The following is a 144,179-nucleotide window of genomic DNA, read 5'->3' as shown; positions in this document are numbered from 1 at the left end:
GATGAGTGCTATACAAATAATCTTTATTATTATTACTCTTGATAATGCAGTATTCACCAAATGTTATTTTTAAACGAAGTGATGACTCATACATTCAAAGACATTTGCTTTATTTAATAATATACTAATAAACTAAAATAAACTGACTAATAATCATCCAACATGCTTTTAAACATATTACTAATTTCTGAACTCATGTAATTTTCTAACAGCGGCAGAATGTGTTTGTCACACAACGTGCGCATCTTTAATAAAAACACAAACTGTGTCACCCATGCAAAAAAGAAAATCATTATAATAATGAAGGTCACATAAAAGCCTGAACCAATGACGGAAAAGTGGTGATTGCTCCAGCCAATCCCAGGCGGAGGGTGGAGTGACGATTTTAAAACTCCCAACTCAAGTTGCTGTAACGTGGAGCTCCTCAGCTCACATTGTGGACCACAACTTTCACGACTGCACCTCCCATGACAGCCTGTGAAAACAAGCCTGACGAAGACAAACAAACAGGGAAACTGAAGGAAAACAACGGACTGGTATTGTCAGAAACTGTGTGAGGAATTTACCGTGGCGCACCGTGCGTAAAAGACGCACTGGCTGCTCCGCTGCGCGCTTGAACTCAGTGGTAACATTTGCTTTTTTTTTTTAAATAGAAGAGTTCATTTTCGGATTTAACTAATAATGTTAAAAATGACAGAGGAGCATGACAAGTGTATAAGCGAGCAGCCGTGCAGCCCGTCGGGCACAAACAGCTCCATGTCCCAGGACGAGTCTGACTCCGACGCCCCGTCCTCTCCAACGGGCTCCGATGGCCAAGGATCGCTGCTCACCGGCCTGGGCAAGAAACTGGACTCCGAGGATGACGATCGGTTCCCGGCATGTATACGGGACGCCGTCTCTCAGGTCCTCAAAGGATACGACTGGTCCTTGGTGCCCATGCCGGTGAGGGGGAACGGATCTCTGAAGAGCAAACCTCACGTCAAGAGACCCATGAATGCGTTCATGGTTTGGGCGCAAGCGGCCCGCAGAAAGCTGGCGGACCAGTATCCACACCTGCACAACGCCGAGCTAAGCAAGACTCTGGGCAAACTGTGGCGGTAAGGACACATTATTTATATTAAAGATAAATGCAAGGAGAAAGAGAGTGTGAATTAATTTTTTTCAAAGGAAATTAAAGGTCATGGATACACATTTGGACATCAAATCATTTTTAATTATTATATTAACTTAACATCTTTGGCATATTTATATTTTTTATATTTTCTATTTCTATTACATGGAAATATAAGTTTTACTAAATTTAAAAAAGTTTTGGTTTTGGATTACATGATTGAGAAGAAATTAAAGTAGGAAATTAGATCTTTTCTTCTGACTTCCTGACAATAAATAAAAGCCTAGAAATAACTTCTAATAATGTTATCGTTTCATTTTTGTTGAGTGTGACAGCATACGTTTTAATATTTCCTCTTTTTTTCCCCACCGTAGTTTGCTCTCGGAGAGTGAGAAGAGGCCGTTTGTAGAGGAAGCGGAGAGGCTTCGAGTTCAGCATAAGAAAGATCATCCAGACTACAAGTATCAGCCCCGGCGACGGAAGAATGTGAAGCCAGGCCAGAGCGACTCCGACTCAGGAGCAGAACTGGCACATCATATGTATAAAGCTGAACCGGGAATGGGAGGACTGGCGGGGATGACTGATGGACACCACCATCCTGAACATGCAGGTATGTTGTCAGATTTAACACAGGAAATTATGTTAATGACTTTTAATTTAGGAATAAATCCTTTGCTGAAAATCCGCAGCTGATTCAAATCATCTTGCTTTTGGAGTGATGTGCCCTCATTTTTATTTCTGATGTTTTTTTCCTTTTCAGGGCAGCCCCACGGTCCCCCTACACCACCCACTACTCCCAAAACAGACCTGCACCACGGGGTGAAGCAGGACCTGAAGCACGAGGGCCGTCGTCTTGTTGACAGCACCAGGCAAAACATCGATTTCAGTAATGTCGACATCTCTGAGCTCAGCACTGATGTCATCAGCAACATGGAGACCTTCGACGTGCACGAGTTCGACCAGTACCTCCCGCTCAACGGCCACGCCTCGGGCTCCTCCGCCCTGCCCTCAGACCACAGCCACGGGCAGCCCCCAGCGCCTGGTGGCTCTTACGCTTCCTCATACAGCCACGCGGGGGCCAACGGGTCAGCGTGGAGCCGCAAAGGCACCATGTCCTCCTCCTCCCCCTCCGCCGGCGAGGTGGGCCAGCACCGACTCCACATTAAGACGGAGCAGCTGAGCCCAAGCCACTACAGCGAGCACTCCCACAGGTCGCCCTCGCACTCCGATTATGGTTCCTACAGCAGCCAGGCCTGCGTCACCTCGGCCACGTCGGCCGCCTCAGCTGCAGCGTCTTTCTCCAGCTCCCAGTGTGACTATACTGACATCCAGAGCTCCAACTATTACAACCCGTACTCAGGCTATCCGTCCAGCCTCTACCAGTACCCTTACTTCCACTCATCCAGGCGGCCCTACGGCAGCCCCATCCTCAACAGCCTGTCCATGGCTCCTGCCCACAGCCCCACTGCCTCAAGCTGGGACCAGCCCGTCTACACCACGCTGTCTCGGCCTTAAAGGGGACGAGAACCAGTCAGTTCGCACCAGAGACTCATTCAGATCGATGCACTACTAATGAAGGAGAGCAGGTGGAGAAAGGGGGGTGGTAGGCTACCTGTGACCGTTTGAACGTGAAACAAACAAAAGAAAAAAGTGCCTGCTGATTTTATACAAAGTTCTATCGTTGCGATGAAAAACACACTTGTACAGACTTTTTACACAAAGACAAAACTGTGTTGTTGGTGAGCCAAACTCCTCCATGAGGAAACGTCGCCTACGCCTACATCCTTTACATCCCACCATCTTTCCAGTTTAAGACTGCACGTGACTGTGTGCACACTTGAGGTAAAGCAAAAGCCCTGCCACTGAGTTGTGTAGGAGAGGAACGCTTTGGCTCGATTCTGTCGTGAAACAGATGGAGGAGCAGATACATTTGGAGATGGGACCAATTATGTGAATTTGCAGGAAAATTTACATTAATGGCCAGAGCTATATCACAGCACATTCGGCCATTTGCATCAGTGGATAAGTCTTAACTAAATGGCTCATATGAATCTTATAGTGTCATTTTGGCATAAAAGTCTTATATGTATTTATGTTCATGCTTTTTTTTTGTTCTTAAGTAGATAAACACATGTAATGTGGGTTTGGTTATTTACAGTACTGTTTGGCTTTGAATGAAAATAAGGTAAATGAAGTGAAGGACAGTACAAGTATAATAAGTTTTATATCATTCCGTTGACGACCAATTTTCCAGTAACATCTCCATTCCAAACAGAGCAAACTGAGCTGGACCAACAGACTCGCTCAGGACAGAACAGGTGTCTGAAAGCTACGCTTGGCAAATTGCGATTAGTCATGATCTAGGGTTAAAGGAAATGGGGTAAAATAACACCACACACTCTGAGTGACATGTCAGCTGTATACGTGAACGGACAACACACGGGTACGTGTACAGACATGCATCCCTGTGTGTGAGTGTGTGTGTGTGTGTGCGTGTGTGTGTGTGTGTGTGTGAGGGAGGGAGGGAGATGAAGTGCTTCTGTATGTGTTTCCATGGGAGAAAGATACATATCCCATGACATAATACACACCAAATGATACTTAAGCAACTATTTAAGGTTTGTCTGTTACTCAGAAGAGGATGTGGGGTTTAAGAAGGAAAATTAAGAGTGTGTGAGTATTTGTGCCCATATTTATCTCATCAACCATCAAGTGCCAACTCACTGCTGCAGTCTCTCGCGCAAAACGTTTTTGTGCCTTCTAATGCTTCTTGTCAGTATTTCAACACGATGAAATTGAATTATTAACAAACTTCAGGCAGCACACAATCAGTAATCCACACCAGAAACTCCTGCAGTTTTAACCTGATTATATCTTTAATTTGATATCATTCCTTACAGCCTCGGTTTGTCATGTTCTGAACAGAACTGTGTTTTGTATATTATTCTGGTGTATAATTTTGAGTAAGGCTGTGAAAATTATTGTTGTTCTATTAACTAGAGTTTCATTCACACATGCACAGCTAACCCATTCGCTGGCCATTTTTTAAAAATAAAAGATACTTTTTCTTGATATTTGTCTTTGTCGTCCTTATTTGCATCCATATTTAGTTTGTTCTTAAATATATTTGGAAACAGTTTATGAAAAGAAAAAAAAAACAGGGTTTGGGTTAAAGGTTTGCCTTTGTGCTGGATACCAGCTGGTTACATCAGCCTTCTTGTCAAACATCTGTACTGTGAGCTCCAGCTGTGAGGGGACACCAGTGAGACCTTGAGGGAATTATTCTCAGCTCTTATCTCGCCGTAGTGACAGTAATTAAACCTTCACTGTACATTTAATTGGGTGCTGCTTGAAATCAAGTGGACGCATAAATCTATCAAACTAGCACAATGCAAAATAGTTTTTAAAAAGTTAAACGCTGTTTTGCTGTAGAGCTCATAAGCTTTTCATCTTGTCAGGGTTTTTAGAGAAATATACAGCTGTTCAGAATTAAAAGGACACATGTTGCAGTAAACTCTCGTGCTCTGGTGCCACTCTTGGCACCTTCTGACCTTACAGGACGTTATTCTACCAAAATAGTAAAGTTCAGATTTTTTCGTTAAACAGCCAACACGAGAGAGGAATGAGGAGAGATCCCGTCTCCTCTGGTCCGGTGGGTAGAATGCTCAAGTTGGCCCTGGCATGCATGCCAAGCAGCCGTCCCTAACCAGCCCAGGGAGAAGCCAAGTGCCAGGGCCGCGCTGCTGAATTTTAATGATTCATTATGCTGTGGAGGGGCCCCATTGTGTCCCTTTATCCGGAGAGCTAGAAAGGAATTAATTGGACAGAAAATGGAAGGGCAAGGGGAACTGACAAGCCATTAAGAGGGTCCTGAATGGACGATTAGATGCACATGGGGGAGGATTTTTTCTCCCCCCCTCTTCTCTGTCTCATATCGCAAACAAAAAAACAACAAGAACGACCACAATGACCACCAGACCAAACTGTAGAAATCATATCAGCGCACATAATCTGTAGATAATAAAAGAAGATAATACCACAGCAGATGGGGTGTGGGTGGCTCAAGAACGACTTGTTGTTTTTCTTCCCTCAAAGTCCTTTTTTTTCACCAGTGTTTGCCAAATACTTTCAGGAGGAACTCTTGAGAAAGAACAGGAGTGAATAAAAGTGAGGCAAAAAGGCTCTTCAGGGTGCTTGGGTCCTGTTTCCCTGGAACTTGTCCACAGTTTCTGATTGGACCTCTTGAAAGCCCTACTGTAAATAGCTGAAAAAACTGAAGTGCAGTGGAAGTTACATCAGCACAGTATACTGAATGAAGAAATGAATGAATGAAGGGACATTTTTACACTGCAGTTGCAACTTTGTCAGAGAAGAATTGCATGTTCATGGACCTAATCACATGCCAGGTACAAAAACAGTGCACTATAACACTGTACATACATAAAATACACACATAAAATCTCACTCCACACTCGCATGCATGCAGAAATTGGAAATAAAATATAATTTACAGTAATTTTAAGTCTGCCGCATTGAGGCTGTGTTACATTCCAGCTGTCACAGTCATTGTTGATGTTGAGGAAGGGCGTTATTGGTCAAAGTGGGAGTCGCGGTCTTGGACCCGGAGGACATGAGGGGGAAGCGAAATGAACCCAGTGAAACTGGTGCTTCCACCACCTGACCACATCCCATTGTTAGGAGCAGGATAACTCGCCTGGTAATAGTCTCATCCTGTTTAATGAGCCTGGCTGACTCAGGCCGTGTTTCGGGGAAAAAGAGGGAGCTGGGAACTGTGAAAACTCCGAGAATGCAAGGCTGATTTGCAAGGGAAATGAAGTGGACATAAAGCATGGTTATTGCCCGCTGCTGAATCTGCCCAGCCTGATTCCACTTGATGCACTGAGTCTCTTTTAAGTTCTCTGAGTATTCATCTCACATACGTCTCATGTCTCATCACTGATGGCATTTTATTTTGCCTACAAGTGAGGAAAATATGTTCCTTATAACACAAGTTTTTTAACAGATGAAGTGGTCACACTTTATAATAACCATCATGAATAATTGGTAAATTTATTGTTAATTAAACTTTAGTTAGTAGTTGTCCTGCTGTTGCAAAACAATAAAGTGATAATTGGTTATTAGTTTCATTCACTTAATACTTAGTTTGTATCTATAAATCTATAAACATAGATTTAGGTAACATAAAGTAACGTAACGTAAAGTAACATAATGCAACGTAACATTACCAAGGTAACTATAGGGGTAATATTATTATTATTATTATTATTATTATTATTATTATTATTATTATTATTATTATTATCATTATTATTATTATTATTATTATTTATTAACTATCAGATTACTATTTATCAATGAATAGTGATACCCATAATGCATACAACTAGGTAATGCCTAGTTTAACTAGTTTATTCCACTATGAAATCTGCAAAAACCTGTGTAAAAATATAGATAAAGTCAGTATGACCCACTTGTTTGCTGCAGTGTCTTGCGCTGCTTCCAAAGCAAACACTAAATTTTAGCCGCTCCACCCAAGTAAATGACTTCCTGAGGCTTATTTCGCCTTGTCTCCCTGTTCTTCTCACTAAATAAAGGAGTCTATTTTATTATTGGTGTCTCCTGTGTTTGCTGGCATGACCCGGCCAAGCAAAACACAGAGGGGAGCAGAGTGCCAACACTCCTCACTCTCGAAATGCCACTAAATTGATGCTGGCTCCATCGAGGTCACCTATGATTGGCCAGCAGTGCTTACATCAACCAGTTCTAGTGAGGATCTGACGCTGGCTTTAACCAGTTCAGCTACTTAGATGGAAAGTAAACTGTTTGAGAGGAAAAATAGGAACTGCCTTATAGTGTCTCAAGGTACAAATCCATTTTGAATTTTTTATTTGGTTTAAAGGAGAAATCTATATTATTTTTAACTTTTGACGTCAGTTAGAGTTAAAATTAATTCCAAATATTTGCTGAATGATTAAGTGTCTGCTTAAAAGTCCTAAGAAATCAACAACAATCTTTCAGAGGGAATAGATGTTTATAACAGTTAAAATGAGAGAAATGTTAAAGGAGTCTGGCAGGCGGAAAGTGACTGAATTCAAACCTCAGAGTGTGTATTTTCAGAGCAGTGAGCTTTGGTTTTCAGGATAATGGGCATAGGTTCACATTGAAAGACAGTTGACATTAAACAGCTGATCAACTTACAATGACGGACTCGTTTTTGTGTGTTATTGTTAAATTATCTTGCAATTATGTTGTGGTCCTGCAGTGTTCCTGCAGCCTGACTGAGCTTCTTTGTGTCTGAGGGGAAACAACTTACTTCAGCCATAGACTGTATATTAAATAGGATTTCAACCTATTTAATATATAGTCTAAGTCTCCAACTCGCAATTGTTATATATTGTTCCTTTAAATGTCAATAAAGTTGCAGCTTGTTTGTTTTTTAAGGATTGAAATGTTTCCTCTTAAAACACAAGGGATCGATGAATAAAGCTCTTTGAAAACTTTGTAATCATAAAATCTAAAATCTGGTGCTTCAATCAGGCATCGAAAAAGAAATCCATTTTGGAGTAAATCTGTCCCAGTGGAGCGAATGATTATGGTTGTTTACTGAAAAGATAATCAGACCTGGGTATAAAACTATTTGCAAATAACTCTGTTTCCGTGTCTGTTTCAACCTGCTCGCAGTGCCAGATGGGGAGGGATTACTGCACCACAGAGAGTCAGAGAGTGTCAGGTTACTTCTTCTACTTTTCTGATTAATGAAACTTTCTCGTACTCATTATAAATTTCACATTTGGTAAAAGTCTCATTTTTAATATACGGATAAAAGCATAAAAACAAAGGTTGGATATTCTTTTAAAATAAATATTATTTCACCAAAAGTGGGGTTTATCAGATTTGTGAAATGGTGATAGTGATGGTGTTGAAGACAGGTGGAGTGTTACAATTTTTTATCTTTATTTTTTTCGAAATTGAAAAAAATACAGCAACAATTTGACATCTGGTCATGTTCTGTTCTCTGAACAGTTGTCCACAGTCTTTCACTTTCTTTTTTCATTTGTTCTCTCCTTTTCACTTTTTCTTGGCACATCTCAATTGTGAATGGGGTGGCAGCATAGCTGCTCATCTTCTTTCCACAGCTTTAAGACTTGTTGATTAGTAACTATGGCTGTGTTTTCATTGTCACAGCTTTCTGCTTTTGTTGAACTGTGGCACGTTTCCACCGTCATGTACTTTCTCCATCTTTACTTGAAGTTATCTCATCGCAACCTTTTTCCCTTCACACTTCCTGTCTCCACACTCATCAGAGAGAGTTTACTGTCCGAGGTTTTAGTCACAGTGGAGAGACTTCTGCTGATTGACAGTGGTTAACATGATGTTTGTTCTGTCTCCTTTGAAATTTAAAATGAAAAGCAGCAGAGCTTTTGAATCTATATGTGAAAATAATCTGCAAATTGCAAATAAGAAGCCATCGGGAATCTTAATATGGACGTTAATTACACCTCGCTGTGATTTAAAGTGACATAAGTGGGGGACTTGAGAGTTATTGAGACCCACAACCATTAATTCAAAATTGTTGTGTCAATGAGGGAATCTGTCTTCTGGCCAGTGTAATTAAGAATGATGAATTAGCATATTACTGCCCCCCCGTACACACACACACTCACATTGTTACCCTGCCCCACAGCCTCCAGCACCCACACAAGTTGCACTCTGCCGTCACCGATGAGACAGAGGAGAAAGAGAGACTGAGCCACCAGCATGTGGGATCCTGTAAGACCCTGGAATGTGAAGTGTGGGAGGAACATTTGCCACAATTTTTTTCATGCTACTGATGCACAGAGGTAGAGGTAGAGACGACGCAAGAGGAGAGAAGAATGGAGGAGGGAGAAAAAGTCGACAGAATACGGTGAAGAGAGAGGAAAGAAAGGGGATGAAGAGGAAACGGGCAGAGGGCTGGAAGTCTCACGTGGAAGAATAAAACTCAGGCGCGCTTTATTTTACAGTACACTAATAAGACAAGCTGTACTTTGTATTAAATAAGACTAAAAGTAGAAATAATGCTCTTTATGAGTCAGTATGAGACTCCTTATCTGCATTATCTGCCTACACTATTAGAATAAGTCAGTGCAGTCACCCATAGACAAAATATTCCTCGGCCTCTATAATTTTGTTCTTTTCTTGGTAGATCTGGTTCACATATTATTTGTGAATGAGGAAGTAGCAGATATGTGATTTTACTTTAGTTTACAGTATAGCTCTGTTGAAATGTGTCCCAAATTACCCTCTAATAAAGTCTTATAAGGGTCTAACAGACCAGAGGTGGGAGACTTGATTCACATGACCTGGCTTGAGTCAGACTCAAGTCGTATATTTGAGGACTAGAGACTTGCTGAACTAATGTTGACAGAAGAGTTGACTTGACTCTGACTTGAGTTCATGACTTGAAACTCAACTTTTTTCATCCCATATTTGCATTTTTTTTAGAAATCAAGAGAAGGCACATTTTGGTTTTGAAGCATAATTGAGTGATTTCTGCAAACCTGGCAACCCACTGGGATGCAGCAGACCAGCACAGGCCGATGTAGGTAGAGGGCTATGCACTAGGGATTAATATTTCCCCCGAAAATGAGACATTTTCTACCTCAGGAAACGAAGCACACTTTAAGTAAAACTTTGGCTACAAATACCTTCTGAGAAAGTCTAAAAAGGGTCTAACTGTGGGAGATAATACACTTGAGTTTAAAGTACAGTTCTATTATAACATGTCCCTCTATTTAAATCTAAAAAGGGTGTGATACTGTCTAATACACAACACATTATTTCTAGTTTTTGTCTAATTTTATACAAAGAATGGCTTGTTACGTCTTATTAGTGTACTGTAAAATAAAGTGCAACCAAAATGTCTCCCTTATTCCTCTTGTTTGCGGAGTTGCTTTGGCAGAGAGTGCAGCAGGGACAGCAGGACCAGAGTTTTAAATGTAGCTCAGTGTTGGCAGAGCTGTGTGTGAGTGCACTCTGTGGGAGCACCAAATTTTGTCGCCCAGCGCAACATGGCGATTCAGACAAACAAAAAAAAAAAAAAAAAGACCCAGCAGAGCCCATCAAAACTCATTTACCCTGCTGGTACATATATACCCCACAAGTCTGCGGTCGGATGTTCTATACTCAAATAAGCCTATACAGTGTAGTGCCATGAGGTATGCATTTTAAAACCATGTCTGGGATGCCACACTTTCTCTGGTTTCTGGGCCATACTAAAACGGACAGTACACCACAACATATTAGGTGACCATTGCAATATTTGTTTAATACGCATATGATCAGCAACACATGTCCATCCTCTCACACTTGATATCTTTTGTGGTATGACAAAGAGCAGGGGAGAGGGGAAAAAATAGGGAAGAGTTTGTTCTCCCATGTGGTTTTGGCCCGTTCTGGGGGGCTTGGAGCAACGCCAGTCTATCCCCGGTCCAGCCTTTGATATGGATGGGGTTCATTATGTAACTGAATCTATTGTCAAAGAATAGAACAATATGGGGGAGGTGTGTTGTGTGTGTGTGTGTGTGTGTGTGTGTGTGTGTGCTCATGGGACAGAGGGAACTAAAAAGCAAGTGGCTAAAGGGACATTTACACAACCCTCTGTCACCTTATCACAGTCCAGACACTGTGAAACACTCGTGCTCCCTAGTTTGGCTTTGAAATGAGCTGCACACTGTATTAACAGCAATGATCTCCAAACAGGTTTCTCACTTTGCAGTTGTAATGAAATGTGTTAGAGCAGTTAGCAACAAATCTTTCAAAAATTCATTCACTCGATTTTTTTTCTTTTTCTGTTCTTCTGTTCTCACTCTTTTTTTTTTTTTTTTTTTTTTTTACGTTTGCACAACTGCAAACAATAAGTATAAAACCTGAGCTGAATTATGGCACAAAATATCTGTACTTTCTTCTACTTACATTTTCAAAACAGACTCGTTACTTTGGTTTTAATACATTTGAGGGGGATTATTAAGATAGATGATATTCATACCCGGGTTGGAAGAGTTAATGTGGCTATTTACACCCTGGTGTATATAGCCAGGCATGGCAGAGACAAGCACCCAGGTGTCCATGGCCAACAATGCTATTTGCACCTGGAGTGTAAGTAGCCAAATTGGCTGTTTATGATTGCATGCTGCCAGAGATAAAACATGATCTTTCCCTAAATCTAACCAAGTAGTTTTGTGGCGTGAACCTAACCAAACTGCAAATGAAAACCAAAAATAATATTATCACAAACTGTAAATAACACGTCCCTTTGACACCTCTTTAAAAGAGAAGCATCAAACAGACTCGAACCTGCTCACCTCCTCCCTCTTATGCAACACAAGGCTGTCAACATTTTAGACTCACCACCAAACAAGAGAACTTGATCAGCTGCATTCAGTCAATAGATTATTTCTACAGGACCGCAACAAACACAAACAGAGGTAAAACAACCATGACACTGGCTTTCACCCTAATCTTCCGCCCTGCCGTTCTCCTGCTACAGCAAGACCCCCTTTTCCTGGGACTGCGGCCTCACAGCGAGGCTGAGACCGAGCATGGGTAGTGAGAGGAAAGCCATAGCCTTTTAGTGGTCTGCTGAGTTCATTACGGCTGAGCTATGGTGAGAGCAACAAACCTCAGCGTGGTTGCAGAGGTCACCCGCTGCACAATGCTCTGGCGCCTCTAACCCGACACTGCGTCCCTGACCGTCGCTTGCTCTCACAGACAAGGAGGGAGAGGGGGACATACGGGCCCTGAACTGTGGCTTCAGGACACTGGGACAGTGTCTGATAAGTGTCGCCACCGTACTGCAGAGCAGCAGTTTGCTTTGACTGCAGCAGCTAAATGCTGCCCTATGCAAATAGGTGCGGCAAGTTATATTTGGACCCACAGGAGCTGATGATGATTTGAATGAATGAAAATGAGAGCGGCGTGTTGGCTGTTTGAGGGTGAGATAGAAGGTGAAAGATACACATACTTTTAAGCTGTTGCTCGCTCGTTGCCAAATTTGGTGCTTCATGATGTGAATGATGCTTAATTGGCCAGACAGGGTTGAGTTACTTTAAAAATGTATTCTGATACAACTACTAATTACCTGTTAAAAACTGTAGTCACTAACTTAATCCAAGTTTCAAAATATTAAAGTAATGTAACTGAATTACTTTCCATTACTTATGGATTGCCTACGTACCAGATATGGGGAAATTGTTTAGCTTAAAAATGTTTTACGTTGATGTTTATTATTATTGGTTTATTAGAGGTTTGTCTAGCTGTTTCCTCATTGGTTCTGAGTTAATGCACATTTAGATTAACTGCAGTAATCATCCACATTTAAATGTACTTTCACACTTAGACAGAAACATAGGCTGGAGCTTGTGTTTTTATCCTCACAGCATTATCAATATCATTAGCAGTTGGTCTGTGTAGGTAATGTTAGTTGGCCTTACCTGTAAATATTTCTTGAAGGCAGAACTGTCTGATTTAAAGACAAAATAATGTTAAAATTTCCAACCAGTGAAGCATTTATTTGCTAAAGGCCATTATAATGAACTGACTGTAAGATTAGCTGCTTTCAGTAATGTGTGCTCACTGTGCATCAGTTTATTGATTATTATTTTAAAATGTATTTTAAAATCCTGCCAATAATCCCCATTTTTACGAAATGGATCTGTAACCTGATAACATTGTTTTTTAATGTAACTGTAATGGAACACTGTTACCTTTTTTTAATCCTAATTATGCAATCCATTACATGCGATCCATTACTCCCGAAGCCTAGAGGTGAATGACTCAGAGTAGGTAAATGGTCAGAGGTGGAGTTTGTGTCTGGGAGGGTCAACCTTGACCACAGACAGCCAGTAATACAAGAGCGGAGTAAGACTGGAGTCTGTGGTTTCCAATCCTCCTTTCTCTACTCTGTATTCCTTAAGGTAATGTTTGGCTTGGTCCTGCTCCATTATTTTCTCCCATGTCAAGAATCAATATGACAACAGTCAGTGCTCAGCGACAATTATATTCATGATATTTCATAGAGAAACAACAACCATGTTTGACAGCACTTTGTTGACTTTTCAGGAGGGCCAGGAATAAGCATTATGCTAGCACTCAGTGAGGACACCCACAGCCAGAACCCCAAAATATAAATGGCCTGGTGTGGGTTCAAAATCAACATAAACCGGAGATCAAATGTCCGCCTGTTCAAATAGTCATTAAGCAGCTTACTGTTTGTGTATTCATAACAAAACAAAAAAAAAACACTCAACAAAAAGATTTAATAAAACAATTTAAATCTCACATCTGATGTATTGCATGCTGGATGCTAAAATTCCCTCATGACTGTAGATAAAAGTCTCCCTTACAAGTCTCTCCTCAGTTCTTCAGCCAAGACTCAAAAGAAGGGACCTGCTTCCCCCACGAATGCTCCTTTGTCCAAGTCGTCCTACAAGCCATTTCCCATCATATGTTGCAACCCAGCAAGCTGCATCAATCGTCAGTAAAAGAAAAAAAAGTTGAAATCACCATTTGTCTTAGTGACAGCGGCATGATGTCACGTGGTTATGAAGTAATGGCAGTGTCAAATTTTAAAGGTCTGAGACAAACACATGATGCAGAAGGACAGAGAGAAGACCGAGCCTCCGTTAAGGGTGACGTAGTGAACTCTTGCTTGTGCCAGCAAGACAGACTATTCACTGTAACAGCTAATGAGCTTGAACTTTGACCCCCTGGCTAGGCAGGGGACCTGGTGCAAGAGTGCCCCTGGTACTGCCTGACTGTGTTTATGGGTTTCATGGAGGAGGAGGAGTGGGCTGGAGGGGAAATGGTAAAGATTTCCACTGAACAAGAATATGGTCAGACACGTAGCCTGAAATCATCTGATTACACAACTGCAGTTATTTGTCCATCAACTTTATGATCGGATTAGATTTCTTTTGTGCAGTTACTTTTTAAAGGGATAGTTTGGACTATTTGATTTTACGAGGCACGAAGTGAAGCAGCGGGCGTCTCAGTGTAGGAAGCTAATCAATGTACTGCTGTGGAGTGGTATCAGCTGCAAAACAAACTTTACCTAAAAATAAGAACACTTAAAAAAATCAGTTTTAAGTGTATGTTATATCTAGAATATTTTCACCACTTTATCTTTCTAATGGAAAACTGTTATATAAGCCAGATGTTGCTCTCATCAAACCAACCAGGTTACCACTGCCTCGATTCATTAGATTGTTCATGTTACTGTACTGCATCAGTGTTAATAATATATAAAGACACTAATCTGAACTATCCCTTTAACTTACTGCTGAATTGTCATCAACAGTTTGCAAAAGAAATATGTAAGAAACACACACACACACAGAGCTATCCAGGTAGCTATTTTCACTTCCTGGCAGTGTTGAATTTGGGTAGGTTGGTGTGCAGGGATTACATGATTGAACGTGAAAAGTGATCTGTAGTTTGGGAGGATGGCTTTTTTTTTAATAAAACAGACCTTTCACTGCTTTGCGGTGTGATATCCCTGAGAAGAGGTGCTCTTATTGCTGCAGTGGAGGGAGGCGGGGGACGACAACCAGATGGGCTAACTGGTTACTGGAGGGCAGAAATCTCTGCAGTGAGCAAATAATTTAAAAACACTTTTAAAGTTCTTGAAATTATATGAATCAGTGAATGGATAAGTAATTTTTTTAAATGTAGGTCTCATATATACAACTATTCCCAGCCCACTGGAGTTTACAAGACACCAAAAATTCATACAAACCAGGAGCAGAGAGAAGCGTGTGAACAGTAGAAGAAGCTCAGGAATAATCAACAGCTAAAGCATCAACGATCAGACCTTCAGGCTGTTAACAAAATGAATAAATCACTCTCAGAAATATTTACTGTGCAGCACTGGAAAAATCAGAATAAGCACCAATTAAATAATCTATCTCGCCTTCTTTTCCAGGTTTTTTTGAGACAAAGTTGGCAAACTTAAACAAATTGGAATTAAACAGCCATTCCAAGTTTTTTACTTATCCGTACGCCAGGATATTTCAGTGTTTTGTCGAACGACTACATGGAACATTTATTAACTCTTAAATCATCATTATAATATGTACAAGACAAAGGAAAATGGCACTAACTTTCCAATTCATCCAGTTGACACCATGATGTTTGGTAAGCTTAAGAAATTAGGTTATACAGTAACATTACATCCACAATACTCACTAGATGTGGAGCTGTGAATGGTTAGTGATGCTTCAGCTTGCAGTTGGACCCTTTGTTTCTGCAGTGTGGTGCATCCTAAGAAATGAGCTTTTCTCATTTTGTTTGGCATTTTGGCCTGTTAAAGATGGATGTAACTAATAACATGAATAACATCAACAATGCCATGATCTCTGTATGGTGCTTAATGGCACACATAAAGGTAATGATGTCATAATTAATGTAAACAGATTCTAGTATTGTCACAGTTTCCAGTACCACACAACAACCCTTTTTTTTAGATCAGCCCTTTATAAAAAACTTAATTATCTAACTGAATAATCTGAGGAATCAAGTAAAGTTTAATAGTGTCAACTTGCTGTCAGAGAGAAGAAAGACAAACTATCTTACAAAGCAAACTTTGCCTTTATTTCCCCAAAACAATTAAGAGAAATGAATTGCATTTAACTTTCCCATGTTTAAAAAAAGGAACTGATGCTCTACTAAGCAAATCAGCACAGATGCACACATCTCCTCCAGCTTTGACGCGCAGCATGCATGTATGCTGATTTCATCATCCAACTTTAAACCAATATGATAGTGAAAGGCGGTGTGTTAACTTTATGTGAAGTGTGAAAGTTGCAGAAAAGTTATTAATTCTAATTTTCAAGTAAATGCATGCTATGTCTTTATTTCTATTGTTGAAATTGCATTTAATTTTCTTAAGACATCTCAAGCTGTCCGTCATCTGTTTTGTAATTTGGAAGTACTGTTACAGTGCAGTGGTTTTACTGGTCTGGACCATTTGAGATCAAACTGGGCTGTATGTGGTCTAAATGAAACCCCTGATCTATAACATGATTTGATGTATCCGGTGTAAAAAAAAAAAAAGCTGGTTACGCTCACTTCACATCACTATTTTTTTAAAGTCAAACCTATACCCTATAATCTTTTAAGATAATTTAATATTCCTCTTCAGATAAACTTGAATCTTTGAGTTTTAGAAACCCCCAGAATTCTGTTTCAAAAATTGTTCACAGTGAGCTCTGAACCTGCTTTGTCATTATTTTTAAAGGGTTGCAACTGAAAATGTTCATTTATTAACCATTATTCACTTTCACTTTGATTTACTCAAGAATTTTTTAAACGCCTTTTTTATTGAGAAGAAGAAAAGTAAATCATCTTTTCAAAACATTATAGGCTGGGAAACTTATTTATTTATTTATTTATTTTAGTGTATTTAAAACTTAAGAGCTGGAGTTTTCTCAGCTTTTTTTGCAGTGTACATTTGATTCATGATATAAAATGATTATAATGACATTAAAAAATAATAGTAATGAAATAAAAAAAATAAAATAAAAAAACAGCTTGGAAGTACTTGCTTGTGTTTGGAGAGGTAGAGAGCAGGGCCGCCTCATGTCTTCAGTACTGTGTAAAGCTTGGCTGGTATGTATTTAAAATTTAAATATATTTTAAAAAACAACAACTTTATTAAATATCACACTGAGTGAGTGCATCTGTGGGCAACAAACTAAGCCACATCACACCCTATGAATTCATTGAATCTAATTTGAGACATATTTTTTCTTTTTTCTTTTCTTTTTCATTCTGATTGTTTTAAAATATTATGAATATATTGTGTTATTTTTTTGTCCAAATAGAGACCAACTGATTCTTCGGCCTGCATATTTCTTTGCGTACTCCATAGCTGACTTTATTTATGCTGCTGCTTGTGGTTACTCAGGAATTCTATGTTTCTTATTTCTCATTTTCCCATCATTCTTGACACTTACCTCTCTTTCTCAGCTTTGCTTTCCTTCCTTCTCTCCAATTATAGGGTGCATATGAATGTAAAGAGCGTGTGTGTGTGTGTGTGTGTGTGTGTGTGTGTGTGTGTGTGTGTGTGTGTGTGTGTGTGTGTGTGTGTGTGTGTGTGTTTGCCTGCACACATGTAAAAGTAGCTGCTCTCCCAGGATGGGACTAATCCCGGGGTGGCAGGAGTGGAGGGGGAGCCAGCACATGTGCAAATCTTTCAACTGCGGTTCACGATGTTTAGTCTTGCTTCGTCAGCACTTCTTGAACCGAGTCCAGAAAAGCTTTCAATCGGCCATAATTCTAGACTCACTCTGCATCCTGCAGCCCAATCACCCTCTCTGTCCAGAGGACTTCCCCATCACAAGATGAAAAAATAACAAAACGAATATAACAAAATCATCCTCAAAATGTGATGCTGATTTACTCAGAGGTAAGGAGTAACCTTTGCTCTCAAAAGTTTTTGCCATGCAGGGACTTTCCCAACATCACTCATGATCTTTCATCACATGGCAGGTTGGCACCACCATGACAAAGGTATCACTTGCGTTTCATCCTAATCTTTCTCCCTCCTGCCTCCTTCTTGTCCCCAGATTTCCTCTGAAATATCTCCAGGGCAGCTGATTTGACAAGCAAAACAAGCTGCATTCTGGCAGGAAGGTCGACGGGGTTTCCCCGCAATTTTTGGGCTTCGGTTAATCACTGTCAAAATACAACCCACAGTCATGTAATAATATCAAATAGCATCTGAAAGGATAAGAAGGTGCATGCAAGCCACATGCCTGTTTAACAGAGTATTCACAGTTCATGCATTTAGCTTAGCAATACAAATCTCATTTCAGTCATACTCACATTGCATTAGCAGTGTATTTTCTTTGCTGCATACTCTTCAATATACTTGATTTTACTCGTAAGCAATAACATTATTCAGCACAAAGGCTGTCTCCTCTTGTTCTTGCTTGCTGACTCTGGGACTGATTTCCTAGAAAAATATTGAATATTAAGTATTTTGTTCCTTCTTCCTTCGTCTCGATGACCTCAGTTAATCAATAGTCGTTTATTTTTAATGTGAAAGTTTTTGCGAAGAACCTTGCTCAAAGTTTTAGGCTCAGTATAAATTGGAATTGTTTTATCTTTATCTTAATTCTATTTAAAGTACAAGTTTTCCTAAAATTGTCTTTGATTTTTGTCATTGCAGTATGTACTTTTTCTGCCCTTTAGTACTTTCTGAATTTTCTCAGTATTTGTAGAATATTTACATGTATCCCAGGTAAACTATTTATTCATATTCATTGTACAGAATGGATGCTGGAGGATTACTGTTTATGCATATGCATTATGTATGTTTGTGTATAAGAGGCCCAAAGGGCACACATCTTTGCCCGCATTTTCATTATGGGTTCTGCACCTTCAGCTATAATAACACTGAGTGGCCAAACACAGGACAACTGCTCAGCACAGTAATAACTTTGCATCTGTCGACCAACAGATGCAAAGCTGTCCGGTCACCCGGGTCTTCAGTTCATAACAACAGCTGAGGCTCAACCCCTTTCCTTACAGCAACCTCCATGTCACGAGTGGCAACATAACCTCAAAAACAAACCCTCCAAAGCTCTCCACAAACTGTTCAGCCTTTTAACTTTTTATATTGCATAAACAAGATTGTTAGTGAGCCTAAATTTTGCTTTGCTTAAATTTTGCATGTGTGGGTATTTCCACACGAACTGTAAAATTGGGGAATCAATCATCTAATCCTTTTTGTTTTGTTAACTTAAGGTAAATGTATTACATATTATTTATGAGATTCACCACTTTGTGAAAATAAAACTGTGTGGACTAATAGTCCAGCAGGTTAAGATTGTTAAGTGAAATCTCTACACATAAGGGGCAAGACCAGAAGCCAAGTAGCTAACTGTAATATCTGTTAAGGCCCCATTAATACTGAAAGGTACATACAGGTTTTGGAGCAACATGCTGGGATCCAGACTACCTCTTTTGCAGGGATGTCCCTGCTTAGTTCAGAAAGACAATGCATTATGAAGCATAGAGACCCCAGACTGTTGATCAGTTGATTAAATATCAAGCAAAAATGAGAAAGACTTTAATTTTTAAAAACCTTAACCATCAGTGTCCTCAGTTCCCAAACGCTTACTGAGTGTTGTTCATAGAAAAGCTGATTTATCACAGCTGTGAACATGCCCTGCCCCAACTTTATCGTAATGTGTTGCAGGCATAAAATTCAGAATTAATGTATATTTACAAAAAACAGTTCATCAGTTTGAACATTAAATATCTTGTCTTTGTACTGTCTTATATTTTACACAACAAGCCAACTTTTTGGAATCAGGTTTCTGCATGTTAAAAGAAATCATGGTTGTTAATTTCATGATGATGTCAGTATCAAATTAATTCCCTACGTCCACATACATTTACTTGATTCAATGTAATATTTGAGCTTATTGAACTTGAAGGTTTTCTCAAGTTCACTAACTAACTGGTTTTACATTTTCAAAAGTTTACTTTGAACAATTTATTCAGCCCATATTCAGTTAATTCACATTTTTAAGGCAACAGGGAAACTTACATTTTTAAGTAAAACAAGCTTAAAATGATTTACAGTGTGTCATATTGAGTTTGTTCCTCTCTGTTGTTAAAAAGTACTGAGACTCTCTGATGTGTATTTTACATAAATTGAAGTTGAAGCTTGAACATCCTTTCAAGAATGATCTAAAACATACTAAAATTAGACATGCTGAGGCTCATGTGCTTCATCCCAATCCCCAGATTTCTCATCATCCCAACCCACTCAGCCCATTCATACAAGGAAGTCGGAGCACAACACCCAGTGTATTTGTTACACCTCGTGACCCACCTCCCGCACAAACACTTCCTCTCACTGGACAGGAGGGGAGGGGAGCCAAACAGAAGAAAATGATCAACTCACAGTTAACAGAGTGGGGAGTTTGTGTGTCATCTTCACTTTCTCCCGGAAAATATAAGACACACAGGTGGCTTAAACTGCTCTGGAAAGGGAGACTCCCCCTGAAGAAGAGGTCAAGTTCCACCTGTTCTCCCACTTACCACAGAAACCAGTCATAGCTGAGTGTAAAACGACCCCTCAACAAAATCAATCAGTTTTTCTGTAAATTTGATGTTTCACACAGACAAAAAAAAAAAAAAAAAAAATGCACTTATGGGGGCATATGATGAAAAGTGTCATTCAAGACTGACTGTGGAAACACAATGAGGATTCACCACAAGATGGCACTGCAGTATTTCAAATCGATTCATTTTGATCCTGGGATCTGTTGCTCCACCAAGTGTTCAGAGGGACACATTACACACAGCTTCCCTTACCCTTTTCCATGAACTCTGCTCACTTTAGAGATTTTTTTTTTTTGTGCAGACTTCATGTCATTTTCTTGAATGTGCTTTAATTTGTGTTCCAGCTGTGGTTCTTCCATGTTTCAGCCCCACATAACCAGTGTTACAGAAAAGTGATCAGTTTTAATTAAAAAAGCTGCAACTTAAGACACTTTTCCACCTGAGCTGACACAACAGAAATAACCCACAGCAGCTTCACTCCACTGCACACTATCTCTGCTTAGAAATAATAATAAAGTAATAATACTTTTACCTCTAATTTAAGATTAAACAATCTCGTAATACTTACTAATAAAGTGAACTAATCCTAATGAATCAGAAACAAACAAATCAAAAACTACTGTCACCACTACTTAGTAGATTAAGTGGTTTTGTCCATTCTTTAATTCATTTACTTCTTTATTCATTTCCATATTGATTTTAGGTTTCCGACTTTAAATCTGGTCAATAAAATTATCCTTTTGGCTAATTCGGGTATATTTATAATAATGTTTAATGAATCAAACCCAACCCCTTGTCACCTGTCCATCCTGACAGCCAATCACTGACCGTTTTTCTAATAGTCGGCCCACGTCTCTTCCTTTATAATGGAGGTAAAAGGGAAGTGATGGCGTTTGAAAGACGGCGTGGGAAAAACGCCACGTCAGTCTCTGAAAAGACGAAATATCTCCGAAATCAGCTGATCAATAATCTCCCTTCACTACAGGTGAGTTGGTGAACGCCAGGTCTTCATTTTCCCCTTTTTTCCGTTTCTTTCACAAACCTTTGCTGTTTGATTTTCTGTTTGAGAATGAACCAAACAACTAGATCTCTAATTAACTTTGTTGGTGAGTTGATTTACTCATTTTACTCTTTACTAAACTGAACCACTAAAACTTTCCAAAGATCCTAATTTGATTTGTTTTCAGTGAAGAGGTTTTACTCGGACCAAATTTTGAGATACTGAACTGAACTTATTGCTGAAGACCTGAACAGTTGTGTTTGGTGAGCAGGGGTGGAAGTAATGAATGACAACTACTCAAACTACCATGATCTAAACATCTTTTCATAGACGAGGCCTCATTCAACAGTTTTTCCTTCAATTAGAAATGTAATTACCCACATTGATCTTTTTTAGACATGTTTTCTTATATTCTTTCAGTCTGACTGACATTTTCTGTTCTTTCAGATGATCTGTGCTGCAGACTGTCATCACTGACTTAAACAGCTCGACTCTGGCCTCTTCTCTTCATCAGCAGCTGTCACAGGTAGGCTATTTTTAATACTATGAAACGCAGGGTTATTAAACATTTCTGAAAATAATTACCATTACTGTGGTTGGCATTGTTTTCAAACCTTCAAATGCATTCTGTGTACAGTCAATCCTCATTCCTTAATTCAGGTTTATTATACATGTGTTTTGTTCTGTTCACATTTTTAAATCATAGTTCTTTATAATTATTAAAAATACTAGCTCCATTACCTGTCATAACCACTTTTGAGGGATCAAATGTGTTAATGTATATTTGCTGTTCAAAGAATATCAGCTGATATATTTCCTATAATTATAGAAGACAAGAAAGATGAAATAATGATGTGGAAGGCAGGAATGATTTAAAGCCTCTGGTTTACTTTATTTTTATTTCAACAACGATCTGAAAACTGAAAAGACTGTAGCCAACTCACCCAACTTTGCAAACTTTATTCTTACCTTGAAGTTCAATCCGCAGCGTCCTCTGTCAAGGAGTTCGGTTAATGTCCAACAGCCACCGCATATAATAGCCGACCTCTCAGTGAGTGACAGGCACCTTGCATTTGAAAGAGGTCACATGACTCCATTCACTCTGCAGAGTAAATTTAATTTTTTTCGAGTACACCCAGCTTATTAGATTTTACATTGTGAAGAAGACAGACAGTGATATATCCAAAACTTGGCAACTCGCACCAAAATGGTCTCGATGGATAAATAGAACTACAGGTTAGTAGAGAAAGTGTTCCAAACAGCATTGCTTGCTGTGAACCCTGATTGTTTTTGTTCTGGTTATTCATTCTTTCTTTCTTTCTTTCTTCCTTCTTATTTAACTCCGCTAAAAGTGTCTGTGCAGAAAAAACTGCAAGATGAAAACAAAATTGGCAGGTGGGTTGCAAATGTCATAAATGCGAAAAGTTTACACCTCATAACTGGCTGCATGGGTTTGTACAAAAATTGTTTTGCATGATTTCCAGCCATGACAACAAACACAGACATCCTCTAGGTGGCAGATATCAATTGTTTCATACGGTGTTCAGATAGTCTGCAGTGATATTTAATATCTTGCTAGAATTTGTCCTGTATGCACAACATTTTTCTTTTTTGCTCTGTGTTGGCTCAAATATCACCAAAATATTTGACACAGCACCTGAAACCAGCAGAATGATGTGTGCTTTTAATCAGGATTTTGTCACCAATATTTTCATCAGCATTTTAAGTTTAAACAGATAAATATGCCCCAGTTTTGCACATCTGATGTGACTTCCTCAACTTGTGTGGAAGTGTGTGGAAACCATGTCTCCCCAATGGTGCGGTCTTCACCTTCTCTGGGGATCCAAAGGTCAAGGGTTCGAATCCCCATGAGACCAAATCCCACCTGCGTGTGTGTGACTGTGTTGCCTCTCTTATCAATGCTTGTTTCTTACAAGCATCCAAATACTTGTACTCTGCTTGGACCCCATTCATTGTTGCTTGTGGCTATATTTATATTACATTATGTATGTTATACTTTAATCATATTGTGCATGTGTGTAACATGACAGAACTGCGACTCTAATTCTATTATGTAACTCTGTGTATGATGATAATAATTTACCTTGGACCATCTGATGCAAGACAAATTTCCATGTGAATGGACAGCCAACAGTCATCAGAATAAGTTAATATAACATGAGAATGTCTGAATATAAATAATACACATCACAATATAAAAGAACCTCTGCAAGAAGATGCACATGCCCTGTATCCCTGTGTGAGTGTGTGAGTAGGGGAAGAAGCGGGGGGCGCCAGTCTAGGAAGCTAATCGGTGTACTGCTGTGAAGTGAGTCTGCAGCAAAACCTATTTTAGCCAACTAAAAAAATCAATATTAGTTTAAGTATACTCTGTGTTCACAGTATTTTCACCACTTTACCTTGCCATCAGACAGATGGAAAACCACTGTTACATAAGAAAAATATTGTTCTTTCTAAAGCAATCACCAGGAACAGTAATTTTACCTCGCAGAACACAGGAGTTGCTGGTCTGCTGCTGCCTTGACTGGTTAGTTTCTTGTCAGAGAAAGCTGACGGCTAAGTAAAGTGGTGAAAACATTCTAAATATGGGCATTTTTTTATATGGCCTAATGCTTCTGACCCTGTCCACATCAGTACATTGCTTATCTTCTGTGCTGGTCCTCTTTGCTTCTCTAAACTGGGGGCATGTCAACCGCCATCTACGTAATAAATAAACTATGGAGAAATATCTCACACAACCCTTTAACCACTTCCAGATCTTTCCAACAGTGGATTATTATACAACAGTTGGTACCAAACATGTAATTTTGTTGGCAGATGCATTCCACAAGTGCTGATATAAAGTACAAAGCACTGGGATTTTTAACTGGCTGAGACAGGATGTAAAGGAGGCATCTTGCATAGTAATGATTTGTGCATACATGTTATGAATTGATTTCCATTGATATATACATAACGCATACTGATAAAATGAAACTATGCTTCCTGAGCAGACTCCATGATCAGCAGGTTTTTTTTGTTAGTAGTTTAGTGTTTAAAATCATGTATCTGCTATCAGAAAATCCTGCGGTTGGTTTGTTTGCTTTCAGCCCACAAAGTGCACCAGAGTTTGTTTGGAAGCTGAGACCACCAGTGTCAAGTGGTCTCTGTCTGGTTGTTTGCTGTTATTTTCAGCTGCAATTTCAGCTGTTTCTGCTCTGCTTATTTTATCTCCTCTGTTGTCTTTGATAAACTGCCCAACAGTGACATCCCGCCACCTGGTTGGACTAACTCAGCCTGAAATATCCCCAAAACCGTGTGCTATCCAGACGGAGTTCATGGACCAAATGATGAAGTTGCGTCACTTTGTTTATTCTGTGTGCTCGTCTTCGACGTCTGGGTCTGGCTACAGTTCTGTGCCTCATAGTGATACCAAGAAGCTTCCTTTGGTTTATGCCGTTTCATTTGAAAGAGAGAGTACACAGCATTGGTCAAAGAGACTGAATGGTGATAACAAGAAAGCCTGTGAATCAGAGAACGGAGAAACATTACTTTCTGATTGTTTCACAGCGGTTTTGTTCAAAGCACAAATTAACACCCCCTAATTAAAAAAGAAAACATTTATGCTGCCAGTAAATTATCAGACGGCCAGAAAAGCAAATGAATGTTGCTCCATTACTGCTGAATATGTGTGTTAACTAAAGGTTTGGCCACGAGACCTTTATGGCTTGTTGTGCTGCCCAACATAAATGAATGTAGGTTTAACTTCAATATAAAGATTAAAAATAGTTGTTTTGTTTACGAGTCAGTTTGTGGAGAGAATGAAAACAACATCATGGCTGACAATTTACAATTTTTTAAGTTATCCAGCCTACTTTTTTGAAATTCTGGCAACAAACTAAGTACAAAATATAAAAATCTGTTGACCATATTGACCACACTGCTGTTTTTATATCACTGTTATATTCCTTTCTCTTTCACGTCACCCACCACTGTGGTTAAATTAGGACAACTGAAAATGGCAAGTTGGCAAGCTCAATGAACCACTCTCGTATCTATTCAGCAGTCCTGTTTTTCAGCCGTGTGGCGTTAGGCTGTTAGGCAGGCGTTTACACGTGCAAAGGCTCTGTTCCCACTAAGTAAAGCAGGATTATAAAGGAAATCCACCTTTATAAACACACAATGCTGCTGGCTGATAGCTCATTTATTCCACTTCCCCGTCATTGTGATTGTGCAGTTTATTGCCTCTGGATTTGGAAAAGTGGGTTAATTTGATACAAGATGGATGTGTAGAAGAAGAGCTGACATAGTGTGGAGATGATAGAATCACAGAGCCATTATGAATCTGTGTGACACCATTATAACTGTTGAGTAAGAAACATTTAAAAAAGTTAGGTATTCAAACAGCAGATACTGTGTTAAAGAATGTCCTCCATAGCCCTGATGAATATTTGAACAAAGCACAATTGTTTTTGATGTTCAAGTTCCTGTATGAGTATAGGGAGGAAAAAAATCTGTCCATATTATAGCTTACATCAATTTTTCTTTCTAATAAGCATCCATTTCAAAGCAATAAACATTTCCTCTGATATATTAACTTTTATAGTCAGAAGTCAGCCCTGATGCATGCATAAATATTGATGTGTGCCAAATATAGACATGAATCCAAATAAAATAATTACTTGCGTCCATTAACTTCATATGTAAACATAGATTTCATTTCCGAATTTCGAGGGCATATTTTATTAATGCCATTTCAGACGAGGAAATAAATGAGGCCAGATCAGTTTGGCCGCAGAGAGAGGCTCGTGAGCTGAGTCACAAATGCAGCTGTTAATGTGGCTGCTTCATAATAACGGGTTGGCGATGTGGAGCAGATGGCTGTTGTCAGGCGGTGGGGTGAGGAGGTTTGTGAAACTTCACAAGACAAAAATGGCAGCAAGAAAACTGGCAGGAAAATTAACAGAGAATGGACAACTGTGGCTGGATGATATGGGGGGAAAAATGAATACAGCTAGAAGAGTTCACTGCAAATCTCTGGCAGGCTACAGACAGTGAAGAACCTGCTGCAATGCCACCACAACTGCCAGATGCAACCAGCAGACATTTGCAAAGTTTAGGCAACATTAACATGATGCCCACATACATTATCCCAAGCTGGAAGATGATTTCAAACTGAAGCAGTTGTTGATCACTGATCACACACACACACACACACACACACACACACACACACACACACACACACACACACACACACACACACACACACACACACACACACACACACGCGCTTACACCTGAATAATTTATTTAAGTCACCAAACCATTAAATACCCTCGATGACCCAGCTGATGATTAGATTCCCATTTCACTATGGGGGGCTGATGGTGATGCTTTTAGAGACGGCTAAACATACTGTAGGTTTCCTGTTGGCACTTAGTGTTTTCATGTATTTTATTGTGTTTTTACCTGCATCTATGTGGCTACACCTCTGTGTGTTCTGTTTTTTTTTTACCTGGCTGCAAGACAAATTATTTCTCTGGTACAAAAAAGTGATCCTGTGTGTTCACAGCCAGTACATGATGTATTTGTAGTTTCAATGTCGGAGAGAAGAGCAGCTCAGAAATGAAAGAAGAATGGAAGAGATAGAAGGACGAAGAGGGAGAGAAGAGAACAGAGAAGGTTTCATTCGGCGCTCAGGCCACCGTATACTGAAAAACAGTGTCTAGCAACAGCTTCCATCTGAGTCCCCGTTGTCATGGAGACAAGCACAGGATGCAGAAATATGAGTATTTGCCAGCAATCTGAATCCAGAGTCAAGATTTGCAAAGAGAAACAACTTACCACTGCTGTTTACTGTAAATTTCTAAGAGTGCAAATCTTCCTGCTTCTCAGATACACTTCCAGATATGTAAAGAAAAAAAAAAAAAAAAAAAAAAAAAATACTACGCCTAACACATTTAGGGTGATGTGGTATTGATGGTTTAATGTTCATTAATTTTAAGATGGATAACTGCCTTTGAGGTTTGTTTGGCTGGTTTGTGTTTTCTTTTGTTTGTGGTATATTAATGTTTTGTATGGCTGCATTTGCAAATATGTATGTATGAGAATGAGTGTGTTCAGTTTCCTAAACAGCATGCCATATCATGTATAGATATTTCTATTTGAAATATAAATTCTGCTTTTCTTCAGTTGTAAACTGTGATCATGAATATAAATAAGCTCAATTCAACTCAGTTTACTAAACATATCCAGCCTTTCAGATGTTTATTTTTTATTAAAAACAAAAAACAAATACAACTTAATCTCCACGGATGGATGGATTAATTTGAAATCAGTGGGATTATACTGATTTTCTGGGTTGTGAAACACTAACACACACACACACACACACACACACACACACACACACACACACACACACACACACACACACACACACACACACACACACACACACACACACCAGTGATGAGAGACGGGGACATATTTCTGAACCAAAACAACTTGAGCATCTGTGTTTCTAATAACTGAAATAAACAGAGGAATTATGGTAAACGGGTTTATGGCTATGAATGTATTCTTAAACAACTTGAAATGTAGTGCTAATCCCTATTGCAACTTACTTTATGTATGGATATCATAATGGATGATGGAGGTAATCGGTAAAAGTATTTAATTCCTTTATATTTAAATGGTTTATGTCTATAATGGCTTCGGGATTCCTGGGTGGCCGGGGGATGTGGCCGTGCTTGTAGTTATTTATTTATTTTTTTTGTCTGTTGTTTTTATGTCCTTTGTGTTTTTTGTTCTCGTCCATGTACACAGTGTTGTAGGGCTGCGACTAATAACTATTTTCTTTAGTGATTGATATGCCATTTATTTTCATGACTGATCAATTAGTCTATAAAATGCAAAGGATCATGAAAGGTTCCCAGAGCTTAAAGTTATGTCTTTTGGTTACTTGTTTTGTCCAACTGGCAGCCTGAAGCCCAAAGACTCCTCATTTATTCTCATAGAAAATCCTTACATTTAAGAGGCTGGAGCAGGCATATCATTGACATATTTGCTTGAAAATGCCTGATTAATTAATTGTCAAAACTGGCAAATAATTTCTTAATCAAGGTTAGAGTGTTGGGGTGGAGTGGGTTGAATGGAAGAAAACAAGGGAAATGGGGGGGGCAGTGTTACATTTTGCTTTGTTTGTTTACCAAATAACCTAATGATCACAAATTGCAACCACCTGTTGAAGTTGCAGTAAGAAAAATACAAATACATCTCTTACATACCACAGTTATCCAAAGGCCCTTTAATCATGTTTAACCAACCATAAAATTATTCACAAATTGTGATCCGAGGTGTGCGGCAAAGCCGAGAACATGAACGTCAAACATGATGCGGTTATTGGGGAAATGACTGCATTTGTTTGGTGTGAGTGACTCACCTGGCCATACCTTCAGTTTGTCACTTTGAGAATCGGAGAACATATGGCCATATGGTGTCAGGGAAGCTGGGTGACGCTTATGTAATATTGCAGTTATGTCAGAATTCACAGTGCAACACATTGCAGCTACTCCGGGTGAAAGAAAACATAACTCTACTGCAGCAGCTCTGCAATGACTGTGTCCACTCGTTTGTTGCAAACAAAGCACTCAGTAGATGTGTAGTTATAATTACAGTTAGAATGTTATGAGAATTAAGGCACAAAGCATTTAATGCGTTTATCATGTGTATTATCTAAATGTGAAGCTAACAGGGATCCACCCCGGTAATATCAGCTGGCCTTTCTTTAAAAAAAAAAAAAAAAATGACTCTTTTGTGTCCACACCCTCCCACACATCCACTCTTGCTGTCTTTTGTCCATCACTGAAGATGTCCAATTTTCCAGTTTCAGATGGAGAGAGAGAGAGAGAGAGAGAGAGAGAGGCATCTTGAAGGAAGCACTTGAGTGACATTCACATTTGTCAAGAGAATCTAAGATGCTCAAAAACTGTTAATCAACATGTGACTGCAGCCTCCTGCGGTTTGGACACATGCAGACACACATGCTCTCACACACTTGAAGCTGAGAGCAACACACTCATCTTCAAACAACAGCAGCTCTTACGGGCTCTGAGAAAGCGAAACGCCCTGATTCCATGTGGATGTGGCTGATGCGAGTTAAATACTAGAGAATAAAAGTAAAAATTATGTTCTATAATGCCTGTATTGAAACCACTGTAGCCACACAGCTCTTTATATCTGTGGGCTTGAATAATTAATGGAAAATAATATCAAAGATCATCCCAGAAAATCATATAATTTTAGTGGGCAGCAAACTGCAAAAGTCAATTGCTAACCCAGGGAAATCTGATCCTAAAACGATTGTTAAAGCACTTACAGTCTTGTAGTGCAGATTGTAAAATTTACCTTTTTATTATAGATGATTTTATACTAAAACTTAGTGTCTTGATATGGTGTATGCACAGAAAGAAGATTCTAAATTAGTAACTGATGAAGTTTTATATCTCAGTCACGAATCACTCACATTCAATCAATTACATTCCCCTTCAACCTGCATTTAATGCACACAAGGCCACTAGATGGCATGTCAATACAATGCTGCCGAGCAGTTACAGTTTTTTGTCTTGTCTGAGGAAGATGCAGCTGAGTGCAGGAAACCACAAATCCTGTGTGGAAACTACAAAATGTTCTCTTCCACACTTGAGAAGCACAAACAAGCAATTAGATCCCAGACAAAAACACTGAGTTATCAGAAAACTATCATCTGGAGCTTTCCACTTTGAAAATGAAGATTTTTGATGCAGGTTTTCCACCATATTACATATTAAAATATGAGATGTCGCTCCTATGTGTGATTCAATCTCACCATTAAAATGAACTTTACACTATACTCACCTTTTCCCATCATGTAAAAGCAGTGGACATGAACGAACAGTACACCAACAACTGACAACAAGCCATACTTTTAATCAAATTAGACAAAAGCTATAAATAATGTTGTTTGAAGGTAATTAGGGACACATTACAGTAGGACTGTACTGTAAACTAATGTGAAAAACACTTATCTGTTACTTCCCCACTGAAAAACAATATGTGAAGCAGATTTACCAAGAATAATGTGATAATAAGATGCAGGTATTGGTCTAGAAGTAGCAGATAAATGATTTTACTTTGGTTTACAGCACAGTTCTGTCATAATGTGTCCAGTGAGCAGGTCGTTATTGTGAAATAAATCCCGACAGGATGATGCAGGACCCCGATGCGAGGCGAAGTGTTCTTGAATCATCCCACTGTCCAACTAGAGACTTGAATTATCCCACTTATTACATATTAAATATTACATGGTTCCTTACCAAAAAAGGCACACATTTATGTAACACAAACTGTTTATTTTAAAATTATTTTGTATTTCAAAAAGTGACCTGCTCACTGTACATTATCCTGCTTGTTATATGGTTATGTATTAAAAATATCAATGGTTTGACACAAAATATGAACTTTTAAATGATTTTAGTGATTTAACGATGATTGTATTGTTCCTCCAGAGTCCATGATCAGAACAAAGCCTTGTAATAATGTAAAATAAAGCATGACCTTAACATCTATGGTGCTGACAGCCAGAGTTTTTGTGAGGGTTAACAGATGCAGTCACACTTGAGAAACATGGAAGCGAGTCAGAGGAGGACGTTGTACCGTGTTTGTCCCTAATATAACACCGTGCCCTTTATACAACTCAGCTAAAAACTCTGATGCATCCTTTCTACGCTTTTATGTCTCAGACACAGGGCACTATTTAGACAGAAATGAGTCAGCTTATACATACATATTTTCCTTTTCCAAGCAACAGGAAGACATTAAGAGTTCTACTTAAGCAGTTTTATCTGTCCTGGTTGAGCCTCAAACAACGTGAGTCACAGTGATTGACAGACGCCCGATACTCGAACAGGACAAACTAGTGAAACACAAAGCAGCTGATATCATCGCTGTTTTATTCTCTTGGTAAATGAGTTGTGCTGAATGGGCATGTGAGGTGTGATAAAGGCATAATTAATAACCCGCTGGACTGGTAATCATCCTTCGGCACAATCAACACAGAGTAAATCAGTCTGACTCGTCTGTGTTATGCACATGTTGTGTTTACTTTGTTCCATCAAGGTCTTGGACCACAAAGTTAAATAGAGCTGTTAATCCATCAGTTTACACAATTAAGGAATAAGGTTAAAAAGAAAAGTAAAAAATGAGTACTACAGAATGTTTAAGAAGCATTTTATTCATTTTAACCTTAAGTTTAGTTTCTCAGATTTCACTCTTTGTCTTATTTTATTATTGTATTTTATTTTGTCTTATTTTTTTACTACTTTGAATTTCCTGGTTTTGGTTAAGAGTAGTCATGAAATGTTCAAAATTTCAATTTATTCCACACAAAAAAACATGCAACTCTGTTTTGGAAGGTACTGAACAATGCAAAGTCAGTGTTACTGCTAACATGATATAGCTTAATTACATAACATAGTAGTAAGTATTATACTCCACACTGATTGATGTAAGAAAAGTAAGTGGAAGTGGGGAAGTGGGCGTGGTCTTTACAAAGTCACATAAAATTTGGTCTTCAAAGCTTCACATTTATTTAATATTGGAATATAATTGTGTTATATAATTACATTTCCTCATCTGTATACTTACATTAACACATTTACATTTTTAAACGTTAAGATATAACTATTTTTTTATGAGATTTCTGACCCATATTTTCTTGAATAAGTTATTATTATTTAAAAATCACAGTTCCAAGACAACTCAAAATAATTCTGACATTTACCAAGAAGAATTCTTTTAGGGTCATTTTTATTTTTAACCTTTAGACAAAGAAAGCAAGTTCCCATAGTTATTGTTAGAAACTGTGTTACTGTAGCAACAAACAGAAACACGCTGAAATCATTTAAAAAAAATGTGTTTACTGCATGCCTCCAACTCAAATAAAGTGAGATTTTAATGATATTTATGCATGGAGGTCACATATGTACAAAAATGACTGGAGTATATCTATCATGTAATGTGTGTATCTGATTCATAAAGTGAAATATGTATAGCTCCTCATGCATACATGCAGAATTCAGTTGGACATGGAATATTCACATGCTGGCTGAGTCTGGAGGATTGTTTTGCCTCATGTGCTCCCTATCTTTTGTCACCACTGCATTACCAGTGTTCTATTTTCTCTCTGCAGAGCAGTTTTTTAATTCAATTACACTCTCTGCGAAATAGTTTATAGCATTACCTGTGACCTGACGCCTGTAGCTGCAAGACAAAAACAAGTCAGAGCGTACAGAGAATGAGCTTGGAGAGAGACACAAACACAAAGTGAACTTATGGCACTCCAGCATCTGATAACAATTTCAACATTGAACATGTTCTTCAGTAATAAATTCTAATATGTAATGGTGCTCGGGGCAACACTGTTCTGCATGTTCGAATGAGCAGAAAAAGGGTAAGGACAACAATATTTAAATTGTATATCTCTTGGATAACTACAAAAGTGCACTCAGTAGATTGCAGATCCCTGCCAGGCATTTATCTGATCAATTATTTGGGTATAATTTGATCATAATTAGCATATGAAATCTGGAGTCATGGCAAAAAATGTGTTGGACATGAGATCACAGTGACCTTTATTACCTTTAGCCTTTGACTCTCAAAATCTCACCAGTTCATATTTGATTCAAAGCGCCCGTTTGTACCAAATCTGAAGGAATTCCCTCAAGGCGTTCTTGAGATATCACATTTGCAAGAATGGGATGAACTGAGAACATAATGCGTGTGGCCATGGCGGCTGCCAGCATGGAGCCATAAAAGGTCCTTCAGCATTCAGTCATGAATACACACAAAAATAGTCTCATTGGTCTAGTAGTTTTTAAGATTTGCTGCAGACAAACTTTAGGCCTGTTGATCATGCACACTCTCATGCACACACTCGATCGCCTTACGCAGACGCCTGGCGGGGATAATACGATTTATAGTATGAAAACGGAGACTTCTGTAGGGATGTTTTTGTTGTTTATTGTCACCCGAAGCAGCTGTCTCTTCTATACAGGAGTGTAATGATCGTTGTTGTATTCAGAAGCCAATGGAGACCAACCTATTTGTATGGCATTATAATGAGTGCTTGGTAGCTGCAGTATTTCTCTAAATAAAAACCCTCGGTCAATATGAGAGTGTTGTTTGTGTTTTTAGTGCTGCCTCATAAGATGATGGTGTCTTAAAAAGGACACAGACAGCAGACGGCACTTAGAAATGAGACACAGTCTTTATGTTATGGTTGCGCACTTGACTGACCTCAAAAAGGAGGGGGGGGGGGGACCCTGAGTGCAAAACTCCCTGAAGGAAATTTGCGTGTTTTCTGTACTGAGGAGTAATTCATTTCCTTTTAATGCCTCAGCAAAACAACCACAATGAGGTGTTTTGAATTAGTGGGTTCTGCCAGAACTTGGCGGAACAAACAAGTGCCAGAGGAGGGCAGTGGGAGCAGTGTGTGTAGCTTTTTTTTTGTGTGCTCCGATGGGGAAGGAAGAAAAATACTCATGCGTAATGGGAGGGCAGGGCAAACAATGTGGCTTTATGTTTCGGCCAGTAAGGAATCCACCTGTTAACACTAAATGGAAATATGAAATACAAGCTTAATTGTAGCCTTCAGGTAATTATGTAAGCTTGCAACTGCTGGACTGGACTTCAGCTTAGTGAACTCTTTTTTTTAAATTAAAATTTTAGAGGCTTACAAAAAGTTAATTAAGTCACAAAACAGCATTGTATAAATGCTTATGCAGGAGAACTGGCATAAAAAGTTAGCAAAACACGGTCAAATGAGGTTAATGCAACAATATCAAATACAGTGGAAACTACTTACAGTGTTCACTGTTACAGTGACCAACCACTTATGGATGAGACAGAAAAGTTTCCCCATAAAACACCCAAAATGATCACTTTTGATCCATATGAGTGCTTGAACACTTTGCTCACTAAGCCATTCCCACTGTAGTTTACTTCAGAAGATGCAAGTAATGTAAAGTAGCCTACACACTGTTTGCACTTATTGATCGTGCAACAGCAGAGGTGGGTTTCTTTTAAGCTGAACAAACCTCTTACTTCATCCAGTGTTCCCTGTTTGGCACGTGACGCCTTTAAAATGGTATGCACATGGATTAACACCTTCCCCGCACGTGCAAGTCTGATTAGGACTTTCATTACTTTCTCCCACCTCCTCATTGATCTCTTTTCCTCCTGCTATCCTGACTGCTGTCAGTTAGGTGATGCTGAGACGGCTTTTGTCTGCGGTCTGAACTGCAACTTCCATTTTAAAGGCCCATTTATAAGCAAGTCTCAACCTGAAGATTTTCATTCAAAGAGCATTCATTCTGTGACTTATTATGTGTGTTAATGAGATTTACTCAGTGGCAGGGTTTCTCTCATAGACTTCATTGATTCTGATGATTTGATTTTATCTAATACAAAAAATGTACAGTATACAGAAACATGTAGACACGGCTACAAAAGCTCCATTAACTGCTAGTGTGACAAGAATACGCACACACTGTGACAGAGATGGACTTACTTGATATGAGTGAGACAGGGTTACACACACACACAGGTTTGGGGAGTAACAGATTACACGTAACAGGATTAATATACAAAAAAGACGCAACTGACAAAAGAGCGTGCGTAAAACCAGAAGCCCCAAAACAGGTTTCTGTAAGTTTGAGTGTGTATACTTAATAAAGCCCATATAAATATGCATAATAACTGCTATTAATCTAAATGTGCATTCACAGACAACAAAGGAATTAATTGTACAAGTAATCAAGTTACATTATTTCAATATTGTGATATTTATTAGGTTGCTAACTACATTTCTAATAGGTAATTAGTAATTGTATCGAAATACATTTTTAAAGTAACCCTCCCAACCCAGCGCACACATTTTAATATAGCATTGAATGTACGCCTCCTGTGATTCCTCAGTCCTGTGATGACCACCAGCTCTGCACGTGTCCTCTCTGTTTCCTCATGTGACACAGCTGTACCTGTTGTTTAGTGACTGCCTGAGCTAGTGACTTGACCCACCTGGGTCCACCTACTTGCGCTCCTGCGTTTGTGTGTATGTGTGTGTCAGTGTATGCAGACATTTGTACATGCAGAGCACGTGCTGATGTGCTCTGCATGTACAGTACTGAGTGTGTCTTTCGTTTTTTAGTTTCGTTGCATTAGTATGTCACTGAGATCAGCGGACTCACGTGCCTGTGATGAATAGGATAGTCCCCTCTGCAGCTTTGTGGTAAATTAGCACTTTGCTAACAAAGGTTCAGTGAGCTGATAAAAGAAATAATTCGTGCCTGGATTAAAAGTGCCATGTTCATTATGCAACATATAATAATAATAGTAGTAATAATAATAATAATAATAATAAAGCTGCATTTGAGAACAATAGCGTCTGACAGAATTTTATGTAGCTCAGTACATCTAGGCAACCATTTATTATTTTTAACATAAGAATACAGGTTGCACTGATATTGGACATCAATGTTTACCAGAACAGGAAAATGAGATCGCATCAAGGAAAAAAAAAAAAATAAAATCATAAAAACACATAATATGTATTTATTGTTTGGTAGGTGGAGGTTAGAAAGTTTTTATTTCTTTTTTTCAGCTCGTTTCCACTGCCCCCAAATGACCAGAAAATATTAGTTATTGCAGAGTTGAACATAATTTATAAAGCACTGCAAATAACTGTCTGATAGATTTGGTAGCTTTTTTTTTTGCTGTATGTGAAAATAAAGATGAACAAGCAAGACATTTTCTCAATGTGACTATTGTGACTGTTTAGTGAATGAAAACATTTAATCATTTTCTCTCTAAATTTCTCACTACAGAATACTGAAGTATCAACATACGAGTCACATATGAGTACAACATACAGTCAGAGTTTTTGATGGTGGGGGGAAACTGGAAAGCCAAGAGAAAACCCGCACAACCATGGGAAGAAGATGCAAACTCCACCCAGTGAGGACCTGCCACAAGCGGGATCCACAAGCTGCCATTCCACCCTAAACACTAGCTCTCAACACAAGAAGCCACACTGACAGTGTTCATCAGAATCACCTTATCTCCTTTGCAAATCCCAATTTAAGCAACCTATCAAGGCTGCTGATTATCCCGGGAGTCAGACAGCTGAGATCACACTCAAGAAGCTGAATAATTTGAGCTCATTTTGGGACAGGATTTTAGCACAACCTTCAATCTGTACTTGTTACTGTCGTTAGTATTCAGGTAAAGTAATGGCTTAAAGCGATCTCTCAATATGTAATTAGCAGTTACATAGTTGTGAATTATTCTGGAGGCTTTTTAATCAACTTGTAGACGCGTCATCGACAACTCCTCAGTGCTCCCCTGCTGTTGCTTTACTTTAATCACTCGTCTTTTGTTCCAGGTCTCAGTGGATGAATCAGAGCTGACGTGAACTGTGAAATCACAGGTGGGAAAGTTTCTAGATATGGACTCTTGCTCTTTCTTGGCTGTCACCTTTGACATAGGATTGACAAGTTAATCACCTAGAGAGATTGACTTGAGAGACAACTTCCTGTCACAGGCGTAGTGTTGGACATGTAAGGAGAGTATTATTTTGTTCCGCTGCCTGCTGGATTTACAGTACAGTCTGCTTGTTTCTCATATAAGAGATTAAGTGATCACTCAAAATTTAAAAGCAGAACTCTAATAAGGTTCTCACCCACTTGTTGTGAGACTTCAGGACTGACTCTTCAGGAGATTTTGGCGTCTTTCTTCGGTGAGAAATGCATTTCACCACACCCAACGGTATGTGTGATGGTAAATCCATCATATGCTGCCGTCTCTGCCAGCATATGCCCAGAAGTGTTGTGAATAAAGTATGAACCCTGTGTTCTCGCACTCTTTGGACTTTTCGCTTGGAGTTTTGTCCAAATGTCACAGCAAACCTCAGTTTAGCACGTTTGATCCTTCGTAAAGACAGCACGGCGCACACGGTAAATCCTCGTCGTTTAATCTTTCAGAGTACTTCCACACAAAGCGGGTGGCAGACATGTTGTGTTCAACTTACAAGGCAGAGCCACAAGTCATTGTACTGTGCAAAAGCATTGACAAAAGGTGTTTAAATTCATGACAAGTTGTGCGTATTCAGTTAAATAATGCGCCCTGTATGCTTGGCTGGTAACACATAAGTGCAACAAAACACACGCTACACCTCATCATGTAGCTTAAATTGAATATTCAGAATAATATTACATATGCTATGGCTTTATTTGTGGTCCTTTTCAAATGCCAATTACATTTACAAGCATCTATGTTCACAAATATTGGATGAATGTGAGGTTATCGTGACCTTTGACCACCAACATTTAATCACTTCATCCTTGAGTCCACATGTTCATTCCTATGAAGTTTGAAGAAATTCTCTCAAGGCATTCTTGAAATATCACCTTCAGAGGAATGGCATGACCCGAAAACACCTCTGCCCACAGCTGTTGCTGGTGCGGAGGCGAACAATAAGGTTCTTCAAGGTCTTTCAAAAACCTTTTTCCTCTCGGGGGAAACTTGTGATGAACAATGCATCTCTATATTACAGAACATTCATCTCTTCTCTGCATCCTTTCCAATCATTCATACATTAAAATGCATTTAAAAAACTGATGAATAAAGCCAATAGACCAATAAAAAAAAACTATAAAACCAATAAAAATCAGGAGATCAATCTAACAAATACAACCAGATTATTGCAGATCAGTAAAATCAACAGGTAGAATATTGCATATACCAAATTGAAATATGACTCTTTTAAAACTATCTAGTTTCAGTGGGTGCATCAGTGCAATAGTAGTCTAAGTTCAGCCATGGCTTCATGTGAAGCTGGTGTATTAATAGCATCAAACTTATTTAATGAGAAAAGGTGTAGACACACTCCAGGAGAAAGTGTGATTGCGGCAATTTGCTCCATGACAGCCGGACAGATTTTTGATATCTGTCTCCAGGTCCACATGGTCTCCTACCGGTGATGTTTCCAATTAGCCCTCCTCTGAAGAGGTTTCAGTCTGACAGAGACGCTTCTTAGATTATATAAAGATGTCGAGTATGGCACTGGGAGAAAACGCAGGTGGTATTAGAGTCAATTTTAACTATTTGTTCAATAGTTTTTCAGAAAGGACAGAAATCTATGAAAACCCATTAGGTTAGAGATTAGAGTGGAACAGAGGCCAGTTAGGAAGGACTCTTTGAATTTTTCAGACTTTGAGGTTGCTGATGCTTGAAAGTGAACAAGCACAAATTTGCACTTTGATGGTACTGGAATAAGTATTATGAGTATTAATCCCCCACCCCCGTGGCCTTCTTACTTTGTTTGTCCTTGCACGGTCTTCATTTCAGATAAATAGAGACAGACACACACATCAAAGCACTGCCATTGATCACATAAAGTTACACAATGCAAAACATCATTAACAGTATAAACCATCACCAAGGCCGCCAAGCAGGTTGATCAAAATCCAAACTGACGTGTTCTCATTGGCCATATGGCAGACCTGCGATTGGGAAAAAAAAAAAAAAAGCCTTAGTGTGTTTTGGTCACGTGGCCTTGGGCTGCATGTTTCTGATTTATCTGTTTATGTTACTTCCACCTTGTTTACTCGGACCAATTGTGACACCACCATAAATCAGTTTCAGGTGACAAGTGTGAAATAATTCACTCCTCTGGATTAGCCCCCTGCAAAACTGTTGCTGCTGTTGTTTTTGTTATTTCCAGCGCTGATTTCATCCACAGCACACAAATACAATTTATATGCTAATTGCAGTTTGCTGTACATGCTAACTTAAACTGAAGATAATCGTAAGTAATTGTACTTGCATGTGGATCACCAAAAACAAATCACTTGTGCCTTTGCCTGTGGCCTTATACTTGAGATATCCTGCTATGAGCAAACCCACTGTAGTGACCTCCCTGCCCAAATGCCTGTGGGGAAGAAAAGCCAGGACTCACGTGTTTGAATAAAGTCTGAAAATGCTCTGCAATCACAAGCATCCCTAGTATGTCTTTTACACTGTAATTGAGAATTGAGAAGGCTCGTGGTCCACTGTTAGTCCTTTTCTTCCACGTGCCTGATGCGTCCACAGACAAGACCTGTATCCATGGATTCTCCTGAAACCGCTTCCCCTCCTTCTGAATCCTAATGAGTGAGAAATAACGGCTGTGCGTTGCATATCAATGCATCATAAGAAGCGTCTCATGTCTTGTGGTTTTGCACAATTGAAAATATCTTGAACAAATTGGTTGGGTGATTTTATATTTCTTCCAAAATGACTCACCGATGTTTATGAGATGATGGCTGAATATGATTACTTGATAACATTGGCTTTATTACTGCATCGCTAATTTATGTTTTTAATTCGTTATATAACAGCACATCGACAAAATCCCGAATCTCATTAGGCTGCTGCGGTTTCATGTCGCTAATACATGTCAGAGATTGTCTTTGTGAGTACGTGTGTGCATAACTGATGAGTGTGTGTCAGTGTGTCTTGTATGTCCATGTGGATGTCTCGGCGTGTACCGGGCACGTGTCTCTGTGTGTGAGCCCGAGAACAGGATCGACGTCAGCAGCTCAGTAGGCTGGTTACAACGTTGCTTTCATGCGCTTGACAGTATGTTTTATTCTGTGTTTGTGTGTGTGTGTGTGTGTGTGTGTGTGTGTGTGTGTGTGTGTGATGTGAAGCACTCAGCCAGCTACAGGGACTGTCCTCCTGTTTTTATTCCTCCACCTTGAGATGGTGATGATTCACAGGCGCTACAACCCTAATCACCTGCTGTAAATGCTACAAATGCATGATTGTGTCAGCAGAGGTCACATTTGCATAACTGGCCAATATATTATGTGTTTTCATCCAGTATGAGTGGTTGAGCTACCCTGTTAGCATACCTCTAAGCCTTCATGGTGATAATAGATAATTGCAAACAGCACAACTGCATGAACAAAAGTACTAGCACACCACTGACAACCAATGTCAAAATGACCAGCATCCTACAAACACTCGATAATTAGAAGATTGCACTCAATGCAGTGCAGGTTTCCACCAGCCAACCCGAAAACAATATGTGGATGTAATCCCTATGTAATCATCAACATTTTGATTTTGACTATTTTCTATTTACGTATATTTTCTCAGTAACTATAACATTTTTATTTTGTTTATTTTATACTTTAATTACATGTAACTAATTACATGTAAGAAGTTCCTTTCCAGCACTGCTTGTGTGAAATTTATTCATAATAACGCATGAATTCCTGTGAGGTCACAGTGACCTTTGCCCACCAAGATATTAGCAGTTCATCTTTGGGTTACAGGGGATGTTTGTACTATATTGTGTTCATAAGAGTTGAATGGATGTGAGGTTACAGTGACCTTTGACCACCAAAATCTAATCAATTCATCGTTGAGACATTTGTGCCAAGTTTGATGAAATTCATCTCAGGAATTGGACGGGACGGGATGGACATGAGGTCCCAGTGACCTTGACCTTTGCCTTTTGACCACTAAAATCTACTCAGTTCACTCTTGAGTCCAACTGGTCATTTACGCCAAGTTTGAAGAAATTCTCTCCAGGCGTTCTTGAAATATTATGTTCACACAAATGGGATGACCTGAAAAGCGTAATGCCTCTGACCACAGCTGTCACTAGCATTGAGCCATAAAAAAGTCTTTTTCAAGGTTTTTCAAAAAGTCGCTTGCTCTCCAAGACCAAGCAGTCTGTTTTCTTACATTTTCTGATGAATGTCTAAAGGAGAAATATGTAATATATAGAAATCATTAAATGACGATGATATGTCATCAGAGATTAAGGACACTAAGTTGGCTAAATAGAATTGCTCACATCTGTGACAACAATGCTACAGCCACAGTGTCCTCCTTTGAAATTTCTGTTCTAGCCCCTAACTTGAGAAGTTAATTAGAGTTCAAATTAATATTGAATGTTTGCTGAATGAGTAAGTGTCTGTTTGTGAGTCATGAGGAATCATTATTAATCTTTTAAAAGGAATAGATGCTTCTAGTAGTTAAGCTGAGCAAGATGTTAATGGAGTCTGGCAGGCAGGAACTGAACTCCAGAGTGTGTATTTTTGGAGCAGTGGGCTTTTGTTTTCAGTATAGCGGGCTTAACTTCACATCGACAAATCACAGTTATAAACAGATGATCAACTTGCACTCCTGAAATCTTCCTGTAGCCTGCCTGAGCTTCCTCAAGCCTCGGGAGGAGGAGGCAAGGAGATTCATCTCACTATTTGGACTGCATCACTCATTGCTACATATTGCTCCTTAATGTGGGAATATGTCCTTTGTTGATTGATTTTTTTGTGACTGTGTGGAGTAGAATAGTTGTGCGACACATTTTAAACTTGATTTCAGATGTATGAACTTTTTGTTTCATTACATGTGTTTGCAGGCTCCAGTAGATTACAGCTATACTCCCTGATGTGCTCCAAAATCCCCAGCACAAAACTGATGCCATGAGCACAGCTTGTTCTCACCAGAAAACAAGCGTCTAGGTCAAATGTTCAAGCAGCTTATTCCGACTCATATGTCTATATATTGTGTAGTGGGAGTAGTTATTGTTGAGTGATTTATACATTTTGTTACATACATGACTTCCATCATCATCATCATGTCAATTAAACTATTCTGTTGTTTAGGTATGAGTGTTTTACCTTTAAGAGTTTGTATTGAACATGAGAGAAGCTGATAAATATACTGTATGGCACTGGTATATTTTCATTTATAAATCCATACCTGGACTGCTGCCCACTTTTTTATCCGCTTAGACATCACGTTAACGGTCATGTCATAACCTACGATCCCAGAACTTCATTATTCTTTCTATTCACTTAGTCCGTACAGAATTTAAAAAAGCTTGAAAAACTTTTTTTTTAAAAGTATTTTCCTACTCTGCCCCCTCAGCCAAGAGCTCACTGCAGCAGGAGCTGAAGCTGTCTAGCATGATTCCCCGTGAGGATTTTAAACCACTTTTATGACGTATGGAGAGAACGCCTGAGGGCATTTGTTCTTGTTTATAGTATTTGGGCAATTACTTTTAAATGTTTTGTGTTTTATTTGTCTCGATATTGAATGTCCTGTCTGTAACTTTGTGCATGTAACTCTGTGTTGACCAGGTCTCTCTCGAAAATGAGACTCAGTGAGATTACCTATCTAAATAAAGGTTAAATTAAAGAATTTTAAAACTTGATGAGTACACTCACTACTGCAATGTCACCACAACTGCCAGTCAGAGCAGTTAAAAATAGTTAATTACTGCCTTGCAGCTGTATGCCTCCACCAACCAGTCAAGTTGCAGGTTATATCCAATACAATGTATGTAGTGAAAATTTTGAAGGATTTTAATATGGACCTTGCCACTACATTGACCTATGGCAAAATGGAAGTCATCACTATACTGACATGTCTGATCAGGTCTGCCAATCACGCACAAACTCACTCATGCACTCACACACATGTGGAAGTGATGCTGTGCAGGCTTATACCTAGGGTTAATAATAAAAGCAATTTATAATGGAGTATTCAGCTTATGAATATGTTAGTACATTCATTATTTAACAAACTTTTAGCAAACTTTGTTAGTGGTGCATAGATTTTGTTCTTTCCAAATTCTTTTGTTTCCTTGTTTAGAAAACACGAGGACATTTTCCACCACTTTTAGTTACCAAATGAATAGCGAACAAAAATAGGGAACACTGGGTTATAATTACATTATTATAGAGCCTGTAATTATAATTAAGAGGAAAATAAACTCGGTGATGCCTGAAGCCCAAGACAGATGCTAACTCTGCGTGTAGGAAGCTCATACAATTACCATACAATTTAATGAATGGGAACAAAAATAATAAAAAAAAATACATAGATCTATAAAAAAAAGAAGGCACCCAGCTGTGAGAGGAACAGTGGTTGTGTATTTTCTGAAATGAGCTGTTTTTCTATTCCATGCCACCCACCACCAGTCATCTACACTTCAACAGGATTAGCTAATATATTCAACTCTGAAGCAGAGGAATAGTGTGTTCTCAGGTTTTGATCATTTGGTCCATCAAATCTCTTCCTCGCCCTAACAGGAGTGACAGAAACAACACTGTTCAAGATGCTACCTGTGCCTGCATATTGCTCATGGGGATTAAAAGAGACCTGACTGTGCAGTCCAGGGAGGTGGGCGGCGAGAGGAAAAGAGATCACAGTTTTCCTTTTTGTCTAAATTAATGGAAAAAGGGATTCTGCCTGTGCCAAATGCAAACAAGAACAGTATGTGTATGTTGTGTGTGTGTGTGTGTGTGTAGGTGTGTGTGTCTCAGTTGTTCTGATACGGAGACACAAGAGGAAAAAAACTCAGTTGGAAACAGGAATCAGCAAAGTGTAAAGATGCGCACACACACACACACAGAGAACAGCTTGTCCAGTGTGTGTGTGTGTGTGTGTGTGTGTGTGTGTGTGTGTGTGTGTGTGTGTGTGTGTGTGTGTGTGTGTGTGTGTGTTAGCGAGTCAGATCTAGGCGTCCTCTCCTCCTAACCTTTTCCACTACAGGTTCTACTTTTGGTCCAGGCTGTGCTAAGCGCCTGGGATAATGTTCTGCTCTTTTGATTGCACTTTTACTGTGATGGCCTTAACACGAAGGTCTTGTGATATCAAGCTTATGAAAGTCTGCACTTTTTTCATTTGTTCGCTGCTCTCTCTGCTTTTATTCCGCGTCCTCTTGAAAGAACAGAGCGTTATGGTCAAGGTGACTGTAATTTACATAGGATTTTCTTTCTATTGCGCTCGCTATGAAAAGAGATTCTTTGTGAGTCTGCTTCAAATTGTTTCATCTTGTGTGAGCTTTATATGTGCTGCATCTTACAGTCAAATTACAATGTTGCGCTTGTCACTTCAATCATATATTGATTACTGATAGGGTTTCAACCTATTTAATATACAGTCTATGGCTCCAACTCATTATTTGGACTGAAGTACTCATTTTTGCATGCACAATTTCTACATATTGCTCCTTTAAGACCATGCAAAATGAAAACCAGATATCAACAATATCCAGAAATGCTGCCGTAAATTATGGACATTGGGACCTCTCATTTAAGAGGTGGGCTAGAATGCACTACATTTTCCTTATGAGAGGCAATAAATAAATAAAAAAAAAGTATTTATATGCATAATATTTTCCTTAAAAAATGTGTATTCAATAAATACAATCCCTTTCAATCATCACATGACTCACTAGAAGTGTGTGGTGTTTGGATCGCCGTGGTTTGTCATTTTTAAAATGTGGATCTACAGAAGAAATGTTTGGGAAAACAGTGGAGTAGAAAGCTGTTCAGGGAGTTAAAGTTTGTCTCTTCATGCTTGTCTCTTCAACTTTGACAGACACATCCAAGCAGTCACACAGTGATGGAGTATACAGATAATCAACTTCTGATTCTGTTATGGGTATTATTTTTTTGGAAAAAAAAGGGTTTGTGTTGAATCATACCAGTAAATCCAGCCAGCTGTTGGCAGCTATTGTAAACATTCTTGCAGCACTTGTCAAGCTTTTGTAACAGGGAGGTGAAGCTTTAATCAACTATATGCATACAACTACAGCAAATCCTCTTACATGTTAGTGAACTTTTCTATATTCAGTTGTTATGGGTCACTGGGTCTGACAATAACAAATACACCAGTGGAGGTTGTATATGAGGCCAGGTGTGCTCTTGTCTCTAGCTCTACTGAGGGAATACATGTCTTCTTGGATAACCATTGTCCCTCCCTCGCAGCTGCTGCTGCCGCCGTGGCTGAAACTCTGTGTTCAGGGCTCCTTTCTGCGTATGTTCTAGCCGCTGCATTGTCCCACTTAGTCCTTGTTAATATTACTAATAACACCAAAATGTTGTGTTCTTGATTGTATAAATAGCTTGGACAGTGAGTGTGGTTTCACGGTGTGAATGTGACAAAATGAGAACAAGTAATAAAAATAAGTGCTGCAAAAACTAACGGATGCAGGTTTACTGATTTATTTTGCTCTTTTCTGATAGATGGTCTGTGAGTTAAGAAACAAAAATACATTTAACCAAACTTCTGTTTAGATACAGGTGTATAAAGTTACTCTTTATTTATAACATTTTTCTCACAGTACTGAGAAATAAATAACAAAAACTGATCTCTGAAACTGATATATTTTGTTCTCACTGCCTAAAGAAACAAGTATATATTTTTTTACAAATTGTGAAAGAAAATGACTTCATAATCAAACATTTCTAAAATTATGAAATAATGATTTAAATGCTCACATGATCTGATCTCTAAATGTTCTAAAGACACAGTTTGTGGTTGGAGAGTGATCATGCATGTCATTACAATGATTAAAACGGGGTCTCATTGCATGTATAGTACATAATTACAGCTCATCATGAATGCAGGGATGCTAATTGTTATGGTACATCTTGTACACACACAAAAGAACACATTTTAACTTTGTCACATGCATCACATATAAACAATAGATGGATGACTGTTTTAAGTGTTTGTTTTGACATATGTTATGCTTTGAACATAAATGCAGTATATTTGTATCACAGATATTCAGATAAAATTCACATGGAAACAAAAAACACATGTCTTTATGATAGAGTGGGGGATTTGTTAAGCACATCACATTTTCAGCTTTAATACATCTTTCTGACCACCTCTGGCCCTGACCAAATTTTATTTGTCTTAAACATAAAAAAAAAACAAAATGCAGATAAAGAAAAGATAAAGTTATGAAGTCTCTTTACAGTGCTGAATATTTGATATAAGTCTTTGAAATAATTTCTTTAGTGGTAGAAAAGTAGGGAAACGTGGTAAGTTGAAATAATCACTTGTGGACTTATGGAATGTAGGACTGATTGTCGTTTTATGTTGTCAGATTAAATTGTTGTGTTTGTCTTGTGCTCCTGCAGTGTTTCTGCAGCCTATGTGAGCTTCCTCGAGTCTGGGGACGATGGGTCGGGGGGAACCGACTCGCTTCAAACATAGACTGTATATTACACCATCATTTGCTCCAACATTGTAACATATTGCTCCTTTAAATGGATGTGTGTCATAAAGCCCTCCAGCACTGAGGCTGCATCAGTGCAGGTTTACAATATATATATACTTTCAGGTGCAGCACTTCCTTTGTGTCTAGGATGGAGGACATGCCACATTACTACAAAAGTTAGATCCATGTCGTTATTTCCAAAGGAAAAGCATTAAGTTACCTCACCTCAAACAGAACAGATATGTGATGGACTATTTCATGCACACATGACACAATGACATAATAAAAAAAAAATGTTCAGCAAAAAAGATGTGGCCAAAGAATTGTGGGAACAAGTTTTTTTTTTTTTTTTATTCAGTGAAACATTTTTTCCTTTCACAAGCTGACTATGTTATGAGTCTGCCATGTCATTGCCAGTAACATCTTCATCAGTGCTGTGCATAATATTATTTTCTTGCATTTATGTAATTAATATCCATCGTGATAAATGTTCCTGTTCCTGTCAGAGAAAGGCAAGGGCATCCCAAAGCTTGCTGCCGCATGTAATCTTTTAACTCCCCGCCGTCTTCATTTCCAGTCTGTCCCTGCGAAGCAAAGCACGGACAGTCCCTGGAAATAGTTTCCACCCAGGGTCACAGCAGCAAACTGTTATAACTGTGAGAACCAGGCTACCAGGGACATGTTCAGGAATATACAGTACAGTGTGTGTTGATACATTAAGCTTACAAAACTGTGACTGTACGTACAAAAGTGGGAATACACACTCTCAAGAGATATATTAGTACTTAGATTTAGTGCAGCTGACACTCAAGATAAAAATGTTTTCATCAGGCTCTCTGGAAGTGTTATTCAGTTGTGTTGTATAAAACAAAGAGTTACACAATCTTCTTTCACTGTGTTGCTAATAGACAAACTAAGTGTCAAAGCCTCTTTAAAAGCTCCAAGAAAATCCATGGAAAATGAAGATTACTTTACAGTATAGCCACACTAATCACATTTATTTTTGTAACATCAAACACACTCTCCCTTCATCTAATACACAAATATGCTTTCCCTGGGTTACTAAGCAACACAAATCAACTGTCGCCACTGTAACCGAAAAATGCTCAGTGTAGTTCACCTGTTCTCCAGCTTGATTACACAACATCTGACAAGTGGACTGACAGATGTTAAACCATTATATTTGTGACTGTGGGAGGCCAAGTCTTTGCCATATACATTTAGCCTCCTGTCTATTTATGTATACATACTTAACTGAGCCATATGACCATGCATACATACTGCATTTAAAAGTCAACAAGGTGGCCACACTCAACGCAGTGAGGGAACACTGGATTATTCAAAATTCACCATCTGCCTTACATCACCGGGCTGCCTTTCACCGTATGCTTGTGACAAAAGGTGAAGATTGTGTAATTTCATAGAGCATGGTGTGAAAAAGTTTTTTTCCTGAAAAATACCTTCTCTGTGTAAGGACATCCAATTTTTTAAAAAATATGGGAAAGGAACTGATGCTCAGTGAGAGAATCTCTAAGCAGAGAATACAGAAAATACATGAAAATAACCGATTTTCCCTCCAATATTAATTCTCGCAAATAACTTTGACAGAGCATTGTGCAGGTTCTTTAGATGTTCATTCAAGCAAGCGGATGAGATCAGTAAGTTACAGTCTTGTACAGAAGGTCACCTTAGTCCTAATTAGCAACATACAGCAGACATTCTCACTGTGTAGGTTACATAACTTCTATTTCACAACCGAGTTGCAAATTGTAAAGATAGCACAATCGGTTAGACATGTACTTTGATAGTCTACTATAAGATATGAAATGATGATGGCTGTGTTCACTTACTGCTGTAGAGTTCTTTGTAGTGCTTCTGTGAATGACATTGGAAATCAAAGAACCACGTGTATATTCTCTTTGTGGTTTGATCAGCCTTCTTTTGTTGATCTGGCCACTTGAGATATGACTTCAGGAAATCAATTCAGTGGAGAAAGCCTCTTTAAAGTTACTGAATGTTACATATATTTATTATAACCCACCACAAGGTCATGACTAGACTGCACGTCTGTTTGTCCTTGTCAGTCAGTCACATTCCAAGAGTCAGTGCACTCAGAAAAGGTGTTTCCCATGCGTGCATTTTTCTGTAGTGACTTTTCCATCTCAGTTCCACATCACAGTAAACTGCAGAGTTGTCCACTAAAATTGCAAACTTTAGCTAATAGCATGAGCACTGATGACCAAAGGGTATTTTGAACTTTATCGTTGCATATACAATCAGACAGAGCACAACTTACAGTGAGATTCAGTCTCTGCATTTAACCCATCCATTGCACAGCTGCTGTCCAGCTCCCAGAACCAACTACTAACGGGAGAATTGACCAAGCATACATGTTTTTGATAATGAGGGAAACCAGATCACCCACAGGAAATTCACACAGGCACAGGGAGAACATGCAAACTCTATGTGCCTTAACCGGAATTCAAACCCACGTCCTTACTGCGAGCTGAAAGTGCTGACCACTGCATCTGCATGCTGCCCAAAACCTTATTCCCATGACACTCGAATACAACTAGTTGCCATGCAACCAACAGCTTTCACCAAGTTGTCATTCCTAACTTTACAGATGCTTGTTAGTTGTGAGTTTGGCGCGGTCGCCCTATTGTGTAACAGTTGTTTCACGTAACATTGAGAGGCTGCACAAAGTTAGCCTGCAGGCTGCACTTTGAGAAGCCCTGTCTTAGGCACTTTTGATTCACTCTACTTTAGCTTGTGGCTGGTAACTAACTTCCAGACCAACCCTGCTGTGAAGAATGCAATGTGATTTAGTGAATTCTTGACAGAATTTCTTCAAACTTGGCACAGTAGAATTTTGAGGTCAAAGGTCAAGGTCACTGGGACTTCACAAAACGTGTTTGGTTTCAACGCTGATTAGGGCAACATTTCGCACACATATCTAATAGGATAAAATGATGAGGTGATGCCATTTTATATGCAAAAGGTCAAAGGTGACATCATAATCTTCTGGAAAAACTTAAATTTTGTCCAAAAAAAACGCATACACTTAATACATTTAATTAAATTCCTTCAAAATTTTCACTACATATATTATATGAGTCTGGATGTACATGGTTGTAAACTGCAACTTGACTAGTTTGTTATTTGGCTGTGTTCATGCTAGATTGTTGATGTTTACAGTTTGCTGGGTTCATGAGAGCTTTGGAAACTAAAATGGCTGAGAAATCCTGGTTTAATAGATGCCTGCTGCTGCTCACAGCCAGGACTTGGAAATTTTTGTATTTTTCTAAGCAATTCAATCCTCCTCTTGGAAGAAACTGTGAGGTATTCCCAGGTAATACACAGTGTAGTCAGATACACACCAGTGCAAATTGTACTTGCTTTAGGTTTCCTGAGGTCAGAGAAACACTGGGTGCACAGGGTTGCTCATCTGGGATGTTGATCACTATCACACTCCATAAACATGGTTAGTTAAATTAAGATATGAAGGATATTCTGAACACAAAAGTTGCCATGACGCAGAGCGAACTGAGATGGCTTGTGGGTTCAGGTGAGAGCTCGGGTAAGAGAGCGTGCTGCGCTTCAGTACTTGCATGTGTGAATGAGCTCACACAGATCCATATGGGGATGTGTACGTGTGTCATGTAGATCATGTGTATATGATTGCCCCTGTTCACCTCAGCATCCGTTCTCACATTACAGAACATCAGTTCCTCCATACGCTTCATCTCTGCAGCCATGGAGAGCCACTAATGCACTCGGAGCAGCCAGGAGCGATTATATATAATTAGCTTGGTGCAGTGGCTAGGCTAACAGGCAGCCAGTATTGACCCAATCTGTCATTTAGTCATCTTACTGTGTGCTCCCACTGATGCTCCCACTAATGACTGTTCAGGGCCTAAGAGTTCCAGGCAGGCAGTGGCACACAGATTGTAGGACACGGCCTTGTGTTCCCTCATCTTGTCACATGTGGTCCAAGCACCTACTAGACATTTTTAGCAACAAGAACATGAGTGGAAATTCTATTTTGGTCATTTCCACGTGGAACATCGGATCATTGAGACTCCTTACACCTCCTAACCAAACCAAGCACCCATACTGTCGTGTATTTGTGCACTACATTGAGGTGTCCTTGCATTTAGCACACCGAGTGAAGTACTAACAGAAGGGCAGCGAGTAGAACAGGCAGGGAAGACCTTGTCTTTTTTTTATCACTTGGCTCACTGTCTCTCACTCTTATTCTTGCCTTCCTTCAGCATCCTGCACACACCATTAGCCTGACCTGCTGGTATTCAGGGCAAAATATGAGTAGGTGAGACCAGTTGTTTTTAAATCAACCAGTCCACAAGCTTACTGCACCAAGCTGAATGACATCTTACTTGCAGTGCAGCTTATCACCTGAAAACTTTTACAATTATGGACCTGTGTCTCTAGGAAAAATGGTTTAAAAACAAAACAAACAAAAAAAGTTATAAAGTGATTTACAGGATACAGATAAAAGAAAAATAAGCACAGCTAACTGCAGAAAAATAAATTACAGCCTTTTTCCTGGAAGGCAAGTTGATAGAAATGAGTTTTGAGGTGTTTTTTTTAAAAGCCATTTACAGACTCAGCTGATCTAACAGAGGGCAGGAGACATTTCCGGACGGATGGGGCTCCAACAGCAGTGGCAACAGTTAAGATTTCCCTGACAGGCTATTTCGTGGAAACATTATAGTTTTTATATTCTGTGAACTCCGTGTTCCTGAAAATCTTCTTTGCACTCAGTCAGCCCTGGCTAGATAATGAACTACAGACAATCATAGAACATTTACAACAGAAACCACAATAGATAGTCTATTCCCATCATGTCTGCCCACCCATGAACTTGTCTATTTTCTGAACGATACTGAGGGCATATAAGAGCACTTCAGTCAGCCACCTCAGGGATTGGTGTCTGTACTTTTCTGTTCTTAACTTTTTTTTTTTCATACAAGCTTCAATTTTTTACACATTTTGAATCAGAGTCACAAACCTGGTACAACTTCACCATAGAAATCATTTGTTTCGTTGGCAGAAAATGTTAGGCATCATTAGGTGGGTAATAGGAGTATTGTTTTTCTCTAGTAATTTTTAATTTGGTGTTTGTGTAACCATGTTCTGGTCTGCCAAGTCTCCACCTTCGTCTGCAGCCAGACAGCACAGGCCTTTTCCACAGACCACATTTTGACTAGTAAAAATCTTGACATATAAATAATAAAATGAATGAAGGCTGAATTCCATTTACGTACTCCAGTTCCTGGCTTCTACTATTCACATAAAACTGAGAAGGTCACACTCAGAAAAATACAAGGTAATAAACTTTTACTTGATTCTTTGTCTGACAAGAAATGTCTTCAGCCTGACCTTCTTCAGTGGCTACAAACGCAGGGATACAATCACTACTTAAGGGTGCCAGTTAAGGCAACGGGTGAATTAATAGGTTTAATAATAGATACTATTTGGATGTAGCCCTTTTGCAATCACCAGTATTTTAATTAGTAACTGTAATTTAATCACATATTTTTTTCCTCAATAATTGTTCAGATTTTGACCCACAAGAATGGGATGGACATGAGGTCATGTGTGACCTTTGACCTTTGACCAACCAGATCTAATTAGTTCATCCTTGAGTCCAAGTGGATGTCTGTGCCAAGTTTAAAGAAATTCCCTCCAGGCCTTCTTGAGAGAATAATTCCAGTCACATGTAATATCCAACACACAAAAACGAATCATTTTCCTAATTCCTTGCTAATATGTTGTTGCAGCTGCACTTACCTAAACTCCTAGACAAAACTGAAATAAAAATGATCATCAAAATCATAAATCTTTGAATGGAAGGGACTGAAATTCCAATGTTGCTAGGCTTACAGAAAAGGTATCCAGTTTTTATAATCTTCATTCATATCAGCAGGATAAAAGGTTTTCAGTGATGGATCCAATAACACTCCTGTAATTTTTCCAAGATTACGACCTCTGTGGTTGAGACACTTATTCAGTTCCATTACATTTTAAATCCTCAGTTCTGTATCCATGTTCACAGAAATGATTTGCTACCGAGTCACATCTGCTCGTCTAATGCTACTTCTGTGCTCACTGATCTGAATTTTTTAACTTGCAAGATGTTTGACCTGTATAGTATCTGTTGCACTGAGAGAACATTTGATAAATCAAATGGGCAGTTTTAAGTAATTAGGAGTGTAATTTTGTCCTTTTTTCCCTGTGTGGTGGTCCAGTCTGCAGTCAAAAAAGGCCTATTGTATTGCGTCAGGAGTACTGACCAAAGCAAGAAGTCATCTTGCCTCAGAAGTCCCGGCCATCGGGGGCCTCAAAGGCCACAAGTTTGCTTGTCTTTTGGTTGATACTGCACACAACTGAAACATGTCAGAGCCCTGTGTCAAAAAATATTTCTGCACCTTCATTACAGTAGTTTAAATTATGTTTAAATTGTTAATATCCCCAAATAAAAGTTATCTTAATCAAATTTCAGTATCTGTAATGGGTACACCTGTGCTGTCTCCTCCCTGCTGAGGTGGCTGCTCACATGACCAATTGCCATCTCTTTCTGCATAGCTGTTCTTTTTTCACTCAGCATCTCCTGGTTATATATAGAAGACTGTGCCCTCAGTGTTCTGAAGTTTGTTAATGTTGCAGAAGCAGACTTGCTCATTTTTATTCAAGTACAACCCACCATGTCTTTTTGGTAACGTTCTGAACAGTTCTGAACAGTGATATTATACAACTTGAGACCAGATTGCAGAGGTGAAGTACTCGAGTCATATGACTTAACTCAAGTTAGACTTAAGTCACAAAATTGAGGACTTGACTTGTTGACTGACACTGATAAAAAAACTTCACTTTGGCTTGGTTTTCATGACTTGAGACTTAAATTAGACTTAAGACAGATGGCTTGAAAGCACTTGACATTCTTCTTAAATAAATATTTGCATTTTCCTAAACATTGGGAGAAGTTACATTTATTTTTGAGACATAACTGGATGATTTCTACTGCAGTGCGTGCAAACCTGGCAACAAAGGATGTGGCATACTGGCAGAGACCACACGAGACAGCTGTCATGGAGGGGACTACTCCAAAAATAATAAAGTCTGTATTCAAGGATTAGGCTGTGGCAGCTCAAAAATCAGTGACACGACCACAACATCCAACTTCATTTACCACAACAAATCCCACAGAGAAAGGTATGTGAATGTTGTTGTAGCTGACTTATTGGCTGGTTGACATTGGCTTATTTTTTGTTGTTTTGTCACTTTTTTGTTACTTGTATTGCAAAACGGCTTAAAAATAAAGCTTGTTATAATTATTAGGTTAAGACTTGAGACTTGTTTGTGACTTGCACATGTGTGACTTACTCCCACCCCTGCCAGATGGTAATCAAGAACCGTAGTAGTGGCTTCTGTAGTGGCCTTTAGGCTTGACTGATCCTTGAAAACTAAACAGGTGGACAACAAGGAGGTGGCCTTGCAGACATATGTGTACAGATAAAAAAAAAAAAAGACAAGAAAACAGACGGCATAATGTCCCCCTGAAGCTGGAATAGAGAGGGAGCTCCAAAGGACTGATCCAAAATCTGCAGCAGCTGCTCTCATACAGAGGAATAGGTGTATGGGCTGCAGATGTGACTGCAGCTGGAAAATTTCACTTCAGTATTTACTCTGTGTTCCAGAAACTATAGCAATTACTATGGGACATAATAAACCTTTGACACTTATCCTTGATAGAATATGTGCAATTTTTAAACGACTTAATTTCCGAGCACTGTAACCGGGGAGACTCAGATGACATGAAATGAATGAACATGAAATGATTTTTTGAATGACATTTGGCAGGAACCCTGGGGTTAGATGGGGAAAAGAGTGACTCCTCACCGGAGACCTGCCACTGCTGGTGGTACAAAGGGAGGTACAAAGGTGAAGAATCTGGCTGTGAACAGCAGGAGACAAGCTTTTCTCGCTGTGTACTAATTAGCTGGCTAGCTTTTCTACTCGCCTGATGGTACCACCAACCACCAGCAGTCACTGACAGTCTTTAACAGTGAAAACATTATGCCTCTGCTAAATGATGTAATGTCGATGCATTTCTTGAGAAAACAGAGTTTTATTACTTGATTATTGTTACTAAACGTGACATATCAGTCACAACTTCTCTCCAACCGAAAATTATTCACTTAACATTTTGATTATTGTGTTAAATCATGAGGAAGTGTTGGATTTGACTTGTTTTATACAAACACACGCAAACACACCATCATGTGCTACTTTCGAGCTACATAAAATATGAATGATGATACAAATTATGTGATACATGGTTTTACTGCTTGAATGTCCTGGTATGAAGGGTGTCATAATAAACATCAAAAGATGTCTGAATGTGTGATCTTGCAGGCTGGTTAAAAATATTCCTTGTTCTTATTTATTTGACTTTACAGTACCTGTGATCCATATCTTATATTAGATATTATTATGATAAATGTTCATTAGTTTATACATGAAATGATTTTGATGTAGATCCCTCCATCATTAGTGAGTCGTGTCATCACAGTAGCCCTGCAGGATGATTGTTGTACTAATTACGCACACAGTCGGACTTGCAGTACGTGAGGCTGAAATAACCGGAGACTGTGTTTGTATCAGGTGGAAACCTACTGATGGGGCTCAAGAAATCAAGTTGATATACAAAAGCTTTCACAATCCACTAGGATTATTTATAGCTCAGGATCAGCTTTTCAAGCTCTTTCCATGACGCAAAATTATTACAGATTGGTCACTTGAGCACAACAAGTCAATCATAATGGAGTAAAAACATGAATTTGGTAAAGGTCAGGATGATGTTTTTACTGTAACTCTAGTGCTTTAGGATCCAGCTTTCTGCTGCACTTTCTCTGAGTGTTGTGCACTAGTTTTTTTGCGACCAGGGCATGCATAGTACCAACGAGATCATGGAGCTGGTGTGTGATGAACTGGGACTTGGGCTGTGCTTAGTTTGGCTCATCAATTCAGCAGGAAATAATGGCAGCCTGACCAGTCGCAATCTCTCTTATATTACAACTTTGACATGAGGGAGCAGAGGTTCTACTCCTAGCTCACCCTATCTTTAAGGCTGAGCCCAGCCACCCTACAAAGGTACGGCATTACTGTGGGCGCCACAGCAATGTCAGTCTCACACTGCAGCAATTCTGTTCCCGAGCAGTCCACTGTTTTCTGGCAGAAAGCTACGGCAAGCAGGACCAGAGACTGATAGAATCCAGTTTGTGATCCTCTTAAATAAGGCTTAATAGTAAAAAATAAACAATACAATGTCATACGGTTGAGGTTTATTTTTGCCTTTCCTGATTTGATCAGACTTAAAAGCTTTTGACAGTCGATGTCAGTCAGCAATTCAAGCAGCATAATGTAAAGTAACATACAATAGTCACTAAGTAGTGTCTACTAACATTTAGACATTTATTAGAAAATTAAGTGTAGTTTGTCTGTGTGTGTATGTGTTTCAAAACATATTTATGTACGGTTTGTGATTCATGTGATAGCTTCCTGTTTACATATCTGATCAGGCTCCAAAAGAGGACACAAACTGTCAAAGCAGATCAGCACAAAGACACACACACACAGATCAGAGTTAATTAAGAGGGTTATCATGTGTCCAACTCGAAGCCCACTGTAGCGGCGCAGTAAGCATGCCTGTGCATGCTGCCTTTGTAATTATTTGAAAAGAACGTGCATATATCCCTGATTAGTCAAACAGTAGGAATGTCCGTGCTGACCACTGAGCGCTAACCGTCCCAGCAGTTGGTGGGATTGGCGTCACACTGAGTCAGAACGGGGCCCGGTTACACAGAGAAGATGTAAACAAAAACAGAGAAAATGGGCAGTATCGGCCATGTGGGCGCCCACAGGATTCGCTGAGGCTCATCTTCTGTTATGAAATTCTGCTTTGCTGATTTGGAGAGACATTCTTAACACAAAGACTGAATGTGAACATGGAAAAAGTGCTGTAATAAGAATAGTGTCAAAACTTGTGCTGGGATCAATCTAAAAAATATCAGGTTTTGTATTAAAACATACAGTGAGCAATGAATAGGCTTTTAGTAGGATTAATCATAATAAGGTGTGTATTAAACCATGATGAATTGTGTGATGCAGCCCTGACGCACAACCTTAGGAAACCTGCTATCAGCTGATTGCAGCATTAGCAGGACAACATTTTGGATGGCAAAATGGCAGATGGCTGTCATTACAGTCAGCCTTTGAAAACCAAGATAAAATTCGCTGAAATTTGTCTTTAAACAAGCTGAATCGTTTTTTGCAGAGAATACAAGAGTCTTGAGTCATAGCTTAATACATTTTTACACACAGCCCAGGTGTCTTTGATGTTTCACACACCAGCTCAGGTACCTGGGGGAGATTATGTAATATTTGTTGGGGGGTGTGAAGGTGGGTGGGTGAGACATAACTGCCTGGAGTGTGGTTCAACTGATGTTATTAGTATTTCGTGTTAAAGGTGTGTGTACATGTGTGTGTGACGGGAAATTAAATATATCAATCCCTGCCAAAGACTTGCTACCTTTCTCTCTTTTCTTTCTTCCCCTCTCCCTCTCTGTTTTGTCTCTGCGTGAAGCTATTAGAGTTACGTAAACGGTGCTGCAAAGGGCAGCAGCTCACTGACGTCTAATGTTAAGCATTTATAAGATCACACAGTGGTAGTCACCAACTGCACCGCTCAGTGAAGAAACACAGGTTTGGAATTGACCATTACCCCCGATACAAGTCTGCAGAATGCCTCATGGAAACAGTGAAGCACCTACGTCCAATTTTCCCAAAGTGCTTTTCACTGAGCTCCTTTGTCTGCACACTCACAAGGAAACAAATCATATATGTTACATCTGTAACATGCAGCTCTGAATAACAGGCTGGATATCCACCTTAAAATGTTTTCACTTACTCTCTACAATTAGTCCAAAATGCATCCGCCAGGATTTTAACAGGTACTAGAAAATGCAAGCACTTTATTTTACACCTATCCTTTCATCTTTGCACTGGCTACCTGTTAGTTTGAGAGTTTATTTAAAAAATATATAATTTTTAAAGCCCAGAACTGTTTGGCCCCATGGTATATTTCCTGAAATGCTGCTCTGGTGGCTCCAAAATCCAGACTAAAAGCTGAAGGTGACAGAAAGTTTACCAGAGGAGATGGATGAAGACTATCTCTTCATTTAAGCCTCTTAAACAAGGAGGGTTTCCACACAGTTTGTTTTTACTGGTTAAATATTTATTGTTTGTCACATATTTTATTCTGTCTGTTGGTTTATTGATGGTGCTATTGCCTTTTTTGTTGTTATGAAATTTGCATGATTCCTGCTGTTTGCTGTTTTTTTTATCATGGACTGTGTAAGCTTTGTTTTGGAAAGATGCCATATAAATAAAGTTTCTTCTTCTTCTTTTTCTTCTTCCTCTTCTTCTTCTTCTTCTTCTTGTCAGCAATATTATCTGACCCTTTTGTTAATATTCGTCACCATGTCACTTCCAAAGATACTGGTAAGCAGAAGTTTTGAGGCCTTAATTTGGGGAGAACCTGTTATGTTCACAATTTACAGAATAATGGACCTGAGAAGGCATTTTCTTTAAACTATATCATATTCTGTATGCAAAATATTTTAAAGGTTGAGCTGTACATTTGCAAAGCATTTGGTCATTCTGCTCTGTTTCACTACATATTTATGATTTCAGGACTGTTTATTTAGAAAAGATTAACCAATTTGACAAAAAAAAGTTAAAGAGGTTATTCAAATTTTCAATTTAAGTTAGTTTAGTTTGGTTTAGTTTAGTTTAGTTTAGTTTAGTTTAGTTTAGTTTAGTTTAGTTTAGTTTAGAGACTTGACTTACACCAGATGAGTGGCATGGATGCATTTTATTTATTTATTTATTTGTTTATTTATTTATTTATTTTTGTTGTTGTTGTTGATTTTTCTGTTTGAAACCTGGTCACTATTACCTTAAACAGTTTGGGAGATTCTGCAGTGCTGTTTTCCTTTGAAACTCAGTGTTTTGTGGACTAAAAAACTAAACCCAACTCTCAATCATGAAGGTGAGTAGATAGTGACTGAATTTTCATTTTTGGGTGAACTATTGCTTAAACATTCATTTGTAAGTCCTGTTTCTGGTCTAATTTTCACTGCCCTTTCAGCTCTTGAGGAGAATGTCTGTCACTTTAGCCACTAAATGCTACACTGTGTAGGTTACCATATTTTCAAAACCCCAGAGTGACCCATAAGTGTACCTAGCAGTCATGCACGTGCACATAAGCGCTTATGCACGCACCACAGGTGTTTTCATTAGGATTAATTAAAATGAACATTATTATAAATTAAGATGATAAATCTGGGACAATTATTTCAGGGACAATGATGTTGAGGTTGCATCTGAAGTTAATGGGGATGAAAATATTATTTCATGTGCTTTGTAGAAGGGTTGTCGTAGGCAACTGGACTTGGTGACAACCTGTCTATGAATGCCAAGACCTGGATGACTCAGACATACAACACTTTATGTGGTTAAAGCAGGAATGTCGGTAAATAAGTCTGCATTGATCTATGAATGAATATAGAAGATTCTTAAAGCTGCCCACAGGTACTTTATGCTGTGTGAACAGCTTCTCCACAATCCCTGCAGCATCTAAGGGCAAACCAGTGATGTGAGAGACTATTTAATGATCAGCACACCTGCCGATCAATATTCACCTCATACAGGTACACAAAGTTGCAAAACTATAAGCTGGAACACAAAATAAAGCCCCCGGAGCGGAGGCTTAGGATAAATGCTGGTTGATAGTGTTGGGGATTAGCTTGTCCTTCAGGTTGTTTCAAGAATCACGCATGAGTATTGATCTGAATGACCTCGCTCTATAAGGTGAGTTCAGGTCTCCAGGTCCACATAATGAGATGTGTTTGTCTGTGCGCTCTGTCCATTAGGAAAATAACCACCTGTTCAGAAGAATCCCAGTTCAGACAGGTCAGACGAGGAGAACCCTCTGAACTACCGTCTATTCAGTGTATGTGAGGTTATGAACCAGTACCAAATCGTTTCTGATAACTCACAGAAAGAGTCTGGAAGTCTGAAAATACACGGCTGTTGGTTCTAAGCTGTTCTATCCAAGACTCACCTTCCTTCAAAAGGCTAAAATTACACTGGTGGATGAGACATGATGTTTTTCTGATACTGTTTCCCTCAGAATGAAATGAAATTGGTGCCCACTGTGCTCTCCAAAACAGATCAGGAACACAAAACAATAAAAACACAAGTGTGACCCTACTTGTGCAGAGCTGCCATATAGTCACACATGATGTTTTGGTTCGCACATTTACAACCCCATGCTGTACGTCATACAGAGAGCCAGACATCAGGTTGCATGTCACAGATAATAACACAGCTGACAGATTGCTGGTTTATCAAAACATACAGGTGGTCGGCAAACTAAACCTGAGCAGAGGCCAGGGCTCTGATTGGCTCTGAATCCCAAAGCCTTTGTGTTGGATACGGCAGGCTCATGCTTCATTCAACAGTTTCTCTGCAAGATGGCCCAGCCTGACACGCAATGCTCCCAAGTCTCACGCCATGTAAACACAGACTGACCCCTCCTTCCCTCGGCGTACGAGCCGGAGTGGGCTCTCCTGCAGGAAGGCAGACTGAATTCATCAAGCTGTGTCCCTGCATATGGCAGATTTTTATCTCACTGAATTAAGCAGAACAGAAGTGATTCTGCAGAGAAAGAAATTAACTTGACTTCCCAGAATTCTCTTTTTGCGATTGTTCCAACAAACACAGCCGACTAGACTGGCAGACCAGACAACTCATTATTACGCCACACTCACAGTCTTTTGTCTTTGGTTTGAACCAGCGTTGTAAAATAGGCTTGATCACAGTTAGTTAGTAGCAAAATGGACACATAAACAAATTACATAAAACCTGTCATCTCATGAGGACAGAGATTTTGAACAGGATGAAAGGAACAAAATAAATCCATGTGATGGGCTTACCTTATCTGGACTGTGAAAGTGGATTTTAGTAGTGGCTGAAGTAATGTTACGAGTACCACTCAGTTTTCTACTTAAGTGATGCCAGTCTACTTCTGTGGACTATAACAACTTTAAATTACACCCTGTTCCCTTAACCTGCTTTTCATACTTCAGGACATCAGTTGGGTTTCTCTCAGTAATGTACTGACATTATGATTTCCACGTCTTTTCCGGATGCAGTTGAGCTGCTGCCATTTTCTCTTGGTGACTCAGAAAGAAGGTTTGGTCTTATGAGAGACGAAGCTGTATTTTGTGATCAAATAATGTATCATTAAATCAGGCTAACATTATATCTAACAAACTTAAATAACACACTAAGGTACTTATAAAAACTTTTTTCCTGAAACCATGCTTGGTTGTTAAGGAGCAGCACTTATTTTTGGGTAAAGCAAATTTAGTCGGAAAATTTGAATGATGAAACTTTTAAGTTGATCTGTCTCAAATTTAAGTTGCATTAATGCAAACTGTTGATGTGAAAGCAATCAGATTATTAAGGACATCTGACTTAATTAAATTGTGTTCATATAACTTCATATGACTAACTAATTTGAAAAACTTAATCTATTTAAGTATTTTTTTAAAGTTGGTCCAACGATTCTCTTTTTTCAGTGGGGCGTTCATAACAAGGAAGAGCACATACAGTACACTGTTACTAGAAAGTCCTCAGGCAGCACAAACCTCAGACAGTCATATTTTTTAAAAATAGTATCAAGAAAAGTGCACCTGCAAGTCAGCTTTTCAGTCAGCTGTGTCAGCATGTATGCATCTGATGCAATTGGGACCCGAATCAAGTAAAGTCTATGCTTGTTTTTTGTCAGTGCAGATAGAATATTAGGTTCTGCTTATACACTATAAAAATAAAAATAAAAATAAAGGCAATTTGCTGCAATTGATTTTTGAGTTCTGAGCCCAGATCAAACTTTCAAAGTTTCGAAAAAGTTTTACCAATTAATAATGTTTTTGTTGCAATAATTTACTTTTTCTCCTCCCAAAACTGTATTTCATAATTTAATATTTTGAACTGCAATCATTTAATTTTCAAGCACCCAAATAATGACAAATCAGGTTTACAGCTCACTGTCAACAATCTTTGAAATACAATTTTTGGGGGTTTCTAAAACTCAAAGTTTAGTTTAGGCAAAATTTAGTGTATTTCAAAATGTAAGAATTTGAGTTTGATTCAACTTAAGAGTTTGAGTCTGAACTCAAAAAATCTAGTAAGAGCATGTACCTTGAAATAATGAGGTTTCACAGCTTTATTTTTTACAGTGTACCGTAAAGATTGCAAACATGTCACCTCACCCTTCCCTTCAAATAGTGTAGGAGAACCTTTAGTGACTGCGTCATTATACACTAATGAAAACATATGTATAATCTTGCAATAAATTCCTCTAAATCTTACACACTGGCTCTTTAAAAAACAGAAACTTTAATCTGCATCAGAATTCACACTGATGTCACTATGATATTTTTTAAGATTTTAATTTCTAGGAGTTTTTTTTTTTTAATTAAATAGAAATTACATGGAAAAAAGTGTGTCTGACTGACTGTCGTGCTACCAACACGTGAAGTACCATTTCTTTTTGCAGGAGTGCTTGGAAATGATTTTTGCATATGTCACCAAATTTTGTTTCAGTTAATAGATTCAAAAGAGAAAATATCACGTTTTTCAAGATTGACAAAATCTGTTGTGTGACTTGTTGAAATTAGTAGTGCAGAAACTGCTTTGCAAAAAAAATTGGCTATAATAATTGGGAGAAATTTTGGGAGCTTTTGCAGTCTCACAGTCACATGGCCTGTTCATGTGCTGATAAAACTATTCTGGAAAACAAGTGAACCCAGCAGACTTTCTTGGCCTTGCTGCGCGGTCACATTGTTGCAGATACATTGACATTTTGGTCCAAATCAACGTGGGACTAGCTCTCCGTGGCTCCACCAACACACTCACAATCACACAGACACACACTGTTTACACACATGTGCAAACACACTTAGCACATGGCACATATGCTCTCGTCAACTGGAATTTAGATTTCTCACCAACTGCCATGTTATGCATATGGAGCTGTTCATGTGTGACACGCCATCATGGGTGATGACACGACTGAAAATCAGGGGCGAATTTAGTCATTTTTGAGCCTAAGGCAAAAACATGCATGGGGTTCTCCATGCCAGTTCTCCCCCTTTTTAACTTTTTAACTTTAAAAATTGTTAAAAACTGGTCCCAAAGTGACTACAAATTATTTATAAATGTTTTAAAGGCTATTAATTAGGTTGTAAGCACTTTATAAATCATTAATAAACAATTATAACTGTCTTCATATATAATTGTGTGCACACTATTTGGCAAGATCTAGTTTCTGCTTCCTTAATCTTACTAATGAGTCACTCAAATTTACAGCTTGCAAAGGAAGCCTTATTGTAAAGTGTAAAATGGTGCATGCTGAAAGTGGCAAGGAAAACAGTATTGCCAAAGCCAAAAGAGAAGTAAGTAAGCTCAGTAAGCAATGAGATCTGGAGCCGCGTTCACAAAGCTTCCTAATACAAAGTGTTTCCACTTACAGTTGAGAGTAGATTCTAATTTAGATAAATGTTATTCACAAAGTATCTTAACTACTACCACTACTACCACTCATAATAATAATAATTCTTATGACAAGCAGCCAACAAACTATTTGTTGAACTGTTGTAAAATGTCATTTTGTTTCATGTCAGCGCTAAGCATCATTTTCATGCCATGTGGCTCATAATTTATCGAGACATTAAAATATAATTCTCGCAGCGTGACTAAGGCGAGGATGCATCACAGAAGCAAGATGTACCCAAGCAGTAAATGTCTGTTTTAAAGAACTGACCTGTTTCTGTGTTGTTGTGAAGGAGCTACACCCCCCGCCAAAACAGTACTGTTCTGTCTCCTGTCTGATTTCTTACATTTGTGCTTTGATAGCAAAATGTGTCATTGCTTACAATCAGCATGTGTCTTCTTCTGCCTCTTAATATTTCATTCATACAATTACAAAAAACGTCAGACCACAAAAGATTATTATTTTTTAAATCTCTCCCGTCAGCAAAAGGACTCTCAGACTTTTTTCAGCCTTTATGGTATTTTCACTGACAAAAATAAGGAAACAGTTGATCTTTTTTGGTTCCTTCACAATAAAACATGGCTGTGTCTTGCCTATATTGAAAACTGAAATGTCTAAGATGTGGATTTTCTGTACCTGGCTCAGGTACTTTTCCAGATCAAAAAACACAGTTTTGTTTTCACATCAGCTGTGAAGCACTGTGTCCTCACAGAGGGCCACAACATCTTTTTTCCCCCACAGTTTTTTTCTGTCCTCGTTACTAATTGATGAAGGCAAACATGGCTGAGAAGGAAATGAGTCTAATGTGTATGATTGGCCGTGGCCTGAGTGGGCTGCAGCTGGTGAGTCTCCCCTGCTTGAGGGCCACGTTGCCAGGACAGTGCATGTGTCGAGGTCCAGCCGTGCAACAGAACAGGCTGCAAACAGGCAGCTGGGACACAAACACGGTTCAAGACTCACGAGTTAAGATGCACACGGACAGACAAAGAGACCGTGCCTGAGAGACACAGTATGCTGTACTGTATGTTTGTGTTTTCTAGGACTGACCCTGAGCTGGTTCTCAGGTGAGCTGCCAGGGTCTGTGTGTTTGTCATTGAGGCTCAGCAGAGGGAAAATATTTCTCTTTCTCCGACCAAATAAATAAAGAAACTCTGCCGGCTAAGTTCTTGCCATGACCTGGTCTATGTCAGCTGTTTCTAAGAAATTTAGTAATTTGTCAAATAGCTATTTGAATCTAAAAACCCTGCTTTTGAATCAGCCATGAAGCCGGGTTTGGGATATTTTTAAATGGTCAGTCTTAAATATAAGGGTTCCAAAAAGGGCTGAGGTTCTACCCTGAATCATTTGCTTCTGAAGAACACTGTTTTGAGAACAGGGTTCATGTGGGGCTCTCTTGAGAACCCTTTTCATCCAAAGAACATTTTTTGGAAGAAATAGTTATTCGAGGATCGTTACCGAATACCTCTTTCATCAATGGTTCTTTGTACCATAATATAAAAGGGTTCTTGGTAGAGCACCCTGGGTGGATTCTCAATAAAAATCCTTGGAAAATACAAAAGGCTGCGCAGTAGAAGCCCTCGTGTGGGCTCTTGCAATATTAAAAGGTTCTCAGTAGAACCCCCTGGGTGGATTCTTGTCAGCACCCTTACAATGTGAAAAGATTCTGAACAGAACCTCATCAGGGGGCTTCTGGGTGAAACCTTTCACAGATGGTTCTAGGTATGTGAAACCCCTGGAATATAAAAGGGTTTGTGGAAGAACCCTCTGAGTGGGTTCTATGTGAAAATCTTGGAATATAAAAAGGTTAGCGGTAGAATCTCCTAAGGTGGGTTCTAGATAATATCTTTCAAATGGTCTAGGTCTGGTATCATCGGTACATTAACGAAATAGTTGTAAATAATTAATTAAAAGTAAATATGCACAGAGAGACAATACAGGTATGTTTCCCTCTGTAGGAGAACATACATGAGATTCCCTCCATCATGTTTTTGTTCAGGCAGTGTTATGGCAGTCCCTTGTTGAACGAGCACGTGTCCTGTTATACGCATCGCTGGGAACACACTGGCTTAATTACTGACCAATAGTCAAGGCGTAGCACTGGTGCACTCCACCCTGGTTACACAAACCCATCGCTCAGCCTTGAACAACCAGGCTTAAGTACACCTATCTGATTTCATCTCCAATGCCCCACAGAGGGCTAAAAAAGGTCATAGGTGTTGGCGAGTTTTAGGTTACACATGAAATCAAGGTAAATACCAAGATTTATGACTAATTTTTTGTCGGGCCTGTTTTGAATATTGTTTAACATGCATTTTTTTTAAAAACATAGCAGAGAGGGAGGCAGATAAGCGGGGACAGAGGGAGCAATGAATAATTTAAATGCCAACCCTCTGAACCTGCTGACAGCTGTGTTGCTTCAACTTTTTTTTTGTAAACTCAGGGAAACTTGACACACTACTAGCAATCAGACACGATTAAAGGAGAAAATCTGTAAAAAAAAAAAAAATTACTGTAGTAAATAATGATACATGATACATCATCAGAGATTGAGGACACATGCTAAGTTGAAATACTTGCTTCTCTGACAACGCTATGGCCATATGTTTGAAATTTCTAACTATAACCTGCTACTGTTTGCCCATTTCACACTAATTACAGTTCAGATTTATTCTGAATGTTTGCAGTATGAGATGGTGTCTGTTTATGAGTCATAGGAAAACATTAATAATCTTGTAGAAGAAGTAGATGTTCTTCATGTATTTGACTAATTCACATAAAACCAAAGCACAGACGTGATAAAACAACAGAGAATGCAGCACTAAGAAGGGGCAAAATTACAGAAAACAAAATTGTTTGCACATTAGTGGATGCTGACAGTGACACACGTAACACATGGGCTCATTTTCCCTTTCTGCACTGATTCACAGGTGAGAAGGTAAGTAAAAAGGTGATAACTGGTTAAGGTGGCAAAGTGGATGAGCAGAGTTTGAGTCACAAACAGTGCGTTCTATCTTTAGACGATCTGTGGGGTTCTTCAATTAACACATATGAGAAAGTCAATACAAATTGGATTGGATGGCTTCCAGGCACCACTTAGTTACATCCAGCTGTTCTACAGCTGTAAGTTTTTTTTTTCTCATCGTGACATTGTGTCCATTGTTTGTTTGCATTTACGATGATCTGACATTTTGTGTAATCTCGCAGCAACAAGTTTTTATTTTCAGAAGATTTTTTGAAGAAATGATCAGGACAGTGTTTTCTTTTTAGTTTCAGAAACTAATTCCTGTTTATTCTGATCTGGATTTCATTTCCATTCTTAAAGCATGTGGCAGTTGTCAGAGTCTGTTTATGTTCCTTGTGTATTTATTGTTGTAACAAAGCTTTTATGCTGCCCTTTTAAGCAATCCTTGAAAAATATGTTTTAATCCCACTGAAACTTTTGACCTCAAATAAAGGATTGCCTGGTACGTTCAACGAGACTCTCTCTTGTCCTAAGCAACAAACAGGGTGAATAATTGCTTTTAGAGCTTCAACCATTAGTCAGTAATCAGTCAAAAGGAAAATACTTTTGAAACTTTTGACTATTTTGAAAATCAATTCATCTTTTTCATTTTTCAAGCAAAATTGTCAAACATTTGCTGGTTCCTTTACCGAAAAGATTTGTTTCTTTTCTTTTATCACTTATGATATTCAATGAAGACTTTCTGGGTTTTGGACTGTTGGTTGGACAGTTCACAATTCTTTCATATAATAGATTAAACACTTTATTGTTTAATCATGGAAATGATCTTCAAATTAATAGATAATGAAAACAATTGTTGCATCTGTAATCAGATAGCTTAATGTGTCAAAAAATATGCTTAATTAATGGCGATGGCCACAGGCTTCAATAAGTGTGTACTACTACCACTAGGCCAGTTAAAAAGGCTTTAGGGCCAATCTGTAAATAAAAGAAAACATAATTAATTTGCTTATTACATTCTGTGAGAATCTCAGCTGTACCACTGCTGATGTGGGCTGTAACATAATGGTTAGAGTATAACCTCAAATTAATAATAAAATATAATAACAGTAAAACAAGCTGAGACTATTGCACATTAGACAGAAATTATACAAATGAAATAACAAAACAAGTAAAATAGATTTAAAAATAGCAAAATGCGCAGAGGACAAGTAAAACAGGAAAGGAAATTAAACATCTGAAATAATGAAAACAATACTGTATATGCACAAATTCAAGCACTATGGTGAATGTCCCTAAAAGAAGTTTGTTTTTCATGTTATTTGTGTATTTCTTTGTCTTTACTGAATCGTTGTTTACTGATTGGTTAGTTTTTTCTGCTCAGATGTGTTTCATCTCGTCATTTAGTTGCATTTTCCTGAAATTATGTCAGCTTTTTTATTTATTTATTTTTTTTTGTTATTCCTGTTAAAAGCCTACTGGTAGCGTGAGGATTATAAGAGCAAAAATCCCACCTTGTTACCCTTTAACATGCCGTGTTGTGCTTGTGTGTGCCACTGCGCCCCCTCCGTCCTCCTAACCTCGCATACTCCAGCTGCTTTCTCTCGAGGGACACTCCGGTCATTAATTACTGGTGTTTGAGGAAATAGATGAAGCCTATTGTTGCAGAAGGGGCCAGGGGTGAAAAAAATTAGAGGGTGCACATAATAGGTTTATGTGAGATGCATTTGTCTGGTGCATTAAAACTCTTTGGTTTAGTGTAATGCGCACAATACAAACAGGTTTAATATACATGAGTTCATCTACAGTTAATTTGTGGTACGATTAAATGTGCAAAAACACTCAACCTTTCTGTGTAAAAACAGACAAAAAACAAACCCTGTCTTTCCCGTTCGCTGAGGATGAGGGGTGGACAGGGCTGACGCACACAAACAGCCATAGTAACATTATAATTTCGGGTCTTGCTCTGCTCCAGCTCCCCAAGCTGGAGCGTGACGCATGACGCATCGGGGAGGCGCGGCAAACTTCCCCCATAAATCCCCTGCCTGCTCCTCCACCGGCTTCAGAGAGACAGCGAGGTTAGAGCCCTCACATCACTGGAAAAGGATTTAAAACCATCTCTTGCTCCAGCACCGCAGACCTCCGGGTGCAACTGCTGCAAGCATGATTAAGAAAATGTCCCCATCCGAGAACGAGTTCGACATCCCGGCCAAGAACTGCCACAGGATGGTGATCCTGGGCTCCACTAAAGTTGGGAAGACGGCTATCATCTCCAGGTTTCTGAACGAGAGGTTTGACGACCAGTACACGCCCACTATTGAGGACTTTCATAGGAAATTCTACAGCATCAGGGGAGACGTTTACCAGCTGGACATTTTGGACACATCTGGAAATCATCCCTTCCCTGCCATGAGGAGGCTTTCAATTCTTACCGGTGAGTTGAGCTTTAATAAAACACTTCCTGTGACTGTTTTAGAGTTCACTGACAGTTAAAACGTTATTACTTGGTACTGAACTTGTCTCCTCTTGTGTTTTCCAGGTGATGTGTTCATCCTGGTGTTCAGCCTGGATAACAGAGACTCCTTCCAGGAGGTGCAGCGCCTGAAGCGTCAGATTTATGAGACCAAGTCCTGCCTGCGGAACAAAACCAAGGAGAACGTGGATGTCCCGCTGGTCATCTGCGGCAACAAGTGCGACAGAGACTTTTACCGGGAGGTGCAGGATGACGAGATAGAGCAGCTGGTCGGTGGAGACGAACACTGCGCGTACTTTGAAATCTCAGCGAAGAAGAACACCAACGTGGACCAGATGTTTCAGACTCTGTTCACCATGGCAAAGCTGCCCAACGAAATGAGCCCCGACCGCCACTGCAAAGTTTCCTTGCAGTACTGCGAGCTCCTGCACAGAAAGTCCCTCAGAAGCAAGAAGTGCAAAGACGGGAACGCGTACGGGATTGTGGCGCCGTTTGCACGGAGACCCAGCGTGCACAGTGACTTGATGTACATAAAGGAGAAAGCTGTAGGAGGCAGTCAGAGTAAAGAAAGAGGCTGCGTCATATGCTGACACTTTGTTTGAGACTTTCTATGAGACTTTGACCGAGCTGAGGAGGAGACATGCAGGACACTGAGCCCATGAGTACTGTAGACTTCAGCATGTGAGGAGACAGAGACACATTGTGGTCCAAAATGTGCAGAGACACATGAGGCAGGTGGCTCCTTTTTGGTCCCCGTGTAGTGAAGCAGTAGATGCTCTGAAAATGCTGTAAAATCTGCCTCTTCATTAGCCTGCCGAGAACCGGCACTTGAGAAAAAATGTTTACATTTTGCTTTTTTTTTTTTTTCAAAACTTGGTGGAACTTGAATTTTGTTTGTTGCATTAAGAACAAATTTGATTCTGAATGTGTATTTATTATGTCTGCGTCAATTTTTGCATAAAAGAGAAAATAAAACAACTTGTTACTTTCATAATCTGTCTTCCTCTTCTCTTTCCTTTTAAACAAGTGTCAACTCCACAATGTACTGCATTGCAAAAACGAACAAGTTGAGAAAACTCAAAATGTGTTCTTAGTTCAGTAAGATTTTTGAGTTCTGACCCCAGCTCAAACTCTTTGAGGGGTTTCTCAAACTCACAGAGTCGAGTTTATCTAAAGAAGAAAAGTAAATCATCTCAACAAAAGCTTATAGCATTTTTTTCCAGTGCCAGCAGTCTCGTCTTTACTAGACAGTTTTCTCCATTTGTTAAAACCTCAATTAAAATCCTGTCACTTCATGCACAGGCACACTGCACATACACAGAGCAAGTTTCCCTCATATATGTTTTCTATAGAAAAGAAGCATCTTAACACCTGCAATACATAGTCTGCTAATATGCTGATCATGTTTTTACAAACTTAATTTAATGAGTTGACTGAACTCTGTACAGTACATTCATTCAACTCATCATTTCAAGTCAAAGTTAACATTAGAAGAATTAATGTTTATAAATTATTTAAAAAAAATACTAGAAATTGTGTTTAACTTGAATAAATAAAACTTGTATATTTACATAACTTAATGAGAAAATATTAGTTGATTCCACTAAATTCCTCTGTGATTTTTCTCAGTGCTAAAGCTGCAATATACTGAACTGAGGGTCCTCTTGGGACCTTGAACAAAGTCCCCACAACACTTTCACTCAGATTAAACTGTAAACCGTTTCACCAGTTATTTAATGTGACTACATTGTGAATTAAAACCTTCTTCAAGTCTAAAAGCAACAAACAGAATGATTGCTTTTAGAGCTGCAAAGATCAGTTGAATAATTCATCAAAAGAATATTAGTTGTCATTATTATGATAGTTGATCATGGCAATAATAATCAGATTTAGGGCTTATTTTCATCAGTGAGTAATCTGTTGATTAGTTGCTCGATTAATCAATTAGTTGTTTGATCCTTCAAACAACAGAAAATGGTGAAAATTGTTGATCACTCTTTTCCAGAACCCAAGGCGATATGCTCAAATGTCTTGTTTTGTCCATAAAATAATCAGTTTACTATCATAGAGGAGTGAAGAATGCAAAAAATATTCACATTTGAGAAGCTGAAATCAGAGAATTTGGACATTTTTCATAAAAAAAAAATGACTAAAGTGATTAATGAATGATCAATAGTCAATTAGTAAGCTCTAGCTGTTGCAACTCTAATCAGATTAATCAATAATGACAATAATGTTAGTTGCATCCCTAATTATTTTGCATATGGTGGCTTAATTGATTTAAAAAAAAAGATGCTTAATTAATATTGACAGCCACAGGCTCAAATAAACATGTACTACTACCACTTGTTGGCTAGTTAAAACTGCTTTAGGGCCAGTCAGTTCTTAATCATTTAATTTTATTACAAAATAGGGATTTGACAAGATATCACAAAATAAGAAAATGAAGAAAAAAATAAAATGAAATAAAACTAAATTTAATACAAACACTACATAACCGAGTGTCCAATGCTGCAATGCAAAATGTAAGCTCAAAGGGGCCACTGTCTGACGTTTAAAAACATCTTGCACTGCGCTACAACTGAGGAAAAATAAGTCATTTGCTCATGTAAACGTCCATCCTGGTGTCCTTGAATCCCTCATTTGACTGCTCCATAGGCGAGGATGAGAACAAACAGTCCGTCGGCTTCCTCCATTCAGTGCAGTGATCCAGTCTTCAGTTTCATGATGCTTTCGGCACATCAAACATGCACAGACTCTTGTACTTCTGTAACAGCTGGTTCTTGGTGCGGACCTGCTCCCGCAGCGTGGCCAGCTGCTGCTGCTGCTCCGACGGGCTGCTGTCTATCCCGGGCATGTTAGAGATCTGCTCCCGAGCCTCCTGGATCTTTGCCTTCAGCTTGGCCAGTTCTTGGTGGACATCCTGGCTGTCTTTGTCCATGCTTAAACAGAGTAAGGTAAAAATCATTTTCATGATGTTGTTATTTTGGACATCTAGTTACATTTTTTAAAATTTAGCCCAGATATGACTAACAGCTAACGTTAGCTTTAGCTAACAACAAGCACATCAACTCCACGAAAGCGCTTGTTTACGACCCCTAAAGAGGTGTCAACAATGCCGTGGATAAACACGTAACACACACGAACGTGTCGGTCATCTTACCATTTGATAATATCATGGACTAAAGGCAGCAAAGAGCAGTCTTCGCCCTCTTTCTCGAGCTTTGGTTGAGCCGCCGCCATCACGCTCATTTCCCAGCCTCACGGCGCAGACTGATAACGTCACGCATTGCCCGATGACGTCCCTCGATAAAAGCTGTAAATGATTTTTAAACTGCAATGGAAAAAGTCAGGAATCGCCTAGAAAATAATAAAGTGGGGTTTATTATTTTATTTTTACTTGGTATAAACATTTATAAGATATAAATGGTACTGCTTCGTTTCCGCCAATGTAATAATTAAAAATAGATCCTGTGAGTCATTATAATGAGGAACTATCTCGAAGTAATGACTTAATACCTCAGAATAATGACTTAGCATCTCAAATTACTGTCCCGTTACCTCAAAATAATGTCTCAATTGCTTATGTCAAGATAACTAATTACGTCTTAGATGAGTTACTCATTATTTCAAGAAAGAGTATCTAAAAATTATGTCTAAATTGCTCAAAATAATGAGTTAGTATCTTGAAATAATGATTTGTACATCTCAAAATAATCTCAAAATGATGAGTCTTCCTCAAAATAATGACCTGGACTTTAAGTCATTATTTGTGAGATACTAACTCATAATGCTTAAAAAAAATAACTCATTGTTCTGAGCAAGTTTCCCATTATTTTCTCATTTCTAGTCTTATTTCTTATTCTACCTATAAAAAAAAAATCTAAAATAAATTAACAGATAAAGCAGATAGCAAACAACAAATAAAGCAGATAAAATTACACTTTATCATGGATGTTGGAACATCAAATGCAGAAGTGCTGACTTTTTAATTTATCTTGTCTTGTGCAAGCTGTGTCCAAGTGTGGTGATCAGGAGGCTCTCAGGTAGGCTAAACTGAAAGGATTTCACTCTTATTTCACTTCTTTCACAACAAAAGTAAGTGGAAGGATGGTTGTACTTCCCTAAGTTTCACCCTCTATCATGCTTGCTTCTATTTGCCCAAATAATATTAAAGAAGATTCACAAGTCACATACCAAAATAGTTTCAAATTGGGCAACAAGACAAAAATGATCTGTTTTCATTTAACTAATATGAATATCGATGTTTTAGTTATCAGGCTAGTAAGACTGCTGCCCAAATGAATTATCTCGAATGAAACACCTGATAGCCTATATTTCAACTGAAATAGGCCACAGACAAGCTGTTAATACACAGAACAAACAAATCTGACCTGCAATGCCCGTGAATAAATGATTCACATGCCTCTACCTAGCAACCTTATAAGCACCTATACCTAAATTCAACCTCCTGTGTCTACAAGTGTGACGCCACACGTGGGGTGGATGTAGAGTGAAACATGGCAACGTGTGTAATCATTAGTGTGCGTGACCGGCACAGATATAGTCTAATGGACTGCAGTGACTATACGTCTATTCTGTAGATGAGTGAAGAGATGTATTCAGGTCATGTATTTCTGTCCGGGCATCCCTCATCCTTGTCGTATGGCTGCTTTGTGTTGAAATAAGATTAATGGGACTGGATAAAAGGGAAATCCAGGCAAAATACGGACGGAGTGGCGTCATTAGTGCTTCTGGTCAGTAGGTCATTTGAGGTCAGATTAGAGCAAAATGACCAAATTGCACCCATTTTTGTTACACTGTCATCCCCCCTCTCCATCTTCCAGTAGCAGATAGACTGCAGGGGCAGAGAGGTTGTTTAGTTGACTATATTAGTCTGACTGAAGTTTGTGCAAGTTAGATTCTTTGGCCCAGGCTCTAAAATATTAGTGGCCTAACTGTGCAGTGTATTGATAAATCCATGGTGCTATCCATGGTGCTGGAGTAGCAAATGGGTTTGTAATTGTGCCTTTTTCTCACAGTCGAGTCAGTTTTGTCTTGGATCTATAATATTGTCTAAACTATATACCAAAATAAGATAACACAAGGTATGCCTTTATTAGTCCCCAAAAGGTGAAATTGGTGGTAGTGAGGACACTTTCTCAAATTATGGCTTGGCTCTAAGATAAAAAATGCTGGATGTCAAGTTTCCTTCGGGTCAGTGAGTGTAAATCTGAAGTCTTTTATTGACCCGTGGCCTTACTAATGATCTTGGGAATCTGTCCTCCAACATTAAGCATTCTGCCTACAATTTGGATGTGATCTACTCTCTCTGAGCTTTGCTTTCACACAAATATAACTAAGATAACACAACCATGCTTTCTCCAATTTAGAAACATTACAAAAGACTTCAGCTCACTTGTTGGATACTCACACACTGCTACCTGTAGTATTCCTGAAATCTTAATATCTCAATTATAATTCAGTAGCGCTTGTGCTGGTGAAAATAGACCCCCAGACTCATGGGAGTAAACTTGACCCAATCCAAACCCTTCCACTGGGAATACAACTGTATATCTGAGCAACAGGGCACTGCCTCTCACATGCAGCTGGTGATGTGCAGATGCATTATGTCTGTGACATGGATAGCAACAGAATACAAACAGGCATGAGAAACACAGCAAGACTGTTGCTCTGCAAATGAAATGCCTTTTTCTCTTCATTGACCCATATTCCTGGGCCACAATCACGCACATGTCTTCATCCTTAGTGGCGGTCGTAAGCCTCATTAGCCTGGCAACTTAAATGATTTCACAATGGGCTCACTTAGTGTTTGACTGCTGATAAGTTAGAGTGAGTTAATATTGGTAATGGCCATGTGTAGTGTTTAGTAAGTTGCTTATCATTTGTGTGCAAATGGAGGGATTATGTAGACACCCGTGATGAACAGCATGACAGCATCACAGATTACATATTGTGCTTATGATGTGGTTAATGCATCTAAAAGTATCACAGGGCTATTGTCTTGTACAGCAGCAGGGTTGGTGTATGCAGCACTCTGTACCTGCTGACATTTTATAGTCTATTGATTTTATCTCTTGATCTTTTAAATCTCACTGACCTATATATTTTGACTCCTGCACTCTTAGAAATAATGGTGCTGAGAAGAACCATAACCGTTTTTTTTGGTTCCTGTTAGAACCCTAATTAGTCTTTGGGGGTTCTATCCAAAATCTTTACACATTCCAAGGATGGTAACAAGAATCCACCCAGGAAGTTTTACTCAGAACCCTTTTATAACTGTGAATTGTTGAATCACCAGCAATTTTAATAATCAATTATTCAGTTTGAGTCATTTTTCAAGAAAAAAAAGTAAAAAAATTCTCAGATTTCAGCTTTTAAAAATGCAAATATTTTTTGGTTTCTTTACTCATTTATGATGGTAAACTAAATGTCTTTGGGTTGTGGACAAAGCAAGACATTTGAGGACATCATCTTGTCTTTTGGGAAACACTGATAAAACATTTTTCACCATTTTCTGACATTTTGTAGACCAAACAATCAATTGATCAATTGATAAAATAAATAACAGATTAATCAATTATGAACATAATAATTAGTTGCAGCCCTAATCTGGAACCTACCCAGGGAGTTCTACCTAGTTCTTCAAGGATTGTTGAATTCCTTGAAGAACTCTTTTGTCAAAGTTTCTTTGGATGAAAACGATTCTTAATCAAACCTGTAGCCTTGCAAAGAATTTTTGATAGACCCTTTCTTCAAAAAAGGGTTCTTCAGAAGCAAATGGTTCTGTAGAACCTCAAGCGCTTCAGGAAGGACCCTTTTTGGAACCCTTATTTCTAAGAGTGTATATGTTTGCATCAAAGGATAGATTCAGCAGTTAATCCCCTTTGCACCTGACACACATGCACACACACACACACACACACACACACACACACACACACACACAGAGCTGGTAAACAGAGCAGGGACAAACTGTCATTAGCCGCCACAGCAGAGGGACCACTGCCGTGACACAGCCAGTGAAGACCTAATTAAGAGTAACTTTAGTGCGACTTCATTTAGACGTGCGGCTTATTGAACATTTTCTTTGGTCACACCTCCTACAGAGCATCCGTCTTACAGTCAGTGGCTGCAGTATTAACGATCTTCCCAGACACTAATTTTCCAGGATGACCTTGGGCGGTTACATACTGCTGAAACTTACAGAGTTAGTAAATGTGACCCAGATTTGAGTTTGTGGGGCATTATGCAGCGGGAGTGTTTTACCATTTGGGTCATGGAGAGAGCTCTGACACCTCACATTTATGAGTTGTGAAAAGTGGGCCATTTCATGACCCAGCAATCTCATCCCACACCAACAATTTGACTTGAATAACAGGCACATTGTTACCGTAATTGAAATGATATTAGAACGTAACAGCTGTGTCGTAGTGACATGATGTGTGGGACAATAGTAAAGATAGTAATATTTCCTGTCCGGGCAAGATAAGTATCACATTAGCAGGCTATGTGCACACAGGAGTTTGGTTCATTGTGACTGTTGTTTCATCCTGATACGGTCTGAGTTACCCTGACCCATTTCCAGCTGGGGAACTGGCCATGAGACAGGAAGGAGCTTATTAACCAACTCACTGTCATGTTGATCTCTTTGATTGATTTGCTGTGTCTTGTCTCTGTCATCCTTTTAAAGGGAAACGAATTAGTCAGCAATCAATTTTATGAGTAAAGAAAAGAAAAAGCAACAAAACTTAATTGTCTTAACTAAATTTAATACTGTTTAGTTCATGATATCTATTCATATTTGTATATTCTGTCAGGCTTACAAGCGATAGTAGTACGGAGATTTAGTTTAAGAGCCACATAATTCCTTTAAAGGAGCAATATGTACAATTGTGCATCTAAAAAATACTGCAGTCCATATTGTAAATTACAGCCATGACAGTATATAAATTAGGTTGAAATCATATCTAATATAAGATCTATGGTTGGAATGAGTTGTTTCCCCCCGACCCCTCCTCCCCAGACTCAAGGAAGCTCAGGCAGGCTGCAGGAACACTGCAGGAGTGCAAGACAAGTGTAGCATTTGGCAATAACAAGCAATGACGAGTTCTCCACTCTAAGATGATCAGCTATATTCCTCTTCAAACAAATTCCAATGAAACACTGTCAACAAAGTAAACAAGAGTACTTAACATGAAAACAATACCAAGCAGGCCTGTGAGAAATGATAAATGTCAATTCTGGCTCCTAACAAAAATTCCCATCAATCAAACAGCATCTTTCATGGAAAAAATCTCATGAGCAGCTCCAAGTTAGTTTGAACACAACGACTACCTTGGGAGTTTGGGTTAACTTTGGGGCCTGTGTGATTTCAGGCCACTTCCACTTGAACCCCTGCATAGCACTCCCCAAGTGGCTCACCCCGACCCACCCAGCCTCTGCGATGACGTGGAACGGCCTCTGACTGCTGCCAACAGATGTGTCACCTCACACCCTCTCTGGCAGAGCGCTGGCAGGATGCAGATGTCATCTCTGCTGATCTGTGGTCTAATCTTAGCGTGCTTCTCTGGATGCGAGATGATCGCTGAAGCCGGGCATCATTAATGGGATACTTTGGATTATTTGAAGTGGAGTTGTATGGGGTCAGTGTTTTACCTGCAGCAGGTGGCAGTCGACACAGTTTGGAGAAGCAGAGAGGAGCACCAGCACAGAAGCTGAGCAATGTACTGCTGTGGACAGGGTCAGCAACAAAAGGTATTTTAGCCACTTAAAAAAGTCCAACTAAAACAAAACAGTATTAGTTTACATTTACACTATATTTAGAATATTTTCACTGCTTTACTTTGCTGTCAGACAGCCTTTTTTGATGGGAAACAGACATTATACGACTCAAACATCGCTCTCTTCAAGCCACCCAGAATCCATTGACACAATCTATAATTTTACCTCATAGAACACAGGAGTTGCTGGTTTACCGCTGCTTTGATCTGTTAGTTTGTTTGTATTATTTTGTGACTTTGGTGTTTTCAAAGGATAGTTTAGATCAACCAGGTTACACAGTAACACTAACTGACTAACAGATCAAGGCATTGATAGAGCAGTAACTCCAATAAGCTGCAAGATAAAGTTACTGATTTTGCCCATGGTGTTTGGTTGGTTTGGAAAGAGCGATATTTGGCTTGTGTAATGACAGTGTGCCGTTGGAAAAGGCCGTCTGACGGCAAAGTAAAGCATTGAAAATATTTTAAATATATAATTTATACTTAAGTGGACTTTTTTTAAGTGGCTAAAATATGTTTCTTGCTGACACTGCGCACAGCAGTACATTATTTAGCTTGCATGCTGGTTCTCCTCTCTGCTTCTCCAAACTGAAGCATGCAAACCACCATCTACTGTACACACTGATTATGGATAAGTGCTTCATACAACCCTACATCAAATAATCTGAAGACCACAAGAGTTTATTAAATCTATTAAATGCTGAGGATTAAGGACAGTTGTGGTCAGATTGCACGTGCAAAATGTTTTTGTTTGATAGGAAATGTTTTCCTATCATGTGAGTCCAGAGACATTTCTTAGCCAGAAACTTTGAGCAAACTGTGTTTATGAGTAGTAGCCTGTCAGCTGATGATCAGTATTTTTTCCAAAGCAGCGCTGAATTTCATAAACAATGCTTCCTAGTCATGGATATTTGGCGTCATTTGTTTATGAAATCAAATGTGTGTGTGGGAAACGGACCAAGGGAGTCACAGCAGGGTCAGCCTCTCTGTGCAGTGTACGTGTGCACAATTGTGCATCTTGCACGGTCAATAACTTACATCCTCCTCTTTCCGCCTACCATTTTCCCCTCTATTTGGTCAGTTCAGGCACAATTTAACATTCTGGTGCAGCAACTTTCTGCTAAAGGGTTAGGGGTTAGGATGTGGGACGGAGGGATATGCTTCATTTTCCTCAGAACTGGCTGTGGCACTACCAGATCATTACCACAGAACTGGCTTGTGCTCATTTGTCTCTGCGGGGTAATTCAGATTTCCTAGTAAGCCAAGGCTCAGTTCCATGGAGCTTTATAATCTCTTGTTTTCTTACAGGCCTCACTGGTATAATAATTTCATGATATCAGTCTACTCTTCCTCACATATTGAAAATCTAGTCGATTTGGGTAATGAGTTAGAGTCTGAGTGGTGACTTGCTTTTCCCATCTCTGTGTAGCTTTATTACAGATAAAACAAATGTCATTTACAAATACTTTAACATTTTAACTGTAATGGCTATTTCAGCTGTTTATACAGCTTGTTGTCTCTCATGTGAATCTCCAGAAAGTGATCATTTTCACCCAGAAGTGACTCAGCAGTTGACTGCAGCTGGTGGACTTCTTTAATGAATGTGACACACATGCACACATTCACAGATGACACACATGATATTTTGAGCACCATTTCCTGCATTCTACTAAGTTATCATGCAACAATGTGTGCCTTTTCTTGTGGGAGAGTTTATTTATGTAAATGAAAATAAAGCAGTGAGGCTCTCAGGCAAGTGATTTGTCAAAGTAAAAGTCCTCTGCTACTGTCCTGTAGCAAATGCAAATGCACATGTTCTAAATATTGAGGGGGACCTGTCCCCTCCATCACCCCTGAAGTCTACGCCTACGCACAGACACGCACAACTCAACTCCATATAGGGCTAAACCTCAGATGATGGTTTACTCTTATTCTTTGTCTGTACACTTAAGCTCGTCCATACACCATAACTCTCATTTCAACACATTTCATTGCTTACATTATATTTCGTTCCTTCTTTAGTTCATCATAAATGTAAATAGACGATGAAATGTGAAAAAAGCTGTTCCCTTGCTGGGAGGGTCTTTTATCCACCAAGAGCATGTGTTTTTTTCTCTATGCAGTCCATGTGCTGAGACACCAGCTGCCTGAAGGTTAAATCTTGGAGACAGAGTGTTCTGTTGCGCTGGACCCTCTTGTATCGGTCAGTTCAGTTCAGTTCGGTGCTCATCATTATTCGGAAAAAGTCAGCTCCGTGATTACCTCTGCAGTTAGAAAAGATTGCACCTGCCTTAATTAATCACTGATTTTATCCACCAAAATTATTCCCTTCAGCTCAAGGATATTTTTACACACTTGTATAACTTGTATATACTGAAGACTTCCTATTTCAAATGCAAAATAGAATCTTCTGATTTATAAAATATTATTGTCTGTTTCTGATTTTTCAGTATCCCTCAGAGGTTGTGTTGGGCTTCAGACAGTTCATAAAACTATATAGGTGAAAAGTACAGTTTGTGGATGTGAATATATTTAAATTCTATGCCTATTTTAATAATTTTGGAGCTCTGTAAGCACAACAATTGTATTGTCAATTAATATTAGATTAGAAAACATAACATTTGCAGTTTAAAGTGTCCTCTGGAATAAACCAAGCCCTCTTCTGGTCTTCTATCTGAATACAGAAACAAAGACAGATAATTTTGTTGGCTGTACAAATACAGATAAAGTTAATGATGTCTCTGTACACCACTAGACTGTAGTTTGATTTTAGCCTATTATACATGATAATATTTATTCATTGCATTTCCAGCACTTTCCTCATTCTCATAATAATGTTTTTAATTTACTTTCCTGTTTATGCCAGACACCCAGTGTCAATAAAATTACCCCAAAAACAAACTCTGACTACCTCACTGGAGTCTAAATGTGCAGCCTTCGTTTATTTGCACAGAAAAATATAACAAATGGAAATGATCATGGGAAAAGAAACAACATGTGCAGGAGAAGTGGAGAAACTCCACTCTCCCCAGATTCCAACAATAAATAAAAATTAAAAAATTGATTTGATTTAATTCATTTAGCTCATAAAAAAACATAAACAAAGCAATAAAAATGACAAGAGCGTGCAAGAGAGGCCAAAAACTTGTAAGGCTTTTTGTGGGTCTGCCCTGCTGTAAATAGTAGTAAATCCAAATGCAAATACCAAATACATACAACTTCTGATTATGATTTTGAGTCAAATATTTTAAATCAGAACCTGAAATCCTTTTCTAATTGCATAGATATAAGTTTATTATAAGAAATGGCATAGGTTAATAATTATAAAGTTGTAGTGTTAGTAGTATACAGTACTGTTTTTTGGTAAAGATTCCTCCTGAGAGCTTCAAATTTTAAGCATGAAGATACATAGACCTGCACTGCCCTCAAGTGGACAATTGGGGGAAGTAACTTTTCTTGCCCACAATTTCACAAACCAGGCCTAACAAACCTTTTTTTTTAATCTTGACGAAAAAATTGGGCCTGTAAATGATACTAGCCAGATTCAGATATGTTGAAGGCAGTCTGTCCATAATATGTAATGGTGGTAATTTGTCTGAACTTGTGACTTGGGAGTGTGGATACACCTAAGAAGAAAGCAAAGAATATACTCAACCCAGCTGCTTGCTCTCTCATCATCCTCTCAGCTGCAGACAGTCCCTTATAATTATCTCCACCACTAGTGATGGAAAGAAATTAAGTATATTTATTAAAGAAGAGCTCTTAAATTTCTCCATTCCACTGTCAGATGAAAATATTGTACATTTCTTTTAACTTTAGTTACTTTGCAGATGCAGATTATCAGTACAAAATGTACCCTACAATTAAATTATGATGTTTTTAGTATATAAAATTAATTCATTAATGGCATATTAGTTTGAAACAGGCCATTCTGCACAGAGAGTACTTTTAGTTTCTATACTTTAACTATATATTTTCATGTATATATTTTTGTATTGAATTTCTACACTGTGGTCAAGTGCAAGCAATAAATACCTTGCTACATTTACTCAAGCAAAAGAAAAAAAAGCTGGTAATTACAGACATATGTGCATCTGCATTGAGAAGCAGGATATATGCCCCATTAAAGTTGTGTTTGTACACTGCAGCTGTCTAAACTAAACTAAATTTTTGAGTTTTTGAATCAAACTCAAATTCTCAAATTTTGAAATAAACTAAAAAAAGTTTCCCAAGATATAATCTTTTGTTTAGATGATTTTTGACTCTTAAAAACAATAAAGGAGTGAATTAATTCAAATTAAAATGAATAATTGTTAATAATTTAGTATTTTCAGTTGAATTTAATTAAGTCCCCAAAATTTTGTGAAATCAGTTGCCTTAAAATGAACTTTTTTTTGTCTGTTTTTGTTACAATAAGGTCTGCACTCATCTGTGATGCATGTAGTTGAGTGCAGAGTCTCCATTCAGTGAAAATCTAAAATCCAAAATATATATTAGTAGAAGTAGAAGTTTATTTCTTTTTTGTGAAAAATGTAACTTTGAAAATTAATTTGATGATCAACATTCTTGCCAAATCTGAACTTGAGTTGGTCAGGCTTTTGAGCCTGTATCACTGATATGAACAAGAGATCCAGTACGTGATTTATACATTTTTAGCCAGGGGAATTGACCTGTTTTTTAACTGGTGACCCAACTAGTTTAGTTTTGATATTTCGGAGCCACGGCTGGGGCCATAGATTCAAACTTGGACATGTCTTACTCAGATAAAGGATTGATGAGTCAGGCAGACTAGATCAATTAATATATTCAAGTAAACAACCCCTGCACTCTCTCTGCTAATAGCAGTGCTTCTAAAGTTGTGGGAAGGGCCCCCCTGAGCCACTGCACCCTCTGGGGTCTATTTGAAAAAATTCTGCAGAAGTGCTCTATAAGATGCCCCTATATATGATGGTACACATGGTGGACAAAACATGATGAAGCACCCTATAGGGAGCCCTCCCAGTTGAGAAAATGTGATGCAGTGGCTGCCCTAGATGCCCTTTGGTGGCTCTAAGTGGTTAAATAATTAGTTCACTCTGTGATTTAATTACAGAGATGCAGTAGTTGTTGTACTTTAAGTTACAGAAAAACATTATTTGGATTGTTCTGCAGACTATTTTCATGATCAGTCTATCAATTGTTTGGTCTATAAACATCACCACTTCCCAGAGTTAAAAGTCTTCAAATTACCTCTTTTACCCACCTAACCTAAAAACCCAAAGACTCGAACAAAGAAAAGCAAACCTTCACATTTAAGAATCTGGAACCCCTGTCCCTTGGACAGCCTGAGTCGACCACTGGGGGGTGTGAACCTTGTTTGGCTTCTCAAGAGGGGCATGGCAGAAGAAGTTTGAGGACCACTGTGCTAGCAGATGGAAAGGAGAGATGTCAGGTTAAAGGCAGCATTTTGGCCATTTTGCTAACAAGAGGAGATGGCATCCTCCCTAATAACACCTGCTGCAACCAAGTTGACTTTGGCCACATTCTCAGCGATCAGTTTCCACTTATTGCTCAGGTCTGAGTTTTACGTCCTTGTTTCATTGACTGTTCACATTATTATTAAATGTGGCCAATAATCCAGTGTCCAATCAATCAATCATAGAGGGAGCTAAATGGAATCTAATTACACAACCTAATTACACCAGATTCAGTGTGACTTGTGTTTGTTCACATTATCATTAAGAGCAGATGTGAGTCAAATAAAATCAAATAAATAAATAAATAAATAAATAAATAAATAAGAATAAAAAAAACTAATGTGGGCGTTTTTTCCTGCAGTGGATAGCCTTGCTTTTATCAGGGACAACATACATACACCAGATCACCACTAGGTGGTAGGCTTTAATTGATGATGCTGAAAGGATTAAACTTATACCAAGAATACCTTCAAATAAGGGGGTTTGCTGATATTCAAATCAAACTCTTTAAATTATTAAATACTATTCAGACACATGCTCAACTAAATTACAACCGTGAATGGACACTTCTGCAAACATGATGAGCATCCATGAGACAGAGGAGGCGTCTGTCAAAAATATCAATCAGCAGTGATTGATATGAAGTAATAACAACAGGGTTCTTGTCGTTAGTAATTTCAGGAGAAGCTTTGCACCATTCAGAATAACACTGGTGTTCATTTTGAATGGTTTATATACATTGGTGACTGGCCTATATATGAGATGTTTTTGTTAAGGCAACGTCATCGACACATCTCATGGTTAAAACCCACATTTCACCTACACGGGACACGCCAGGTTTCAAACCAAGCGCACCAAACGTGCGGTAAAACGGACGCGGTGACGTCACGTGTTTGTGCTGGCAAATCACGGTGCACGCTGGGCGGGCATTGTGAAGCTGTAGTTGAGTAGTTGAGTGTTAGCAGGCTAACTAGAGAAAGAAAGCTAACTAATCGTGAGAGTGGAAGTGGAGCTAACGTTAAAGGAAAAGGCAACTGTCAAAACAGCAAGGGGAGCAGAAATTTTAGTGAAGTGATAATTCTGTTAGTTTACTACATGAACAGATTTGTAGTTACTTCAGCAAAGACCGAGTTTGTCAGATGCCCGAGGAGCATTTTGGATACTAACTACATCGATTGTCCCATTTCCAAACGGAAACCATTTCTGGACAGACAGTTCGTGCTAGCTAGCTAGCTAGCTTAAGTGAATCATCCAGGAGACTTTTCATTGTCACCTATAAACCCAAACTGAATGTTTTGTCTGTCATGAGTCCGGCCGGGTGCTCCCATGTGAACGGTTATAAGGTGGATAATTGGAAACAAAATCTTCGAGTCATATACCAATGCTTTGTTTGGAGTGGTACTGCTGAGACGAGGAGACGCAAGGTAAAAACACAGGAACTGCAACGTTAGCTTCAGAAACAAAAGTGAAATAATGTTAATGTAACACAGACAGACACTGAACTGGAGTGCAAATGATGTCCCACATGAAGCACAATCACTGAACGGGTTGAACAAATTTACGGTCTTAGTCAAAGTGTACTTTTGTACCAGCAATGTTGCTAGTACGAGGGTTATTAGCCAGCTAGGTTATCACCCGGTAAGTTAGCTAGCAAGAGTGTCTGATTGCTTCTTTACAATATTAACTGCAACATTTATTTAATTTTCCTCATAAGCTCAATCAGTGATTAGACAACCTTTTTGTCGTGAGTCAATCGGCTGGGTTAGTTCAGTGGTTCTGTTGCTGAGCAGTTAGATGGATGGCTAAACTTGGGTTTGAGGAGAGTTGTGGCTAACATTACCACACCAAATGGACCCATTGTGTCTCTCCACACGCACACACTGGGTCCACAGATAAGCGGCTCTCTCCTGGGCATCCCAGGTCCGCGTTTTTTTTCTGCACCGGTCAACCACTCACGAGTTTGGATGCTGGGACGTCAGCCGATTACTTTATTGCCAATTTCTTGTTCTGGCTCATCCCACACCTGCTCGGCCTACACAGCTCCGAATAGCTCTGTACGATGTGATGTCATCACTGGACTGTGCTGCTGGTGCTCTCACTTTCCCACCTTTTCCCTCCCTTTTTTTTTGTTAACATAAACTTGTCTTTTTTGTTATTGTGACACGATGTTCATGCTGCAAAACCTAGAACCTTGAATTTCGCTGTGGCTTAGCAACACTTATGTTGTTTGCTTGTGGGGCTGCAGGATATGGTAAACATAATGGTATTGCAATGTGAATCACAATGAGTGGAAATGATTGTTTTGCATCACAGTTTACATTTTGAGTAACAAAAATTAAATCATGATAATGCAGCATTTGTTTGGCTCTGTACTAGGGATGCACGACATGTATATGTGATACATAAACAGATTTGTTGCAATGGTGCATTTTGTGTTGAGTTTAAACTAGAGCTGCAAGGATTAATCGATTATTAAAGTAACTGCCAACTTCTGATAATCGATGTTTGAGTAATTTTTTAAGGAAAAAAGTCAAAATTCTCTGATTCCTGCTTTTTAATTGCAAATATTTTCTGTTTTTCCCTCTGACAGTAAGGGAGAAATAAATTTTATGTTCATAATAAAACACTTTTAGATAACTTTAACATTTTCTTCAAGGCTTCAAAATTTAATATCAGTATTGGACTGAAATAAACATTTCTGCACATACTTTAATTATGTGTGAGTTTGTCTGTAGAGATTTTTTTTAAAGTGCCAAAAACGAATAACAAAGTTTCTATTTGCACTGATTGCTCAGCTTTGGTCACGCAAGAAGGAGCCAAATTACATACCTTCAGCACTATGAATTTAATTGGCCATCTTAAGGGCCACCATCCCGATCATTACATCAATTTGCGAAGAAGAAAGAGAAGAAACCTGTCAGCAGTAATTTTCTCATTTTTTTCTCCAGTGAATGTGTAGACTTTGAAAAGCCTTGCATTTTATGTCTGCATCTGGCGGTGGGCCACCATATCAGGAGTTGACATTATAATATGAGCGGTAAAATATCGGCATATCCGATATCTGCAAAAATCCTATATTGTGCATCCCTAGTCTGGACCAAACAAACATATTTCTTTACTTTTGGAGAACAACACTTGTAGGCCAGGGCATCTCTGCAGCACTACAGTAATTAATTATAATGCTGTTTTTTCCCACATTTTTGCAGCTTCTGCAATTTGGATATTGTGCTTGGCTATACTTCGAGTTTAATATAATATTTCGATTAATTGTGCAGCCCTAGTTGCTTGACTGTTCTAAAGAATTCCGTGCTTCTCTTATATATGTCATACATTTTTATGTCGTTGTGATAAAATAGGTGCTACAGAGTGATGCAGGATGGACAGAGCTGGTGAGTTGATGCTTATCCCCCTCCTCATCTTCACTGACATACTGTAGTTAGTTCAGATGAATCAGAGCTGGCTTGCTTTCTCTCTTCTTGCTCGCCTATCTGTGTGCATCATTGCCTTTTCATTTAATGGACTGAATATTAGATGTAAACCTACACAGTGGAAGAATTCAGCTCCGTCCTTGTGTCTGCTGTGATACACCTATTACAGCCAGTAATATTACCAGGTGGAAGGGTGGACTGTGAGCAGAACAGCCAAAAGCATAGCTCAGTTACATTGCGGGCATGTCAAAGCAAATAGCTAGTGCAAAATGGTCGATGACCCTTTTGTTTATACAGTGTTGTAGTGACGTACTTTGGTTTGAGCACAGTGTTCACATTGTCTTTATTAATGTCTTACACCCTGAAGTACATCATAATTAGAGCATCTGAAAATTTATAAGACAGGTGGTTATTGGACAGTATAGTGAGTGACACTGCAACACTTTTACCAGCCTTTGGTGAAAGTTAATTTTGACTGTCTAGTTTCTTTCTCCCACTCTGCCTGACAGGAATGCAGTTAACGGGAGCTCAGTCAGGCTGTCATGGAAATGACACTGGTCAGGGGTGCTTTCTTTTCCTCACTTCTAAGCATTTCAAATGTTATGCTCAATCGTCAAGGCGCAAATTGGACCTGTCACTTATTTTTGGGAGAACCATTTTCGGTTTTGAAAGCCATACTTTCTCAGCACCATCTCTGCCAGCTTCTCACCGCCACCTTTTTCATTAAGACAGTGTTTCCCAACCAGTGTGTCAAAAGCAAACACTAGTTCCTGTACAATTTTGGGACTTTTTTTAGATGTCACTTTTGGCCACACCAAGTCAAACCATGCCATGCTGATTTGCAATTGTGTTACCACTTTTATCATTCCAAATTGTGCCCAAGATGGGTATTACCTAGAGTGGGGTCAAATGGAGCCCGACCTGCCTCAAAATGGCCCGTACTGATGTCTCGCTTACTGCAGCCAACCCATGACGACCCCCTTTCTCCCCCCTGTGTGGGACTGAACTCATGTGCTGGACAGCAGAGACAGAGGTTTTGTGTGTTTGGCTATCAGCACTTTTGAATCTTCTCACTGAATCTCTGTGATTTGAAGTTTAGTTTCTCCTTTGCACTGTTTTATGTTTCTCTTCAGCTGAGAGGAGTCGTGCTAAGTTACTTCTGATAAAAACCCAGCATTTCCTAATTTAGATGATAATAAATGCTTCTGAAAAACAAAACAACACATAACTTTTATTGTGAAGAAGTTATAAGAAATTGTCATTTTATTATTTTACAATTGCTCAACTTGAGCAAAGCTCATCTTCAGTTAAGACACACCTTCAGTCATAGCCTTGTTGTAATGGAGATGCAAATCCCTGACTTGCTGGGCTAACATGCTGAGTCAAAGCAGGCCGGCATGTGTATATGCCTATGCCATGTTGAGAGAAACACAGCTGCAGTGTGTGAGGGGTATTGTGAAATTTCTTTTCCCTGTTTTTCTACCATGCTCTGTACTTGGTGGCATGCTGCATGAATACCAGTCCTCCAGGTATGAAGCCTGCTCGCTGTCATAGTCGTCAAGGTTAGATGGTATTCAAAGACAATTTTTTATTGAAACCATTCACTATGTGCTGTTGTGAATAGGTTTCTGCACACTTAAAAGCTGGCATTGACAGTTACAGCCTTGATTTCATTTTGTTTTTATGTTCTGTCCTCCGTTGGTCCATGACATCCATTAGTGTCTTTTTTTCTCTTACAAATGAGCACCACCTAGTTCCTCTCACATACCACTGCGTCACAACACACTGGTGGCCTTGGAATCTTGAAATAATCTTACATAACTGGGCCTGTACTGTGCTGTACTGTCAGTGCTGTATCTAACAGTGACATTTTAGATATATAATTACTTTTTTCAGTTATATTTTTGTCTGTAATACAGGGGAAAACAAGGCAAGCCAAGGTTGGTTTTGCTCTTGTATGTGTTTTAAAATTTTCTGTGCTCTGGAAGATTGTGCCTAGAAAGTAGTTGTGCTGTTGCGTTAATGAATACAGCTGTTGAGTCAGTTTTGCTCACAAGATCCATCCTTTTAGCTTTGCGTATGATTTTGTTTGTTTAACAGCTGTCTAACATCTGTTAAGGTGTGTACCTCGTGGTTCTGCTCTGCCCATCTGGTTCCCGAACACTGATTGCTCAGGTGACTGATACAGAGAGAAATGAGACAATGGTGGCTCCTGAATGAAGTGTTCTCTCCACGGCCTAATTGCACTCCTGGATGGCTGAATGGCAGTAGGAGTGTTGTGTCTCACACCCCCTTCAACGAGGCACTTTACCACCCAACTAATCTGACATGCAGAGCAGGTGTAGTGCTGCTCCAGTGGTACAGGCGGTGCAGTCTCCTGAGGTACGGCAGTCTTGGTTTTTGTTCAGCCTGAAATATGAGCTCCAAGACTTAGACATCACATGCCAGTATCATAACGGTGTGAAATAAAAATACATTAATGCATCTTGCATCTGTCCTTGCTGTGTTGAAATGTGTAGTTGAATAAATGACAGTGGCATTGAAGGGAATATTAGCTTCGTTGATAAAACAAGAGCTTATTGCTGCACTACTTACTGCATATTTGTGAAACAATAGTGCCAAATACACAGCAAGCACTGCAGCAAAAGAGGCTCCCTCATTGCTATTCAGAGACTTAGGGACAGAAAAGATGCATTTTGACACTGTATTCTGACTTGGTTTAATTAACCAATGCCTTTCATCCTGAATTGCTGTTTTTCACCTCCTCTTTTTTCCTCGTTTCTTTTTTGTTCCTGTTTCTGTAGTCTGTCCTCAGCAGCCTCCCTGCAAGCTGTCATCCTCTCCACCTCAGGCTAAAATCAATTCCCAGGCAATGTGCAGGAACATTGGTAGAAAATCTGTCACCTGCTCTGCATGCACAATCTGAAACCCACGTGGGTAACAAATGGCAGATTGAATGCCACAAATAGGGGTGTGTGCAGAGATGACATCACGGCCCAGTGTGGCTGGGGAGCCGCTATCCTTTATTAGGAAACATTAGGATAGTAATTATTCTGGCATGTTGGGCCAAGATGAAATGGCCCATTAGTTTGGGATTAGCATGTAGATTTACACTTCACACAGTGTATGAGAGTGTGTACTTACAAGTGTCAGCTATAAATTATGGATTTTACTTGGTGACAAATTTTATATTGTTGTGGACTTCCTCTCAAGCCTTGACTCGGATGTCCTTAAACATGTCTTAAAGGAGCAATATGCAACAACTGTGCATCCAAAAATGAGTACTGCAGTCCAAATAGCAAGTTGGAACCATAGAATATACATTGAATATGTTGAAATCCTATTTTATATACAATCTTTTTTTGGACTGAGTTGTTTCACCCTGTCCCCTTCTCCCCAGAGTTGAGGAAACTCAGGCAGGCTAAAGGAGTGCAAACATGCGCAGCACTGGAATTTGACAATAACAAGTGATGACGGGTCCTATACTATAGGTTCATCAGCTGTTTATAACTGTCATTTGTCTGTCAAGGTAAAGCTAAGCCCCTTATCCTGAAAACAAAAGCCCACTGCTCTGAAAATATACACAGTTTGAGTTAAGTGTCTGCCTGCTTTACTGCTGGCCAGACTCCATTAACATGTTGCTCAATTTAATTGTTATAAACATCTGCTCCTTCTAAAAGATTAGTAAGTATTTCTTACAACTCATAAACAGGTGCTTATTCATTTAGCAAACATTCAGCATCAATTGCAACTCTGCTCAATGTGAAACTGGCAAACAAACAGTCGCTTCGCTTCAAGAAATCATTATTAATGTTTTAAAAGAGGTAGATGTTTACAACAGTTAAGTTGATCAACATGATAATGGTGTCAGGCAGGCAGAAGACAGGCAGTCACCAAACTCAAACTCCAGACCCTGCATTTTGAAGCTGTGGGCGTTTGTTTTCAGGATAATGGCCTTAATGTAGGACTCCTCACTTGTTATTGTAAAATTGCAATTTTGCGCTTGTCTTGTACTCCTGCAGCCTGTCTGAGTTTCAATGAGTCTGAGGAGAGGTTGGCAGGGGGAAGCAACTCTTTTTGACCACAGATGGTATATTAAGTAGGATTTCAAACAATTTAATTTACAGTCTATGGTTCCAACTCACTATTTGGACTGTAGTACACATTTTTGGACATGCCATGGTTACATATTGTTCCTTTAATCTATTATCACTGTATTCTGTGAGTGTGAATGTTAAGTGAGCAATTGCTTGAGTACTGATTGTGAGTCTTGGTATGCAGATTTCTTATGTTTCCTCTCTTAATTGAGATTCATGTTCCACCAGATTGTCAAGTGCCATTTAAGCAGACATGTGCAGAAGGATGTCAGCGCAGCTCGTAGATAGAAAACACTGCCCTTGCTTTTAACAGTTGAATTCATTCTTCTTCAGGCCCAACTCCAGTCACATTCATAATTTATAGTTTGTGAATGGCTATGGTGGTGGAGGGGTGATGTGAATATTCATGAAGGTCGTGGTTATTTATTTTTGTGTGCCACTCCATCCAGCAGCATAGCCTCTATTTACCATTTTTATCTGTAAGAGGAGGTTCTTTGTCTCACTAAAACAGTGCAACCATGAAGGAATCTGCTGTGCAGTTAAACCAGAGCTATTATCTTAGGTTGAGTGGAAATTGGACGAGATGAAAGCAGGATGGGTGGGGTTGGTTGAATTTTACAACCATAACGGCTTTGAAGAATTTGCTGTCACTTTGATTAAAGGGGTAAGGGTCGTGATTAGAGAGCTGACTGAAGTCAACTTTTTTTTATCCTCTAGTTTTGATAAATCATATATGATCAGAGGAACCATAACCCCCCACCCTAACTCACCCGCCCACAAGAGCAAAGCCCCTCTCTGCTTGTGATGAGGGAAGATGAGAGAGAAATCATTTGCTAGATGTTGTTTGGAGTTTCAGAGGTAGGAAAAATGGATATATTTTCAAGGATGACACATTTACTTCCTTCTGTCACTCTTCCCTCCCTCCTGTTTCTTTCACTTCACATACAAACACACACAAAATGCACTGAGGCATGGCCAATCCCAGAGAGCGGCTGATTCCTGCGCTCTGTGAGCAGATTTCTTTGTCAGATCAGTCTCCCATCACATCACAGGCCCGCTCCCTGACTCATCAGCATACGTTTGTAGCATCAGGATCTATTCCTCCAGCCTCTTCATAGCCCCTGCTTGTTCCTCTTCTGCGCTCACTCCCACGCCTTTTTCTTCCTCCTTCTCCTTGCTTTCACTTTTTTTTTCTATTTGCAAACCTTGCTCAGCCCACGGTTCTCATGGCCTCTTTGTTGTCCCATTAAATTTGCGTAAATAAATTCTTGATAATTATAATACTGTAGCCGTTACAATTTAAAAATTACACAAAACATTCCCTGGACTGTTAAACTTCCATACTAAAATAGAGTTTTCTATTCACAGAGGTTTTCATCTGAATTTTTTGATCCTGTGAAATTCATAGCCAAGCCTCTAATCCTGTCATTTCCCCCTCTTCCCATCCCATCCCTTTTCCTTATCCCGCTGCCTCATAGAAAACACTCAGTGGGTTTGGTGATGTCAGACGTTGGTTTTTGGCCCCCTTCCAGCCCCATTTCTTCCACGCCTGTGTACTCTCTGTCACTCCCAGGTCTCGTCTAATGTGGCTTTCCGTCTGTCAGTCACTGTGGCTATGGCTCAGTGAGTCAGACTAAACAAATGGCACAAGGTCTGTAACCTCTTCACAGACTAATCGTGGGCCTGGTGTGTCACCTTGTGGTGTCCCTTTCGCATGCTGTTGTCTTACACATTTTTAACTTTAGAGAGTCAAGCCTCCCGTGGACATTCAGCCTCTTATTTAACAGTATGAAGGCCCTGAAATGTACATGAAGTGTTTGTTGTTCAGTGTACTGACTACACTGGATGTGTTCTGCCACAGTGTCTTCATCTTTGCTCTATATTTCAGATCAGAGATGCCATTTTTTGCAGTTGACTGAGAGCTTAGTCTCTTTTAAAGCTTTAGCAATCATGACGCTGGTAATTGACAGTGTTAAATGTAGGACTGTGACAGTAACCGTGATGCTGCACTTATGTGATGCCTACCACAGGGTTGAGCTCATTATCATCATTATTTGGATTGGTCAATCTCATGTCGAGATCAGTGTGTTGATCTGTCAGTACACCTTAAAATTTGATTGATCAGCAGACTCAACCCAAGGCATCTTTGGATTAAAAGTGGCCGGCAACAACGACAACCATTTGTTTAATATATTGTGTGCAATGACAAAGTAAGCTTATAAGGCTTGGTGAGGGTTAGTCTCAAACTTAAACATTTGTGTATGTGACTGAGAATGAGCATGACTTTGCGTTTTGATTAAGCTCATCTCTGTGTAAACTGCGTCCAGCTCTTCTCTCATTTGACTGTCCAACAGGCTCTGGAAAGGCATCACTGCTGCAAAGCATGCTGGTCATGGCCTGAGCCAGCCATTGAGGCTGCTGTCCAGCCCTCCCTCAGTACCACCATCTGGCTAATGAGCTGTCAATCACTCTCCAGGGGCCGGCCAAGCCCAAAACCAAGAAGCAATCAATCTCTTCGAGTGCGGACACTCAATTATTCCCCATTGTTAAAACCTTGGGCCCAAGTGACAGCTTTTCTTGGGGCTGGGCGTTTTGTGAGGAAATGGTTCTCTGTCCTTGTGGAAAAAGGTAAAGACTGTGGCATAAAATCTTTTCAAGATAATTTATTACTTAGGTCTGCTCTCTATGTACTCCCTTTTAAAGACTGTAGTGCACTAATAGCCCCACTGTGGCTCTATTCTCAAGATACTGCTCATAGATTTTCCTGGAGGTAATGTTAAAGGCTCTGTGGATTCTGATCAGTGCTAGAGGGATAAAGAAGAAATCAACTTGTGATCTGATGAGAGTCTAAGGGGACCATTCAGAAGCTCTGTGCTATGTGTGGCAGTCAAATCAGTGCTCTACTTTGATGTGTGTGTGTGTGTGTTTTTTTTTTCGGTGAAGCAGGGTGGTTGTGGGCATCTGGTAGCTGCAAGGTTTGACAAATGATCACGCAGCCTTTTGTTAAGCTGGAGCTAGACTGCTAACCATCTGTGCAGACAAACACAAGCACACTGCCGTCTGCATGATCCTCCCTCTTGCTGTACATGTTTGTCAATGTTTTTACTTGTTGATTTTTTTGTTTTTTTGGGAGCCTTGTTCAGTCTACACACTGGCGAATTTACTAAATATTGGGGATTTCAGGGAGTGTTCACGATTTCTTTAAGGGCCAGTTTTCTAATCATACGTGCTTAGTGTGTATATGAACACAGATAGCCAGGCTGGGACCAGATGATTTTTTTTCCACCAAAATATTATCGCAACATAATTTTTTTTTTAGAGATGTACTGCTTTTTTCAGCTCTGATCAGATTCTGATATCTGAATTTGGATATATTCTGATACTATACCAGTACCAGCAGTCTTTTTTTTTGGTAGTGGTAGAAGTAGTAGTGGTTGTGGAGAGTTTACATGCGGCTAAAACTGATCTTCAGTCTGGAAAACGTGTGTAGTTTGTGTAATGTAACTTGTGTAATGGCATAGTTCAGCTATTATGGGGTGCTGTAGGATTCTGGCTTGTGACGTTCACATGCGCAGCTGATAGGCTTAGAGATGGACCTCATTTGCATAATATCCCATGGTGCATTGCCAAGAGTTTAAAGTCACTATGTTATGTTCCAAAAGGAAAATGTTACTACCTATTAGTGTTTGCGATGTGTATGTAGTGTGTTTGCTCAGAACATGGTGGGTTATGGTGGTTTATTTTGGTAATTGTAATTTTTGTGCATCATGAGTGATGTGGGAACCAATTTAGGGCTGCAACTAACTATTACTTTCATCATTGATTAATCTGTATGTATCTGGATGTTTGGTCTGTACTGTCCCTCTCTGCTCATGTGGACACAGGTAGGCAATCTGGGACCGAATGATTCTTTCACACCAAATATTAGTACAACATAATTTTTCACTCTATATTTGTGACTGGAAACCTTTCTGCTGCCTTGTTTTCTCCTTCACTCTCTGATCTCTGGAAATCAAGAAAACACAACCTATCTCTCCCTAGTCGATTGATCTTAATCAGATTCACACTTCCATCCCATGTGCTGCAAACCCTGCTTTATCACACCAACTTAGAGAAATTGCACAAACCCCTGAGAAGCGTTTTTGATCATGGCATCAAAGCTACTCCACCATGAGTATCTCAGTTTAGTTCCACTCCATCCACATTTCATTTGGTTTCATTCGTTTCCTGGAGATGGCAGGAAGCTAGTCTCCATAGGCTTGGGGCTCAGGGTTTTAGCTATAATGTCCTTATAGCAGTGTGTGACAGTATGAGGCCAATCTACACACTCCAACAATCCCCCGTCTCTCCCACAAACTCAATTCATGTGGATGAGGTGGGAATACGTTCTCACGCGGCATGTCATTGTCAACAGAGGTTACAATGAGCTGACGGAGTGAAGTGAAAAGAGAATAGAGTAAGAATCATATCGCATGTGTCTCTTGGGCTGCTTACTGAGACTGAATTTTGCCGGGCAGGCATTGTCATGTGGAGATAGTACGGAGGGAGAAGAGGGGTAACATCATCATCCTGCCAAGGCACTGACAGGCTGCAGCCCCACAGGGTCAGTCGGCAGCACGGTTCTGGAGCATCACCGTCAGTTTCCTTTCCTCCTCGCTTGTCCATGTTAGATATAGAATCCGAAAAGAACTCTTGGCAGATGTCTAACAACGCCCATGTGCATACATGTGCTTGTGGAGAGATTCTGCATGTTTGTTATGCACATTTCTAGTGTGCAGTACGTGTGTCAGCCATTGTTAGTTCAGTTGATGTTTGAGCATGTGTGTGTAGAGAAGCATGCACAGGCGTATGAGTGTGAGGCAGCATGGTGAGTCACTGCTCTCATATAGCTGCACTCTCCCCTCCGTATTGACTCTCTCTCCCCTCTCCCCTCCCCGGTCTGTTCTTTGCAGCAGCAAGAACGTGCTCAGTAGAGCCAGACCTTTGTCCACATCATAATCATCATCGTCATTCTCTCTCCTCCTCAGTTACAGCTCATCACATTACTGGCTCTGTTTGAATATATGAATGCATTAACCTAAATGCTGAGGGAGGAATAATGCAGTCAGATTGAAAGAATGCATGAGGAGATGGAGAAGCTAAGTGTGTGAGGCATCTGGAGGATGTGGCTTTATGTAGATTTATGCAGCTACAGCTAGAGCATTGGAGGATTCATACAGTAGTTGTTGGACTTAGGGTTGAGGGAAAAATGATGTATTGCGAGTCTCTAGAAAGATTATGTCATGATGCAGAAAAGTCAATAATCTGAAATTTAAAACCCAATTCTTGACATTATGATAGCCTGTAACAGTTTTGTAAGACAAGGCTGCATGTTCCTTATGGCTTAACCAGTTAAATGGTGAAATGCAAACATCTGTGTTATGTTTCAAAGCTAGGGAAAGGGGACCTGAACAAGAGCCACACTGTATGCAAGTAGTGTGTAACTAAGATATTTTTGGAATACGTCAAACATGACAAACCATATTTCCACATGAAAATTACAACTGTTACTTCTGTTGCCCTCTATTTTGGTAATTGATTCATCAGTTTGAGTAATTTAAGAAAAACAAGTCAAAATTCCCTGGTTCCAGCTTTGTAAATGTAAATATTTTCTGGTTCCTTTACTCCTTGAAGACAGTAACCGGAATATCTTTGGGATATGGACAAAACAAGACATTTGAAGACATCTTGGGCTTTTGGGAAACGGGGATCAAAATATTTCACAATTTTCTGACATTTTATAGATGAAACCACTAATTGCTTAAACAAGAAAATAATCAGCAGATTAACTGATAATAAAAATACAGTATTCTTTTTTTAAATTATCGATCATTACAAATATGTTTTTGTTTTTTTTTTAATTAGTCTGACAGTGAAAAAAGTAAATCATATATAGAAATCAAATTTTTTTATGCATCAAGATGAATCAATTATTGTTTTAAAACTGCATCATAGCCCTCTGAATTGGAATCGATGCATGAGGCGCCTAGAGATTCTCACCCCTAGTTGGACCGCTCACAGACTCAGTGGACCCACAAGGCATGTAATGCTATCTTATCTTCACGTTAAAGATGTATTGGAGATCTATTCATCCAGCTAATGCCTTTCTGCATCTGCTCTTCCATCAATCAACAGCTTTGTACATTAGTGGGTCATTCTCCTGGACACGGAGCTCAGCCCAACTCGCCTCAAAGAGCGTATCCCAGATGGGATATGTAGCGTAGCGCTGCACAAACGTGAGCTTGCTACCTGTCCGACACTTGTTCCAGCCATCTGAGCCAGTGGCTGATCAATAGGTGATCTAATAGAACATTAAAAGCCCTGGGTGCAGAGAGATGCAGGACTGCTGACACTGAAGAATAGACAGCCCGTGAACCCCAGTGAGAAGGAGAGAGCCCGCAGAAGCTGAGGGGAGGGAGGGAAGGCTGGAGCAGAGATAGATTTTCTGCCCGCTAAAGGGGTGTTGAGGCAGGGGGAGGGTAAGGAGGAGGGCAAGGTGTGGCATTGGCAGGGTTTCTTGTTTTTGACTTAGAGCAATGGAGGAGGAGTTGGAACTAACAACCTCACTGTTTAGGCAGGACAGTCGTACAGGGATAGTTTGAATTATTTGAAGTGGGTTTGTATGAAGTGCTTTTCAATTGTTAGTGTATTACCTATGGTAGATGCTGGTCAGCACACCCCTAGTTTGGAGAAGCAGAGAGGTGCTCCAGCAACAAAAGGTAATTTAGCCTCTCAAAAAAGTCCACCTAAAAAAACAGTATAAAGTTAAAGATACTTAAAATTTTATTCACTGTATAACCTTGCTGCCAGACAGTCTTATACAAGCCAAATATTGCTCTCTACAAACCAACCAAATTCCAGTGGCAAAATCAGTCATTTTACCCAGCAGAACATGGGAGGTGCTGGTCTACTGCTGCCTTGATCTGTTAGCTTGTTTAAGTTATTGTATAATTTTGGTGTTTTAAAAAGATAGTTCTGATTCACTGAAGTCACACAATAACAGAAAGACACTAACAGGTCGTGGCAGTGGTAGACCGGCAACTCACAAGTTCTGCAAGGTAGAATTACTGATTTTTCCAATGGAGTGTGGTTAGTTTGGAAAGAGATATTATCTGGCTTGTGTAACAGCAGTTTCCAGTCGGTAAAGGCTGATGGTAAAGTAAAAATGTTGAAAATATTTTAAATATAGCGGTACTTCTCCAAATTGGTAACATGCTGACTGGCATCTACTGTAGGTAATATGCTATTTTTTAAGTATCTTATACAACCCTACATCAAGTAGCACAAACTATCCCTTTAAAGAAACAACTAAAATATATACTTAGGAATTCAGTGAACTCACCTGTGTTTCCACCTAATCTCATCTTTGTCTTTTTGCCTTTTGCTAGGGCATGGCTTTATTTAGACTCTGAAGACACATGTCCTGATTCACTCTATCCCTTTTTATCTCCTCTGTGTCCTTCCTTTCTCTTAGCATGTCAATGACACAAGCTTTACCTTTAAAAATTCAAAGAGTCTTTGTTTCTTCCCATCTCTTGCCAGACACCCTGCTTGGAAAAGCACCCCTTGCTGATTTGGTGCTGCCCCTTGTTTCTCACACACGCATTCAGAGCTGGCTGGGTAACACACCGATATGAATAAAACCAGAGCTTAGGGTTTGCCACCCTGAATATCCCCTCTACTGCAATGTCATCACAATCTAGCCCACGCCTACTAATGCTCAGCCAAAACACAGACCTGACTGTGAGTTTTGCGGCCTATCTATGTCTGGTGTGTCGTGTAACGCCCGTATCCCTAGCATACCATGACACGAGTGAACGTATATTGAATAACTTCTAGACCCTTTGTTAACCAGTCCATACAAATGGAGCTCTGCATGGGACTGTTATTTCAGTCTTGCACCAACCTGCTCATGCAGAATTTTCTGACCATTTCCGCCCACTCCAGCAGATGAGCTATCCTGCTTTTGCAAAGATTCAGATCTCCTCCTTCCCAAATGTTTTTTTCAGTCTGTCTTACCCACAGGGAAAATAAGACAAATATAATGGACATATTTTTTTTATTCTAAAGAAAAGCACATAGTAATTCACAGTTTATTAAGCCACCTTTAGAGGACATGTTCTCATTATATTATATGACCTAGCTTTTAAAGGTGAAAATACTTCGGACTAGGCTACTACTTTTGATTAGAAACCAATATTGGCTCACATGAATAGTTTCTGTATTTTTGTTGTTTCCCATAACAAGATACAGAGCAGCAGGATTGTGTTATTACTAAATGGGTCTATATAAAATAAATCAGAGATGAAACGGTATGAAAATTTCATATCACAACTATAGTGATTACATTTGAAATTTCATCACGTCCTTTGTGATGTCAATGTTTTTACTGATGCAAAACAAACCCAGTTGCATGCTTCACCTGTGTCTGGGAGACTGAGTTTGCTTGATGCTGGGACAATATTTACTGTGAGTTTTTCAAAGCAATGTGATCAAACAGTTTTAGTGAATTTTAGCTTGGTTTGTCACAAAACTGGCAGTTGTTTTCAGCCCTATAAAAAGATGTGGATTAGTGATGGAACGGTTCTTCAATCTTTTCAACTTTCAAACCAGTATGTACGTTGCAAATGCCTTAAATATAAAGTGAGTGACCGATAGATACAGAACTTTATTTGACAATCAGTACTCAAAATTAACTTTTTTTCCTCCCTCATGTCTCACACCTGTCCAGAATTCCTCTTGCAGATTTCCCAGACTTAACAATTGTTGTCCCAAATTGAAGTTCTTGTCTTTCATTCCACATAATAAATGTAGTTTAATAATGTTTTTTTTTCTATGACTTGCTTCACTTCACTGACGTACTCTGCCATGAAAGTTCTGCTAGTTGATCCCTGCACTTAAAAAAAATCACCAAAATCCAGAAATTACTCTGGGTGTTTGGCCACAGCCAGTTTTCATTATTATTTCAGTCACTGGTTGAGTCACTGTTTCTTGTTTATTTCAAACTGTTTGATCAATAAATGCTTCACTGCAAACTGCGGTGCAAATACAAACCCGATACTGATATGAAGTGTGTGACACTATGAACATATCTCAGTAAACACTTAATTTTGTTTGAAACATCATGATGATGTGTAAGTGCACGTGATGTCACATTTTTCTAATTTAAACACTCAACAATTAAAATAGGTTGAAATCCTATTTAATATACAGTCTATGGTTGAAGTGAATTGTTTCCCCCGCCCCCTCCTCCCCAGACTCGAGGAGGCTCAGGCAGATGGCCTGCAGGCTGCAAAAAACACTGTAACATTGTAAATATACAGTAACAAGCGAGGATGAGTCCTATACCGTAAGTTGATCAGCTGTTAATAACTGTCAGTTGTCTGTCAATTTAAAGTTAAGCCTGTTATCCTGAAAACAAAAGCTCAGTGTTCTAAAACATACACACTGTAGTTGGAGTTCAGTGTCTGCCTGCCTTTCCCTCTGCCAAGCTCCATTAACATTTTGCTCAGTACACCGTTCTAAACATCTACTGCCTCTAAAAGATTAAAAACAGATCCTGACAATTTCTATGAGCATTCTGCTTTAATTTGAACTCTAATTAACGTGAAACGAGCAAACACTCACAGATATTCTGGACCTGAGTGGAGCATGTCTCCTTAATCTCTGATGACATATCATGGTCATTTCATGATTTATTACAGTAAATATGTTCCAGATTTCTCCTTGAAGATCAGTATTCTAATACTGGCCTCATTATACTTGCTGCCTATTTCTAACCATATTAAAGTGTATATACTGTAAATCCTTTGTTAGCAACATTTGTGTTAGTTGTTGTGGGAACCACATGCTCCAAAACAAATCCTCAAAATAAAACTATCTTATAATCTTGTGTGCTGAGGTTTTGAGTCATCATCTTGAGTTATTCAGTGTGATACTCATTGCTTATTGCCACACATGCATTAGTTTGAGTTGTGTAGTCATTCCATTGTTCTGTGCCATCCAGAGGGAAGGAAGTGAAACTGACTGGCACAACCTTTTTTATTTGTCTGCAACATTACACTTCAGTGTTGTTCAGATGGTGTCAGGTTATACTATTGTATCTCTAGTCAAAAGACAGTAATAGGCAGACAATACAGCACAAGGCCAGTGAGTTCATGTCCATAGCTTAAGCGAGGTGTGTAGGTGTGTGTGAGTCTGTCTTTTGAGCTTGTTTCACACAATGTACCAGAAACTGAAAACTGGTAAATCTCTCCAGCCAATAGTTTTTCTCGTTTTGTTTCTTGTCACCTTTGCTTCGCACCTCCTTTCCCTCTGTCTTCTCTCTGTGAGTGGGCGACTCGTTGCGGCAGGTCTGCACCCTGAAAGGCTTTGATTAGATCGCTCTGTCTTTCCTCTCTTATTCAATCGCTCCCTCTCAAAGCAGGCTTGCAGGCTACTTTTCCACTGTACTTTCACTCAGATTACCAACAGAACCATTATGTGACAGAATTGAGTGTTTTCTCTGCCAAGAGGTTTTGCTTTTCACGCTGTACTAATTGTTTTTACACTTACCCAATTTGTCATATTTCAGTATATAATTTGCATGCTGGATTTGTTTTCAGAGGGTAGTAAGTGAAATGGGAGTCCTCAATACCTTATCTCATCTTCAAATGCTTGTGACGGATATCAAATCCACATCTTTTTTTCTTTCACCAGTAGAGCAGCTGGTGAAGCTCTCTGCTATTCTATTTTCCATCGTGGTGCTTTTTTACAGTGTCACCTCAGACAGCTCCCCCACAACTAAGGGGGGGTTTCACACCAGGGACCCGAGCCCAGATCAGACTACATTTGACCCCAAAGTCCAGTAGTGTGAACACGTTTACCTTTTGCTGTCTTAGCCAGTAACACATTATTTTAGGTGGAATTTGTATAAATGCATCAAATAGAAAAATACGTTGGACTATGCTGTACATTCCAGATAATCAGCGTTGTTAATCAGCTGACCAATTAATCTAGACCTGCAATGAATAATCAAGTAATTAATTATTAATTGATTTTTACATTATCACCAAATATTTTGATGATTTATTAATTGGTAATAAAAGTAAAAATGATCTGATTTCAGCTTCTCAAATGCGTTTTCTGGATTCTTTATTCCTCTGTGACAGTAAACTGAATATCCTTGGGTTGTGGACAAAATGAGACATTTGAGAACATTGTCATGACATTTTCCACCTTTTTCTGACATTTTTACAGCCCAAACAGCTAATAATGAAAATAACAGATTAATCAATGATAAAAATAATCATTTGTTACAGGATTAGTTTAATCAGTCTCTTACTATGATGGGATATCCTTGTTTTTTTTCTCTGATACCAGTGCTAAAACAATGATTTTAAAATGATGCCAGTGTCTGAAGCAATCATTTTTTTTAAAACAAAACACAAAATAACAGTTGAGGACATTAAAAACAGCTTTTCTCACTACCAAGTCAAATTTGAACTTGGAAAAGAACAAATTTTCACTTAAACACTAGATACTTTAAACTCCACCTTCAAACTTCAGTAATTCTTCTGCAGTAACATGATCATATTTGCTGGCCTGTGGAAAGGCTCTTGTCATTATTTCCATCATTGATATAAATATCAAGTCATTATGACACATTCCATTTTATATTTATGCTCCTCATTTAACCATGTTTTAGGGTAGCAGCTAGCCAATAGAAGGCTACCTGCTGCCACAGCCATGTAGCGAGAGAGAGCTGCTGTAATGTTAACTAGCAGTTTGATGATGTGTCTGCACCAGAAGGCAGTTATTCCATTCAACAGCTCAGTCATGTGGTACCAAAATGAGGTACCATAAACAGAGTTGTGATTCGGTGCCATCTTGGCATCAAGCTTTGGTCCCCACCTCTATCAATCACAAGTCTTTAGACCTTCATAATGCAATTATTAACACTCAAATAAGCCATATGTGCAGCTGCATTTGTACCACATGTCTCTCCAGAGCTTGGAACAATGTTCACCATGTCCACACGCGTCTACCTTGCTTTGTTCAGTTCAGCTTTTCTCCTCCATTATTGTACTAAATTTCAGAATTGCTCATGGCCTCCCCTTTTCTCATGGTTGTTGTAAAATGTACACAGCGTAACCACCTGTGCTCCTGTGCGACCCCTGCAGGGCTCATTTTTGCAGGTTTGCCGAAGATGTCAGGCATTCTAATGTTCAATTTCTCTAGGTTACCTCCGGGTGCTGTAGTCAAACCAATTATGCAAACTCCAGCCAGTGTTACTGTGTGCTTCAGACAGATTCCGCTCGCCTTCTCCAGTGTGCCTGCCAAGCATTAAATCCCATCATGCCCTGCATGTGTTAGAGAGCGAAAGATTCAGTGTGGAAATATGTTGTTATTCAACTGCATTGGATTTGTCAACAGGCCCAGCAATCTTAAGCCGTCTTCATATCGCGTCTATTCAAGCACCGTGTCCTCAGAAATGTTTGTGTGACTGACTGCGAGATAGAAATCTAATTCAGCTGGCAGGGAGTTCCACTCTGTCTGCCTATGTAGCGCTACATTATAGCTCAGGGCTCTGTCCTGCTGCAGTGGATTTTCTCACCACACTGACCGCCCTCTCCCCCTTTCTCCCTTTGGTGTTTCTCTACAGGCCAAGTCGTGTATCTGTCACATGTGTGGCGCCCACCTGAACCGACTCCACTCTTGTCTCTACTGCGTCTTTTTTGGCTGTTTTACAAAGAAACATATCCACGAGCACGCAAAAAACAAGAGACACAATCTAGGTAAGTCACACACAGACACACACAACTGTTAAGAAATCAATCCAGGCGGAAATAAGTCTCACAATAGAGCTGAAATGATCGGCAATAAATGATAATCTCAGTATATTGTTTCTCCCTATGTCCGAGACTCAGTCCCATCACGTCAGTCCTCACATTCACATGCACCCCTGTGGCCCACTGCAGCATCAGCTATTATCAGTGAAGGATTACAGCATTACTTTGGGCAACTTCCTCCTCTTAGCAGACGGGGAGCTGAACCTCTCTTTAACAGCAGCACATTACCATTCTGGTGGGAGCGTCTTATCCAGTCAAATGTCATGGGTTTAAGTTGGTACACTCCCGTTTGTACAGCAGCAAGGGAGGGGTTGACATCACTAATCCACAGCTAGCAGAAAGCCCAGCTTCAGTCTTACATGCTAATTATGCTAAATAAGACAATGACACTAATGAGCGAGATTTTGATATTACCCTGATGAGGACAACTAAATATGGAAACAGGGGAGGCGATAGGGCGGCTTGGTAGTTGTCTGAATGGCTTTAATTGATTTAATGCATTTCAACAGTTTGGTTACACACACACACACACACACACACACACACACACACACACACACACACACACACACACAAATATATACCCCAAGTGCACGGCTACAGTGTTAATTAGCTTTGAGCTTTACACAGGAGCCTCTCTGACACCGGCGCTCTGTTCTCCTCCACCTCTAATCAAATTAATCCAAAGTCCCCTGTCTGCTAGATAGCAAGCTCCCTTCTCTGGGCTCCTTTTACATCTTTTTCATCTCCTTCTTCCTAACAACCTCACTCCTCATGACTCTCTTTCCCGTCCTCCTCTGGACGCCTTTCACATCTTCTCCTCCTCCTTTTCTCCCACCTCCCCGTCCTCTCCTCATTCTTTGCTCTCGCCCTTCACTCAAGTGAGCAAGATTTATGAATTCCTGCCAGTGCTGTGTGCAGTACTCTTAGTCTATATCTTCTTCCTCTCGCCACCACTTGTGTTGCTCTCATTTTTCTCTCTTAACCGGGTTGCTGTTGTCCTTTTCAGCACACATGCCCATGGTCTAGAGAAAAGAAAGTACACCATGTTTTTCAAATTAATATTTTTTTTTCTCTGCATGGTTAATTTATTTGTATGCTCGTCTTTTATCTCACACATGCAACCTCAATCAGAATCAGCTTTAATGTCCAAGTATGTTGGACTGGGTACCATTACCAGTACCTTGGTTTCAATACTGAATTATTATTTGTTTTGACACCAAATCCATTTTAACTAAAAACAAATTACAGTACACATTATGGTACAATTGGTCACTTTAAAGAAAAGACCTGTTCAATGACCTGGTGGTTAAAAAAACAAAAAAAACAAAAAAAAAACAATAAGCCCCATCTCTGGACAGCCAATCACCAGCATTAATAGATCCTGTTACAATCATGCTGTATGCTTAACGCCTCACTAATTTAAACCTTTCGATAGCGAATACCCACAAATACAGTATTTCTCCTATGATGACTGCATACACTTAACACTGACAAGTTACAGCAATGTCATGAACAACTGAGAGAGTCAAGTTATTGTGCTACGTGAATCTGACTGCACATCGCCAGTGACTTTTGCGATGTACAGACGGCAGAAAAAGCCAAGTGAGTGTAGTGACAGGAAGCAGAAACAAGTGCATAACTTCAAAATAAAGTTTCACAATAAAAGTCTGAAACTAGACATCTGAACACAAAGAACTCACAACATAAAATAAATAAAATATTGGGGATGGTGGACAATGGTAGGGAAATACCACAAGGTATTTTTCGACACTGAATAGTATTGAAGTAATTTGTTCAGTGCCATAAAAGTATCAAAGTTTGGTACTCAGTCCTACACATACAATCAGTTTGACTCCTGTGTTTGCATTGTTCCCACTGTACTTATAAAGGAATAAAACAGACCTAACAGCTAAGAAGAAGGACAGCAATGCTTAACGATAAAGGTAAAGACTAGACAGGATGGTTATGTAACCAAGGATTTGAGTAAATAGGGCTGAATTTATAAATGTGTGTAAGAAGCACATGGATGATTATGTCATGTCTATATACAATACATACAGTGTGCAGAATTATTTTATTGACAGTGGCAGTGCACAGTGACATGTGCATGGTAGAAATAGCATGGTGCATTTAAACTGCAATATCGTAATCTCTTAACGAAAAACACACATGTACACAAAACCAAACATGTCACAGTGACGACAACATAACACACACCAGTCAGGTTTTCTACATGATGTATTATCTCACTTTCTCAGTGTGGGTTGCACCAAAAACAGAAAAATGTCCGGTGAAGCTAAAAATAGGTTGTCACGGCAACAGAGCTGAGGTATTGTTGCCGTGGAGTTTTAGAATGGAAGTGGATGGTGTGTTAGTTGAAAGCCCAGGTGGGGGTGGGAGACAAATACACCTATTCCATCACTGCTCCCCTCACATCTCTGTATAATTGTTCAGTGCAAGCAATGAGATGGAAGCACACTGCGGTGAGTGGAAAATGCAGGGCGGAGGAAGCACTTGTCTTGAGGCTGGCGGTGCCGGCGAGGTTAGACAGTAAAATATAAAACCCAAAGTGTGTTACTATGGTGGAAAAATCTATTTGTAATTATGGTTCAATCTCTCTCTCTCCCTCTCCTTCCCTCCTTCCAGCGATAGACTTATTATACGGTGGAATATATTGTTTTGTGTGTCAAGACTATATATACGACAAAGACATGGAGCAGATTGCCAAAGAGGAACAGAGGAAAGCCTGGAAATTGCAAGGTATATCATTTTGTTTTCTGTCAGAAAACTTAATGCAGCTGTGGAAGCGAGGCCGCCTGATATCTCAGTGTCGTCACGTTTGTGTTTCTTTTTGCATCCACAGGCATAGGGGAGAAATACACGACGTGGGAGCCGACCAAGAGGGAGCTAGAATTATTACGACACAATCCAAAGCGGAGGAAAATCACTACGAACTGTACCATAGGTGCGCGATAGACTGGACTGTTCAGTCTGCACTTTCCTCTCTAGATAGTAGGGGTGCAAGAAAATATTGATACACTGTATCAATTCTCATATACACTTTATCACAATCTCTTGATCAGAGCTGCAATGATTAATTGATTATTAAATTAATCAACTGTTTTGATAATCGATTAATTGTTTGACTTAATTTTTAGGGAAAAAACTGAAAATTCTCTGATCTCAGCTTCTTAAATGTGAATATTTTCTTGCTTCTTTACTCCTTTATTCAATAAACTGAATAGCTTAATGTTGTAGACAAAACAAGACATTTGAGGACATCGTGATGGGCTTTGGAAAACACTGATCAACATTTTCATGGGTTTTTTTTGACATTTAATGGACTAATCAACTAACTGATTGAGAAAATAATCACTAGGTTATTTGACAACAAAAAAAAATGATTGTCGAATAATCTAGTGATTATTTAAGTGATAAGTGATTCATGTTGTGCTTGAACCCCCTACTGCTAGATAGCAGTCTTATTATATTTCTAGACTGTTCTGATGCATAAAAAACTTAAGACTTCATGCATAATAGTGTGGTGTGTTCTTCAAACTATGACAGTCTTCCTAAAATTAGATTTAAAAGTAGCACTGTATCACCTTTAGGGTGGCAACTAATGATTATTTTCATTGTAGATTAATCTGACCATTATTTTCTTCATTAATTAATTGTTGGTTTGGTCCATAAAATGTCAGAAAATGCTGAAAAATGTTGATCGCTGTTTCCAAAAGCCCAAGACAATGTCTTGTGTTGTCTACAACCCAAAGATATTCAGTTCACTGTCATTAAGGAATAAAGAAACAAGAGCATATTCATATTTAAGAAGCTGAAACGAGAGAAGTTTGACTTTTTTTCTTAAAAAAATACTCAAACCGATTAATAAAACCATTGCAGCTCCAATCCCCTTGCATACACTGTATATATATATTGTATTGTAACCCCTGTATCATGACATGTATTATATAGCCAGATTCTTGCCCTACTAGACTGTTTGTGTGTGTGTGCGCACCCTTCCTAACAGTGTGTGTGTGTGTCTCTCTTCATGTGCCTATGGTGCAAGTGTACTTAGGGTCACTCTTGTATTTAAGTGTGATACCCGAGGTCAACAGGACTGGGCAGCCCCACAGGCAGCACACTGTGAGAGGCAGAACACAGTGTTCCCTCTCTGATAGGGCCTGAATCGGTCTCTATGTTTTCCCTCTCTACTGTTTTCTCAGTGATCTGTTGCTTTGGTTTCTTCCTGCAATCTCTATTGTGGCTCTGATTTTGTACATGTACTTTTGCTGATTTCTATCTTTTTCTCTGTGTGCTGTCTGCTGCCATCTTTCACCCTCTTGTATCTTTAAAGAGCTTGGTCGACAGCCCTGATTGGACAGTAGACTGTGTGTCTTTATTTGTGTGTGTGCACACCAGGACCAGTCTGAAGTGTTAGTGCTCTCGCTGAGCGCTCTCTTCCAGAACCAAGCCTTGCTCAATTGGATTAGACCCAAGACCTCGCTGTGTCTCACCTGTTCTACTGGCCGTCACTGGAGGACTTGTAGCTTTACTTTCTCACTCTAAATGAATCCATTCACAGCTTCGGGGTCTGCTCCAGGATACACATGATTGTGCTGGCAAACCAGACCCAACACCATATTGTTAACTTTCCAGACATGCAAAAAAAAAAAAAAAAAAAAAAAACTGAATCTGAAAGTGCCAGTGGCTTTTATTTTTACATGTGTTTCCATACATGGCTACAACTACCAAATATTTACATTATCTATTAAGTTGCCAATATGAATTCATATTTTGCCTTATAAAATATCAGAAAGTGTTAAATTTCTGAAGTCCATGGTGACATCCTCAGATGCTTGTTTTGTTTGACTAATAATAGCCTAGGGGTGGTTATGGAGAACCTGTATTAAACTGGTACCGGATCCTGACTGGTCTGTACTGAAATATCGATTCTGGACATACTGCTATCAATATTATGGTATTATACTTAATTAAAATCAATGAGAATGCAGCTAAATGAGAGAACTCGGGGAAACAAACTTATTTCTGCAAAAAAAAAATGTAATTATAATATGTAATAATAACTTGTATATTTTGCACTAATTAATCCTCACTACCACGTTGTTCTCATGCTTTTCTTCCTCTCTCTTCTTCTTGTCCTGCAGGTTTACGAGGGTTAATAAACCTGGGCAACACATGTTTCATGAACTGTATTGTTCAGGCCCTAACACACACACCACTGCTGCGAGACTTCTTCCTCTCCGACAGACACAAGTGCGAGATGCAATCAAACTCCTGTCTGGTGTGTGAGATGTCGCAGCTCTTTCAGGAGGTATGATGCACAGGTTTTTGCGTGTGTGAACTTGTTGCATAGGTTCGTTTGATGACACACAGAAAAGAGGAGCTCATAATTAGTTAGTTAGTTAGTTAGCTAGTGTTGCCTTTAGGTAAAAAGGTACCCATCTTTGGCCATTTACACTCATGCAATACAGCCTCAATTATAGTACAATGCTTGAAAAAGAGAAAAGGAAACAAATAACTAAAAAAATTATCTAAATAAAAATCTCCTCCTGCTTCTTTTTAACCAGCAAACATACTACTGACTGTAACTTTGGCTGAGAAAATGTAAACACAGGCTTGTTTCATCTGATTTCAAGGAGGCTGCAACTCAGTGGCAGGTATTAAGAAGTATTAAGAATTATAGAGAACCAGCCGGTCTGCTCGACAATGGTTTTGTTTGTTTATGTAGGTCATATAGACGCGTCCATAACAAATTGAGGCTGTTTCATAACCAGTTAAAAACTTACTTAGGGAGTGCACCCTAAAGTGTACCCTAAAAATGATTCGTTCATTTTAAATTATGTTCACTTGGTCTATTTTAAGATGAAAAAAAATATATATATATATTTTTTTTACCAACGAGCATCATAATGCATCCCATAGAGGGTTAAAAATGAGCCATAATTTGAAAGTGTTTTTTTCCTCTAACAGCCATGTAATACAAAATGTTCTCTCGCAGTATAACCCACTGCAGAAGGCTGAGTCACTGTTGCGCTCTTTTGTCAAGTCCAAAGAAGGGAGGCAGAGAGGAGGGGAAAATCCTGCTTGAAAGGAATGTACAGAGCCACATACAAATGAATGAGCAGAACGCAGTAATTATACCTTTATTGAACCTGATCAGTCAATTCGAATTATGTTGCCCAGCCATTTATAGCCTTTTAAATCCCAGCTCTTTGATGCACAAGTTTAGCATTTTACATCCAACAATCTCATTGGCCCTGAATGTTATGTAATTCCTGCCTGGTCCGCTCCCACACTGCCTCGCTTTTTTTTTTTCTTACACCCTCTCACTTCCCAGTATATGGGCCCACAGATGGCAAGTGGTGCTATAATGAGTTGAGTCATCACCCCCCCTCCACAATGCGCTCACGGTGCCCTGCCCTGTCTATGCTTGCTGAACCATTCAGCTACATAACACTTGAAGGAGATAATCGCTCACCTCTGTCACCCGGGGATGCAGACATTGATTGAGTATTCAGCTGTGTTTGAGACCAAATATTCAGGGTCAGTCATGCGAAAAAGATTCATTTAAACACTCCCTAACAAGCACACAGTATCACTCCTCTGCGCCTTATCCCCAACTCTCGAATTTTATTGTTTACTTCCTTCCCCCAACCTTCATTCTTTTTTAACCTACCTCTATATCGTCATCAAAAGCTGTCTTCTGACTCTGCACATACACACACATGCACACACACACACACATGCATGCAGCTTTTTGGATATGAAGGTGAGAGGTGCGGTCCGCTTTGATCATCACTCTCCCTCCTCTTTCCCCCGTTTCCTCCTCCTCTTGTAGCTTCTTTCGTTTGTCAGCCACCTTCAAACTGACGAAAAGAAGCAGAGTTTGTAAGATTCAAGAGACATCAGCACGGCATGTTTTCCCCCCTCACGGCTCAATCATATTTCAGAGAGAGCTGTGGAGAATAAAGTGAAGCTTGCAGAGGGTCTGTGTGTCGAGAAATGAGAGCCCCTCTCTGGCATTAATGAGCTCCGGTTGAAACTATATTGTAGATGTTTTGCCCCCCCGCCAACTCCTCTGCTCAACTCTGTTACTTACTTACCGGCGTCTCCTGACCCTGACCTGGATTGTCACTCACTCAAATCCCCATGGCAACCGAAAGACTGCAACACTTCACAGATGGATGTTTTTGCTCCATACGCTCCCATTTTCCAGCCACTTTGTCTTCTCCATTGTACTGCTCACACTTCTCTCTACGGATGTGCCTTCATTTAGACTCGTGCTGTTAGATGACATGTGGTAGGATTCATTCATATCTGATAAAAGAGTCAGAAAATCACCTCGACTGCCAGGACATTTGTGTCAGCGTTCAGCAATGAGTTATAGATGACAGTGAGCAATGTGGCCATGAGACTTGCAAAGAGGTGATGGAATATAATGCTCCCAGTCACACCTGGAGAAATAGGCTAACCGCCCTCTCCTCTTCACCCCCCACCACCTCTCCCATCTTTCTTTCCCTCAGTTCTACTCGGGCCACCGGTCGCCCCACATTCCCTTCAGGCTGCTGCACCTGGTGTGGACTCATGCACGTCACCTCGCAGGCTACGAGCAGCAAGACGCCCACGAGTTCCTCATCGCAGCACTCGATGTACTACACAGGCACTGCAAAGGGGACACCATCAGTAAGCTACATAACTGCTGATTGTTTTCATTATCAATAAATCTGGAGATTATTTTCAGGATTAGTGCCAAATCTGGAGCATGGCAGTGTGGCCTCTATCCACACAAAACTTTATAACTACACTGTATTTAGTCCTATAGGGGAATTAAGATCAAGTCAATCAACTAACAGATTTACTGATTTACAGATTTACTTTGGCAGACATTGCAGGACAGTTTGTTTGTCAAATTGGTTGTTTTTACCGCACGTCTTTAATTCATACTTCATTCTAATTGGGAATGAATATAGTCTGTTTTTTGGGGGGGGGGTTGAAGATTAAAGATGTGTTTTGTTGCACTGTACAAGTACAATCATGCAAAAACGTTGGCAGGGATACTCGATTGCAAAAATTATAGTAAGTAAGTAATAGAAATAACAAGTAAGTTAAGTAATAAAAGACATAACTATGATAATGACGATAACAATTATAGAGTAGTAGAAATAATTGTGCATTTATTAAATAAAATATACAATACTTAAGTATAGAGACATATATATATACAAGATAAAACAACTGCAGGTGAAGATAAAGGAAACACTTTTTAACGTCATCAGGGTATAATTTTGTGAATTTTTTTATGTCAGTATTTTTTTATTTACATTGTTGTCACAACTTAGTCATAAAATAAAAGGTCGTCATCAAATACTTATCATCAAAATTTGAAGGTTTATACGAGATTTTTTTTGGTACACATGTTCTTGAATGTTTTCTGTCAGGCCAGGATCACAGCTTGTTCAAGTTGGATTGAATGGGACACAAAAGAACGCAGTTTCAGTTCAGAGTATGACTGGGACTGAGCTACCTACTGTCTCTGATCTTGCAATGTGGAATTATACCTTAGATCAACCCACGGAGCACAGTTTCTTACTTCACTGGTAACACACCAAAGGAGACTGACAATGGTGTGTACCAAGAGGACAGCAAGCAAGCAGTGTGAGAAATGTCAATAGACCCTGCTGCAGTCCGAAAACGGGCCGACTCGCCCACAGACCCTGCAGTACGGCTCGCTTCGATTGCTATAGATAGCTAGCTACAGAGAATCCAGAGAGTTGTGAAGTGGCTATGAGGCTCCGCTGCAGGGGAATGGTTAAGTGAGAAAGAGAGCCAGACAGAGTCCTTCAGAGGTGCTAAAGAGGTTGTTGGTGTTATCTGCATGTGTATTTATACTTTCTGCTCTGTGTGTGGTCCGCAGGAGACGACAATGGGAAGAAGGCCAACAATCCAAACCACTGTAACTGCATCATTGACCAAATCTTCACTGGGGGCCTGCAATCAGACGTTACCTGTCAAGTCTGCCAGTAAGTTTATGTGTCTGACTTTTAAACGTGTAAAAAAAATAGCTAAGGAAAATGATGCCTCTCCTCCCTCTTTTCCTACATTTACCTATTCATCCATCATTCGTCTGTCCTCCAATGCCGTGGTCGCATCTCACTGCCGGGCTGATTGATGTGGACACCACCCGTCCTCCTGGAGTGGATGAACCACTAGTTGTGTCCTCTCCACTGCTCTTATTTAAAGGCTTGGTCCCTGCAGAGCTGCTGTAAGGGGGGTTGTCTAGACAGCAGCACAACCCAAGCGTTGCCTGCCTGCCCCCTAGAGCTGTCCTGTCACATTAACACCAGCATGCTGCACTGAACTGCAAAGCACCTCGCCCAGACGAGCAGGCAAGCCGATCCTGGCTCAGTGCAAAGATACCTGCCTCAACAGTGTAAAGAGAGCCTGCTGATGTAGAGCTGGTGATGCTGCATTCTGCATTATTCTGCCATAAATTGAACCCTTTCGTAATTTTTACAAATCTCCTTCTGATTACAGATTACTTGTTTACTTATGGCTAAAGGCATAAGCAACAGAAAATGAAACCTTTAAGGCTTTGTGAGCACAAATGTGACCATATGGATACCATATTAATACAGGGTTGCTGTTCCACCTTCATAAATGTGTGCATTCTTGCCTTAAAGGGACAATTTACCCCAAAATTAAAGTACATATTTGTCCTCTGACCTGTAGTGCCATTTATCCATCTATATTGTTTTTGTATGAGTTTTTGAGTTCTAGAGATATCTGCTGGATGAGTGGTGAGTTTACAATGACCTGGACGAATGAGAACATTCACGGACCTGCTGTAGAGACGTCTGCCTTCTCTTGAATATGAGACAGGACTATATGGCACCCAGCTTTTGGTGCTCAAAGCACCCAAAACATATATTTGAATAACTTAACAGCAATGTCTCTTTTCCACATATCATGACCTGGTCACTCAAGATAACCCGCAGACCTTGCTGTTTTATATACAGACTTTCTTTCTGCTGTAGAATCTACCCGAACTACATTCTTTCTAATAGAAGGAATGTATTTCCCTCATGAAACTGCTCATAACAAGGTCTGTGGACAAACCGGGTCATGATTTCTGGGAAGAGACACTTGTTTTGAATTATTCAAATGTTTGGTTTCTTTTTTTGGCACTAAAATAATCAGGGTGCCGTTCAGTCCCATTACATTTGAGAGAAGGCAGGCATCTCTATAGCCAATATCTCCAGAACTTGACAACTCACAGCCTTACTCTGTAGAAGGACAAATAGCACCACAGGCCAAAGGAAAATGTGTATTTTTGATTTTGGGGTGAACTGGCCCTTTAAGTATCTTTTATTTTTGAATTGCTGTGAGTCTTGTTTTTTTTTTCTTTCTTTCTATAATTAACTAATGACTAATAGTTGACCCGTTAGCTCAATGCTAACACATAATGGGAATTCATATTGACATGCTAGCAGAAAGTAGCATTGCGATTGCAATAATGTATTTTGCATCATATACTTAACATAAAACAACAAGTGTGCTCATAGTTAATTAGTTAATATTTCCTCTACTCTATGGAAACACACGAATAGCTGCTGACTTAACATTACCAACTGAATCTATTACTCTGGCTTCAACTCTCCACACTGACCAGCTACAACAACCTCAAAAGGTCAAAACTCACATTTGTGCAGTGTGCAGTTTTCAGGGGTGCTATTCATTCTATTCTAAAATCTTATCAAGCTATTATTATTCTGATGGTGGTAACATGCTGAGCTGGAGTAACTAACTATAGCAGTTTACTTCAAAGTGTATGATGTATGTCATGCATCATAAGTGTGTGATGCATGATATACAGTCTCTAGAAATGCTTGATTCAACTTTTTCTCATTCTGTTGTGTTAAAAGAGCAAACACAAATCGGAAGAAACCGTAACATCGAATCACAATACTTTGTAATACACGTACATTCGGCATCAAATCGTCACCGAAATATCATGATAATGTCGAATTAGGGGATAATTGAATCATCCCAGCCCCACTTAATAGTCACCTGCTGATACTGTTGGGTATTATAGCACAACATCTCATCTAATCAACACTGATGATGTGTGGCAGCCCATCCTCCTCTGCACGCATATATTAGTGTATACTATTTCTTCACTTGAAGCCTCTATTTTTCCCGGGCTGCAGTCCATCACAGTCACCGGGCTCTAATAATACAAATTCCTTATGTAAAGCCAATTTTCTCTGATGTAACACTTCATTGAATTGCAAATGGGCCTGAAGAACAGTGTATTATGCACATGCACACACTCAATCTTCCAGCAGGCTTAAACAAAAACATGATCAGAATCTACAGAGGCTGTGTGGTTTCAAGCTTATACATTTCCACTGATGTCATCATCCTTTCATCATGACCTGCAATAAGTGACACACAAACTTACACACAACCTCACGCTGTTTTTTAAACGTCATAATCAAACTTCCTTCTCTTGCTCTTTTTTTTTCCTCCAGTGGGGTTTCCACGACGATAGATCCATTCTGGGACATCAGTCTGGATCTTCCCGGCTCATCCACGCCTTTCTGGCCCCTCAGCCCTGGAGGGGATGGCAGCACAGTGAACGGAGAGAGCCACCTGTCAGGGTCCACCACGCTCACAGACTGCCTACGCAGGTACAGCTTCGATCTCAGCTGACACCACACGGGTTGTCTTTTATCTGCCTTAGGTTTTCTTTTCTCTTTGTGTGTTTTTTTTGTACATGTATCTAAACCAACTAACTCATCTAGGTAGTAAAATATTTAATAGCACTAAATCAGAGGCGCTTTCTGGGTAGAGCTGCAACTAAGGGTTATTTCATCATCAATTAATCTGTCAATTATTTTCTTTATCAGTGAATTAGTTATTTGGCCTAAAATGTTAAAACTTAGTCAGATTATAAATGAATCACTTTCATAACTGCAATGATTAATCAATTACTTATGAATTATTAAATTAATCTCCAATGATTTTGATAATTCATTAAGTGTTTTAAAACTTCTACAAGGATCTTTCATGTTTTGTTGATTCTGATGGCCTCTGTGGACAAAAGCGGTAGTGGTTCTACTTTCAATAACCACAAAATATAACGTCAAAAATAAAATTCTAAGTAAAAATCTCTTGTTTTTTTGTAACTGGCTAATGTACTACTCACTGTGACTTTGTCCGGGAAAATGTAAACGCCAGCTCGTTTCACCTGATGTCAAGGGGACTCTGACCTGGTGGCAGGTGTAAGGAATAACGTTACAGAAATAGACAGTCTTGTTGCTGATGTAGATTATATAGCGGCAACAATATTAAATTGAGACTGTGTCATAACCAGTAAATACTTGTCATAGAAGCTGTAAAAATGAATCCCTTTGACAACATGTGGAAAGGAACAGAGATACTGTCTTATTTTCCTCTCTCTCTTCTTCCACTCCGTATTCATGCACATCAGTTACAGCATTAAATATTAATTGATTATTGTTTGACAATAAATTAATTGCCAGCTGTTTTGATAATCAATTAATCGTCTTATTTTTTTTAAATGAAAGAATTAAAAATTCTCTGATTCCAGCTTCTTAAATCTGAATGTTTTCAGATTGCTTTACTCCTTGACTGACTAAACACCTAATCGATTAATCAATTTGATTTAATTATTTCAAACATTTAAAAAGATAAGCAGAAAAAAGAAAAAAACAATGAACAGATTTTCAGTGAGCAACACAAATTAACATTTCATGTCCAAAAAGGGCCAGGAAGAAGCAACATGCTTGTCTAGTCTTTCCCCTATTACAGACTCATTGATCAATAATCAGTCGATTACATGAACCTACTCGCCTCTCCAGCGTCCATCGCCACAATGCCACCACCATGTTCATCCTCTTCAAACATAATCAACAATACTCCATGATCAAGAATTTGAAAAGAGAAAAGAAAACCAATGAAACATCAATCTTAACATGCTTTACATTCCCTTTCCTCATTTCTGTACCTCACAAAACTAATTTCTCTGTGTAAATCATTTTAAACTGATATTTCATTTCTTCCCTCAGTCCACTCCACAATGTCACCCCACAAACTGATGTGCTCATACTGTTAAGATTGGTGCAAACACAATGTTGTTTCAGATTGATTTTCCTTGTTAAGTTATACCCACCCAAAAACATTTTCAAGATAATAATTAACAAATGAATCAATCAGTAATCACTAGTCGCAGCCCTAGTTTCAGTTATCTCCAGTTGTAGTCAAACACATTTCATTCATCCCTCCACTTGTATGAGGGGTCACGTATGGCATCTGCTTGGGCACAACAACCCTTTTATCCCCTGGATCTCTTCTTCAGCCCTCACCAGGTTGGCAGAGCAGGTGTGACCTCTCATATCTCCTCTATGCCTCTTCATTCTTGCGATTTCTTTTCCCTCTCCCCCTTATCTTATTTCATTCCCTCTCCTCTCCACCTAATTCCTTTTCCCCCGTGCCCTCACTCTCTACCTCTCTCATCCGTCTCATCCTCCCCCTCTCTTTCTCTCGCCTCCTTTCCCTCTGACTTTTTTTTTTCTTTTACACTGCAGCTCCTCACACACCCCTAGTTGCTGCAGCAAGTCTCTTAAAGGTACAGAACTGGTTGGTGCTGTTGCCGTGGTGATAGAGGCGTTGGCAATACCAGCAGGGCTCTGGGCTGGGTGGGCTGTCGTACGGAGTGGCTGCACCAAAAGTCTGCAGGCAGGCTTGATGCCACAGATGTAGGACTAGAAGTAGGTGTAGCAGGGGTGGAAAAGGCGAGATTAAAAAAAATATATATGTATAACCATAATACTGTTCTTCCTCTTTTTCCCTGTTTTCACTTCCTGTTTGCTCACATGTCCTCTTCTCTAACACACACACACACTCTCCTCTTCTCTTTTATTCCTACCCTCTCGCTGCAGGTTTACGCGGCCTGAGCATCTGGGAAGCAGTGCCAAAATCAAGTGCGGCGGTTGCCATAGTTACCAGGAGTCCACCAAACAGCTGACAATGAAGAAGCTCCCTATCGTAGCATGTTTCCATCTCAAAGTGAGTCAGTCAGAGACGACGCGCTGCCAGTTATCACTTGTTTCATTATCTGCCACATTTTTTATTATTTTAAGGGTGCATTGAGCTTTATGTCATTCACACATCTTAATTCTGTCAATCATTACTCCCTAACAGAAAATGCAGTAGCATCTAAACAGGGATGTGTGACGTGGCTTTAATGATCTTCCAAATATAGACACTGCATTTATTTTAAGAATTTCATTTAATTTTCATGTTATTTTAAAGGAGCAATATGTAACTGTTGCACATCCAAACATGAGTACTGCAGCCAATTGGGGAGCTGGAGCCATAAACGATATATTAAATGGGTTGAAATCCTATTTAATATACAATTTATGGTTGAAGCAAGTTGCTTTTCACCACTCGCCAGACTCGAGGAAGCTTAGACAGGATGCAGGAACAGTGTAGGAGTGCGAGATGAGCACAACATCATAAACTGACAGTAAACAGCGACGGCAAGTCCTTCACTGTTTGTAACTGTCAGCTGTCTGTCAATATTAGGCTGAGCCCATTTAAAAACAAAAGCCTGCTGCTCTGAAAATACACACTCTAGAGTTGGAGTTCAGTGACTGTCTGTCAAACTCCATTAACATATTGCTCCATTCAACCGTTATAACTCGCTATAACTCACTATAACTCCTTCTAAAAGATTAGTAATGATTTCTTACGACTCATAAAGAGACACTAACTCATTTGGTGAACATTCAGAATTAATTTGAACACTAATTTCGGACACAGAATTGAAATCTCAAAGGTCACCGCAGCTGTATTGTTAACTTGGCATGTTTCCTTAATTTCTGATGACATATCCTGGTCATTTTGTGATTTATTACTGTCAATATATTACAGATTTTCCCTTAAATAAGCAATTCCTTATGTACTGCACTGTATATTATATTTATCCTGTGTGTATGCAGCCCATCATCGTGGAGGCAAAGTTCAGATGTTGCAGTGACTTAGCTGTCTGGTACATCGCTTGTGCGTAGGTGTGTTTATAATTCAATTCAGTTGTCAGTGCATTACCTCCTGCCGTGTAGCCCTTTCACACAGCGTCCCGGGACACCGCCATACAGTCCTCCACTGTCTATGTTTTATTTATCATAACAGTACTGGAGGCCCATAATGTATTTATGATATTCATGGAAACAGGCTGCAAGAAGATTGTCTTAGATCAATCTGAGACTGTTATTATCTTGTTATGAATGCGCAAACGTGTGACAGCCAGTGCGGGAAAACATGCATTTTAACTTTTCCCTTGCTGTGTTGTGTTTTGTATGTTGTAATGATGACGCCTGTTATTTCTAAATGTGTGTCCTCTCCCCTCCCCCCACTCCCTGTCTCTCTTGCCATTTTTCTGCCCCTTCCCCCCTCCGCCTCCCTCTTCTCTCATCCTCCCTCTCTGGCCATCCCCAGCGGTTTGAGCACTCTGCTAAACTGCGGAGGAAGATCACTACATATGTTTCCTTCCCTCTAGAGTTGGACATGACGCCCTTTATGGCATCCAGGTAGGCCTCCACCCACCCTGAGTGTCTCAACACTAAACCGTAAATCCTGTCCCTGTTCACATCCAGATAGAAATAAAAAAACTAAAAAAACCTGTAGAAGCTCATTCAACTTCTTTATTATGTTATGATGGTCTGCTATACATGCTGTGTACTCTCAGTAATTGAGCACATCTGCATCTATGCCAAAAAAGGATTGTTAAATGCACCCTATAAATATGTACTAGTGTCAGTAGAGCATGCAGCAGCAGCACCAGTCTTGCCCCACCCCTGGCTGTAGCATCCATTCACTCTGTTCATAGACAGAGAGATCATTAAGAGGTAGGGGCAGGGAAGATATCAGCTTTCATTGACAGGATTATTCTGCCACCTAGTGGATTTATGTGCCGGTGTATCACGTTTGCACATGCATGCAGCATTACAGCACTCTGCTATTGTTTCTCTGTCTCCCACAGTAAAGAGAGCAGAATGAACGGACAGTATCAACAGACGGTCGATGTATTAAACAACGACAATAAGTGAGTACCTTTGGAAAACATGTTTGATTGATTAAACACCCTGCTGCCTCACAGCAGCGCTGACATCACAGGAGAGATTTCTACTGTAGCACAGCAGCACATGCTAATGACCTGAAGCATCCGGCTGTGACTTCCCCAAATGAAATCAATTTGAAGCCTATTAAAAGCTGCTTAGTTTTCTTCATCCATGACGGTTACAATAGCTTTCATTTTCCAGGACATTTATCGGGAATTTACTGTCTCAGTACCTTTGACAGGTGGCTCGTAGTAGAGAAGAGTCAGTACACAAGGTTCTCCACCGTGAGGCCCCTAATACACAAAAAGACCTTGAAAGAGCAACAGTACTGGGTTTAAGACAAATGAAGGCACCCATGTATGGGGAGGATAAATGAGATTCTTGTGTTACAGTAAAGTCAGACAACAGAACAAAGAGAAATTCACGTTTTTTCATCTTTATTTCCAGGTATTCCTTGTTTGCAGTGGTCAACCACCAAGGCACATTAGAGAGTGGCCACTACACCAGCTTCATCCGCCAGCACAAAGACCAGTGGTTCAAATGTGATGATGCCATAATCACCAAGGCCAGCATTAAGGATGTACTCGATAGTGAAGGGTAAGAGTACAGACAAGACGTTAGCAGTACTTACAAATATGTTATAAAATAGCATTGACATGATACTGGTATTTCTTATTTCAATACAATACCTTTAAAAAAATCAGTATTCTGTAGTACTCTATATTATTTTTTGATACAATGGGTGAAAATTGGCACAACATTGAGGGCTTAAAAATTTAAAACAAAACAAGGCTATAACATGACAGTGAGGAAAGTTAATAGTGCTGTGTGTTAAGCACAACAACATCTAAGTTAATTTACCTCTGACCATAATTAAACTTACTTCGGACTGGGGATTAATATTGTTCCTGAAACAGGCATTTTCTCCTTCGGGAAAAGAAGCCCACTATCCCAGGAATCCCAGGAAATTCATGTGTTTTAAATGTATAATTTCAGCTACCGTCAAAACACATGAATAAATTCAGGCCACACTGTATGTAACAAGGAGGCAGAAGAAAACCATTTCAACATTGATCAATATTATAATGAACGTAATATAAACTGTGCCTATAGCTTGAACTTTGCTACAGCTGCAAAGGTATGATGCCAAATTTGTTGCCTACGATCTGTCTCGAGTCTTCATATTATAAACAAATGAAATTCGCAAAGGCAAGTCATTGGTGTTTTCAAAGTCATTCTCTATGACGCTGAGACAGACTCAGTATCCTAATCATGTTCAGAGGCTGCTGGTGCGACTCCAGCAGAAGGCTGGCACTGTGCATGTCACAGAGTCACACACAGTCAGCCCAATAATGTCAGCAATCACTCAGAGCTCTAACAAAGCTCTCAGTCTCTCTCACTTAGTGTGAGATTTGGATTCTTTGGCCATCTTTCTTCAATGAGAGAAACAGTTTGCCACAGCCAGCTATTAAATCAGTCATATGCTGCCATCTCTGCCAGTATTTCACCCAGAAGTCTTTTGGATAAAGTATGAATCCAGTGTTCTTGCATACTTAGGGCTTTCACTAGGAATTTTGTAGATTACAAATGTCACAGCAAACTGCTCATTGAACCTCCATGCAGCACATTTAATCTCTTGCTCACAATTTGCTTCTTCATGATTTAAAACATATTTTGAATTATTTATGCACAGAGCTGGTTGCAGAAATCGTGTTGTATTAGTCTGATTCAAATGGTAGAACAAGTTACTGCACTCACTGCATTAACAGTCATGAATGCTTTAATTCATGGCGCTTTGTGCTTGTTGATTAAAGAGTTGAGTGTGCTCCACCAGTGTACACACACAGCTGTTGAATATGTTTAAATAAAATAAACGTGTTCTGGATATTTTAAAAACATTTTTCCTGGTTTCACGTTTTATATTTTCCAGGAAATGGTAAATGGTTTGGATGGACATTCCTGTTTCCTGGGATTAAACCATACTTCAGACCGTAGTTTAAACTACTTTCCTATCAACTGAATCTTTGCTGTAGCTGGCACTAGTGTGTTGATAATGCAGAAAATTAGCCTTGAAAGCACTGAAAATATTCAGAATCAATATTGCTGACAGCAGTATTAAGTAGTATGACATGTGAGTCATGACTTTTTTCTCTCTCTTTCACCTCAGGTATCTCTTATTCTACCATAAACAGTTCCTTGAGTACGAGTAGTCTTTGTGACCACTGACCATGAAGAACCACTGCTTCTGAAGCAAAGAGAGTCAAGGGACTGGGGACAGGATTAAACACAAACACACAAACCTACCTGAAACTCTTTGACTTAACCAGTCTGCTCCTCCAGCTCTGGAGGACAAAAGTAAAAAAAAAAAAGACGTGTGAAATCATGCAACCTTTCAAAAGAGGAAAAAAAAAAAACAAGCACTGAGCTACTTCTTGGCATCTACTTGACAAAACTGAATGAAGAGGAGAGAAGGAGGTGGAGGAGAAGGAGGAGGAGGAAGAGGAAGAGGAAGAGTTGGGCGTCGTCAGTTCCAGGCTTGGGCAGAGAGAAGAGGCCCACCACACCCCTTCTCCCCCTTCCTGCTGCAGGGGCAGAGTCTGACTGAGCGTCATGTTGAATGGGCACATCTGGATTTTTTTCTTACAGTATTCGGACCCCCACCCTCTCCACTGCCCCCCCCACCACCCACACATCCCCTCCATTTCTCTCCCATGGTGCTCTCGTTTCAACTGACCAAGCATTTAACTTCGTCATGATGAGACAAGTCTGTTGTCATATGCATATGGGACTGAACACACACACGAAAAAATAAAAACAGAATCAACGTATTATCAACTTTGCAAGAACATTTTTAAAGGTATGATTCTTATCATTTGTGACTTTAGTTATGAAATACTGTATGAATCTAGTATACATCTATTTTTTAAGAGCAAAGAAAACATGGGAGAGCTTAGAGACGCTGCCTTTGCCAGTTGCTGGGGAAGTGCTGCCATGGAAACTAAGCAGATTTGGACCTGAGTGTGCTCATGTTCCATTATTTACTGTGTTGATTGTTTTATTTTTATGTCTGGCTGAGGACAGGGAATATCTTTTTTTTTTAGCAACTCATTGAGTTTTTGTTTACTGTTCTTTTCAGTGTCTTTTTTTTTTTTTTTTTTTTTAAGTTTTCAGTACAGTCATATGTCCCACGCTGTCCTGGTACTGGAAATGTTTGTGCATATTATACTTTCATTCTTGTGGAATTGTTGGTATAATGATGGTGATGATTAAATTGGCTCACCTTTTTTTGCTGTTAATGAATTGTATGTTGAATGTGAGCCTTGGGTTTCGTATGGCATTCTGAAGAGAAGACTCAATACATGAACTCCAGACGAGGTCCTATAATATGCGACAAAGCTGTGGTCTCTCCTCATTGAACACCTTGAATGTTCTGTGCAAAAAAAAAAGAAAAGAAAAGAAAAGCCCATTTAACAACACTGCATGCGACTGGGCTCTCATGATCTTATAATATGTGAAAAATTTGCCCTCAGTAATGCCTCAAGGCCTGCTGCCCATCATGATTTCTGTTCTGTAGTTTTGGGGATGGGAAGATGTTCAAGTGAGATATATAGAGGGTAAAAACGCATTGCACGTATATGGGCACTGTGCGACCACAGCCCGGCTCTGAATCCATCAGTGTTAATCTTCTCCATGGCAACCGTGTGGCTGGTGTAGACCGGTGTGGTTCGTGGTGTGTCTTGCCTCTGCAGTGCAGTAAACCCAGTGCTCTATTCAATCAGTATGCTGTCAAGTTGGACTTTAGATAATGCACATACACATCAGGGTGTTGTGGTCTGTTTTGTTTGAATATCACTGACTGTGTATGTATAAAAAATACAGAATAAAAAATATTCACTCATGTATAAGATGAGGGCTCTAACCTATCACAAAGTAATGCCACATAATAAAAACCACAACCCCTGGTTGTTTAGCTGCTCTGTAATTGAAAACAAACATGCATATCCTTTGGTCTGCTGCAGAACCTCAGCTCGAGGGCAACGTTGGTGGGTTTCTGAACAGTAAAATCAAAGACTTGTGTAACAGTCGTCGCGGTATGGTTTTTGATGTATCATGGAGCAGTTAAGGCCACCCAAGGACATTCAGGGACGCAGCTGAAACGAAAAGGAAGAGGAGAGCTTCATTATCCGTTTCAGTGATTAAACTCAGAACAAAACTGGAATGTGGACGTCCTGTTGTTTGTCTCACTCCTCCATTCACACTTCCCTTCATTAGGATCATATATTTCCAGTACCACTTCACAGTAAAACTGCCCTTTTAAATGATCATTAATAAACAAATATTCATAAAACATCATTAATAAAAAATTATAAACAAGTTATAGCACAAATTTCATACAAGGGCTCGCTACTTGTCAAGACTACTAATCAGTTAACAACATTTATAGCTGGCAGAAGAAGCCTTATTCTAAAATGTCAATGTAAACACTATTGCCAAAGCCTTAGTGTATGAATGTGGTAATTTGATATGCCAAACTGTTTAGATAAGAAGAGGAAGACATACTTTATTAATCCCTCGTAAGTTTTTTTTTTTAGTCCAACATACACACTTGTGGGCCTGAATACACATGCAAACATTGGGGGAGGAGCTAAAGTGATGGGGCTGCACAGAATCAGGACCCCAGGCAGTTGGGTGTGTGGATTTTTCCTCAAGGGCATCCAGGCACCTCTGCATTGCCCAAGAGGTGAACTGGCACCTCTCTGTGTTATCAGTCAACTCTCTGTACCTTTTGTCCAAGCTGGACTTGAACTGGCTGCCCTCTGGTTTTCCAAGCCAGGTCCTTATGGGCTGAACTACTGCCACCCAGTGTTGTGGTGTAACCGTTTATTAATGAGTTATAAATTAATATCCTAATATATAAACCATTATAAGCAATTTATAAATCATTTATGAGGGCAGAATTATTGTAAAGTGTTAACATATTTCCTGGAGTTGAAGTTCTGTATTGTGTCTGCCCTGAATTACTACCAGAGTTCTGCCATTGAGTACTACAGCGAAACACACTGGCAAACACATGCTCATCTCTTGTGTTTCTGATCTAGTACCTGCTCTAGTCATGCATTGGATTATGGCGCCACTTTGTGGTCAAACCAAGAACCTCGGATGAGAGCTGAAAAAAAGAGCAAAAATCAAGTCTGTCAGGCAGTAGTGGAAAGAATACTGAAAATCTCAAAATCTGCTCAGTTTGTAATGTTTTCATTCATCATTTTGTTATCGGATAGCCTTAATGCCTACAGCAATGCAGACACAAGATTTTGGTATTAATAGAAATTGTACTTGGCACTCAATTATGATTCTAAAAGTAACTAAGTAGATTACATAGTGAAATACATACTCAAGTGCCAGTGCAAGCAAAAAAAAATGACTTGTTCAGGATTGTCTGTAATGGAGGTATGTGAACACATTACAGACAACAAAAATTAAAGAAAAGTAATTCATGTTCAAAGTACATTTTCAATTGTTTTCATACTTTTGATATAACATGTTGCACATATTTACAGTAATTAGCAGCAGACACTATTTGCTAAAATATTACACATGATAAGCTAAATTTCAAACTTTCATAATTTTTAAATTTTTAATTTGTAATTTGTAATGACTTGGAATTATTTTGGAAATTACTGTAATTTTACAATTATTTAACATAAATCATACATTTCTAAAAAAAAAAAAAGTTTTTATATAAATATTTCAAGTGAAAGCATTATCTTTTCATACAGAGATGCAGTCCACAACATTGCACCAAAAGAACAGATGCTCTCTGTCACTTATTACTTAATTTATTTAGTTTTGACACAAGTATACACAATCTTTGTTCGCCCCATATCAAGCAGTATAAGTATTTATGTTGTTTCAGTATAACTGAATGGAGCAGAAACTGGAAGAACATACATAATGCAAACTTCCTTCAGACACAGTAAAACCTTTAACAACTGTGATAAAGTTTTCCACAGCATTTGAGCAATTCAAATAGAGCTCGTCATAAAAACCACACTTAACTAAAACACATATGGAACAAATACCAAATAGAAAATCTGCAATATAGTCTTAAGAAATGCAGCTGTAAAAACAAATCTGTAAATAAACCGTAAGCATTGTTGTCACAGAAGTCTCTGCTGAAATAATAATTACTACAACAGCAACAGCTGCATGATATTGTACAACATCTGTTCGTCCAGTCTGTTTCAACAATGATGTTGCGTTCTCTTAAATCTGCTGCTATGATACAGTAAGCAAGGTGACTGGGTTGGAGTTACCTTTTGTTCTGCACACTTACACAAACTATACAGTTTAACCAGGTTAAATGGAACTGAGGTGTTTGATTTCACAGCTCAGTGGACGGTGGTCTGCATGCTTCAGGCATCTGAGCAATGTCTACATTCATAATTCACATCCAGAGTCATCTCTCTTTTGTTATTATGCTAATTAATGTAACCATGGGACCACCACTCTTGGTCACTGTTGCTATGGAAATATAGGACACTGGAGGTGTGTCATGTGTCTTGATACAATCCAGGTAACAAACTCTCCAAGACCGCAGAGACAGAGATTGGATGCGGAATTTGATTAGTCATGGCTGGAGGTTCACAATGTGTTTATGAACATGTGTATGAAGAAGTTATATGCACCCATTCAAAACAACACACTTAGAGTGGTTTATATGTGTTGAACATTTAAATATCAATACATATTTTACTTCACATTAGCTGAGATCAATGCAACACACAGGATTCTCTACACATTAATCATAATCTGTCAGTCGCTTTGGTGTATGTGAGGGAATCTAACTAGTAATCTAACTACAGCGATGGACAGGGAGTCACAGGGTGTCAGGGTGCACTGTGGACTCCTGGAGCAGTACAGTGGTGATGATAAAGGAACACCAAGCCCCTTGAGGATAAGTGTTCTAGCCCTTCACAAATCCACGTCTCACAGATATCCAGAGACATAAACACTTGAAACGTGGCCTCCCAAATGCCACAGAATATAAGAGGAGGATGGGTCAGCATACGAAGTGTTTAGAAGTAGCCTGAGGACAAGCTAAGCCCCTAATAACAAGTCAAAGAAAACAGACAAACAGATGAGGAACAAGAGACAATTACCAAACAGTGTCTTCTGTAAAAAAACAGTACAATTACAATAAAATGAGAACGTGTTTGGAATGAAAGCACTTATAGGGAAAATTCTGCACTTTTCATGTGAATGTCCAGTCTGTGTTGTTGTCAGCTGACCCTTTTTCTCTTTCCTGTTTCCTGTGATGTGAGTTTGCTAAGAAAGAGCTTTTAACCTCAAAAAAGCCTTCAAAATCTGTTTTTCTCTGTAACATGGACGAGCCAAGCACATCCCACATTTAAGAACAGGAAACAAGAAACTCAAAAGTTGACAGAGTTTCCACCAATGGATGCATTATAGAAAACTGGATACAACCTTGAAGGCAACCGTTTATTCCTATGAGAACTGCTCAGTCACACATGAAGACATGAAGCCAGCGGGGATAAAATGATTTAATCGTGTGACTCTTCTAGACTTTCCAAATGTTATTGGACCAGATGGATCAAATTCTCATAGTAAAACGCATTATTGTGCAAGGGGTATGATACTCAAAAAAATGAACTGTAATTTCACAATGTAAGTCTAAAGAGAAAAAATCTGCTTGGGCCGTAGAGCATCACTTGATATTGTCATCACATGGTCTGGCCACTAAATCAAACTGGTCCTCCTGGAGGCTTGGCTACACTGGGTACCAGCTTGCTCAATTGTTACTGGAGCACAGAGGAAAAGGGGAAGGGACTTTGGAGAGGTAAACTGAAGCAAATCCTCAGTAAATGCTATACTGACTGAGAAAGCTGAGTTCTGAGTTTTTCCTGTTTGCAGAGCCATGATGTACTAACGTTTCAGGATGCATTGCACACAAGCCTCTGAAGCCCACGTCCATGCAGTGATGGCATTGGATGCAGGAGGAACAACTTATTTTATAGCATCAGAACTCAACTGACTACATTTACCATCAACACTGATTGGACATCCACATGAAAAGTGCCAAATTTGGATCCCAGTGCACTACTTCCAGGATTGTGACCCATCTGCTTATTATAACTTGAAACATGGTCAGTCACCAGGTGGACTGTGACCTCTGACAGACACAACAGTCCTGTGGAGACATAACAATTTTGTCTGAGCTGGTTTTATGCTCTCAGATGACATAAAAACACGAAGCTAAACCACTGCTCAGCCTTCATACTGAATAATTTAGAACCATGCAGTCTGGCGTTTCTGATAAAAGCAGCTATTGTAAAAACATTAGTACATGATATACATAAATAATGGTAAGCGATGACAAAGAACCATTCCAAACAGAAATTCAGTCCAGTACAGTGACATTACTTTATATAATACTATACAACGTTTTAGTAATATTTCTATACATCTTAGCAGCACTTTGGTTAGAGGCTGGCTCAGTATATCCACCAAACCAGTACCATTAATGTCATATAAATTATGCATGTAGCTATACTGAAGCAGCAAGTAACACAGTACGTAATATCTGCCCACTGACTGAACACTGCTATGCACATTTACATTTATGATACATTTATATCATAAGTAGAACTGGCCACACATTAAAGTAAACAGTTGTACTAAAGAACACAAGAGACAATTCATTACCTTCTGTGTTTGAAAAAAACCCCATCACTTATTAACTTATTAGAGGTTCAAAACTGAATGACACTAAATATAAAATCCTCTAACTTTTTAAACAGTCTCTTTGCCTGTTTCTGTACATTTATTTACAGTCCAACCAGCCTTCAGATAAAGTTAGCCTGACACAGAAATAGAGGAATGATAGGATTGCCAGTTTTCAGAACAGTGTCTTGTTTTATAGCATATGAGCATATTTTTATGTTGTTATTTTTACACATTACCAGACTATGGAAACTTGGCAAAGGCCCTCTGCTGTAAACTATGTATATAATCCTGGGACTCCAGGAAAAATTCTTGTCACCCAGGGGACCATTTGCAAGTGGGCGTTTGTGTCCCTTCTACCTTATCTAGAGTCAATACACTGAGAACAAACTGTCTAACAGATTTCATTTTCATCGACAGCATAGAGCATACAGTTGTATGAACTTCTGGTTATGTTACAATGGATTTGTTTACAGTCAGGGAAACCAAAATGAGTGAAAGGCAAATAGAAGAACAGTACAGTTCTATGTTTGTAAATTTAATCTATGTTGCTGCATTGTTCTCCTTAACAAGAGACATGGTCATCTGTGAACTCCCTGTTTATTACGTCCTCTGATCCGTGACCTTACAGATGCTGATGGGAACTGACTTTTATTAGTTTCAGAGAGACGGCTGTCTGTCTGAGTGAGTCCCATCATCTTTCTCTCAGATGCTGGTTTGCAGGTCTCCGTTCAGCAGAGTACTTTGGGTCTCTGTGGGGTCATTCATCATGCGAGACTTATCCTGTCGGCTATCACTGCGCTCAACCTCATCCAGCCCACCCACCTTCTTAAGACATAAAACATTCTGAAAACTCTTCTTGAAGTTCTCCGACAGGAAGGCGTAGAGGATGGGGTTGGCGCAGCTGTTGGCGTATCCAAGAACCACCACAAAGGCAAATGTGCTCCTCAGGATGGGAGTGGTGCTGATGGTTCCCGTCACTGAGGTGACGTTGAAGACGTAGAAAGGCAGCCAGCAGAAGACAAACACTGCCACCACGATGGACACCATCCGAGTCACCTTCCTCTCTGAACGCTTCCTCTTGGAGGAGCCCACACGGATGCCTGAGGACTTCACCTTGATGATGATGAACAAGTAGCAGAGGCAGATGACCATGAGGGGCAGGAAGAAGCCCAGGATGAAGGTGTAGAACATGAACGCTGTGTAGTAGGTCTCTTGAGGCTCAGGCCACACAATGGTGCAGAAGCAGCCGTCGTGCTTTGTGATGACGCCGCTGTAGATAACGATGGGCAGGTTAACCATCAGCGACACCCCCCACACTGCTATGTTAATAGTCTTGGCCATGCGCGGTTTGCGCCACTTCGTGGACTTGATGGGATGCACCACAGCCAGGTAGCGGTCGATGCTCATGACCATCAGGCAGAAGATGGATGTGAACTGGTTCAGGGAGTCAACGGTCATCACCACCCTGCAGAGCACAGGACCAAATGGCCAGTGGACCAGCGCCAGCTGGATGGCGATGAACGGCAGACCCAGCATGAAGAGCACATCGGCCACTGCCAGGTTGAGGATGTAGATGTTGGTGACTGTCTTCATCTTGGCATAACGCAGGATGACGTAGATGACAAGGGCATTTCCACAGAGCCCCACAGTGCAAACCAGAAAGTACATGCAGGTGATGACCACTGTGCTGGTTCTGTTGAAGCTGTGGTCAGTGTAGTTTCCATGGAGGTCGGACTCATTGCCCTGCACGAAGCTGTCATACATGAGGTGCTCCGACAGGTTCGGGGGGGACGATGGGAAGATCCAGGAGTCCATGATACCTCACTGTCTCACAGGGATTATGGCATCTCACCTGTGCACAACAAGACTTACATTAGTAACAGTGTGATATATTTGAACATTATCTTCTTATTACAATTGAAATTTGGGGGGGGAGTGCAATTGCCTTGAGCCCCAAACGACCAAACGACCAAGGACCTCATAAACTTAAGGTTAAGAAAATTAAAGAAAGAAAAAGGCAGTCCCAGCGACAGCCTCTTCACCCTGCTGCTGTCTGGCAAGAGATACAGAAGTATCTACTGCCAAACCACCAGGATTCAGAAAAACCTCTTTCCTGAGGCTCTGACACTCCTCAGTTGATCCTCAGCACCACACCATGAATGAAAGTTTTATTTCATTTCATTAAAGATGAAAAGGGGAGATTACAAGGGATGCAGAGGGGCCCATCCATGTGTTTGCCTTTGGCCCCAAAATGACTAAATCATCCCCTGTATTTACAGTACTGACACCTGCAGTCTTGCTGACGGAGAATAAAAAAGTAATTCCACTTGATATGGACCGCAGTATTGATTTCACACTTCCCAGAAGAATGAAAGCTAAACCCATAGTCATCATCTTCATCAGATATCGAATACAATTTTTCCTCCTTCCTCTATTCAGACCACTTGCTGATGGATGTTAGCCAATTGAACCAATTGATCTGGATGTAATGAATGGCTATCACATGGCATTTTTGCACAGCAGCACTGAGCACATGAGTGATGTGACACAACACAATAATCCCTGTGACGTCATAAATCCATGTTATTGGTCAGAAGAAATGCTTTTTTCAGTGCTTTTCGATGTTACAATATGTTTACATGTGTCTTTTTGAAACAAGAAGAAAATGTACCTTCTCTAATTACCCTCAGAGGATTTTTATAGACTTTGTATCTGACTCCTCTTTCTTGTGAACAGACCATATTGATAGCATGTGTGGAGAAGAGCACCTCAGGGTCCTAGGCAGTGCTTTCTGAGTCAGAGACATTCCTTGTGTGTTTACTTGGTCAGGCTCTGCTACCAGGGGAAATCACTTTGCACACCCTGTAGTCATAAGCTCTCCCTGGAGAAACCGCTTGCCCTTCACTTGATCAGCTGCGACGGGTTGTACTGAATTCTCCGCTGACACATTTCTTCAATTTATTAGGGGGTGTGCATGGATGTAAATTAATCCCAGCCTAAGTAATTGAATGAGGGGAATCACTGTACTGCCAATAGCCTCGCACACACAGTCAGATTGAAGTGCTTGTTGCTGGCAACGCACAGGAGGCAAACATGGTCTGACGACTTAGTTTGATGCCAATAACATGAGAGGGTTTATGATGCCAGTTTGTCATTTTCACCATGGCAGTAGGATAGGGTGGACTGACAGCCTGGATTCTTATTTTTGGTGAATGTTTGTGACACTGACATATCTTTATGTCAATGGTTTGAGCTCAGTGAAAACATGACATGTTTGTCTGTAAATGTACATTGCCTGAGTCATGTGGATGGACAGAATATTGAAATATTGAAAGAAACATTGTGTGTTTGTTACATAAGTTAAGCACATGATGATATTCCTGCTGAAACAGACCACCAAAATAAAACACAGTGTTCTCTTGAATCACTCAGTAAATGGAATTTATCACAAATCACAGATCACCGAGTGATATTTTGTTAATAATATTAAATATTCTTTTGTGAAGTGCTGTATTTGAGACATTGTGCGCACTGTGCAACAGGTATCTTTCTATAAAAACCAGCCCACAGCCAGCACAGCCAAAAGAAAGTGAAAACATGGTTTGCCACCAGAACAAATTGTGAAATACGATTCTAATAAAATGTATTCTTTAAGTTTTTTTCATGTGGTATTTTTCTACTTCACTGGTCAAGGCCATGAATTCTGCTCTGACTTTTGCTTTAGTGGCTATAGGAGGTGGATATTCAGCTGAATGAATTATTGCATGCTCCAAGTTAATCATGCAAATACAGTTTAGAAGGTCAAGTCAGGAATTTAATTTACAATGCAAGCAAACTCTGCAAGATGAGGGTTTTGTAGTATGAAATCACTTCAATGTCAATGCAAGAGCCTCACTATTTCATAGATAACAGTAAATCTGTAGGCTGGGGAACAGACACACTGCAGTAAAAACTGAACTGAGAGGTTAAAAACATATTAATGAACACATTCATCTGAGCAAATATGTCCAGCTTAATCTGAATGGAATAATCACATTAATCTGGTAATGTACTATTTGTGCATCTGTGCATATTTACCTGTGCTGTAAATTAAAAGTATCGTCTTACCTGCAACTGGTTTTAATCTCACTCTTCGCAATATATGCCACTTCTGCGCAAATCAAAGTGTCTCAGTGTTTATGGCAGATTCATCCTCTTCATCTTCAAATATTCCTCAAGTTGTCTCACCGGCATCGAAGTGGAAAACCTCTCTGCAATGTGACTTTTCCTTTTAATAATCCCATAATGTAGCCTAAACTACACGCGGGAAGAAAGGGACAAAAAGGTCGGATAAGTAGTCTAAATAAAACACAAACGCCACTTGCTGCTCAGCTCAAAGCTCCGACGCGCTGGCGGCGTGATGCGCGCAGTGAGTGACTGTCTCCAGATGGAGAGCGCGGATATGTTAAAGGACGCACATGAACAGAGTGGAGGAGCGAGGTGCTGAAGACACTCACCTCTGTCTCCTGCGAGACACACATCTCCGGTCCTGCGCACAGATGGAGCCACGTTAAATAGAGCACACATTTTAATGTCATCCTAATGAAATTCATTGAGAGTAAAAGCCACGCGCAGTGCTTGTTTAACACGCTGACACGGTGGAAATTAAGTGGGTACCGAGATGTAAAAAGATGCCAATTTAAACTGACAACCGTTCACAATACGGCAACACAGTGGGCCCTTTGGGGCACGTCAGGATAAAGGCGCAATATAACCTTTCTTTGCAATAATCCAGCCGAATGATGGGTCTGTGTTTCACCTAAATTCACTCTCACTTTATTTCTCTTAAGAGGGTCGGTGCTAATGGCTGAATAATGGCTCAAAATGTGTTGTAAAAACCACGAAATGCTCTCAAGAACTATATTGTCCCTCTAAGTGCATGGAAAATTAACAGTGATTTATGCAGGCTTAATTCCACTTATAGATCTGTATTACAGAACTCCCTAATTTACAGATCCAATCATAACTGTTTTATCAGGGTAATTATGGCTGGCCATTACAGATGAACACCTGAGTGAATGTTCCTATCTTAAGATAGGAAAAGTTTATTTCACTGGCATCTAACTTTCCAAAAACTTAAATAAATTCTCCTAACTTAAGGATAACCTTTAAGCTCCAAATGTACCCTTCTCTATCTGTACTATACTGCAGAGTAGTGTTCTCTAATAATAGCTGACAGTGGTGTTTAGCTAACTTGCTTAATCTGTACCGCAATTCTTTTATTGCTTTTTAACATTGTTGTAAATTTCCCAACATTTTTGGATTGTCTACATTTGTTACCAAAACCTCAAAATCAGCTGTCTTGGAGTTAAGTGCCATTAGTTGTTTTAATCCATGATTTCTATGGTTCTATTTGTTTAAGTAATGTAAAATAGGATTACTTAAATTAGTTATTTGTTTCTGCAGTACCTTGGAAAAAGTCCTATATCTATCTTACGCTCCCTGTCTTAACTTAAACCTTTAGATGTGAAGTTTGTGAGTAAATTTAACAGAAACAATTGTGATTTTCTAAATGATTTTCTTATCATGCAGTTCACAAAATCTTCTGGGTAAAATTTGGTAAATTTTAAAGTTAAGGGAGCCCCCTGACCCAGGACAGTCACACCACCCATGCCACCACATTACAACATCATCCTCATGTTAGCTTCCACTAGAGGCAGCACTGAGTGCAGACATGCATTCACATTATGTGCCCTGAAAAATCCCACACATTGCATGTGAGCAAGTTTTGTTTTTCATCACTGATTCTTCAGTGACATAAAAGTATAAAAATAACACGTGCAGGGATGTGTGTTTCAGTGCTTACTTACCGTGTTTTGGTGGCTGCAGTATGCTCTCTCCATATTAGCTGCACCCAGGCCTTGGATTTTCCTGATTTTCTCCAACAAACTGACCATGATGGCAAGTGACAGACCCAAAACCAGCCTCCAACAACATCAGCTGACTGCTGGTGGTAATACAGACGCCATTTCCATTATTTCAGCTCTTCACAGTTTCATGTGTACTGAGTGTAATCTGCTGCTGCGCAGGTAAGCTGAATGTCATTATCCCTTAAAACGGTGTATTGCTGCTATGTTATATCATTATGCCAATGCAATCAAGAGTTTTATAGAAGAAATGAATGGGTGAGACAGTTTGACAGTGAAGAGAAAGTTGTGTGTGTATGTTATTTCTCTTGATGTCATGATAAATTGCATTTGCTGTGTGTGATTGTTTGAACACACGGTTATTGTAGAGATTTTGTGTCTGTCAACTTCAGCCTATTCTCAAAGCCATGGCAGCTTCTGTCAACTAAGTGGCACTCTTGTGGCAAAGAAGTGGTGAAAAGAAAACTAAATAATACACTGTAAGCAAGAGACTGACAGGGGAATTTGTTTTTACTGAAGCGCTTAAAATCTTACAAAGTTCTTAATCTGCAGTTTTATATGGACTAAACATATTAGGTACCATTTTCTGTGCAACCTTAAATTATGCTTCAACTTCTGAACTATAGTTTCACAAGTACACAGTAAAAAGTGTATTTAATTTGTTGTAGAAGTAATTTAATATTTTAGATTTTAAAGCTTTTTAAAAGGGTAGGCAACATTGTTTTAGTACCATTCCGAGATAATTTCATAATAACCTTTCAGGATTTTGTAAATCATGTGGTCTGAGACAGAATTAGACATCTGCACCTCCTCTTTGCTGTTTTCAGCCTTTAGAGAATCTTACTCGTGACGGTAGATTTAAACCAATCACAGGTCTTCCTACAGCCTAATGGCTGTTCTACTAAGTGTATGTTTAAAACTTTTGGAATTAAAAAGATTAATTATTTTCACTCCTGCATTTCAACCCTCTGCAGCAGCGACCCACAGAGAAATTACAGAGTTGTGGACCAGCCAGATGAGAGCTCAGAGTTTGTTCTTTAAACTTTTGGGATTAAAAAGTGGATTTATCTTCATGTTTGCTTGTAAACCTGTGTGCAGCAGTGATCACGGAGAAGCCAACCGTGCTGTTTACAGTTAATTAGTCACTCTGTCCATGTTGGCTGCTGACTGAAGAAGAAAGGTATTTGAAAGTCACATTGTGAGAATAAAGAGAGGAGAGATGTAAAGGAAATAATAACCTTTTTCTGGTGAGTACCAGCACACAAATACACACACGGGGCTTTGATACTGACATTTTTGGCCGGGCTGAGTCAAACCGTGTCATCATTGATTTGCATTTCCATTACTGCTTATATTGTGCTGTGGCCAAGATGAATGACTCTGGAGCGGGGACAAAGCATGCCCAAATTGCCTCCAACCGGGTTACGGTTACATCTCGCCGTCCATGGCCAAACTGTGACAAGCCTTGAACAAGTGTGTGTTGTGATACTGAGCTCGTGTGTGTGCAGAAGAGCAGAGAGACATTCGCTTTTAAATGTGTCTTTATGTTCAACTCTCAGTACTGTAGCTTCACACGAGGGGTTCAGGACGGAGAAAATGAAACCTGAGACAGATGAGACTCACCAGTCAACCATGTTTAGACTTTCTACCTACTGCAGCTTTCACAACTTGAAATTACATCCTGTTCCCATAACTCGCTGTACTTATTTCAGTAAAAGCATGACAGTTAGGTTTCTAGTTAACTCTAATGTAGGGCTGGGCAATATATTGATATTATATGGTATCATGATATGAAATTAGATATCATGATAAATTTTGGATATCATTATATTGTGATAAGGTATAAGTGTTGTCTTTCCTGATTTTAATGGGTTCATTAAAGTAAAGTGATTACATTTCCTAGCTGGAGTACACAACATGTTGTCAGTCACGACCTACATGATCAATAATTATTGATATCAACTGATATGAAACTTAACTATCGTGATATGTTTTTCTGCGATATCACTCTGGCCTGGGTTACAATAAAAATACTTGCCTGCCACCATACTATTAGGTAGTTAATAAGCAGTATTATACTTTTGGGTAAAACAAATAATTGAGTTGGAAAAATGGAAACTTTGATGTTGAACTGGATTAATACAGACTGTTGATTTGAAGTAATCAGATTATTAAGTACATTTGGCTTAAAGCAATTTTGTTCATCTAACTTGTCAACTTGATTTGAAAAAACTTACTTCATATGTGTGTTACCAGTCGTGTATTTTTTAAAAGCTGGTCCAGTGTTCTCTTTTTTCAGTGTAATGTACATATCATGTGTATCCTGTTATTAGTTTGTTTAATTACCATCAGATATGTTAGAATCCACGATCACAGATTTTCAGTTTTGTTTTGTAAGAATGACGACATCACTCTTATGTGTAAGTCGTGCTAAATATTGTTAAACAGTGAAGTGCTGCTTGTATGTTTCATCGATCTCAACAGCTTTTTATGTAATTTGGTGACTAAATGTCAAATCGTTCAAATGTGGAAGTCTCATAGCTTTGGGGAATCAGTCACTGCAAGCTCCTTGGTGACAGCGATGTCGAAAGTCATAGGTCCTTCACACAAGTCATCACGTCAGTGGGGTTGCTAAAGTTAACAGATTTAGAGGCAAAGTAAGCCTCCTTCATTTAGGTGAAGAGTGGGTTATGTAGCAGACAGAAGTTTCAGCTTCTTTTGAAGTGTGCTGAGTGTTTTGATAAGGAGCATATGTCTCATATCTGACCTGTTGATCCTCAGTAAGTTTATCTGAGTAATAGAATAAGTCAGAACTTCTTGTTTCTCTCGTCTGATTGCTGATGGAGATACGCAGATGCTTGTTTTTTTGGGATCAGGCTAAAAAAGCCCTGATGAATAATGCCTTGATGAGTAATCAGCTCAGTGTTGAATTATTGCCATCATGCAGTGACTGTCCAGACCTGACATGGCTTCATCACTGTTAGGGTCAGTTGCATCAAACCTATACTTCTGGTCAGCCAAACGATTCTTCAAATTTCAAAAATTGTAGTTCAGGGGAATTAAAGTACTTGACAGTAGGTGTTTGTTACTTCTCTCTGTCTTTAAAATTCACTGAGTGATTCCACATTATTTGTTTGTCATAAAGTAAATAAAGCTTCTACGAGGAGTTTTTAACTGGTTATGACCCACATAAGTTAACATGGTTACCTGCAAGAAGATCAGCTATTTAATATCTGCCACCAGGTCAGCTTCTCCTTGACATCAGACAAAACAAGCCTCTGTTTTCATTTTCCCAGGCAAGGTTACAGTGAGTCGTGCATTAGACCGGTAAAAAGAAGCAGGAGGAGATTTTTGTCTAGACTATTTTATTTTTGAGGGTATAGTTTGGGGTTATTGTGGTGAGAACACTGGCTTTTGTCTACAGGGACCTCCAAAATCAACAAAATATGACAGTTCCTTGTAGCAACTTTATATGAGAGCTGAAACTGTAGTCCTATTAAATACATTGTCTATGGTTGAAGTGAGTTGTTTCACCCTGCCCCTCCTCCCCAGACCCAAGGAAGCTCAAGCTCCTGCATGAACACAAGATGAGCGCAAAATTGTACTTTGATAATTGTAAGCAAGGATGAGTCCCACAGTGTCAGTTTATCAGCAATTTATTGTCAGTTGTCTGTGTTTTCTTGAAAACAAAACCCCACTGCTCTGAAAATACGACTCTGGAGTTGGAGCTCAGTGAATACCTGGTAACATTTTATTTCTAAAAAAAATATTGCTATTGCTAATATGCTGTCAGAGAAGCAAATATTTCAACTTCCTTGATCTATGATGACATATCATGGCTATTTTATGAAAAATTACAGTAAATATATTCCAGATTTCTCCTTAACATCAATGTCTGTTTTCAGAAATCATGACCTGGTTGCTCAAGATAATGCTCAGGCACTACTGTTTCACTATTTCATTTCTAGTACAAAAAAAGTAGTTTCTACATGAAACTGCTCAAAATAAGGTCTGTGAATTATCTTGAGTAACTGGATTATGATTGTAAGGAAGAGACATTGGTGTTGAATGAACTGTTTTTCTGATGCTTTGAGCACCACAAACTGACTGCCATTAGGTTCGATTATATTCAAGAAAAGGCCGACTCTATGGCTGATGTCTCCAAAAAACGTTAACTCACACCAGAACAGTCTAGAGGGATAAATGGCACTACAGAAAAGAAGAAGAACATGTATTTTTGATTTTGGGGTGAACAGTCCCTTAAAGGAAAGCTGGAAAAATAGTTAATCTTAACTGTCAAAGAAAGACAATTGTTCAAAACTATGGCAATCTGTGGTAGTTTGTCTCACTCTGTGTGGTGGTTCTGTGTTGATATGAAGCTGACGTTGGTGCAGGCCAAACAGTCACAGGGGAAATCAGACAAATTAGAAAGGGAAAGCTGTCATTTATTAGAGGATATCTTGCCACGAGGTGCAATCAATGACCCATTAACTTGATTTTGTGTTTAATACAATATGGGTAATTTAAGCAAAGCTTTGTGTCATTTTAACAGACGTTTTAACTAGAACTGTGTTTTCATTTACCTTCTATGGATCTAAAGACAGTGAGAAAAACAGGCTTATTAATAACACAAATCAAAAGGACCCTTCTGGCATTAGCATTGTTTATCAGTGAAACAAGCATGTCAATACATATTGGCAGTGACTGATGTCTGGAGTGAAGACCTGATGGCTCCCTGCTTAGATTAGGTCTGTTTTACTTTAACTGATAGCGGTGATACAATGTAGGAGAGAGCTCGAAGCCCCGGTCTTTATTTGCTTTCTAATTACTGAGGCATAACCAAGCACCCCTCTGTTCCAGGCCCTGAATTGAAAGCATTGATTATACATCCTGCCAGGGCAAATTGACTAACAATTAGTCGCCCAGGGCAGCTGCAAAATATTCAATGGGCACTGCTGATGTTTTTGGCTTTTTTTAACGATTCTGCTATGAGGGAAACACATTACCCAGGTGTTCTGAAAGGTATTGCTGCAATATGGTAGCACACGACAAAGGTGTTAGGTTCTTCAGCCGCCTCAAGCAAACTTGTTCTCAATTTCAGATTCATTAAGAGAGGAAAAAGACTTAGAGTTGTTGCGCTTTCGTAAAGGGATAGTCCAGATTATTTGTAGTATTTGTGTGTAGAAGCAGACAGGAGTACCAGCACGACAGCTAAGCAATGTACTGCTGTGGACAGGGTCAGCAACAAAAGGTATTTAGACCACTTAAAAAAAAGTCCACCTAAAAAAAACAATATCAGTTTTGGTGTACACGATATTTAGAAATTTTTCACAGTGTCACTTCACTGTCAGACAGCCTTTTCTGGTGGCAAAACACTGACATATAAGCCAAATATCGTTGTCTCAGAACCAACCAAACTCCGTAGCGGCATTCATTAAAACAAACAAACTAGTACTAGTATTTGGCTAATATAACAGCAAAAAAACACTGTTGGCAAAATGGCAAAATAAAACAGTGAAAATATTGTAAATATAGCATACCTTTAAACTGATATTGATTTTTTTTAAGGTGGACCTTTTTAAGGGGTCCAAAATACCTTTTGTTGCTGACTCTGTTCACAGTAGCTCATTATTTAGTTTCCGTGCTGGTTGTCCTAACTGGCAACCAGTGTAAATAATACATGGGATAGGTGATGCACATTTATGCACCCTCATAATGTCTACTGTTGAAATGCTGCCGTAGACATAGTGGCTATCTTTTTGGAGAGGTATACGTTCATGTTTCTCTTCGTCAGTGCTCCTTCATCCACTTCACGTGGCATTACCATCAAGTGAGTCACTTCGCCATTGTCTCTTTTTCCCCCTCGTCTGTCCTTATCAAGGTGTAACGTCACTAAGCTACTGACATCGTGAGCCTTCACAGTTTGAAAGATAAAGGTCATCGTGGATTGAATTTGAATATCTTACAACTCATCTATTAGGTTGTTTTAAATTTATTACCATGCTGACAAAAGTGATCAAATAAAGAAATGGAAAATAATGATTACCTGTGTAGCTAAACAGAATTGGCAACCAGTAATACTGTTTATGTTTAACGGGTGTAAAAAAAACAGACAAAGCAGTGTAGTCTTTGCTGTGTGTCAGGGCTCCAAGTAACGATTTTCTCCTCTTTTATTATTGTCTTGATTAATGAGTCTATAAAATGAGTCAATAAAATGTCAGACAATAATGAAAACCGGCCATTATGACTTCCCAGGAGGGGGCTTCAATTTGAAATTGCTTGTTTTGTCTTATCAACAATCCAAAACCCCAGAATATTACTTACTCATAGTAAGGAGTAATAGGAGTATTTCGATATTAAACTGAAAATCAAAATGAACTTTCAGTTTCAATAATCAAAATCAAAGGCTGAATCTATGACTCTCCCAATATTTGTTTTTTTTTCCTTGATGCATGTTCAGAGAAAAAAAAAAAATATGACACAGCATGGCTCTTTGGCTGTTATATCAACACTGCAAAAGAATCTGAAAGTGGAAATAACAGTTATCAGGGTGTAAAAGCAATGATTCAGTTGTCAGTCCAAAAAATAAAAAATAAATACATTGAAAAATCTAATCAAATCAATTCAGATTGAATCATGGATTTAGAGAATTGTGACACCCCTACTTACTATCATATATGACGAAGAGCAGCAGGAAAACCTCACATTTTAGGAGGTTAAACAAGAAAAAACAATTATTCAGTTATCAAGAGAGTAGTTGTTTCATATAATAAATGCCTCCAAAGCATATTATTTCAAATTATATAGTTATGTCTACAATGATGTGTTGAAGAGGACAACTGTCTGTTTTTCCCAGAATTTCCACCCTTGACTGGGTGAAAATGATTTAGAAAAGTATAACTTTGTTTATTTTGACTGGAAATATGTCTGAGGTGTTTCTTATATTTGATATTAACTTGTCAGCCGATCAGAAAGACGTGTCCTCTGTGGCCACGGTATAAAAACAACAATCAATATTTGCTAGTCTTTCATCATTTTGACTCTTATCAAATAAAAACAGTCTCAGTCATAAGCCTCGGCCAACTTGTACAGTCTGCTCTGTGTGTGCTCTCTACACATGGCTGTTTATTTACATAAAATGAGTCTGGCTGCTGTGATAAAGCCTGCTGAGGCAAACTCCAGCTCCTAGGAGACACTGTTATGGTGACCGGGTGATTCTGGAGGATGTCCACTGTTGATGTTTTTCCATTTGCCCTGTTCAAAAAGCGAAAGCAATAAGAGAAGCGGAAATATGCCTTATGGTGGTTTTATGTTAAATGAATTAGTTCCACTTATCTCTGCTCCTGAAACGCTACCCAAACACACCTCTTCCTTGAAATTTTTTGCCTTGTCACTGATTGACACATGGTTACTCAAAATATTCCTAAAAAACTTCCAATTCCCTTGTTTCCTTCCTGATACTGATTCTGATGCCTGAACTTTGCATACCAGTGCATTAAAAAATATTTTTAATAACAGCTGTGCTACTAACCCTGTATCTATGTGATAGGATTGCTATTATTATTGTCATTTATACAGAATAAATGACACAGAACATGACTTTGCCACCCTGCCTTCATAATTTAAGTGGTATTGGATTAGTGCATTGACTTCCATACTTGCTGCTACCTAACCAGCATTTTAGCCTGAATTGGCGGCATTTTCCAATATCGGCATTGAAACCACCCTGTATAAAATCTCTATAAATCCCATTTTTTGAAGCTTGTGATGTTCAGTTTTTGTCGAGGCTGTGTTAAACGGGTTGTTTTGAATTTACTTGTCTTCTTAGTTCAATCTTTCTATTTCTGTCACATTCACTGTGTTATGATAGACTTTTTTTTCTTCTATATTATGAATTTTTCAGTTTTCACGTGTAATAATTTTCTTGACTTGAATGTGAAAGTACAGTGTTGGCCTTGAAAGTTATGAAAAAAATTCAACCATCAGTGTTCATTCACATTCAGTGCCGTATATTCAACTCAGTGACAAAGCTCCACACTTCAGTAATGGTAAGATATTTTTGCTAAAACACTGATTACTATTTGGTGTCTTTGGAATGGTGTTAAACATATGACTTTGTTGCCAAAGTTGTTTTGTGGGGGCTATTTTCATTTCACACCCTCCTGTAGATGTGATGTGTTGGGGACATGGGAAAGGGTGATTCCTGAAGGAAACTGCGCTCAGATTAAAAGGTTCCTGTGTGTGCGTGACATATTTACGGCACATCCCTAAGCTTTCATGAACCACAGGTATGACTCTGTGCTGTTCATCTTTCTAGCAGGTGCAGACATGAAGCTGCAGGTGAGAGCCAAACTGGGATCAAACAGTCTCAACGATGATGAGGAATCAGTTTAGATTTACCGCAAACCAGGGGTCTTAACAGAGGATATAAATACTAACTAATTCTGCATTTCCAACAATAGACACCCGTGACATTTGAAAAATCTGCATGTAAAATCCAAATTAATTAGACATTAATCTCTGCGGTTGCAGTGCTTCATCTAAAATTGGATTATAAATGAGTTTGAATATAAATGATTGAATTGGTGGGTAAAGTTGCAATGATAGCGCCATAGAGTGTTGGAGGTAGAGATAATTTATACCCCTGTGTATTGTGTGTCATGTAAGCTGCTAAAAGGCTATATTATTATTATATTAATGTTGCCTGTTGTGTGACAAATTTAATCACACCTTGACAGGTTGGTGAGCTTTTATATTATTATGCATAAGGCTGTTACGGTCTCCCCTGCGGTTATTTAGGTTGGCTGAACAGTGTGGGTTGCCCATTCTTACAAATTAATTATTGAATGAAAATGGAAACAACGTGGAGCAGTAACGCTGTTTGTGATGTTAAATGTGGACCTCACCTCACTTTTCAGTGGGCATCCTTATGGTTTGAACAAGCTAGCTGCTGGGTGCTAGTCCCAATTATACAATGTTGTAAATGAATCCCTGCAGTGTGACCATTTCTTTTCCTACACCTAGTTACATCCTTACCTTATGGCCGCCTCTATCACCTAATTTACATACGGCAGCAACACACACCAATGAGAGGTCACAGAGCAGAACTGGTTGGTTTCTGTGCAGCAACAAAGCTAACACAGCTCGCAATGCAGCCTGAACTTTCAGAAAAAGCAACATGGAAAAACAGTTACCGCTACTCTCATCATTTAGTTGGTTTCAAATTAGGCTTAATGTTCACACAGTTTAGCTGTATATTGCAACATTAATCCAACATTGTCACAGCAGCAGTCACCACATTATCCGCTTAACATGCTTACTCCAATTTGGACTGCTGGCTCTTCAGCAGGGGAAAGACATTGTCTGAATGGCAGCATATGATTCTCCAAAACCCGTATGTACCTTTCAGCATCAGTGGGGCTTTCACAGATGTGACAGTTTGCCATGACGACATGGGCACTAACACACCCCCATACTATCACAGATGCTGACTTTTGAACTTAATGATGGTAATAATCTAGATGGCAGGGTACACAATGTCCATGATTTCCAAAAAAAAAAAAAAAAAAAAAAGTGGACTTGTCAGGCTACAGCACACTTTTCCACTTAACATCAGTCCATCTCAGATTAGCTGGGCCCCGAGGAGTCGTTGTTGTTTCTGGATGTTGTTGATGTGTTGCTTTTGTTTTGCATGGTAGAGACTTAACTTACATTTGCAGAGGTTTTTTTTTCTAGATTCTCTGAATCTTTTAATGATATTATGGATTATGGATGGCGAAACTTGCCCCATTGTTGCTTGTGAAGGACTGAGCAGTAAACAGTAAATATCTTGTGTTCGTACTGTATGCGATTGAATATAGGTTGAAAAGGACTTGCAAATCACTGAATTCTGTTTTTATTTACATTTTACACTGCATCCCAACTTTGGAATTGGGGTTGTTTATTAGCCACAACATTAGCAGTGGGTTTTAGCAACAGCTGCAGCTGTGTTGTTATGAACACTTGTTATGTAATTGAGTAAAGAGAGCTGAATTTGTGGCACATCCACACTGCCACTTGCCTTCCTCTTGTCACCTGTTTGTGTGTAATAGCTGACAGCTGGTCAGTTCCTGATACGGCTGTAACAGGGCTCTCAGATGCTTGTTGCAACCTGTTCTTTGGCACGCAAAGCAGCCACTGCTCACTTTCTCG

General features: G+C 39.3%; 5 protein-coding genes across 6 annotated transcripts; 3 read left to right on the top strand and 2 right to left on the bottom strand.

The window, feature by feature from the left end:
* The first annotated feature begins 419 nt into the window (after positions 1 to 419).
* On the top strand, positions 420 to 4,183 carry LOC146309498 (transcription factor Sox-8). The gene is made up of 3 exons (XM_084745257.1): positions 420 to 1,097; positions 1,486 to 1,721; positions 1,872 to 4,183. Exons 1-3 carry the CDS (start codon positions 682 to 684, stop codon positions 2,624 to 2,626), a joined length of 1,407 nt encoding a protein of 468 aa, XP_084601383.1. The 5' UTR covers positions 420 to 681; the 3' UTR covers positions 2,627 to 4,183.
* A 63,896-nt stretch (positions 4,184 to 68,079) lies between these two features.
* Positions 68,080 to 69,505, top strand: LOC146309497 (dexamethasone-induced Ras-related protein 1-like). Its single transcript, XM_084744085.1, has 2 exons — positions 68,080 to 68,472; positions 68,578 to 69,505. The coding sequence occupies exons 1-2, from the start codon at positions 68,202 to 68,204 to the stop codon at positions 69,099 to 69,101; spliced, it is 795 nt and encodes a 264-aa protein (XP_084600211.1). The 5' UTR covers positions 68,080 to 68,201; the 3' UTR covers positions 69,102 to 69,505.
* Positions 69,506 to 70,889: 1,384 nt separating this feature from the next.
* Positions 70,890 to 71,797, bottom strand: med9 (mediator complex subunit 9). The gene is made up of 2 exons (XM_084744300.1): positions 71,675 to 71,797; positions 70,890 to 71,453 (listed from the first exon to the last, which is right to left on the bottom strand). The coding sequence occupies exons 1-2, from the start codon at positions 71,761 to 71,763 to the stop codon at positions 71,234 to 71,236; spliced, it is 309 nt and encodes a 102-aa protein (XP_084600426.1). The 5' UTR covers positions 71,764 to 71,797; the 3' UTR covers positions 70,890 to 71,233.
* An 11,924-nt stretch (positions 71,798 to 83,721) lies between these two features.
* On the top strand, positions 83,722 to 123,556 carry LOC146309495 (ubiquitin carboxyl-terminal hydrolase 22-like). 2 transcript variants are annotated; one of them, XM_084744033.1, is made up of 14 exons: positions 83,722 to 84,195; positions 86,128 to 86,160; positions 102,979 to 103,111; positions 105,815 to 105,928; positions 106,032 to 106,133; positions 108,334 to 108,500; positions 110,713 to 110,872; positions 112,104 to 112,209; positions 114,721 to 114,879; positions 117,154 to 117,280; positions 118,715 to 118,806; positions 119,259 to 119,321; positions 119,785 to 119,934; positions 121,505 to 123,556. In XM_084744033.1, exons 1-14 carry the CDS (start codon positions 84,076 to 84,078, stop codon positions 121,545 to 121,547), a joined length of 1,569 nt encoding a protein of 522 aa, XP_084600159.1. In that variant the 5' UTR covers positions 83,722 to 84,075; the 3' UTR covers positions 121,548 to 123,556. The 2 variants fall into 2 exon arrangements, with proteins under 2 accessions (XP_084600159.1, XP_084600160.1); XM_084744034.1 differs by lacking the exon at positions 86,128 to 86,160 and having other exon boundaries at positions 83,723 to 84,195.
* A 4,709-nt stretch (positions 123,557 to 128,265) lies between these two features.
* LOC146309494 (somatostatin receptor type 2-like) lies at positions 128,266 to 132,475 on the bottom strand. The gene is made up of 2 exons (XM_084743677.1): positions 132,190 to 132,475; positions 128,266 to 129,934 (listed from the first exon to the last, which is right to left on the bottom strand). Exon 2 carries the CDS (start codon positions 129,895 to 129,897, stop codon positions 128,785 to 128,787), a length of 1,113 nt encoding a protein of 370 aa, XP_084599803.1. The 5' UTR covers positions 129,898 to 129,934; positions 132,190 to 132,475; the 3' UTR covers positions 128,266 to 128,784.
* Between the last annotated feature and the right edge of the window lie 11,704 nt (positions 132,476 to 144,179).

Source organism: Lutjanus erythropterus, chromosome 19, assembly GCF_056507025.1.
Source record: "Lutjanus erythropterus isolate fLutEry1 chromosome 19, fLutEry1.hap2, whole genome shotgun sequence".
Taxonomy (NCBI): Eukaryota; Metazoa; Chordata; class Actinopteri; order Lutjaniformes; family Lutjanidae; genus Lutjanus; species Lutjanus erythropterus.
This window is presented reverse-complemented; position numbering and strand designations above follow the sequence as displayed.

Bases quoted from the DNA above. Each gene is read 5' to 3' on its own strand.
- LOC146309495 (XM_084744033.1), top strand. From the start codon at position 84,076: ATGAGTCCGGCCGGGTGCTCCCATGTGAACGGTTATAAGGTGGATAAT. The intron at 117,281-118,714 runs GTGAGTCAGTCA...GGCCATCCCCAG, and splicing joins TAGCATGTTTCCATCTCAAA to CGGTTTGAGCACTCTGCTAA. The intron at 119,322-119,784 runs GTGAGTACCTTT...CTTTATTTCCAG, and splicing joins GTATTAAACAACGACAATAA to GTATTCCTTGTTTGCAGTGG.
- LOC146309494 (XM_084743677.1), bottom strand. From the start codon at position 129,897: ATGGACTCCTGGATCTTCCCATCGTCCCCCCCGAACCTGTCGGAGCAC.
- LOC146309497 (XM_084744085.1), top strand. From the start codon at position 68,202: ATGATTAAGAAAATGTCCCCATCCGAGAACGAGTTCGACATCCCGGCC. The intron at 68,473-68,577 runs GTGAGTTGAGCT...TGTGTTTTCCAG, and splicing joins GAGGCTTTCAATTCTTACCG to GTGATGTGTTCATCCTGGTG.
- LOC146309498 (XM_084745257.1), top strand. From the start codon at position 682: ATGTTAAAAATGACAGAGGAGCATGACAAGTGTATAAGCGAGCAGCCG. The intron at 1,098-1,485 runs GTAAGGACACAT...TCCCCACCGTAG, and splicing joins ACTCTGGGCAAACTGTGGCG to TTTGCTCTCGGAGAGTGAGA. The intron at 1,722-1,871 runs GTATGTTGTCAG...TTTCCTTTTCAG, and splicing joins CCACCATCCTGAACATGCAG to GGCAGCCCCACGGTCCCCCT.
- med9 (XM_084744300.1), bottom strand. From the start codon at position 71,763: ATGAGCGTGATGGCGGCGGCTCAACCAAAGCTCGAGAAAGAGGGCGAA. The intron at 71,454-71,674 runs GTAAGATGACCG...ACTCTGTTTAAG, and splicing joins GTCCATGATATTATCAAATG to CATGGACAAAGACAGCCAGG.